General features: G+C 36.0%; 1 protein-coding gene across 1 annotated transcript; it reads right to left on the bottom strand.

Moving 5' to 3' along the window:
- Positions 1–32,666: 32,666 nt before the first annotated feature.
- Positions 32,667–130,004, bottom strand: LOC149552332 (uncharacterized). The gene is made up of 6 exons (XM_089787869.1): positions 129,151–130,004; positions 128,984–129,052; positions 103,080–103,244; positions 34,329–34,542; positions 33,772–34,134; positions 32,667–33,592 (listed from the first exon to the last, which is right to left on the bottom strand). The coding sequence occupies exons 1-6, from the start codon at positions 129,973–129,975 to the stop codon at positions 33,477–33,479; spliced, it is 1,752 nt and encodes a 583-aa protein (XP_089643995.1). The 5' UTR covers positions 129,976–130,004; the 3' UTR covers positions 32,667–33,476.
- Between the last annotated feature and the right edge of the window lie 14,175 nt (positions 130,005–144,179).

Genomic DNA, 144,179 nt, shown 5'->3' with positions numbered 1-144,179 from the left:
ATGCCTGAGTGAGCTCGACATACACTAATTGGTAATGATATGACATTTTGTGTAACATCAAAGACAATACACAATTGATCAATTATATTCAACAAGAAAAACATCCCTAGCAATATCCTTCAGGCTCTTGGCCTTATTATGGATTTTAGGTTTTTTCTTCTTACTTTTCTCCCCAATATCTTCCATGTCATATCCATGTTAGACTCCTCTTCATTATAGTCTTTGTCATATGATGCCTCCGCTTTTGAGTTCTTTCTTTTCTTCCCCAATTTCTCATTACTTTTAGGCAAAATTTTCATCTTAAATACAACCCCCTTAGCAATATTTTTTTCTTATTTCTTTTTCCTTTCTCCTCCTTTGAACTAGAGTAACCACTAACCTCAATATTAGAAAAGTTATCATAATCAAAGGATTCAAACGATTTGGTTTCCTCTCCTAAAGTGGAATGAACCTATATAGAGGGCCCAACCATATTATCTTTGAGGTAATCATAAATTAGGACCATCAGACAACCATGGAGATGAGAATTTGTTACCTCTTGCATTTGAATTATGTTGATGCTAGTATTTAGAGAAGTAGAAAGATAGTAGGGAATGGACACCTTCTTGTTATGATGGAAGTGATTCAAAAGAACAAAGTGGTAAGTACACACCCTAGAGAAATAATCGTCAAGAGTAACATATTGCAATATGTCCCTAAGGACAATTCTCCAAATTTTCTAAAAAGAATTAGGGATATATTAGGTTTTTTCTATTTTTACTACATTCCCTCTCTCCTCATTATCATTGGAAAAAATACTCACATTAGAGTCACAAGACTTTCTATCCCTATTGTTGGCTTCTAAATTAACAACTTTTGAATAACCTAGTGGAAGAACATTTACACCTAGGGGCAACTAACTCCCATCCTCAATGCACCTATTCAGATGCTAGGGCCAACTATAAGGCTATTTAGCTCTCCTTCTTCTTCTTTAGGCTCTGTAAGACCTAGGCGGGTGGACCTCAAATTATTTATATGGTACTAGTGTAAAGGCATACAATTGAATCTAGGTAATAGATAAAATCCCTTAATCTTCTATGTTTATGCAAGCATTCATGGATGTGAAATAGCTAATAATAGAGCACATGAACCTGATCAACCAAGTGAGGGAAACTCTTTCAACTCTTAATCATAAAGGGAAAAGATATTCAATTAATAATTGAATCATCAACATAACCCAAGTATGCAACAAAAAAACATGCAATCTTCAAGCTAATCAATCCCTTATCCATTAGGTAGCAACTAAACCTTAACATACACATGAACATCTAAAGATACTCATATACTCAGACATATGATCTATCTATTTATCTTGCAAATAGACATCAATCTTCAAACAAAGTTCATACTTATCAAATCCTCTGATGATCCCTACAGTTCTGTCAGTGGCATATCAAGCAAATTACCCATGTCCTTGACCCAATAGCAAGACACACAATGACATACAACTTCAACACAAGCTACAAATGGACAATATGCACTTTGGGCATATATTACAGAAAAATACAAAACCCGTAGAAAAGGAGATAAACTTCAAAACAAAATTTCCAATAAAACTTTGTATTCATTCCTTGAAATCAATACATCATGCATATGTATAAACTCAGAGGATACACAAAAGGATGATTGTGTAACTTAAAATGCTTCAAAAGAAATACAATTGATATTTTTTCATAATAGAGAAAAATGTGCTAAGAGATGTGGAATCACAACTCTAGAATTGGAGCCAACCTTGTGGTCTCATAGTTATAAAAACTGGATCCTCTACAATGAACAGATATGAAAGATTTATAAAGGAGAAGAAATTTTTGGATCTATAATCTAATTCTGACATGTGTCCTACTGAAATCGTTTTCATCTTGATGTTGTTGAAACTGATCTTCTTCATCTACCAGCAATCAAAACCATAAATGTTGTTGTAGAAATATCTGATATATCCCCTTAAAGTAACCAGTAAAATATCTTCTGAAGAGATATCAGATACACATCATAATATGTGATAGAGATTCAAATCTGATCTTGGTTTGTCATGTCCTACTTTTGCCATGAAATTCAAGTATACACTTAGCAAACACTTGATTGCTTCAAACTACCTACTTTAACACATTTAATTCATCTTTAAAGTGGTCAATGGAATCTAATCTGATCATATCTAATTTCATCTCAAGCTGAAAATATCAAATTTGGACTTTAAACTGAGGAGCCCCTAGAATTACAAATTTGTCTGTAGCTACTTATGGTGAATACTTGTGTGAAAATAGACTACAAAAATGGATAGTACATTTTGCCCTAATTTTGATGATATATTACACTATAAAATTCTAATAAAAATTGCCCCTCTGGTGTACATTTGAAAATTTTGGCTCTGGGCCATGAACAAACCATTTAAATGTTGAAAGTATTCAACTTTTTAATAAAGTCTAAACTTTACATTATATCCCAAATTTATTTAAAAAATTTCAAATCTTCAGAATGCACGTAGGCTAGAGATATTTTAATATTTGATTTTATCACTTTACCTTGTTTCTCACCAATCCCCATGTGCCACTTGTAAATTCTCCATGTGGGATAAAAAAAGATCCCTGCTGAAAAATGTGGGATGGGATAACACACAATGTTAACCTGCTACAAAAATGTAGAGTTGACCCATGTAGAATAAATATAATTTCCCCTAATAAGATGAGCCATCGATGTAGATCTTTATTCTGAAATAGAAGGCCCATATGCTGCAAGAAGTCTCCTCAACAAAAGAATAAAACACAACTGTAGATCTAATATCTCTTTATGTCAAATAGACGACTGAGATGAACTTTAAAATATCCAAAGATGCTCCAAAATCTAACGACCATCATATCTTCACAAGAAGCCTAAGCAATGATGCAAAAATAAAATCATCGTCTAATTTAAAACAACCCAACACATGAAGGATTTGCCATGTGGCATGAATCTGTTGGTTGGTACATTCCCAAACACATTGTGGAGGAGGTAGCACATGATTTCGCAATTTCATAAAAGCAAGAAAAGTCACTCCCCCGAAATAGAAAAAATGGTTAACACAAAATGTTAACCCTTGTAGATGTGAGTGTTAACCCACAACTCGGCACATGAAGGAAAATGAGCCAACTCGACCAAAGAACAAACTGAGCTTACTTGGCACATGAAGGAAAATGAGCCAACTCGGCCAAAGAACAAACTGAGTTCACTTGGCACATGAAGGAAAATGAGCCAACTCGGCCAAAGAAAAAATTGAGTTTACTTGGCACATGAATGAACCAAGTTAACATGAAATGTTAATCCCAACCAAAAGCATGTTAACCCACATCAAATAATATAGCCCATTGAAGATCTCTCAAATTGTTTATTAGTAATGGGCTGAAGGGGGGGAAAATTGGCTAGAAGAGACTTATCATCATGGGATGCAAGCATATTTTGAATGCAAGGTATTAGAAAAATTTAAAAACCTCTTAGGCCTAAAAAGGATAGCTAGGTACACATGCATTAAATTCACTTTAAAGGGATCAAAAGCTTGGGATGGTACTCAAAATGGAAATTTTGAGTCCCATCACCTATAAAACTTATTCCCCATTGCTAAACTATCAATAACCATGGATATAAGCTCCTTATCCATAGTAAACTTCCTACATTCTATAAAGAAGGAATCCTTATCCCAATTCTTTTGAAAGGTTCTAGTAAAAAAATGATTGCCTCCATGAAGTCATTCCATAAAAGGAGTGAGGTCACCCGATTGCAAAATCTCCTAAAAACTCATCCTCTTCCTTCAATATTTGCAAGAGATTGGCTCTCTCCTTCTCCTCTTCCCACTCATGATAGAAGATAAACCTCTATCAATAGTATAAATAGGAGTAGAAGAAGTGATGAAAAGGGTAGAGTAATCCAAATTGGAAATGATATAGCTTATAAAAATGAAAACAAGAGAAACAACCCAAAAAGGTGTGGAGATAAGGGATAATTATTACCACATCCACTACGAGGAAAATTCATTTTTTGATTTATCATAAATTTATCACTTCAAAATATGTACTTAATCATTTATAGGCACTCTTTCATTGCCATGAATTTATCATAATTAATGTAACTGTTGGTGTCATCAAGGAGGTATGTTTCATGATGCCAAGACATAAGCCTATTTAAGCTAACTACCACATTGGCCATTCAGTTAGCCATCATGTTTTATTCCATATAGATAAAGGATATATACTTAATCTCTGAAGAATTAAGAATGTACATGGCATTAGAATAATATTTGGGATAGTCCTGAAGGACTACTCAAGCCTTTCAAATATCTTGCAATGTTATTAGAGTCACCTTAAAGTGTAATTATGGTAAAATCAAGGTTCCTAACCAACATGAGAACTTGAAAACATTTCATTGCCCTTGGAAATTGGTTGCTATGTTTTTTCAATGAGAGCACCACCATAGAAATGCAATTTACCATTTGATTTCTTAATACTACCCCACACCCAATCAGTGCAGGATTACTGTTGGTTACCCCATCAAAATTGGCTTTAATCCAATCTACGGGAGAGAAATTCCATACGTACTCAACTCCAATAATATCTTTAGCCACATGAGAGATAAAAATGTTCCAAACTAAATCTTGAAGTTGAAGGGGAGATGATCCAAACACTCTGGAAATCTCTAGGATATATCTCTCAATTTTAAAGAAGACCATCTTTGGACTAGAAATTATATCTCTAAAAAATCTCTTATTTTGTTCTTTCCAAATTCCCCAAAGATCACGAGGAAAAGAGAAGGATCATAATATTCTAACATCCTTACTAGAAGGAGAGAGCCATTGAAGAAGCAAGAAAGAAAAGAAAAGAGAGAAACATAGGCAAGATTAACTTTGTTGAGGAAAAGGGAGAAAACCTCATGATCAAAGGGTGGATAAAATGTGATTAATTGACTCCTCATCATGGCAACAAAAAACACTTTCATTGGGTATTTAGAATCCCCTTTTTCACAAATATCCACTATGAAAATCATATTTTCAAGAAGGATCCAAAAAAAGATATTCACCTTTGGAGTAAGATCAACTTGGCAAGCATTAGCCCAATAAGGGGAGGATCACACTGCTACATTTGGATGCAAATTACAATGGCAGGGTGTCACAATTATGAAATCCACCCATCACCCAAGCAACAAAACCACAAAATAGCTCTCGATGGATAGGTGTTAGACTTTTGTTGTTGTAAATTGTGACAGCAAGGGCATTCATCACAATTGTGATAGATAAAATGATCGCAACTTGGAAGCATGAAGGGGAAATAGTTCATGTTGACATCATCAAAATTATGATAGTAGGTCATCATAATGACAACATCTTAAGCTTCCAATTTTCTATCGCAGTCGCAACATGCATGCGACAATTGCACTATGGAACTGACATTGATTTGTTGGATGTAGCCATTGTAATTGTGACATTTTTGCAATAGTTGTGTTGTGCAAGTGACAACTAGCCATTGGAACATGTAATTGCAATTATGATGGCTTGCTGAATTATTATTTTTTTAATTTCTCAATGTTTAATGTTTAATGATATGCATCCAAAGACAAGAAAAATTTTGTGATTTTTGTGTTTGAGGCAGCTTGGTCCTTTTCAGCTTGACCTATCATTTTTGCACTTTTTGTTTCTAAAATAGTGGTTAGTGATCACTTTTGGATGTATATACAATATTCCAGTGATATTGAATTGCTATGGCACTTCATTTCATATCTTCAATGGTGTGATTCTAAAACTAAGCAAAACAACAATGAACATATTGCATTGGGTTGAGCCATATGTGACCTTTGGCTATGTTCTTGGTAAGTTATAAGCATTATGTAGATCAATTTTTTCTTATTTCATAGATTATTGTGTCTACTATTATTTAATTATCTTGCTTAATTCTTTCTAGATATCCAAATTTAAAAATCATAACAGAGCTTATTTACAAGAGAAGTTATGGAAAGGTTGATGAGCAGCAGATTCCTTTGTCTTTGAAAAGGTACTTGTGTTCATGATGTCATTTTGTGTTAGTCAATATGTTTTCCCAGTGCTTATTATTTCTACCCTTTTGCTTATGAATAGGTTTTAGGTAAATATGGCATAATCTATATTTAAGATCTTATCCATGAGATTTTTACTATTGGTCCCAACTTCACGAAAGTGAACAATTTTTTGTGGCCATTTAAACTCAATGCTCCATCCAATCGACTGAAGAAGAAACACAACCACTACATTAAAGGTGGTGACTTTGGCAATCATGAAAAGTCATACATTAAGATTAGAATTCTTAATATACCCTATTCCATTAGGAATACAATCTCTCTTGGCCTCCTTTCTTCTAATTGAAAACTTCTTAATAGACCCTAGTCCCTCCTCAATCTTGAATAGTTCAGGCTTAAAAGGATTGGCCCTTTATAGCAATAGCTTGACTAGTACAATCACACTAGAATTGGGCAAGCTCTCTAGCCTCAAGTTTCTATATCTATAAGGCAATCAACTAAAAGGTACATCCCAGCCACTATTGCCAATTTTCCCCAACTAAGTAGACTTGATTTGTCTTTCAATCATCTCAGTGGAGCAGTACCATTGGAGTTCAACAGGATTTCAATTCTTAAAAATTCTTCAAATGATAATCCCTTCATCTACTCAACTCATCAATGGGAGCACTATCACAATCTCAATTCTTAAAGCCATCCAGAATTGTAGAAGTCTTAATCAATTATAGATTGATCATAATTATTTGATTGGATACTTGCTAGAGAAGCTCCCCACCAATATGAGGTACCCTAATTTATCTTATAATCTCCTTATAGACCACATTTCATCCTCTACATCCCTTGCAACTACAATACAAGATATTTTCTTAATCCCAACACATTAAAGTTAAATTTGTATTACTGCACCAAATTCAATTTAAAATGTTTAGTTGTATTAATAATTCAAAAATTAAAAATTGAATAGAAAATATATACTATTGTGGTGTTCACAGCACACACCCCATTCCTTACTAGGAATGGGGACCCCATACTTTTTTCAACTCCCAGACTCATAGTTCGAGAGTCGGGAGAAGAAAATTTGGTTAAAAGTTAGAATTTTAGAGTCAAAAAATCAAAAAAGAAAATCAAAAAATCAAAAAGTTATTAAAAAAAAAGAAAAAGAAAAAAAAGGCCATCACTGTGCGCGCCACCAAAAGCAGCGCGCACCTGAGTGCCACGCGGGGCACCACAAAGGGCCACGCAGGTGCCACCAAGGTTAACACATGCCCGAGTGCCATGCACGACACCACAAAGGGTCACTCTTCACGTGCAACACCACAAACGATCGTGCATGAGCTTCACGGCACCAACAAGGCCCCGCATGCACCTAAGGGTTGTGTATGCCCAAAGGCCCCATGCGCGCTCACAAGGGCTATGCGTGCCAAAGCACCATAACGCACTGAAAAGGGCCGCGCGCACCATAATATGCCAAATGCTCACCTACGCACTCCACGCGTGCGCCACGCCGCCCATTCACCTCCAATTTTGTTTGAGTAGCTAGTTTTTGGGGTTTTAGTTCCAGTGTCATTAAGCTTTGCCTTAAATTAAGTATTTTTTAATCTCTACAGACTAATGTTTGCTTCTTTTTGTAGGTAAAAAAGGTATCCTTAACTTGTTGGTGTCATAACTTTTGACTCGAGCCTCATAATTCAAAACTGCTTACACTGTTGGAAAGAAGAACTGAAGATCTAATTTTAATCCCTAAAATAGTGAGCCTTCGACTACCCAATTTTAAGGACCCATGAAAGTTTCAACTTGAAATTTTGAGCAGAAGACCTTCGAAAAAGCCATTTAAAAATACCTAGAAAAATTTGCGAAAAAATATGAAAAAGTTTCAAGCATTTGATCATCTAGATCACTTGGTTTCTTGTTGAGAAGGATAGGGTAGCTGGAGAGAAGACAAAGGTTGAAGATATAGAGGTTGGACAGATGAAGTGGAATAGATTCCTCATCTTATGTAGCTATTAATGGCAAGATTCAACACGGGTGCCTTAGGATTTTAGATCAAAGAAGCAAAAGTTCAAGTTTATGAAAGTGATTGGCTATAAAGAGGGTATAAATGATCAAAAATAGGCAAAGAATATATACAAAAAGTGATCTAAAACCCCATTTGAGAAAAACCTAGAAACTGTTTTCAAAATTAACAACTTTGATTTTTTGGTGATTTGAGCTATCAAGGTGCGCAGGTATGCAGCTCCACATTTTTTAGCTTCGCAAGTCCGCATTTTTTAGCTCTGCAGGTACGCAGGTCCACATCTCCACATTTTTTGAGCTTTGTAGGTCTGTAGCTCTACATTTTTGAGCTTAGCAGGTACACAAGTCTGCAGCTCTGCATTTTTGAGCTCTGCAGGTCTGCAATTCAGAGGTGCACCGATAGTTGACTGCCAGTTCCAAAAATAGCACTTTCCATGCATTGAGAGCGCATTCTGATGGCAAGTTAACTCTAACACATTCCTAGTGAAGGCTTAGTTTCCATTTTTGATGCCTCCATGCACTTCCACTTCAACTGATGGCCTCCTCCTACTTTCTCTCTCATGTTTTCTTTGTTTTTGACATGTAAAGGGCTCATGCATCCAATTAATGAACAAAATATGGATGGAGTCCCTCTAAGCACCAGTTAGATTTTCAGTTTGTATATATTTAGTTTGTTTAAATGTTTTAAAAGCATTTTATTGCATCAAGATATCTCTCACTCTCAACACAAATTGAGGAGACAATTTCTTATAAATACCCTATTGTAAAATGTAAGAAGGGTCACCATTATTATGCAATAAAATTATGCTTTTGGTGCTAGCATTCAGAGTGTAGTTATTCTTGCTTGAATGTGTCATTTTTTTGTGGATTTTATTCATGAGATTGTGATTGAGCCAAAGGTTTATTGTGTTGTTTTTGGTTGTGCAATCTTTTAGTTCTGGTGTTTGCTACAGATATATGAGTTCAGCTGACATAATGAGCTTGAGAAGAGATCACCCTATTGTGTCTACATAGCTTTTTGTCTCGCATGAGTACACTTTCTGTGGCCTTGCAATTTGATGAAGAGTGAAACATTGTTCGATTTGTTAAAGATTCTCATCGACGATTGCATCAGTGGATTCTAGGAAGCGTTGCTCCTGTTTTCATTGGTTTCCTACCGATTTCTTCGAAGGTTTAACTCATGGCATGTTGTGTTCTTTGGCTTATGTCCATTTAGGAATTTCAATTTCAAATTCATTTGATTTTATGTTATTTGCTTTCAGTTTCGTTATTTTCTTTGCTAACACCTTGTTAGAGTAGGACCTCATACTAGTTGCATTGTTAGAATTGCATTCATTGAAAAATACAAAAATACAAAAACAGTGTCCTTTAGGTGTGATATTTTTGAGACAGCGAGCAGATTTTACTTCAATTCCAAGATAAAAGAGTTTTAGAACTAGCAAAGGCCTCCTTGTGAACACTCACATTTATCTTCTACTGAGAAGATTTTGGTACGTCGCAGGACAAACAGTAAATCTTGGAGTGGATCGTTAAAAGGATTTTCTTTTCAAGAGAGGAATTACACTATGGATTCTTGTCATTGAAAAAATGAATGCCCAACATATACCTTCAGTACTATGATCCATATTTGAATCGATGCCTCCATGGTGCTCAGCTAGTGTATTAGAATTGGCAGGTTACAATCCAATGTAAATAATTAGTGTATTTATCAACAATATATACATATAAATACAAGAAAAATACTAAGAAATGTTAATCATACATTTTAATACATATAAATATATTCACTTTAAAGTTTTAAACAAATATATAATCATTGTTTCCTTACTTAAAACAAATATAATGACTTATATTTTTGGAACTTAATATCAAATATAGTAATTGCTACAGTATTCAATTTGAAATAAAAATCAATTTACTTATTTACCTCATTGATAGATCTAGCAGAAGAACCTTGTGCACTCATTGCTTAGAGTCGTTTAGCCACGGTTGTATAGCCTAGTCTATAGGCTAATTTCTTGTCCTCTTTAGGAGTTTTTTTAACTCCATGGCCTACATTTTTGCTTGGTATCAAGAATTTTTTTTGTAATCAATTTCATAAAGACCAAATTTTTTATAATTTATAAATAATTTCATATATTTTTTCATCTACTTATACTTACAATTCGTGCAACAAGTTTTGAGTACCCACCCGTGTCAAGCTTGTGATGCCCATGCTTTTGTTTTCTTGCTTCAGTTATCTTTGATGTATTAGGAAACCTATGTGAAGTTTGAAATATGTTATATCACATAAGTATTAAGAGTAATTATTACATAATTTCATTCTTAATATTATGACATAACTTCTTTCCTTAGGTGGTACCATTTTGTCATGCCCAAAAATTAGGGCAAAAACACACGAAATTTTTTTTTTAAAGTTAGTAACCACTGTGTTTAGCACATACTACATTGAATATGTTACAAGAATTTGAAAAAAAATATTAAAGTGAGTTTCAATTGCATTTCATAACAATGCAGATTTGACACCTCAAACATACTCCACAATTATGGAACCTTAGGTTCTAGTGCTACAGGAACACCTAGTTCAGTTTACACAACTTGGTTGATTAAACTATAGCTAAAGTGATACATCATCTCAAGGAGTATCTAGGGTTCCTTATTTCTTTAGTTAAATTTGTTTAGTTGAGTAAGGTTAGATTCATATAATTCATTTTCTGACATGCACACGAGATAACACCACAACAATGGCACATTCAGGCTTTCACCCTAATTGATGATTTAGTCAACCTTACTTGATCATTTTATGTTTTACATTATTATGTTTGTTAAATTTCATAAGTTACATTAGGTTATTATGTCATCTTCTATTCATTCCAGTATGTCGATTCAAACTCCTAAGTGAACTAGTATGCATCCTTTCAAAAGTTTACCTATGACCTTAGTACTTAGTCACGATTAAAATCATAGTATAATAAAACTAATTTAATCATTATTTAAATTTTCCTCATTAATCCTTATTTTTTATTAATTTTATTTTAAAATATAATCAAATTTACTAAATCAAGATGTCTAGTCAACTTGACTTACAACACCTTCGAACATTACATGAACACTTACAACTTGATGACACCTTATAACCTAAACACTAATAATCATTAAAATAATAAATATTTAATAGAAATAATATAATTTTTAGATTCATTCATTATGTTAAATCTATTTATACCTATACCCATACATCGAAAAACATTAGCTTACCTCACAATATCACTATCTCTATTTAACCCTAAAATTACATATAGGCTAATATCCCACAATTATTTTACAAACTTCATTAAATATAGTCTATTCTAAATATAAATTTCAAATTACAATGTCTCGTCAAAATATTTAATCTCAAATCTAAATTCAATTTATTAAATCCTAACTATCTCTTAAATACTACCTATTTAAAACCCATTTAAAATTCTACCTTTATTCACTCCTAACTACTCCTACTTAATTAATACTAAACATCACTTATTTAATCCTAAACAAACTAACATCTACTTCCTAACTTTATTAACACTAACTAACTCTACTTAACAACTAATCACCATTGACAATTACTAACATAATCCTAACTAACCTCTAAACACCTAAACTAACTCCCATGGCCACTTGGCCACTTGGCTTTCTCTTCCCCCTAGGACATGGGCACCCCCCAAAGTCCTTGCATGCTAGCCCAAGCTTACAAATGTGCTATCCAAGGTCTACAAGCCATCTCCCTTATTTGGTACACATGAAGACAAGTTTTAAATAAAGGGAAGTTGGTGGTTGAAAAATGTAAGTTTGAATATATGAGATTTTCCATTTAACATTATAATTGACTTGTTTCCCTTGTTCTTTTTGCAGACCTGTGTCCAAACTTGGGGAGAAAAAAGGTGAGATGGAGGGGGGGTTCATGGGGTGTCCCATCTCCCTCCATCATGCAAACTCTTTTTTTTTAATTTAAAATTTGTTAAGTCTTCCCACATGGAAAGCGGTTAATGGGGAGTAAATGAATAAAGTTTTGTTGGTGGATTTCTTATACTATTTTTATTATTTTAAAATGTGTTTCTAATGAATTTATTGGGGGAATATCATAAAGAATATTCTCTATTACCATATTGGGAAATTTAAAGGTTTCCCTAGATGTATTTGACAGCATCCTATAGGTGCTCTTTTTACCCATTTTTTCAATGCATTTTTATTTGAGAACTTTTAGAAAATGGTATAATGGGTATTTTTCCCAACTTCCATTAGTGATATTAGACCTAATTTTAATGTTTTTGGGAGTATATTAGTGGGTTGAAAATCATGTGTCTTTTTAAATTTGAATATCTTTTGATTATTCAATTATGTCTATTTAACAAATTTGATATGCAACTATAGAACTATATCAATTGAACATCAAATTTGATTTTTAATAACATAGGTAAATATATCCATGATCTAATTTGAACTTATTCATGAACAACATATCTATAATATAATCAATCATCTTGCATTCAAAATTTAAATCCAAGGTTACAAGAGGTTGAATTGTGAAACAACTAGTTTTCTACATTGTGTTATTCTAAGCAATTACAAGTGATTTACAATGGAATCTATTTTACATCTTCTCATTATACCATCAAATTTACACATAAGGATCATAATTCTTCTTATTACAATAACATCTACATCATGAAATACGATCTAGAAGGTCTCAATAGAGATACAAATTCCCTTTTTATAACAAGATTACAAGGTACAATAAAAGATCATCACAAGGACAAGTCTCCAAAAAATGACTCAAGGAACACTACCAAGGCTCTAAAACTAGGTTTCTCCATCATAATAACCTATCCAAGAAATCTACAAAACACATAGAACAACCATGGAGAGCTCACCTCCCAACCTAGGCCTCAAAAGACCACCCACTGAGTTAGAAGAAATTGTAACCGACCAGGTGAAAACCAAAACAAATCTCACATCTTGAAACATAGCATAAGAACACCCTTCCAAGGCTTCTACAATTGGGTTCACATCGAGACCATAACATAGGCGTGAAGGTGGACTACCAAGTAGGATATTTCTCAATGTAAAAACATACGATATACATGCCCTTTCAAGGCAAGAAATTCACATAAACTTTCATGCTTTCTCCTCCTTATCTAATGAGATCAATGGCATTGGCATGCAAGGACCCATAGACCTTGCATTTTTTCCCTCTCCTCACTATGAGGAGAGACTCTATACTATCTTGGTGTCCAACTAATCCCTTCCCCCATACATGGTCACTTCTTCCCTATCCAAGGGTGAGTAATGCCAACACTCACTCCCTTCATAGTTTCCCCAACAAAATAAGGAAAACAACATGAAAAAGGAAATGAGTAAAAACCCACAATACTCACCCCTCACATGATAACAACACAAACACAACTCTAAACATGCAAGAGATTTACATACACACTTAAGCAATGAACAAAATGAACATATCCAAGGTAAAGGAGAAACCTAACTTCACAAAGGTTATGGAAAGAATGAGTTTTAAGATGAGCTTAATCATTTCCTCCTTCCAATTCCAAAGCTTGGTTTCTCTAAAAAAATATAGAGTGGGTGAACACTCTCCAACTCTTCAAAGGGACTCTAAATAGCTTCTAAACTTACCCACCCAAAAATAGCAATAAATCCAACTTGACTCTAAGCCTCCTTTGGTCTCCCCACTTGCCCCTATTATAAAGGTGACCTCTTAGCAAGAGTGTAAACTTGGGTAACTTCATGGAGATGGCCTATTTTCGCAACAAAGGGAAATTGGGATATTTTAGGGGTCATAAATATTGTTGGGAAGTTCTAGAAGGGTGGATAACATTCCTAACCCATACCCCTACCACTTGGGCACTTGAATTACATTAAATCTATCTTCTAGGATCAACTTATGACCTATACAAGTGGCTTAAAAATATTTTATCTCCAAAATCTTAAGGATGTAACCTTTCCACTAAGTCCTAATCAAGGGAAATTAATTTAGGTTACTAAGTAAATCAGCCTTAGGTTAATGGGTTACATTGCCAACCCTAATTGACATGTTAGTACACATGCATATAACGAGTGTCAAGTGACACCATAAAATTTAGTTTTACATAGCATTCAACATGTCACAAAATATAGAATGATACACATACATTCATATTACAATACAAATTAAATACTTGACAATGAGTTTTGATCACTTTATTGGATTCAACCTTGGTCTTACAGTTTGCACATAGGGTCAATTATGGTTTATTTGATTAATTCCATGGTTAAATTTCCTGCACACTTAATGCGAATAGTAGTAATTTGATAAAATCACATTTATATACAGAAACTAAATTTACATAATCAAATTCAACAAAACATTATAACTTTCATTTAAATAAACTTTTCTCGTTTATGCACATAGCTTAACATCAAAAATCTCATAATCAAATCATCATAACATATTCATCAATTTGAATTAAAATGTTGAAATAATCATCATAATATGCATACATACATTTAAAACATTAGAATTAACATAGCTAAGCATACTAAAGTAATCACTGCATGGCATAAGTAATACTAATAATGTCCAATCCATTGGATATAATGTCTCAAAATTTCAGATCATAACATATCAAAATAAGTGTATTAACTATGCTATGACGATTCAAGGTGAAGCCTCACACATTTCTCCACCATCTCTTATTTTTTTCCACCTTTTAAGAAAAGCAAAAAATGGTTAGATTCATAAATGAATTGAAGTTACCTTTTAATTTACTTGAAGAAATTGATCAAAGGAAAAATTATCTAGCAATGAACTAAAAATATGATACCCTGTGTATATGGTCGGCCCCAAATATACAAAAATATTCATCATTATGTTTTTCATAATATAGAATATTCCCTGCAAAATAATAATAGGATTAGTAGTTATTGCAAGGGACTGCACAGGAGGTTAGTGCATTTGATTATGAGTATAATATTGTATAGTAAAAGAAATGATCACAATTCTTCATTGCTCATGAGCAATTGATCAAAATTCTTTAGTGTTCTAGTACATCTAATATGGGTACACTCGGGAATGTCCTCATCGCCTCCTACATAAAATGAATCCAATATTACAAAATGTCCCCTTAGAAATAAAAGTTCAAGTGAAATAAACACATGAAAAATGAGAGAGAGAAAGAGGAATCTACTTACCAATAGGCATTGCCACCACATCTGTGGCCATGACGTGTTGCTGAATTTACAATTGGCATTACCTCTTTGGTTCTGTTCCTTGTAATAGGCAGTGTAGTGAACATAGGATCAATGGTAGGATCTGAAAATGAGACTTTTAGAGAACAATAAAACAAGATTTTTAGAGCTATTAAAAAAAATATTGTTCAAGAAAAACACAAATGTAGAATAGAACATGCAATGTATTTGAACCACCTGAAGTATCATCCTCTAGGGCATCACCCTTGTACCTCCTTAGAATCCTCTATAAAAATAACACATATGCATTTTATTTAATGACATAAATAAAAGAGTATACTTTAAAAATTGTTATTGAACTTTTGTTATAAATAAAAACTACAATAATACTTATTGTATATGTCTCAACTAGGTGCATCAACTCATCCTTTGTCTTTTTTATTTCAAGAGTCTAAGGTCGTGTTGATGCCAATTGCTTTAACCTTCTTACTAAATCATGAAGAACCTTTTGCACTATAGCCATAGGAATCAGTGGTTGATGTAAAATCAATAATGAATTCATCCTACTCATCGTGCGACTCCTTGTGGACTACTTTTTCCTTTCCCTTTTCCTGATCAACACTTATCTGTAAGAACAATATTAGTAGTGCTATATTTAAAATCAATCCAAAATAGTAGTGAAGAATAAAACATAATAAAAAATATGCATTTACATATTTCTTGTATCTAATTTGCACAATAGTAATGAATTTTCCATGTCGGGAAGAAGAAGTCTCATGGGAACAATCATCGACATGTGTATCCTATGGCTGTTGATCCATACTGTAGCCCTATATTTCAAAAAAAAATCATTGAGACATGTTGAAACACATGTTTTATTATTCTAAGTTAGAAAAAAAAAATTAATGGTGTGTTGGATTCATTGATTGGAGTTGATTTTAAATGTGCATAGTATGTACCACCTCGCCCATGATAGTGGCTTTGTTTATATCTACGCGATTCAAATTGTAATCAATAATAAGTTCTTCACCTCCACATATTGATTTTATTGTACATACAAATATGTGATTTCCCTTGCGCAACTCAAATATGCAATTGGGTTGCTTCTTAGTTCACGCAGGTCATGTACTATTTATAAAACCTACAATATTCTCTTATGCTTGTAGTCTTCCAGCAATGTATATAGCTACTATTTTACTTTGTTCACAAATATTTTGTTGTATATAATTTTTTGCAAGTGCATACCTACACATACTTTTTTTTTATCTAACAATCTGCATCCAACTACTATAATCAAAGCAAGGTTTGCCATACTCCATGAATTCAACAACATTGTTGTAAGAGAAATTTATGTCATCCATGGAAAATAGACTCAAACCATGTAATGAGGATGGTGTTATGTGATATATCCTCTCTCCAACACAAAAATCAATGTTTATTGGAGGAAGTTCATCAAGGACACATTATTTCCCATTATTTTTGTAGATTTTTATACCTAAAGGGCACATTGGAGTCACCTTCACTCTCATCATCATAAGAATATGACCCCATTGACCAAGGAAAATTTTCATGTGCTTATTGAATTTATTTTTGATATTTGTAGCTCAAGTTGATCTCTTTGATTTAGACATACTAAATGTCTCACTTTCTTCTTCCATTCCTACATTTTCCTCACTCGAGGAAGACAAATTAGACAAATACCTATTCACTAGTATCTGTACTCCATGAAATAAGAGAGATATGTAGCAATGAGAGAGATCATTTTAAAATGGTAAGAGACATTATACTCTATGGGGTGTACTGACTTATACCTAATGATCCATGAGACTATGTGGGATGCTCGTGAAAGGGCTTTAGGTTTCTACATATGTAAATCATCTTATATTAGCTAAAAAAATCATGATACATATACTCAAAATTAGATCAAATATTAGCACCACATATGAATTATACACAGTAAAAGGTACATGACAAGTTAATCAAATTAATCATTGATCTATCAAGAACTCAATATTGAATAGCATACACACCGATCACATAACTGTAAATTTCATTCTTTTCGTTCATAATCAAACCCCCCTTCAATGTTAGCTAATCAACACCCCCACCCCCCACATCATTGATATTATTCTTCATCCATCTCATCATTAGGATCATCATTGGTGGCGGCATCATCACCACTACTATCATCATCGCCGTTGTCATCATCATCATCAATAGCAGCAACATCATTATCCTCATCATCATCATCATCATCACGATTAGTAGAAGCATCATCACTGTGATTAGTAGCAGCATGATTTGCATCAGGAGCATCATTGACTAACTCTCGATCATGATCCACTTCTTCCTCTTAGTAATCTTCTTCTTCCATCGCATTATACTTTATCAGCCTTCCTCTTGGATCATGTCTAACAACAAATGACCAACCCAGTTTATTTGGAACCTCTGAGTAAAATACCTTCTCACATTGGCTTGGAAGAACATAGGGCTCATCCCCAATTGGTTCAAACAACCTTGTATTGATCATTGGAAATCTATTCTCATGCTCAATAACAATTCTATTAGGATCATTTTGATTGAGTCATAGTCTATACCATTTGATGATGAAGAGAACTAATTTGAAAGAATTAAAGTCACAGTCAAGTATATCAACCAAAATTCCATAGCATCTCTTTTGATATTCTCTAGGATGTAAGTCATTTCTAGATGAAATATTGGTCACCTAGAAGACTGTGCTTGTCCCAAAATCACAAGTTGTCTTCGTGTCATCAAAAGATTTGATGCAAAATTTATAACCATTGCATAACATACCCTTGTGGTGTTTCACCTATAATAATGTCAAACATGTATTAATTATTGCATCACAAGTTCAAAAACATAATTTTGATTAACAAACTTATAAGTACCTGGAGATCTCTTAAACCATATGCTAAATCTATTTCCTTTTGTGTAACATTGGTATCTCCATTACAATGAGCTTGTTTAACCAATGAAGTCACAAGTTCTCATTTTAATCTATGACCAAAATGTTGACATCATTCAATCCATACCATCATCCAATTATTATTGTTTGCAATAAACAAATGTATTCCATCCCACTCTTTAGCAGTTGTACAAAAGTAAATAGATGTCTTACAACAGATTTATTTTGAAGATTAAGAATTACTTAACTATAATAACCTCTCATAATTTATTACCTTTCACTTTCCTAAATCTACCATTCCCCACAAAGTACTCCCCTTCAAAAAAATTAATGGAGTCAAGATCCCAAATGCAATCTATATGCATCTTTGTTGCAAGATTAGGAAGACATTGAGTAATGTACATCATCATCTAGTATACCATATATCCCTCAATCATATAACCCTCGAGAAGAGCTCTTTATCGAATCAAACCCTTCAAAAATTTCAAGTGTCTCTCAACCATCCACATTGACCTAGGTTGTACGGCTCCACACAATTCAATCTCCTCAATTTGGTGTGTGAGGTAGTGTTCTCGTGCATTGAAAAAATTTGAAGGTAAACACTTTTACATTTCACACATTAGTAGAAAAATTATTTTCTTCCAATATTTTATATCTTCTTTATGGATTTCTTTAGATGACAACCACCTACAAGGGATTCAAGACACAAAAACATGTAAATACAAGACTTTACAACATATTACTTACTTGATATATTGAACAATTATTACTGCTTACCTCATGTATTTTCCAAGATCATATATCATTTGTTTGATATTATTGTCGAATGTGATTGGGAGCGATAGGGGTAGCACATACTGCAACAATTTTCAACTGATCATTTCATTCTTCTCTAACGTGATACAATGAAATTTGAATGTGATTTCACAAATATATTATCAATACAAAAGACTGTGACTTAACTTGATGAAGGTATTTCAATCATGTGTTTTTAGCCTTGGCCCAAATTCATTTTTCTTTGATATGAGATTGCTTATATTCACAGCAAATCTTGTACAAAATCAAATTTTTTGTATGACTTCTTTTGTGTCATTACTTTGATGCTCCATTAATAACCAAGGAAGAGCACTTGCATTAATTTGGTCTCTATTTCTATTTGATTCAATGATATTTTTCATTGGATGATTGGAATCATGAGTGTCACTACAAATTTTGGCGAATTCTTCTTTGTCACACCTTCCATCGAATATTTTCCATGGTGTCTTTGTTACATTCTTTCCAATATGCATAGTATCAAACAAATGCACAATGTGTAGCTTCTCGTAGTAGGATAGCCTAGTAAATTCTCTGGGATAACAGTTTAGTTCCTTTGGAAGGTGGTTAGTGATGCCTTGACGACCTTCATGGTCATCAACTACATAATTAGCTAGCAAAACACAATCAAAATATAGAATTTCTAAACATAAATCATTAGGTGGAGTGATACTACCTCGAATTCTATTATATTCCAATTGCCATCGGTGAGATATCATTCTTCATGGCTTTGATGTAGTCTCTTCTTTCCCATTGAAAAGATTTTTTTTGGCACTTCGATACTTCTGATTTTTGTGGAGGAAGTGCCTATTCTCATCAAACACCTACTTTCTTAAACTTTTGGAATGACAAGATTTCATCTTTGGACCACACATTGGACATGAAAATTTTCCCTTTATTGGAAGACCTACAAGATAATGATACAATCAAATTAAATATGTTCATTTTTGGAATTAGTATTATCTTGTACAACTAGATTTCCATAACATACCACAAAAATGTGTCAACCCTGGGGCATCATGAATTGTCCACACAAGAATTGTATGGAATTGAAATTGTTTTTGTCTAATTGGTCTAGAGATATCATACATAGTGAAACCATTCCATAACACCAGCAACTCGTTGATAAGAGGCACAATATATACATTCATATATTTCACTTAGTACTTACCTAGTTGAATGAACAACATCAGATAATTATTGTGGTCATTTCACTCCAAGACTTATAATTACATGTAGATAACAATAAAATAATAAAATACTTGGAACAATTATTGCCAATATAATGTGTTCCCTCTTTATTGACATCCATGGAGGAAGGTTATTAGTGATAACAAAAATAGGCCACACCAAGTAAATAGATCTCATCTCTCCAAATGGATTGACATTGTTAGTTGCTAGAGAAAGCTTAAGATTTTGAGGTTCTTCTTTAAACTATGGCCACTTTTTCTCTATTTCCAAAAATGTTGAACCATCTGCAGGCATTCAAATAATGTCATCTCAACTTCTATTGTGTGCATGGTAATCCATAAATTGGGCCAAGCTAGTACACCTAAATAATTGTTTAAGACAAAGAATAATGGTCATGTAACGAAGAATCTTGCGAGGCACCTTTTTTGTCACTTGATCATCTCAATATCTTCTTAGATGGAATTTGGGGCATTTTGTTGCATTTTCTTGTTCTTTATGATAAATAATATGATCTTCAGGACAATCATATATTGCTTGATACTCCATTCCAATATGTTTCATACTAGCACATAATTCTTGGTACAAGTGAGGGAGAACATTTGATGGTGGCAACAAATAGTCACCTATCAATCTATAGCAAAAAAATAAGTCATTAGTATAAACAATCTTAATGGTACATATTTCACCTTTTATAGACTATAATGACATATATGATGAACCTTAGCATATGTGACATTGTTATGTTGGATAAACCATTCATAACCTTCAAATTCACCAATAGCAATACAAAAGAGAGAAGATTTGATTGGGATCCTTCGTAAACGGTCATGTTTGCCTTCTCAAGTAAAGGTATATCATGGACGGCCTCAACGTCATCCTCATCATAATCATCATCATCAGTACCACCACCACCACCACCAATACCAAATGTGTCATGGATCAATGCATTCATACCATAATCTTCAAATGTGTTTTATGTCACATGATCATCATCTTCCATGGTATCATGGTCTTCTCCTTCAATACTCACACCTCCTTGTTCCTCCATACTCACACCTCCATGTTCCTCTATATTCACATCTCCATGTTCCTCTGAGATGTGGTGGTCAATATCACATACTACCCTGGGGAGATCAACCTATGTATAAATGATGATAATCAAACCCTCTTTCTGTGGTTCATATGTATATTAATTATAAAAATAATATAACAAATAGCTTACCAATGGATGATAATCAAACCCCCTTCAATGTGACCATTCTCCTTACAATGTCTCTTAGTTGTTTTGATTTTGACTTGTCTTTTCTTTAAGTTGTTACAACTCTTGAAAGGACAATAACATTTGTCATTTCCATCTCTTTGAAAGTTAGACAACAATTTAGCACTTGTCTCCCGATTTTGATCAGATTCCCTCATATTATCTGACATGATCCTTCTTCACAGGAATAACTTATTCTTGTACCCTTATTGAGTTGGTTGTACTTAATGTTTATATTAGCACATATGGTTTTGAAAGAAAAATTGGCGTAATTAATGTGTATATCTACAAAAATATTGGACATGTTGCACTTAATGTTTATATCTACACATATGGTTTTGAAAGAAAAATTTGGTGGGATTAATGCGTATATCTGCAAAAATATTGGACATGTTTTCCTTAATGTTTATATCTACACATATAGTTTTGAAAGAAAAATTTGGTCTAATTAATGTATATATCTGAAAAAATATTGGACATGTTGTACTTAATGTTTATATCTGCACAGATGGTTTTCAAAGAAAATTTTGGTCACCTCGCTCCAATTCACCATTATTCCTTTTCAATGATCGATCCATCTCAGCCCTATAAATATGATCCATTTGTATTTCCATCTACCACATCAATACAACTCTTATTTCATATTTATTACTTATTTGGACTATCTTTCTCCTATTCATAACTTTTGATAGTGGCAGAGAACTAATTATCTTAGTTGTTTATGAGAACCAATAGACATTATTGTCTAGCTTAGGGACATAACGAGAAGACATGGTGCAATGAAGGAGATGTCATAATTTTTGTTTCATTTATGCCTCTTCATTTTTATTTTGTTCAAGGGAAGCCCGTCAATGCTAATAGAAAATAACAATGCATTTTCTAAGAGTTTACAATTGTTCGACAAAATTAATGTTTTACAAGAAAATGCACCTAAAGAACTATTAGCTCAGAAGCAAGAACATGGTGTTGATTTTCCTCATTATGTCTAGCATAGAGGCCATGATAATGGTCTCATATTTTACTGGCCTACCATATTAAAATATTGAGCATCCTACACAACTTTTATACGCTTTGCATCTTCAAATGCTTTATTGAAATATTCATGAAAAAGGAAAATTACACGTATCATTTCTCTCATTAGGTCCAACGTAGATGTTATGACAAAGATCTCATATTTTACTAGCCTACCATATTAAAATATTGGGCATCCTACACAACTTTTGTATGCTTTGCGCCTTCAATTGCTTTATTAAAACATTCATGAAAAAGGCCAATTAAATCCACCTGTGTGCTTTCCACAAGAATCTTGTCTCTCCTCTCATTGGAATCATAAGACCCAAGATCTACAATACAATATATAATATATGCAACTCTTCATGGGTATGAAAACAAAAAATCAGTCATGGTTTATGTTTTATACGGGCTTTGTATTGGTAGATCTAGATAAATTAATTCTTCAATTGGATTTTTTTAATGCTTCAATTGGTTTTCTTGGGTTTGAATCCAAACAATGTATAATAGGTAAGACATATGATTCATACTTGGATTGTAGCCTAAGGTGGTGGAGCTAACAAATGCATTTTTTTATATATATTTGGGGGTGTTGCATTCTACCGGCATTTGACACAGTTTGTCCAATGCTAGCAAGAAGGATAACATGTGCCAATGAACCAGGTCAATGTCTATCCAAATCATTCAATTTTGTTGGCAATTAAACTTGAAAGATAGATTGTGAGCATCGAAGATTTATCATATGGTCAAAACTCAAACCAAATGGATGTTGGTAGTTTTGCACTAACAAAAATGAGTGGTTCAATTTCATTCACACATATCTTGTTGGTTAAAAATGGATATAGGTGTTTGTATCCAATTATCATTCTCACAACCTTTTTAATCGATTTTTTTGTCTAAAAACTTATTTGCCTCCCTTTGTTGAATTTCCTTGAATATGATTAAAGACTAACCCCCCACACATATAAATGTACAATCATATACCACTAAATGATGGCTTGCGCCTGTAAAGAGTTGCATTACATCTGTTAGATCTGTCATCATAGCAAATCAATTGTAATGGGCACTCACATGTATTCCAATACATATATTGCCTTATATGCACAATAGGCCAATGTTGTACCTTATAGAAGATAAAAATTTATAGGTACAATTACTCAATCTTGTACTATACTAGATAAGATGTTCTCTATTATGCATAATGTTCATCTTTGCCATTGCTTATAAGAGTGTTTCAAGGTTGGGAACCACTTCAATATCGTTTGCATGGTTTAGAGGTGATGCCATTGTGGCAAAGACTTTTGCAAGGGAATGAGCCTCATGATTATGGCATTTACACAGAAGAAAAACTTGCTTCTTCAACTCCTTACACTCAACTCTTTAGTAAAGTTATTCTTCTAGCAATGAGAATAGTTGCTACAAATTCCTGGGAGCCAAGGGACCCTAAACCTATGCTACATTTTTTGGAGACATGGGATAAGTAGCTGCAAGCTTTAGTACTTCATAACATTATGGATCATATAGTGATGCCCAAATTAGTAACAGTAGTAGATACTTCGGGTCCTCGCAGGGAGACTGTGTCAATACATGCATGGTTACATCCTTGGCTTCCATTCATGGGGAATGGGCTTCATGTCTGGCATGCAAGTGATGCATCTGCATATGCAGTTTTATCACCTTGGAAAATTGTATTTGATCCTGCTAGTTAGGAATAGCTGATTGTTTATTTTATTGTACTTAATTTGATGATAGTTTCACAGTAATTTGTAATCAACCTAGCTAATCAGCAACTAGAACAATTTAATTGGGTTATGGCTTGTTTCTTTCTAAAAATATCTGCTATGATATATTTTTGTAAAATTTCTTGCAAAATTTTCCCATTTTTCCTAGTTTGCATTATTTTTGTGCAAGATCTTGAGGTAAGTCACTTAGCATGGGTGAGTGGGTTTTATTGTTTTATTATTTGAATTTTGGAATATGTATGTAGCTAGATCAATTTTTTTGTTGTGCTAATATGTAATAAGCGCCTTTAAAAAGATCACTTCGTATATATAAAGAGAAGCCCTCAAACAACAAAGAAGTGGAAAGAATCTCTTCAATACTTGTTTTAATCTATCAATTGTAGTACCATAATGATAACACTTCTTCTATATGCTATGGATGAATCATATGGTTATTCTTTTGATAATATTTCCAATTTTACTTGTTGTATATATTTTGGATGTATCATATGGTTACACTTTTGTTTATAATATAATAGTTCCAATTTCTCTGTAAAATTGATTCTTGATTTCAGTACCATGTTGTTCAATTATTTGACTGTTATAATGATTAGATTTAAATTCCTATCTTTTGTTCTCAAATGGGAAGAATTACCATATCACTACATACATTAATATTTAAAAAGAAAAAGAAAAGTTGAGTTGAACTGAACTGATAAGAAAAAAATAACAAGCATAGGGCAGCAATGGCATTATGTAGAGTGACTAAAATGAATTTTGGGGGCCTCATTGAAAGTCTCCATATACAATGTACATGCATAAAATTGTTCATCTTTTTCAAGAGAAGTTGTCTACTAATTTTAGGTTTTTTTTTGAGAATTTTTGTATTAAGAATATGGATGTATATTTTTTACAAATAAATGGTGTTATACTTTAATCTGTGATGCATATAGAACGTTTAATTACTTTCCATCTTAGAAAGGCATCAAAGAAAAGTCAGGCTTATATAACAATTGTATTGTGGCATACAAGAAGCTTGTTAGCAAATGCAAACTCCATTATTTTTATTAGTAACCTTCTGCCCTAACTCTAAAGGAATTTAAACTCTTTAGGTAGCAAGTATTGGAAACATGGATTCTCTAGTTGATGAAATTTTTCATCTAGAGAATGAAATTGATGAATCTATTGCAAACCTTGATAATTATTATAAAGTAGTTTTCATTTGGTGGAAAGCAAATGAAGTGAAATCTGAACACCTGAAATACATGGATGTCATATTGGAAATAACAATGATTGTAGAGAACAAGTGAGCATTCACCAATAAAAATAACCTTGTTATGGGATCCTACTGTATTGCTCATGACCAAAGGTGGGTGACCCAAATAGTTTTGCAAATGGTACAATCTTTGTTGTGGTAAAACTAGGGAAGTTGTTGATGTGCACCTTTTTTTCCACATTGGATCCCTTGCATTTCTTGCCTCCAGTTCCTTGGTTGTTCAAGATGTGTCCATGTATGTGATTAGTAGAGATCATGTAGAACTATTTGGCTTGAATTTGGGGGAGCTTAAAAACCCATGGTTTCTAATATGGAGATATTTGGATGTTCAGTTATCAAGAAAACACATGGTTGTAGTAGGTTGTCATATGCATGGAAGCACTAGTATTGTGTTAAATGGCTAGTCTTACACTTGATCAGCCCTTGTAGAGTTCACTTTCACATGTTTAAACATAAAGATCCCAAAAAAAGAGCCCTATTTTTTCCTACTAGAATGTCTCAAACAAATTTTAGCTAACAAATCGAAGATTGTATGATGTCCATAAATGGAATTTGTTAAGTATGCTTTAAAAACTTTCAAGAAACTACATTTTTTAGGTATGAAGTATTATTTTATATTTACAAATTGAGTTCTAATAGATTTTGAGAGTCTCATAAGGAATTGATGACGATAATGTAGACCAAGACTACAATAATACTCGCTAATCATCTTTTGTGTAGGGAGAATGCAGAGCAAGGGCATGAGGTAATGGCATGACAATGCAATCACAGAGCAAGGGCACGACTAGGCAACGAAATCGTAGATCTCCACACTCTTTCGCTCTATACCCTCGTTCGGAGCTCTACATGTGCAACTCTCCACAAATGATCAAATGGAAATGACTAATGTCATGTTTCTTTTTTTTTATATAAGTATGTTCACGTCGCAATTATGACGCCAATGTCGGTATTGCGACAACATCAGAGATAGTTGCAAAAAAGAAAAAATGAAAATCACCCACAAATTACATCACCATCGCAAATTGCCGTCACAATTTGACTCCAAATGTTGTAGTGTTAGTAGAAAAAGTGACTATATTGTAGGCAGAAGAAACAATGAACTGGCTCAAGGGAGAGGTACCCTAAATTAGTTCATCGTGGCGTCGAGGAGAAAGGACCACCGAGTTGATAAGTTTAGAGACCTGAGCTAAAAGTGTTGATATGGAGAAACAATCAACCCAACAAGAGCCAACCCAGTAGTCAGCTACATAAGAGTTGATTCTATCCTCGCAACCTCTTCCATACTACGCAGAAGCCTCCCAACATGAAGCTAATTGTCCTCCCAAAAATTGGAGTTACCTCTACCAACTTTTTATTTCGTGCTAAGAGCAATCGCCTATCCATAAAGCCGACCCATGCAAGATTTGGTCGGAAGAGATGAATTCCTGAATGGAGATCCCTTGACTAAGTTATTTAGATCTTAAGATATCATTCCACTCATCGGCACACTTGTCAATGCTCTAAAGTTTCTTAGCAAGAAGGACTTGGTTAAATACTTTGATTTTTCTGAGACCAAGACCCCCCGTTCTTCGGAACACAGTTCATCCCAAGAAATGAAAGGAAGGTGATTTTTATCTTCCATTCCAGACCAAAGGAAATGCTTCTAAATTCTATCAATAAATTCAGCATATTTTGATGGGATAATAAAGAGACTCAAAGCATAAGTCGACGAGTTTTGTAAAGTTGGCTTCAGAAGTTGAAGCTAACCAGCCTGACTGAGTAGAGTACCCCCCTCCATCCATCTAATTTTCTATGAAATTTTTCAACCAGACCAAAGTGGAAGGCCAAGGTAAGTAGCAAGGGGGACAAGAATATGGCAGCCCATAATGTCAGCAATAAACAGATGAGATTGGATCACCCCGTCGAAGATCCCTAAAGGGTTTGAAGAAGGTCGAAGGGGAACCATTTACAATAACCAAGAGAGAGGGAGAGGCCACCAACTGCATGATAATCTGGCAAGCGCTAGAATCAAAACCAAATGCCATAAGAACTTTCTTCAAGAAAATCCAATCTACCCAATCATAACCTTTGGAGAGGTCAAGTTTCAATTAGGAATCCTTCATTGTGAGATGTCTCCAAGGAGTTGATGATTTCATGAACATAGATGATAGAGTCAAGAATTTTTTTGGCGATAAACAAAATCTGTATGTTGATGAGAGATGGTGAAGGGTGGGATGGCTAGCAATCTATTATTGAGGACCTTAAATATAATCTTGTAGAAAGAATTGCATATACTAATGGGCTTAACCTGTCCATAGCATCGACACCAATTATTTTTGGGACCAGCATCAGAAAAGTAGCATTAATCCCCTTGAGGATGCTTATGGATCCAAAGAACTCTTCGACAAACTTAATCACATCATGATGGACAATGTTCCAGAAAGCCTAGAAGAAAAACATGAGAAAATTGTCTAGACCGAGGGCTTTGTTTCCTTCAAAAGAGAAGGCAACAACTTCAATTTCTTTCACACTTGGGATAGTTGTGAGCCTTTTGTTATGTTATTGGGGAATAAAGGGTGCAATATTACTTAAAAGAATGTCTTGATCATTAGAAGAGAGATTGGAATTAAAAAATAGGAGATCAACAAAGAATCTTCCCACCTCACCCCTAATCTCATCTTCATCACAAGAAACTTTGTTCCTAATAACCAATCTAGAAACTTTGTAGCAGTTAGGTGCTTTAAAGTAGTGATATGGAAAAATCTAGTATTCATGTCTTCTTCCCTAAGCTTGAGAAATTTGAACCATTGTTTCCAAAAGACTTCCTTTTTCATCCTATCCTCATTATATCCCTCTTGTTAGATCTCATCTTAGATTTGGTGGCAAAAATATCTCTAAAATTAGTTTTGTTCCAATATCTTATTTTGTTCTTAATATGTCTCATCTTTTTGGAAACCCTGAACATAATCGTCCCCTCAACATTGATGTTCCAACAATCTTGATTAGCATCTTCAAGTTTAGGGTAGACCAACCACATTCTTTCAAATCTAAAAAGGAAGTTGCTTATCTTCTCTAAAGCTTCCAACACTAAGGATATAGAAGAGTGCCTTGAACCAACTTTGACCAAGGTAGAAAGAGGACAATGATGTGAGAAAAGTCAATCAATAGAAACGAGGGCTTTGTTAAGCATAATATTATGCATATTAAAATATAAGATTGTTTTAAATAAGTAAAATTTAAAAGTGTTTTAATATTTATTTAAATATTGCTATTATTAATAATTGTTAAATGATTACCATGTCTATATTACTTTATATATATAAGAAATAAAGTTGTTTATTAAATTTTAAATTTTTCATATATTACTGATTTATAATATTAGTATGTTATATACATGTTTTTAAAAAAATTATTATATGTTTATATTAATTTGAATTCTTTTAAAATAACATATAATAACTTAAAAATTTGCTTAGTTAATTTTCTTAAAAATATATGTACAATAATAATGTATGTTTATAATAGTAACTAATTTTTTGGACTACTTATTAGAAATAATTTATTATTTATTACTAATTAAATTGATAAAAATAAATTTGAAATTAAAAAAATTTAATATAAAATATTTATAAATAAAATACGTACAATCAATACTTTTCTTAAAATGTGAAATGAAAGGCACAACAATGACCAAACTGTAATAAAAAATCAAATAACATGTATGTCAATTTTCCTTTGTTTCATTAAGTTATTTCTTATGTTGTAAGTAACCTTGGAGTGAACTTAAGCATCACAAGGTATTTTAAACATAGGAACATAAAAGAAAAATTTTAATGCTAAATAACATCCAAATAAATATTATAATCCATCTTGTAACCACCCAAGTCATCAAGCCACAATTTCACCTTAATTAGGCTTTTAGAATGTGAGGGGTGTAAACATAAGGAACATAAAAGCAAAATTTAAATAATACAAAACTGATTTTGTAACCACTTAAGTCATCAAGCCACAATTTTGGCCTAATTAAATTCTTATAGAATGTGAAGGGTTTTGACCTCTAAATTCAAACTTTCAATGTTTGGACTTCATTTTGATAGCAAGGATGAACACGAAACACAATGATGAATACATGAAACCCATGCAAGGGTTGGCTCATAATTATAAATTTTCTATCTAAACTTCAATCATCACAAAATAACATAGTTCTCATGATTTTGCAACACCAAATATTTTCAAGTGCTAGTAGCTCATTGTACTTATAAAAGTCTAGTAAATATGCATGGCACAAGGTGCCAAAAAACTCCCTCTTCTAGGGTTTTCTTCCCTTTTGAAAGTTTGTCTAGGTCTACACCATTTTGTAAATATATTGGATGTCCCAAAATAGGATGAGCATAAAGTATTCTAATATAAATTTCAAATATATATATATATATGAAATAAAGTTGTTTATTAAGGTTTTAAATTTTCATACATTACTAATATGAAACAAGATGAAGAATACATGAAACACATGCAAGGGTTGGCTCATACTTCTACATTTCCTATCTAAACTTCTGTCATCGCAAAATAACATAGTTCTCATGGTGTTGCAACACCAACTATTCTCTAGTGTTAGTAGCTCATTATAATTCTATCCATTGAACATTGTAAAGAGTAGTAAATATAAATGGCATGAAGAGCAAAAGCTCCCTCTTCAAGGGTTTTCTTCCATTTGAAGAGGGTTTTCTTCCCTTTTGAAAGTTTGTCTAGGTTTATCCTGATTTTTAAATCTATTGGATGTCCCAAGGGTACAGCCCAATGAATCAATCAATGAAAGTTTTTAATAATATCAATGAAGCCAAGCAGCCTATGGGACCCATGGACAGCTAGCAAAACAAGAAAAAAAACAAGAGGCCCCCAACACTAAATCTCTCTTTTGCAGCAATGTAATTCTCTAGTGTATCCTCGTAGGTTGGTCACTATATGATGTAATATCATTTGGTCTCCACTATTTCTTGGGTGCAATAACAACATTTTCTATCGACCCAATTTTCTTTAGGTATCACCCACCTTTTGGTTTCACATCTAGGTTGGTGTGAATTAGTTCTTACTTGGGCAAATAGCATTTTGCTTTACATTTTATTACCATTCCTATGTAGTTCTTTTGAGTGTAGTCATGTGTGGGATTAAAGAGTGTGACATAGTACGCCTTCCTCCTAAAATTCCCCCTCCACATGCTTTCCTTGAAGTTGCCTTTAACATATTTGTTTACATGCTCATTGCTGCTCGGGCACTCACTTATTTTAATACCCCACCTATCCATCCATTTGTTGTTTGTTTTCATCCATGTGCTCTTTTCTTCTGCCTAATTTCTCGTTTACTGTTTTATTTTTTTCCCAACAATATTTCTCCGTGTTTTCTAATCTCCTTAAGTAGCTTAGCAATCAGCACATAGCTGTTGTTTCAATAGGGAAAGCCCCAATAGAGATTCATTCCGGTTATGCATGGAAAATTTATGTTTTATGATAGGGATAGGAATACACAAAATTGAACAAAAAACAACAAATTTGTACTATGTTAGCTCACTGCATAAATGAGAAAAGATGTGTGATGATTATGCCTTCTTATCCTCTCACTTACTATAAAGAATGCTATATTAATATACAAAGAGGGAGAGGGTGAAGCATCAATGAGGACAAGAATCCATAATCCTATAGCAACTGCTACAAATCACAATCATTGAGAAGAAAGGCAAGCGCTAATTGGTGTGGATTTGTGAAATGCTGTTTAAAATATAGGTCATGATTAGGATGAAGATCATTACTAATGAAACCTGGAGGGACACCAAGTAATACCCAAAATTTGTGGTAAGATCTAGTGAACCAAAGCCTCTTAGATTAGTGCTACATTTGTGCACAGGTCGGTACTTGTTTACATGTTTATCTGTATGCTTGAATATTCTAACTAAATCCTTAGGCTTATTCAAGCTAGTTTCAGTGTCAAGTCTGGTTAGAGTTGACACTAGGAAATATATAATTGTTGCGTGTTTTAGAAAGACTAGTAAACATTTTCAAAATCAAAGATTGCCAAACACATAATAAAAAACAGCAAACCATCAGACCGTAGCCCAAACATAAAAACCTTAAAGATTGATGCAACTAAAAAACTTGATTGTCAAAAAAACAATGGGGACGAGAATTGCACCTGAAGAACCAAAGAAAAAGCTTACAACCATCAAGCTATAGTAGTAAGGCATCGTAGCTTGTTGAAGTGCATACAGCTGATTTAAAACAGAAAATACGAAGACACCATAACACTGATCTAGAAATAAAGCAGAATTTTGAACTATAGAGGCGTCAAAATCTGTCACTTCACAATGCATGCTTGTCACACTATCTAACCACAAGAACTAACTCGCAAGGCCTTTGATGAAACCTTGGAAAGTGGAAGACAAAGAGAAAGGGGGGAAAGGTCAAAGCCTTACTTTTTTTATTGCACTCCATCATCCATTTATTTAAGCACCATCGATGGTATTAGGGTCAACCTAACTGCTCCGTAATTGTTGTGCCAAAGTGAAATGCCAAATATGCTTCATATCCCAAAACCCTAAATGCAAAAGTTGTCTGATATACACCATGAGAGAAATGCATTATTGAGCCAGTGGAGAAGATCCATTAACATCCATTTATTTAAGCACCATCGATGGTATTATGGTCAACCTAACTGCTCCATAATTGTTGTGCCAAAGTGAAATGCCAAATATGCTTCATATCCCAAAACCCTAAATGCAAAAGTTGTCTGATATACACCATGAGAGAAATGCATTATTGAGCCAGCGGAGAAGATCCATTACCAATGCTGTCATAGTGACCAACTGATAACTAAAAAAAAAGAACATACAATTTAAGATTTTACAACTCAATAACTGTCATGTGACACAACGTTGATGCTCTACTTCTTGCAACAACTTTTCCATAATCAGAAACTCAATATTACAGCCCAACCAGTACCATAACAAAATTTGAAATTAAAGTGCATAACAATAGGTAACCAAGAGAAACTTTAAGTGTGTCCATAAGGAGATAGCTATAGCACAAAAGTATAAGCAAATTGATTGATTAATCTTTTCAAGTGGGAAATTTTCCATTGTTCTCCCATACATTAAATAAAAGGGCAGGTCATTGAAAACACAACTCATAACAGTAGAATGAAATCTAAAACCAATTGAAGTTCCAGGAATGAGTTAGGTTACTGATTAAGCTCTGTAACCTTTTCAAATAAAATTCTGTATCGTATTTATTACAGAATAATATTCCTTGAAAAATCAATTCAAATACACTCTTATACCTATTTATCATCCATGCTTACTTGAAGAACAAAAATAGTGTTTTGTCATGGTACCAGATTGGATTTCTATATTTTACATTTATTAACTTTCTTGCAACTCATAAATTTCAACTATGAATGTAAGTAGTCCTCCTTAGGAAGACATACCAAAAAATAAATCAAGCTGATCACCTCACAATTTCAACATGCTGATATAGGGCTCAGCAGTTCAAGACCTGATATGCTGGAATTCAATATCTGGAGTAATGACGAGTCAAATACTGAAAATTGAATCTGTATTCCAGTGCTTAACAGTAACCAATCAGAGAACTTTTTGCAACTAGATCAACCCTACTTGCCCCTACTCTTTCCCCTTGAAACAATATGGTACAAAATGTCTTGAAAGCAAGTGATAACCATTTCCAATTCCATGCATGAAATTTGCTTCCCCATTCCATCTGGCATTAGACCCAAGCTGACATTTGTGATAATAGACATCTCCAAATCAGCCATTCCATTTGCCTTTCATCTTGAGTAAATTTGGATTGGAGACTGTATACAAGATATCCATTGTACTTGATTTCTAATTTCAGAAAGTATACTTTGACTAGCTGTAAGGCTAGGTAGATGCAGAAGTTACAACAAGACAGAATAGACATAATGGTGAAGATTAAGCATGGAATCCAAAGAACTCTCAATAAGGAATCAAAGGCATCAATGTTTGAAATCTATTACAGGAAGGTTTGGAGGCTTGCAAGACACACAATTGGCCCACAGATTTGCAACTGGAAGGAAATAAATTTGACCACTCCAGTCTGCTACTTTTATACCTGTTTCAATCATGTGACATGAAAATCATTTCCTGACAGTCAAAACACAGAACATATGCCACACCATGAATTCTAAATAAAGAAAAAGCAACAAACAATACGGAAGGGTGGAGAAAAATATTATCTGCTGAAAAAAGAAATTCTAGTCATCTGAATGAAAGGCAATAACATAAACCCACCATCAAAAACTTTTGTGGGTAGCAGTGATAATCTACAAACTGATTGAGATGCTTGATTGACATTGTATAATGCATCTCCCGGGCAAAGCTTTTCCATTGATTCAACCGTGTTCACTATTTCCTCTACAGCTTTCCAGGTGGTGGAGCTAATTAGGTCGATGCTATCATCTCTATGAAAAGTCTGCTCAATGGCTTTTTTCAACTCAAATCCAGCCCAGGCATTCATGCAATCTTTCAAATCACGTGAAATATGTTTTGTCTGGTCTGGATTTAACAACATCCAGGGTTTGAAAAGTTTAGTTGAGGCCCTAAAGATCTCTGAGACTTTGAAAATCTCTGACAATGAAGCAAAGTAGCTCTTCCCTGTAAAAATTGCAGGGTAACACTTAAAAACAATTTTATTCAAAAAATTAAAAGCAGAGGCAAATGACTAAGGTTGCAAGTAATCAATCACAAACAAAAAATATGCAGCAATATTTCAAACCAGTGTCATGTTTCTTTAAATTATTACAAAAGATTATTACTTTATTTCATGCTAAAACTAATAGATGACTAACCTTGAGGATGTGATAGTACATGCATGTGAACATTTGCATCAGATGCTTGAGCCCACACTTTTAAGCCATGCTGTAGCTCAGTTACACAAGCAGACGTAATGGTAGCCCAAACATTTAAATAAGAAGACTGATATTCTACTGAAGTTGAAACCAGAAGAAGCACCCAAACTGCATGTCTATAAAGATCTACAGCTTCTTTTATATTCTCTTTTGCCTGGATTACCAGAATAACTTATTATCAGAAAATATTTCTTAAATATCACAAATCTAGATAAGCGTGCATATAATTACTTTCAAGGGTAACTACACTGAAGATTGCTCCCAAGCTTAGCTTCTATTAATAGCTTTCATAATTACCAACCTTAAGGGCTGGGCCAATTCATTACACAAAACTTATCTTTCCAATTTTGCTTACTCCAATACAGTTATCAATATTTCATTTAATGTTGTGGGAAAAATGTAAATGCTTGAAACATTGGAAATATTATATATATACTGAAATCAAGAAAGCCTTTACTATGTCTTGATAAAGGTGCAATAATTACTTTCAAGGGTAAATACACTGAAGATTATTCCTGAATCCTAACATTAGCTTCTATATGGCTTCTAGATTATCTTGACAATCCACAAACACCAAACTCAAAGCTTAATCAATCCGACCTTAATTTCATATTTTTACTTACTTGTACAAGGTTTTAAATATTTCATTTGATGTTGTGTCAGAAATGAAACTGCTTGTAACATACTGAAATCAATTAAATTTGACTAACGCCAAAATGCAGTCATAAAATGTTCAACACAGTACCTACCTGGAGAATGAAAATGCTTCTAACATACCTAAATCAATTAAATTTAAGTAATGCCAAAAACTGCAGTCACAAAATGTTCAACACGGAAGGAAAACTCTCCAGAAAATAAAGAACTCCAAAGGGCATATAAAACTCAACTTATAGAGTGCATTGATTCTCTTTGGAACCAACTGCCAATACAAGTAATATGGTGTAAGTTGTGTCTTACTACAGACAAGTCAAAATGCTTCCCAGCCACTAATTATCTCTCCCGCTCCATCCCAAACTAGCATAGGAAAGCTTCAATTCTTCATGTAGTTGGATATCTACCCTTGCAATCAGTTTGGTATCATCCCATACATTTCAACCCTTTCAAACACATTCAATTGCATGCCTATTGTATATTGACAAGTATGCTCAGTATATACTAATGTGCATACCTCTAAGATCCCAAATTTCACATTGTCAGAAAAGTCATGAATCCATAATTGCCAATAAGATTTAAATAAAATACCTCACATATCATATCAATAATTGCTTTGCTTCTTCTTTATAGGCTATAGTGAAAACAACCGAATTGTGTGACATTTGACTATGACTACTCCAACTTTCATTTACCACAACAATCTAAGTGGCTATGGTGGAATCAAGTGAACAAAAATGTCCAGTTGGAGTTTGGACAAAACACTGCAACTTATAATTAATGTTGGACAAAAAATCAAAGTTGGCTTCTGCCGAAGAGGGACTCTGCTGGAATCCAGCACGAATCCAGAAAAGACCAGGACCAATAAGAACTGGAACTAGATTCCGAGTCATTTTAGAAGAATCTGGTATCTAAGAACTAAACAAACAAATTGTGTATTAAATAATGGCTACCAGCCAATAAGTCAAACCTTGAAAATAAACCAGGACCATTATGGAACAAGGACTTAAATTTTTATGTATCAATGTGTATCTCTAGGACATACTGTTATTACCTGGGTTTTTTAAACGGAATAAATTGAATTAACAAATTACACAAATAAATAGAGTTTTACAAACACTAAAAAAATGTTAACTAAAAATAAAAGTTCTCTAAAAATAGAACAAATTAAGACAACTAAAAATAAAGCCTAAATGACCCTTAACTAAGAATCTAGAACAACTAGCTAAAAATGGCAAGAGTCTAAGAGACTAAAAACATCCTAATACCCTCCCTTGATGATCATTCTATCAATTACACCAAATTGCCCCCTAAACTTGACATCTTTTTCCAGATTGAGAGACTTGGTGAGGATGTCTACAATGTAGTCCTTAGTGCATACATGCTGCAACATTATGGATCCATCTTCGACAAGCTGGCAGATGTAGGGACAATGAAGGTCTACATGCTGTTTGTTCGTGGAAGATTAGATTCTTGGCTTGACTTCAAGACTCCCTGATTATCACAAAACAATTGGTCATGCTTGAGGCATCTGCAAGTCTACAAGCCAAACTGCCTCGCAAGCTACCTTAATTGTTCGTCAATATTCAGCCTCAGTAAAGGAGAGTGTTAATGTTTGCTACGTCTTGCTGGTCCATGTGATTGCACCTGTGCCCATAGTGAAAACATACCCAAATTAAGACTTCCTATCGCTAAGAAATCCTCCCCAATGAGTTTGTATAACCAATGAGCTAAGGATCTTAACTTTTGTCCCATAGAATGCCAAAATTAGGCATGCCCTTTGTCGTCAATAAATATGGTATCAGGATGTATGTCGTCGGTATCAGGATGTATGTCGTCGGTATCGGCCGACAGGGTGTGTATCGGGATGTATGTCGTCGGTATCGGGAAGGTTCTTATTATGTAGCCAACATGTTGTATGTAGCCGACGGACACCTTTGAGAAAGTTCCTCGGGATGTATATATACCCCCCCTCAGAGATCATTGTAATCATCTCATGAGAATCATCATAAGCATAATGTAATATCTGGCGTATGTGAATAATATAAGAAGTTATGCTATTCCTATCTATTGTGTGTGTGCATTGATTCATTTACCCAGTACGGTAAACATTTGGCGTCGTTGCTCCATGAACCTAGAAGGAGGGAGGAATGAAGATTAATGCCAAATCAACTTAACAAGGATCGAAATAAGGTAAAGGGAAAGGACGAAATACGCACAGCACAAGGAAATCTAATTTCGGCACAGCAAGCCGAATGCAGGAGGAGGTTACAGAAGATTGCCGACGGACATAGTAATGTGGAGGACTTGTTGGAGGAGACTTGCCAGCGGGTGGAGTTGGTGGAAGAAGCAAGGGAGGAGTTTTTGAATTTGTATTCACCGAGGGAAGAGAATCCAGATGGAAAAGAATCAACTCGCACAGCTCGGAGTGTTGAGGGAGCAAGAGCATGGAGTGAACTCTTCGTCAGCAATACACTTCCAGAATCGACAGATTCGCTTAACGGAGATCCTTCTTCACCAAAAAGCACAGTTGTTGGGATACAAACCGTTGCTGTCGGGATACCAAGTGTTGGTGTCGGGATATCAAGCGTCGGTGTCAGGATACCAAGTGTCAGTGTCAGGATGGCAGGACCAAAGGAGAAGTTGCGTAAATTTGATGGTGATGGAGCAGCCGATCCCATCCGACATTGTAAAACATGCGAAACGATTTGGAGGACGAATGGCATAATGGATACAAACGAATGGGTCCGGTAGTTTCTGGCCACCCTATGGGCTATTGCAATTGATGTTGTTGTAATTGATTGGTTCACTGATGCAGATCCCCAGAAACACAAGTGAAGAATGAAACAGTTCGAGTCTACGCCAGGAAGCTAAAGGACTTGATCAATAAAATGGAGAATAAGCCGACTGATGGGCTACAAAAAAGATGGTTCATTGAAGACCTTCACCCGAAGCTGCGAAAGAAGATGAAGATCATATGCCGCCATCATCATACACTGAAACGTACAATTGGGCAATGAACCTGGAAAGTGAGCAGAGGACGAAAAAGAAGAAAAAGAGTAGCTCATCGGATTCAGATGACGACATATCTTCAACAGAGGAAAGCAGTGATGATGAAAAGGGTAGCAAGAAGCTTTGCACCCTCCAAAAGGACATGATTCAAATGATGAAAGAGTTCAAGAACATGCAAAAGGAGACCAAGGGAAACAAGCTATGGTGCACCGAGTGCAAGAAAGAAGGCCATACGAAGGGATCCGGCCCGAAAAACCAATTTTGTGAGATTTGTCAGATCATGGGACATTCGACAAAGGAATGCCCTTTCAACCTGAAAGCAAGAGCACCACAGCAAGTGTTCCTGACACAGGAAGCGTCTGCGTTAGGATGGAGCGGGAACACCAGTACAGAGGGTGCCACGTCAAGAGGATACAAAAATAATCGGTGCGGTCAAAACAACAACGGCAACAACAATAATGGTAGCAGGAGCCGAATTCAGTACGATGTGAACGGTCGGCCGATAGTTCAATGTCGAGCATGTAATTTGTGGGGCCACTTTTCCTGAGACTGTACAACGGAAAACACACCGAAATTGTTATGCAGATGGTGCGGACCTGACGATCATGAAGATGCTAAGTGCCCAAAGTCAGGAGTAAATTTGATCACCGTCGGGACGGACGAAGAAGAGGTTCTGGCCATCACACAAAAGCAAGGGAAAGTATACCTCGATCCGACAGAGGAAAAGAAGAGACTAGAGGAAGCACGGGCAGAGATCTAGAAAGCAACACAGGCAAGGAAGGCACATTTGAAAGACACTACTGGTACGTCCACATGGAACTGAGCAGAACGGAACATCGTACGAAATAAATGATCTGTTGCTCGCTATGCCTCAACTTTGTACGGCACTCACGAACATTGCTCCAACTGCTAAGTTACCAACAGAACAAGGGAGAAAGAAGGTGGCGCAAGTGCAGAAGATCCGATGCTGTTAGCCCTCTCATCTGGATGCCATCCGACAGTTGTTGAAATGGGAATTCTCAGGACTGTGTTGACGGACACGATTGTGGACGGAGGGTCCAGTGTCAATGTGTTACCAGAGGATACCTAGAAAAGGTTGGGACAACCGACATTATGGCCACCTACATTCCAACTGCTAAAGGCCGACCAACACGGAATCAAACCATTGGGAGTCTTGACAGCACAACCAATGACGAACAACCATTCCTGCTTGATTTCATCGTGATCCCACTAAAGAGGAAAGGGTACGATGCCATTCTGGGCTGGGGGTGGTTGATACAAGCCAAAGTTAACCATGAATGGAAGAAAAATACTCTATCACTTGAAAGCAAAAGGCAGAAATATGTCATTGATCTACACACTCAAATGGTCGAGGAAGAAGCTCTGTCATCAGACTCTGAAGGTGAGGAGGCTGAAGGGAGGCAGCGTATGGAACCAAATTAGGAGGGAGTCCTACGGTTGGAAGGAGACGACGATTTGGATTCAGTGAACGGTCTTTACCATTGGTAGATGGAGGATTACGAGCTCTTTCCGAGCTGTAATATGTTAAGGGTCGACGAAAGTGAGAAAGAAAAGAGAAATGAATGTCTGAAGGAATACGGAGAAGCAAAAGAAGGAAAGGCAATTGGGACTGAAGCTGAAGGAAAGAACATATAGTACGAACCCACAAAAAGGAAAGATTCCAATGTATGACCATGCAGAAAGGAAATGTTACGTCGAACCACAGATAAAGCAGAAAGATGTCGGCAACAAGGAAAACACATCATACGGTCTGCACAGGAAACAAAGAGGAAGGGTTTAATAAAAGTTCCAACAATACGGAGTGGAGGTGTTATTGACGACAAGGGGGGGTAGCCGACGAAATTCATGGTACTGAGTGTCAAGAACAAACTGGGCGATATGGAAAACCTGAAGGAGAGATCATGTAACTTGAATAAACTGGATGAGCGACGATTGCAAGCACAATGGGCCACGAAGGTTACACAGAACAAGCATAAGGAATGGCACTACAAGCACTTGAAGTTGAACAGGTTTCAATCGAGACAACTAGTGTTGAAGTATAATGGGCGCAACAAGATCAGACCAGGTAGATTTATAATAAAGTGGGTCAAGCCATATAAAATCCCCAAAGTGGGCGATAACGAAGCAATAAAACTATGGACGCTAGACGGAAAGGAAGTGGCGGACGCATTGCATAGGTCAAAGTTGAATGTCTACCCTGAAAGAAATAATGCACCTCTATGGACAAACAACTAAGAAAAGAATGACTGTAAATATTGTATATATGTAAATACTGCACATATGCAAGATAAGTAAAGGTAGCTAAAAGACAGAGTTAAACATTTTTTAATTTTTTTTTTAAGGAAAAAAGCACCGTACGGTTAAGTGACCGTATGGCTTTATGAGTAGGTGACACACGCCGTACGGTCTTCTCAAGTTCGACATCATACGCCATTTAAGGTTGTATTACCGTAGGATGCCCCAAGTTCTATCACCATACGACTCCAAGCAATGTCCATATTGTCACATCACCGTACGGCTCCAGCTGTATCACCGTACGAAAGACCTTGCCATTTGTAAGTATGTTTGCACAGTGAGTCGTACAACTTCCTTCCTCACGGCAGCATTCAAGTTGAACACCATACGGCATTATCAGTGACACCATAGTACGGCATTTTATAAAATAAACATGAACTGTACAGCATCCCCAGATGAAGCACCATACGGTATGATTACTTCATTCGAGCACCCTCACCATACGGCCCTCTAGAATGCAATGTCGTATGGCTCTCCAGAAACTATTTCAACATACAGTGTTTGAAGGAATACAGGCGCATGATGATTGAGTTGTTTTAAAGACATAATGTATGGCAGCTAAGGCACAATTGCTGTACAGTGGAAGATATAATCGGCAGGGGCATTTTTATGGTTGTACAAACAAGGAGTTCAAGGCAAGCCAAATATGAATCAAGTTGTAAAGCCATAGCAAGGAGTTTAGCGTCTGGTAAGTCTAGTGGTGAGGACATTGGACTCTGAATCCAGTAGATGCCAGCATCCATACGGTGTTTTCTGTGGCTTCGAAAGTGCTAATTTGGTCTTGGTGTTGCCCTAGAACCCCGCGAGGGCGTTGCCCCTCGACCCCGCTGGGGGCATTGCCCCCTAGACCCCCAGTCGTTGCAGTTATCAGTCGTGAGAAGTATGACCAATTGATGGGACCTGCAGTTCGAGGCCATTTGGTCAAATAGCGAGGTAGTCGAGGTATCGGCTTCACCAGGGGTGGAGGATCAGAGTGCAGCAACAGCAGAGAAAGTAGATGAAGGGGTGCAAGTGTCAGACCCTCTACCAGTAGCGAAGGAGAAGGATAAGGATGCTCGTTCTCGCCTGGCTGTCATAGCAGAGCAGAGCAAGTCCCTGGCTGAGTTGGTGCTTACAAAGCAAAGAAGGGCAGAGGCTGAGCAAGAAGCTCGGGAGACGGTGAATAAGGCTCGAGAGGAGATGGCTAACCGACTTGCCACCCAGCAAATTGCATGGGAAGTAGAGCAAACAGCCCTGTTAGCACAGCTCGAGGAAAGTGCACGAGGGAAGTAGCAGGTGGAACAGTATGTAGCAACAGCGGAGCAGTGTTTCGTAGAAGCTCTTCAGGAGAAGGACTCAGAAAAGACGGCTCATGATCAAAAAGAAGCTGAGTGTCAGGAGGTTGCATTGATGCTAAAGGAAGTAGTGGAAGAGAACTCTCAGATCAAAGCTGATTTGAAAGTCTGGACAGATCAAGTGTATCAGCTTCGACGCAGCCGGTCTTCACAGTCTAAGACACAGCCTTCTGGTTCATGATGTCTATGTTTATGTTGTTTTTATGAATAAATGTAGTTAGTTGTTGAGTTTTGTTGTGTGGTCGTCCGGAGACGACTTTTCTTTTTGTGGGGGATGATGTCGTCAGTAAATATGGTATCAAGATGTATGTCATCGGTATCAAGATGTATGTCATCAGTATCAGGATGTATGTCGTCAGTATTGGGAAGGTTCTTATTATGTAGCCGACATGTTGTATGTAGCCGATGGACACCTTTGAGAAGGTTCCTCGAGATGTATATATACCCCCCCTTCGGGATCATTGTAATCATCTCATGAGAATCATCATAAGCATAATGTATTATCTAGCGTATGCGAATAATATAAGAAGTTCTGCTATTCTTATCTATTGTCTATGTGCATTGATTCATTTACCTAGTATGGTAAACACCCTTCACATATCTCAGTACACGCTTCACGGAAACCCTATGTTCAACCTTTGGGGCTGTCATAAAGCAAGAAATGTAACTCACAACATAGCTGATATTAGGTCTAGTGGCAATGAGATGGAAAAGGCTACCCACTAGTTGCCTAAAATGCAGACTCAATTCTCCACCGGTGAGTCGGATTTGGTTAAAAGTTTCAGCCCTTTCTCCATAGGTATAGATGCGGGTTTACAATCTTGCATCTTAAATTTCTCCAACAAACTTTTGGTATACATTGACTTAGAAATGAAAATGAAAGTATATTTTTGCCAGACTTCTACACCAAGGCAATAATGGAAAAGTCCCAACTCTGTCATGTCAAATGTCTATCACAAGTTCTATTTTCCCTGCTTAGCCAAATATGTCACACTAACAATAATGATCAGATCATCAACATAGACAACAAGAATAAGAACCTCACCAATAGCATGTTTCACATGCAGATTAGAATCAGAAGAACTTTGTTGAAACTCTTGATCAATCAAATACTTATCTTGATGTACCATGCACAGGGAGCATATTTGAGGCCACAAAGAACTTTTACCAATTTGCAAGCCCGATGTTCTTTACCTACCACTTAAAAACCTAGAGGTGATTTCATGGGAACCTCTTCTTGCAAACCACCATTGAGGCAAACACTCTTGACATCCACCTAATGGATGCCCCATCCAAACTGAACTGAAAGGGTGAGGACAAGATGAATGGTACTCATTTTGGCAGTGGAGGCAAATATCTCCTAATAGTCGATGCTCTCCTTCTATGAAAACCCCTTAGCAACTAATCGTGCCTTGTAATTATCAGGTGTACCATCAGCATTATTTAGACCCATTTGTAGTCAATTGGCTTCTTCCTTGGTGGAAGATCGGACAACACCCAAGTGTTGTTTTTATGAAACTCCAATGTGGAGCTGCCACAACTTGTTCCCATTTTGATATGCCCTTAGCCTCTAAATATGTTTGAGGTTCAAAAATACTGTGAATATTGGACATAAGAGTAAAATTGATTATGGTAGGCTACTTGCTCTTATTCCTAGCAAATCTACCCTCAAACAACTCGGCATCATGAAGATCACCAATTGCCTTCGCCTACCACTTAGGCCGGAGAGTAGATGAACTAACCTCCACTGCAGTAGGAACAAAATAACCTCAAATGATGGGATGTGGACTTGAATATCCTGGAGAGGGGCGACTAGCACAATTTCAACTGGATCCTCTCATCAAGAGAATTGAATGGAAGATGAACATCCATATCTAATGCCTACGGAGATTGATCCTATGGGCTCAAAATTGGAGAAGGCTGAAATAGACCTCCGTCTTCACAAACAACACATTAAAACTGAATATGAGATGAACAATTTTAACATCAATCATCTAATAAGCCTTGTGTATCATTCTATCCTGTGGAGATCAATTTCAAAGTTTTAGAGTCCGGTCTAGGATTCCATGTGTTATAGAACCAAAAACCTTCAGATGGCCAATTTTGGGCTTCCATCTAGACCAAGCTTCCTTTAGAGTCATCTTCTTAATGACATATGTGGAAGATTGGTTCCGAAAATAAACAATAGTAAAGACTGCCTCTACCAAAAAACGTTTTTGGAACATTGCAATGCTCCAATGTCGATCGATCCATCCTAGTGATTGTACGAGTCTTACTCTCAACAACACTATTTTGTTGTGGGGTATAACATGTGGTAAGTTAACGCTTAATCCCATGTGATGCACAGAAGTTGGAGAACTCAAATGAACAAAATTCTCCACCATTGTCGAACTAAAGAGTGACAACCTGACTCTTTTTCCCCTAAGGCCTTAAACTTCTAAAACATGTTGAAGAAAATATACCCGCATCTTCCTACTAAAATCATCAACAAATAGAAGAAAAAATTTGTATGCAGCAACTAATAGAGTGCTCAAGGGCCCACAAATATTTGCATAGACCGAGTACAAGATTTTGGCATTGGAGGCAAATGTCTCCTAACAATCTATATACTCCTATGAAAACCCTTTAGCAACTAATTGTGCCTTGTAATTATCGGGCGTACCATCAGCATTATTGAGACCCATTTATAGTCAATTGGCTTCTTCCTTGGTGGAAGATCGAACAACACCGAAGTGTTGTTTATATGAAACTTCGATGTTGAGCTGCCACAACTTGTTTCCATTCTAATATGCCCTTAGGCTCTAAATATGTTTGAGATTCAAAGATACTATGAATATTGAACATAAGAGTAAAATTGATTATGGGTAGGCTACTTACTCTTATTCCTAGCAGATCTGCCCTCAAACAACTCGTCATCATGAAGATCACCAATTGCCTTCGCCCACCACTTAGGCCGGAAAGCAGATGAACTAACCTCCACTGTAACAGGAACAAAATAACCTCAAATGATGGGATGTGGACTTGAATATCCAGGAGAGGGGCGGCTAGCACAATTTCAACTGGATCCTCTCATCAGGAGAATTGAATGGAAGATGAACATCCATATCTAAAGCCTATAGAGATTGATCCTTAGGGCTCAAAACTAGAGAAGGCTGAAATGGACCACAATCTTCATCAAATAACACATTAAAACTGAATATGAGATGAACAATTTTAAATCAATCATCTAATAAGCCTTATGTGTATCATTCTATCCTGTGGACATCAATTTCTAAGCTTTGGAGTCTGGTTTGGGATTCCATATGTTATAGAGCCAAAAATCTTCAGATGGCCAATTTTGGGCTTCCATCTAGACCAAGCTTCCTTTAGAGTCATCTTCTTAATGACATATGTGGAAGATTGATTTTGATAATAAACAATAGTAAATATTGCCTCTGCCAAAAAAATGTTTTTGGAACATTGCAATGCTCCAACGTCGATCGATCCATCCCAGTGATTGTACAAGTCTTGCTCTCAACAACACCATTTTGTTGTGGGGTATAAGGTGTGGTAAGTAAATGCTTAATCCCATGTGATGCACAGAAGTTGGAGAAACCAGATGAACAAAATTCTCCACCATTGTTGAATTGAAGAGTGACAACATGACTCTTTTTCCCCTAAGGCCTTAAACTTCTGAAACATGAACAACTCTAATTTGTGTTGAAGAAAATATACCCACATCTTCCTACTAAAATCATCAACAAATACAAGAAAATATTTGCATACAACAACTAATAGAGTGCTCAAGGGCCCACAAATATTTGCATAGACTGAATACACATCTTGGATGCCCTCTAAGCATCAGCATTGCAAACAGAGTCCAATGATGCTTCCCAGCTTGACATGCTCCACAAACTCCATGATTATGTGTTTGGAGCTCAAGTAATCTAACAAACAAACTATCTCAAGCCAACAAAGGGAGATAGTGGATATCCGTATACACAATATTGATGCCAAAGATTGTTGATGGAAGTACTTTTTGTTGTCATAGCCTGCTCCAGAGATCATTTTAACAAATGATTCGATATAGACCATGATCCTCAAGACCAACTACGACTATAATGTGAGACTCCCTATCAATAATACTAGTGCAAACTGGAGACATCCAGCTGAGGAGAATGAAGCATTAACTGACTTACTAGCAATAGATTGAGCTTCATACTTGGAACAAAGTAGACATTGAGAAATGCCAAATCCCTCCCACAAAGTGAAATCTATACATTTCCTTTACCAACAAGTGCATACTCTTAACCTCCTCCAAGGACTACTGAATCCGAAAAAGGCATGAATTTTGTGAACCAATTTCAACAATGTGTAAAATTGTAAAATGCACTAAAGTCGATGTACCAGGTCGATGATGTATTATGATCTAATGGGCATGTGGCCATGAGCACATAGGAGGTAGGATCCTTCTGATCAGTATGCATAAGCTTGTGCCTTCTGCTAAGACCCTCCCTATGAAGAATGCACAATTGCCAACCATTTCTTGCAATCTATCTTCATGTGACCAAACTTAAGACGATAATTACACTAAATACTCCTCTTTTTGGAAGAGGCATGACGTTTGCTTGACCTTTTTTGCTAGGTGGACTGAGGTTTACTTGTATTCTTGTCTGAGGCTTTAGCTGTGAAGGCCAATTGTTCAAAAGAGGAGGAACGTGCATGGCTTCCAAATTGTTGCTTCCATCTATCATATTGCAAAAGCTTGTTGCAAAGATCAAAAAATGTCAAAGCAACATTAGTAGAAGTGATATTAAGTGTATCTATGAAATGCTTGTGGGATTGGGCCAAGCATTTCAGTGTGATCATTACCATATCTTCTTTGTCCATCTTGCGACCAATAGCTTCAAGCTAGTCACAAATCCTTGACTTTTGTAAGATATGCCTAGAGAGACATTTTCTCATCTGTCATGATAGAAAATAGCAAATTCTTCAAAAAGAAAGCTCATCTCTTGTCGGACGTCTCATAGAGATCGTTCAAGATATACCAGATCTCTTTAGCTATTTTGTCTGAAGGCACCTAAGGGAGCTAATCATCTGTAACTAAGAGTTTGATCAGCATGAGAACTTCCTATTATGAGATTTTCACACCATTATCTCACTACAAATGGGGACCCCTTCTTTTTGCTAGTAGGCTTGGGTGGTAAGGTAGATTTGGCAACAATCTAGGTGCAACTTGTGTTTGCATAAAAGTCAGAAAATTTGCAAAGATTTGGCATTAAGTTGGGTTGTAGAAGGTCATGTTTAGTTTGAAAATTGAGAAAATTACCTTAGTGTTAAAATAGGATTAATTTTGCAAAATTTGGCTTAGTCTAGGAGATGGAAACATAAAATAAAAGTTGGGCTAAGAAGAGCTAAAATTTGGCTAAGTATAAATTTTGGAGCTGACTCGTCTTCGTTCCCTTGGTTTTGGAGTTAAGCCTTGCCTCTATTCCCTTTGATGAGCTAGGACTTCTCTTTGTTCCCCTCACTTTTGAGTTGTGTCCCTCCTTGTTCCCATCAAATCTTGTCTCATCTCAAGTTGAGCCTCCTTCATTCCCACCATATTTTGTCTCATCTCAAGTCAAGTGTAGCAAGCATCATCCCATCTCAAGCCTTAGAGTTGCAACCCAAAATTAGAACAATGAGCCTTGAACTTTGAAATGGGAAGTTGAGTCTAGAAGTTTGTTGCAAATGTGGAAGAATGCAGCCCCAAACATGATGTTAGGGCCTGTCTTAAAAGTCAGACCTTGATTTGAACAAAAGTGGGGCCTTGTTTAGGCCATTAAAATCATTGTCAAACCATGATAGGGACCAAATTTGAAAGGACAATGATAATGCTTGCTAGAACTCTTTTAAAAGGACAAGGATAATGCTTGCTGAAAATAATAATCCAGTCACTAAATCTTCAAAGCTTCATAATCACACAGATTAGTTTTCAGGAATGCAAACAATGTATTGCTTTCCAAAACTTGCTTACCTTTCAATACCACAAATTTCACTTACCTTCGGAAACGCTTTTAGTTCAGTTATAGCCAACCAATATTATTTTACCAAATTTATATCCAAGAACTTGTATTTCTAAAACATTTGTCAAAAAGGAACAAAAAAATGTTGATGTTTAGTAGTTTTACTCGGATAAATTACAGCAAGAAATGTCTATATATAACTGTAAGATTTTATAATGAATAGACATGTCCCTTCTGTCCCATGAAGGGACATGTCTATTCTCTCACTCTCTTATAAATATAAGGTGAGGCCTTAAAACAAGGCAATGCCATTACACGTGCAGAGATCTTCTAAAAACAACATGGTATCAGAGCACTTCCCTACCTGCCTGTGAGGATTGAAGATTATTGAAAATGAAGAATTGGTACAAATGAACAAAATGTATTTGCAGGTATCGATCCCTTAAATCCCCTGTTTGGGATGAAGTCGATGGAGAAATTGGAAATTTCCTTATGTACAAGTGTGGCACTGCAATTTTCTGTCTGTAGAGAAGAAAGTAAATTCCTTTGGATCATGTGCAAACAATTCAATATTGGTGACTCCAAATCAATAGCTTAGATATGTATTTGATGGATGGTTTATGCTGAGACATTTATATACTCGTGCCTTACACAGACTTCATAGCTCAGGCTTCTATGTTCCATCTTTGTAGATCGACAAAAGGCTGATTTGTACATGGAAGGAAATAATAGCTAAACATCCCAAACAATAATTGGTGTTTATGTGACTTGCAAAGATATGGAAAATGGATTTTGTTGAACGATCTTGAAAATCAGATAAGATAATGGATATTCACCTAGAGCTCCATTATTAACAAAGTATAAACTACCACTAGCAACAAAGATAGTCGAGAGGATGATAAATTCCGCATTCATTCTCTACATTTTTATAAGCTTGTTGATCTAAGTGAAATGACAGAGGAGTTGCATGTAACGAAACAATTTTTTGATAGGTGGCAACATATTCAAATTCGGACAAGGAGATGTCAAGTTGGAAAGTTTCGGAATGGTCGACAATTGAAGACATTCAGAAGATATTAATCCTTTCACTATCTCCCCACCTAGTCAATGGGAGAATAATATCTGAATAGCCCGAACATGTCTTATTATCTCAACCGCAGGAGAAAGGAGGTAACGAAAAGATTGGAAGGTGGTGTGAACCCGGGCCAAACTGATCATCAAACCTGCTGAAGGAATTACTCCAGTCAAATAACAAGGACCAAAACAATAAGGTGCAAAACGACATAATAAGGAAAGTAAGAACATAGCTGACAACATGGCAAGTCATCGAGAAAGCACACATGACAGGCAAGCACGTGATGTCGAGCAATCCATATTAGTAAACACACTGGCTAAAGTAATTAACAAAGGGTGAACACATTTCGTCAAGACACTAATTACAACATAGTAAAGGGAAGTATGAGGCATTGCATTGAGAAAACTGGAGGAAATCGAACCGCTAAATAACTACAACACAAATAGAATCCTATAACAATAAGTAATTGTCAGAGATGGTCAACAACGCTTGAATAATATTTTGGATCAAAACGGTATTCAGAATGAGCATTCACTAAAATACTAGTCCAGAACTATTACTAAGATTACATTATCATAGAAGATATTTACAAGTGTGTAACTCTTGCCATCAGTCTCGATTACAGGACAAACAACCTTTACACAGTCGATTTGATATTGTGGCAGAGAAAACCCATTGTGCTACAGAGATTAAGGAGTGATTATGATACGACGGTAACGAAGTAAATACAGTGGAGCAATAATGAGAAAACAAAAAGAAGTCTATGATATATACTAAAGTGAGAGATCCCACATCAACCAAAAAAAAGGATAATAAAACAAATTGAAGGGTGGTCCCTTGTTGGCCCAACCCACTATTGGAGAGACTCATACACTACGTTTCTTTCATTCATATGCCACATGGGCATAGTGGACTACCCCAACATGAGCGGTCTATGGAGTTGTGGAAAATTGATATAAGATCCTTCAAAGAGGTAATTTCAGAGCACGGGTACTAAGGGACCTGCCTCAAGGTACTTTAATATAATTTTCTAATTGTGATTATTATTATTTTTTGATAATTAAGCATTGTGTTATCTTATTTCTATTATTGGAAATATAAAAATAAAGAGTTATGCTACTATCATTTATGTTTGTAAGAGGCATGAGTTAAATTACTAAGATTCTAATTAATGTTAATATTTGTATATGTACTATACGAGCTGTTTGCCTTAATCTTTTCCTCTGAGGATGTTTCTTGCAGGAAAAGGAAGATGGATATCAAACTCAGAGGGAGATTGAGATTCAAAGGGAATCTGATACTTTGTTAAAGGCAAGCTTGGATAAGAAGCTTAGAAGATTGATCTTCAGAGGGAGTCTGACATATTCGGCTGAAGGAGCGAATAAAGGCTATGTTTCAATTGATACTTAAAGATCTTGATCATATCAGAATTAAAGGGAGTTTTGACTTCATGTAAACACTTGGTATCATGCGTAAGACTACATGATTTAATGGGCCTACCCCCTATGTACATCATGAGGAAGTGACGACTTCCAAATGATCATCACTTGTATTTGCCAAAAGTTATTGAAAGATGACAATCTTACAATAACTTGATGATGAGTATCTTCCAATGTGTATGCAGATCATGAAAGATTATACTTTTCATGGTGTATGTTTATATGGTACGCATTATGAGAATGTGTGCACATATCTTATAAACATTTTTTAGTACATGGTGAATGTCTTGCAACTTGATGTTCTGAGGGCCATTACTCACAGTACTTGGTGAACATCTTGTATCTCGTCATCCTAGAAGGCCATTACTCAAAGAGTATTTGGTGAATATCATGTGTTGATATTCTGGGAGACCAATACTCATGATATCAGATGTGCTATCAAACCTTATTTGAGTAATTGGTGAATATCATGTATTCTGGAAGACCACTACTCATGATATCATGTGATATCAAAAAATTTTGAGTAACTAATGAATATCATGTATTTTGGAAGACCAATACTCATGATATCATATGTGATATCAAACATTTTTGAGTAAATGGTGAATATCATAAGTTGATATTTTGGAAGACCAATACTCATGATATCAAAATGCTGAATATCTTCTAATCAAAGATATTATTATATTACATTGAGGTAATATATGGTCATGTGTTTATCCTCCCTAGCTAAGAGGAAGTGTTGACGTTTTGTAGCTTTACTCGGATAAATTATACCAAAAAATGTGTGTGTGTGTGTGTGTATTATTATATTATTATATTAAGAGATATTATAATATATATATATATATATATATATATATATAACTATAAGATTTTAATTATGATAATTAATAGACATGTCCCATGAAGGGACATGTCTATTCTCTCACTCTCATATAAATATAAGGGGAGGCTGAAATTGGAAAACACATACCTTAAAACAAGGCAGTGCCATTACACTTGCAGCAATCTTCTAAAAATAACAAAAAATAGCTTACCCTGCCGAAGAATTAAATTTATAAAACTAAGAGCATCCAAAACAAGTATACTTGAGCAGTTTGGCAAACCTTTCTTTTATTAGTTCAACTTCTGATAAGACATTGTAGAGCTTGTCTTCAATCCCATATAACAATAATGAGGGCCCCAATGAGCGACAAAGGAGTGGTGGAAGAGCCAAAATTAGATGAGTTGCACCTATCAACTGGCCTTCCCAAGGAAGATGGTCCCTCACAAGTGGTGCACATGGCCATCCCGATCTCCAACTCGTCGTCTCCTTGCCATTCCCATCTCCATCACCACTCACGTCCACCCAACTCATTCAACCCGGCTATGTTTTGGTAAGTCCAACTCCACTACAAAAGACACACACCCTTTACCTCTCTTGGCCCAGATGCAAAGTGGGGCTTTCTAGCTATCCAATAATTATCTTGGTTGGAGAGATTCTTACAACAAATACAGACCCAACTTAATGGAGATGTCGAGATGTGTGAACTCCATAACCAATTCACCAAACAATTCTGGAATTCCTCAAACCAACTAGAGAATTATAGTCATTCATTGTTCTTAACAAGATTGTAATCAAAATACTTCCATACATCCTTGCAAAGAACAAATAGTCTATCTTAGAATCGTACGACCACCTTGATAAAAGCAACCTGCGAAATCTTTACACTCTTGTAATAGACTCCGTATTGAGTCTATCTCACAAACACGACTGGGTGAACATCCAATGTAAGGGCTTATGCCCTTCTCTTCGGTGCAAAGCACCCTAAAATTCTCAGTCATTTTAGGTGCCACATCGTTTTAAAGTTCCACCACGATTATTCCATCCAACTCCTATAATATCCAAGCAACATTTTGGATTTGCCATTTATGCAAACTCGGGCCTCTGACCAATCTCAATAGAGGCACAAATGATTATGCTTTCCTTGGTACTCCTGCAATTCCTATCAAAAACTACAATTAAATCACTGCATCACTTCAAATTCCATAGTGGGCACTAACACTTAGGAAAACACTTGGTTATAGACTGACATAACATGAACCATAATCACCGTGGCACATGAGTTGGCAACCATTAGCAATAATGAGCCATCTAAGATACTCGAGCACAAGAAGTCGTCAGTAGACATCTGCATCTAATAAACACGAATGAAACTTGGAGCAACTCCAAGAAAAAAATAGAAAAGATAATGCTAAGTCAGCTCTTCTCTGCTTGATGAAGGATACACCCATACCACTTTATTATTCTCCCATGTCCCACAAGGATGGACAACTCTAGAAAGACATTGACAAAAAACATAAACATATGCCAAGGAGAAGGAAGAGTCCTCCACACCATAAAAGATTGCAAAAGACATGACTAAGGATGACCTGGAACCTGGGACAATTATCTCTTCCTTCAACTGTGGAGGTTGTATAACTCTACAAGGGATCTAACAAAACATTCAAAGACCTCTGTAATAATTTCTCATTAGCTCTACAATGTCTATGAATCCCACATACATGCGCAAAGCCTAGATGGTGCAAGCGGTCCAAAAATTTCAGCATAAATATCAATATTGTCATTCAAAACTTACAAAGCATGACAAAATTCATGAAAACACAGTAATATTAGACAGAATTATCATTAATTGCTAGTCATGCAAAGAACCCAATAAACCCTTTTCCTGAATTGTCATTATTGACAAATGTATCCAATCATTAAAAAACAAAATCAATGTGCACACTGCTGGAAAAGAATGAAAAACAACTAGGCTTGAACTAGAGCAACATCATTCTAAGATCAGCAACTAGAGCCAAAAGAGAATCAACATTGAGAGTGAACTAGATGATCATTGCATCATGAGAGGTAATGATCTATCTCACATTTGCAAAATTCAACATTCTCTTATTTGTTGTTATTTAACTTCGCTCTGATACTGTGTTAATGTTTTAGCACAAAAATTATGATAGCAGAAATTTAAAAAAATAAGCACCAAAAAACACTAGACATTTATCCTGAGAAAACCCTTCAATCTTGAAGGGAAAAACCTAACCACACCAAAAAAATACTCTTTTATTAAAATAATAAATCTCCAAGTAAAATGCTTTCACATCACATATACATTGTCACAACACACACACACACACACACACACACACACACACACACACACACACACACACACATATATATATATATATAGAGAGAGAGAGAGAGAGAGAGAATTGAGAGACTCTTCATATCAAAACCAAAGGTCTCTATCCAAATATAAGTCTCTTCAAATTTCCAAATGCATGCCTCTTCACATGACACTTGTCTCTACATATAATATTGTCTCAAATATTATCATAAATATCTTTGTCAGCTAAAGATGACCATAACGGTCATTAAACAAAGATAAAGGTCTCCATCGCATCTACAATCTTCAACAAAATTGAGACAATTGACAAGTGAGCCAATCACTGTGCACACCATGAGTCTAGATGTCTCTGCCAAATATATCTCCAAACCAATGACTTACTATAAATAGTAGTCTCTAAATAAATGGTCCAATCAACGATACTAAATCTCAACCTTGCCACCAAGTTGATCAAGTGCCATGCTAAAGACAGAAGTCTAGACTCTCCTTAAATAGACACTCACTATAAATAGTAATTGTGTTGATCTGACTCAAACACAGAGTAATCCTGAACATTCCTTACCACTAGAGTGTGGGTTTGTCTCTGGCTCTACCAACTGGACCCTCTAAACAACTCCATTAGCCTATTAGGGTCAGGAAATAGGTTAATCATCTAAAATGTGATGCTCACAAAAAGGGGACATTACAGATAACTATGACATTATTTATGGCCACCATCAAAAATCAGTTTTTTTACTTTCAACATGATCTTGGGGGGATATTGAGTACCCTTACACTGCTTGCTTGAATCTTCTATAGTTAAGTGCTGACACCTTGCCATTGATTAACGCTTCCATGGAAGACACTTTTAATTTCTACTGAAATTAAAGATTGTGATGATGACGGCAAAGAGTGAGGACTTGTACATGACTTCATCAAACTTGTCAACTTCCAATGTGTCTCTTGACACTTCTTTATAGAGAATTCCTCTTGCTAGAGAGCAACCTCTTTGGGATTCTTATTTGTGCAACACTAATTGTTCTCATTTAGTCAACATTGTTTTCTTATTTGATGAGAATTCGCACTTGGACATTTTCAAGACTTCATCAACTCTTTGTGAAACCCATCTGTGTGACATTGATTATCATTTTAGTCAATCTCAACTTTATCATTGTTTTCACTTCTTGGGAAAAAAATATCAATTCAATGGGAGTTTACATGTTGGTGTTTTTGGACTTCGTCATCAGCTATTTCACTTTGTGACCCACATTGTATTGCAGATCCTCTGCTATTGATTATACCCTCTGTGGTCTACCTTATCTTTTAGCTTTATTTCATCTTCAAAGAGGGTACTTGTTGTAGACCTTCATATTGTGGTGAGGATCCCTTTTTCAAATGATCCATCTCTATTTTCTGGTTCCTTCTAGATGTTTTTATTTCCAAAGCTTGTGCTAAGGGTGTCTTCAACACCATATTCATGGAAAATGGACCAATTCTAGATAGTCTCTTATTGCCTCCTGCATATCATAACCTGGAAATGGAAGATTTTCATTATGCACCTTCACCTATATCTCTTCATAATGGAAGGAATGGTGATTGATGCAAGTAGATGTTCCCTAGTATTTAGTTCTTGTCTATTTTCAATAGCTTACAACTCTTTGGTGCATCAATTTGTCTCTCCAAACTTCTAAAAGAGAAGCAAAATACTTGTTTCTAGCATCTTCAGTGAACCCTCAATGTGTTCATTTTCAATCATTATTATGGCTGAAGGAAGCTGTCTTCTAAGTTCTCTATTGAGAATAAGAAATTGTTCATATCGTACATGGAGACCTCATCGGGCAACATTGTTGAGACATTTCCTAAGCCTTTATTGAGATTATTCATGTTGTACATAGCTACTTCATTAGGCCACATTGTCAAGACATTTCTAACATTTTAGCCTCTCTTTTAAACTCTGTAAGTTGCACTTAAAGCAGGGTATTCATATGGTCATATATCCATGATTTTATTTAAGCTTAGTTCACCCTGAAAAATATAAAATATTTTTCTATCCAGTTATTTGGAATTGGAGAAAAAAAAAAGCTGATACGAAAGTCAGCCAATAAGAGCTAACCATGTATTTTTGCAATCAGAATCAAGGTAATGCAATATGGTTGATTCAATCACTTCTATAGTTAGCTAAGAGCTTAGAATTCTATATATCAGGGCTTCCTCCCTTCAGAAATCAAATGAGAATGTAGGGAGCTGTCTGTGAGATGTGATATTTATAGGATAATCTCCACGAGAGCAGCTTACTGATATAATGCTAATATCCAATTTTACATGTAATAAATACAAATTTTAAGTGTTTGGTTTTTATTTATAGCGATTTCCTAAATCAAATCAAATCGTAATCCATTTCTAAGCTGATTCTAAGCATATTTTCTTACATTCCTTGCATGGCATGTAAGCATATGTGCCCCATTCAACATCAATTTTTCACTTCTCCAAAATAGTATTAAGAATTGTTTATTTTTCTAAGATAACTTTCCTTCTCAACGACTCAAACCCTTTTTTTCATGGTATTCTAAGTTATATGATGATTTGGATCTCAAAAATTGCATCAAATTCTCAAAGTGATCAACTCCAAGTTTTGATCTTTGTAAGACTTGATTCTTTTGGAGAATGCAATCTTGAGTTGCCCCTCTTTCCTATGGGTTTCATAGCAACATGTGTTACACTTTTGATCTGATTATTATCAATTTTCAGTAAGTTGTACCTATGTATAAGGGCTTCAGATGTTACTGAGACCATTCATATTAAGTGGCCTACATATGTAAGGTTAGCATTATATTATATTGAGGCCTTAAATAAGTAGGTCGATCCTCTTTTACTATGTAGGGATGATGTATATTTAGAGAAAAATCCTCTTCCCATTTCATCATCCCTGATTCCAATTGTTTTAGTGCCTAGAAGTAGGGGCATCAAGGGTTTCTCTACATCCTTTCCATATATACCAAAACTTTAGCCCAAGTGCACTTTCATTTTCATCTTCTAATCATTTTGGAGTAATTCACTTTTGTAACTTAAGGTAAGCAACAACACTTGGTTCATATTACATATAGTATCAAATTCTTGAGATTGGCGTTGTAAGCCTTACATTCATCCTTGTCCTTATGTTAACATTATATTGTAAAATAAAAAACACCTAAATTAGCACGATTAATTCCTGATTATAAATCCTTTTTTATTGGACTCATGCAATCAATTAGAACATTACTAGACATCAACAAAAAAAGACATGAACAAGAGGTAATTCAATAAAACGAAATTCATGGAGGATTAATGCATATTGTTATGAATTGATAAATTTATATCCATCGTAACTTCCAATATCTAAAATCCTTTTCCAACTTTAATGACAATTTATATTTGGTTAATAAGTCTTGGCTAAATGTTATAAGTTAAACATAATTTACTAACTCCTAATCTAAATGGCACAATACTTCTACAACCTTATGGGGAAATTTTCACCCTTTAAACTTCAATTCGTTAACGAAGACCATGAAGAGCACATGATTATACTGAAAGGGGGGATGAATCAGTATAACAACAACTTTTGCAATTTAAAATAATTTATCCACACAACTTAAATACTGAAATTAACAATTATGCATATGAACACAACGACACAATAAAATACGTGGAAACCCAATGTGAGAGAAAACTACAACAAAAATAATTGCTTTTATATAAACTTGTTCTTTTACAAAGATTTGTAGGCTACAACCTACTAGAGGCTCCAACCCCTATGTTTATGAGCACTAACTCACTAGAAGCTCCAACTCCCACACTTCGCATGCACCAACCTATTATAAGCACCAACCCCAACTATTGTCTTCATGAGCACCAACCCACTAAACACAAACTTCTCTTCCACCTTGATAATGTTACCAACTCAACTGATGATGGACATTTTTCTTCCACTATGTTCATTCCCAATTTGATATTTTATGTTTACATATACTTCTCTTCTACATTTTTCTTTTAACAAATCTGCAATTCTTTTCTTTTCTGTATGTAAGAACTTACTGTCTTCAAAGCACACTCTTCTTATACTGTTTATTTACTTCTATCTTATACACATACTCTTATAATCCCGCAGTACATATCAGAATCATAAACCTCAATATATATATATATATATATCACACAGTACTCAAGTTCTGATATAATTTATTCTTCCTTTATCTGGACACACTTCTCATGCTTAAAATATAAATATATGCCTCAAACTGAATATATTCCTCTGCCCTTTTTACTTCACCGCTCTGCCCATTTTTCTCTTATTCCACATACACTTTCTACACTTCCACTCATTTTTATTTCTGTAGATTTTACTTCTATATATATTTTTACCAAAGGAGATGTGTCTCTCCAAACAACAACTATGAATTGTACCTCTTTGTATCTCTTTATAAGAGGTATTATACTCTTTTTGAAGAGTCATTTGTATTTAAAATAAATTAAATATTTATCAGTATGTTCTTAAACAAATCACACCTTTCCTGAATATTTGTTCTCTAATATCAATAATATATCTTTTGGTAGTTGCATTGGTGAACTTCCTTTATGCTGAATACTTGTATTTCCTTTATGCTGAAGGCAGGCAGCTTCTTCAATCTACTTCTGTTGTTATGTTCACAACCTCTAATGTTATTAGAAAACAGTAATCGATGTAGAGTGCATGACTTGTGATATAAACCATTACCTTGCTCATTAACTGCTGCATAGGTTTGTCTGCGTACGATGTTGACTTGCCACCATGTCATACGCACATATCTTTTGTTTCCATCACTGTCTGATATGGTGTGCCAATTTTGATGCTATTTCCTTTATACAATTTTTGACTTACTCATCTGCACAATGATCACCATTTCAATATCTCATTTGTCTCTATCTTTGACTTTCATCACTGTCCCTTTCTTTATCGCCGTTGCTGGAAATCACTAATTTATTTTCTTCTGTACAAATCACACCATATTCTATTTGCAGTAACTGCTGCTTCAAATCAGCCAAATCATATTCGTACAGCTTGTAACTTGTTAATAGTTAACAATCATAATTGCTGTGTATGCTTTAACTTCTGGTTTATTTATGTCCTTGTTCAATCATTTCCATTTACAATGTACTCAAATCGTATATAATCAAATTATATTAATCTCTAAGACTTAACCACTGACCTGTGACATATTAAACTGAGTATTATCTGCAAGTTTGACTGTGAAAATCTTCAGTCTATGAACTGCAGTTTGTCGGGGAAAATCTTCAACATTATCAATGTCCATAATGGTTTTCAATGGTTATTTATTGAATCACTTCTTTCTATTATTAAATTTGCCACCTTTCATAAATCATTGTTTTCTTAACATGGAATCATTTCTTTAATAAAAACATATCACACCACTTACAAGCCTTTCCAACATTGCATATACTATTGGGATGATTTTAGAATGTTTGCACTGATATTATTTTTCTTGGATATGTTGTCTTTGGCAAGCACACAATATGTAGTGGATTGTCCATGCTGTTGGGTGACATGGAAAATATATTGATGCTTTCTTCTGAAATATATCACTGCTCTTACTTGATGAAGATTTGCTCCAAAGGTTGAATATAAATATTCCTTATGAAGCATATTGCACTAGATGATTGTTTTATGCTCCAAACTGGCCAACCATCTCTGTAATATTCTTATTTATATTTATATTCTTATAAGTCAATGCTTTTCCCTTTTTTCTTTTATATTAATATGGGCTGACATATTCCTTAATACATGAATTAGCTTCTTCAAATCAATCACTCATTTCACATCTGTCTGATAAGAACTCATTTCATATTTGCCATCAATGACAAACAGTATTCCATCAGACCATACCCTACTCTATTGAGTATCATTTGTCTTGATAGGCACATGACTCTTAAACAGATTTGCTTGCTGAAAATCTTTTTCATCACATCAAATTGGTTGATTTTTTTCCTCAAGCATTGTGTCAGCAATCCATCCCCTCTTGTGGGCATGATTCACGGTTGCCTATTGAAGGCAGTGCCTATTTTAACCCAATCTCCTCATCCAACATAAAAAGGCTCAAAGTTCTCAATATGTCCTTTCTTGACAACTCCCTCATAAAGTCTCTAAATAATAGCATCTCTTTGCCTATCAATCTACCTCAACCTCAAGACCTTTCCAATCACCTTGTCACCTCAAACTTGTTGGCCTCCCCTCAAATTATTCAACTCGTGAGCAAATTAATCACCAAACTCCTCCAATTCATGACTGTACTAGCCACCTTGTCCTCATAGACATGTTCTAAATGTTGGAAATAATCAAGACTAACAAAGTTACTGAGAGGGGAGGGGTGAATCAGTAACTCTAAAACCTTAAACTAATATTTTGCATAATAACATATTCACCATCCATCTAATCTACTGTATGCATGAAAAGATAAACATATATGAACACACTGATTTGGTGACCCACAAACCTTCCAATTAGAAAGTAAAACTGGGGTGGGGATGATGCCCGCAAAACTTCAATACTGCAGTATAAAGTTGGCCTGTTAAGGCTTAGAATGATCACTTCTGATGATTTGCCCTGTTAGGAGCAAGTAGGATTGCTAGATCCACCTTGTTAGAGGATTTACAAACATACAATGAAGTATGCACTTTGTTAGGAGATTTACAAAAGACTGATAAGTCTACCCTGTTAAAGGATTTACAAACTGATTCACCTGTTAGAATGAAGCAGTGGATCTGGTTACAACTGATTGCTGATAAGATCCTTTATGCTCTGACCACCTGATGTGATAGATATAACTTTTCTGCACCAATGTTGATCTTGCTGTATTCCTCTGTTTTGCTGCTGATTTGCTTTTTCTCTTCTCAAAAATATTGCAAAATAAAATCCCATCCAATTTCCTATATATGTACAAATGATATAATACATCACATATATACCATTCCAATATTTACTTAACAAGGTTGGCCAAACACAAGTGAACAAAACATTACTGAGTCGGCCAAATGGTAGAAAACTCAAGTTCCTCAAACTGACTCGATGACCTTCTGATACTTGGCATCCACTACAATACACCACATCGTCATGTACTCGGTAAGAGTAGAGGTACGGTTCATACTGACCATTGTAAGTAGCTTGAAACTCGGTAACCATTGGTGACTCGGTGAATATTGTGTCACTCGGTAAAAACTGAATCCATTGATAACCTTCTTCACTTGGTAAACATTGATTCCTTCATTTACCTTGTTTACTCAGTAAACACTAAGTTCTTCGTTTACCTTGATCACTCGGTAAACACTAAGTTCTTCGTTTACCTTGATCACTCGGTAAACACTACGAAGCTCGGTGACCACTGTTTTGCTCGGTAACCACTATGAACTTGGCAAACATTGTTGAACTGCCCATATGCTCGGTTTCCAAAGGAATGCTCAGTATGAGCTCGGTAAGCATTCAGAATCAAATAAGTGTTGTAACTAATGACAAATATATCATAATTCCAACAATCTCCCCCTTTGGCATTAGTGACCAAAAACACTTATGAGCCAAAATTATATACAACATCTGACATACTGACGACTGATTCTGCTGAATATACATGGCTTCCTTACATATAACTCCCCCATACAATATACACAAGGTATTTACATGAGTTATATGACTTTTATTTACAGTATCTCTTTGTCCCTTTTGTACATTTATCTCACCAATATTTCTTCCTGAGTATCTCTTTCTCCCCCTTTTTTTGACAATAATGCCAAAGAATAAAATAATGTATTTACATAGAGACACCAAAATGTGAGATAAACTCAGAATGTACCTAGAGAATGAGTTGCAAAGTTTTATCACAATTCTTTTGCAGGATTTTGCATGTGGATAGAGCTACTTGAACTTCTACAAAGAGTTCAATCACATATTCTGCAACAGAGAAATTGTTGTCATGGATCAATGTTTTTGAATGTGCAATGTGCTTCTGCATTGTGTCCATGATGGGAAGGATCATATTCTGAATATCTAACAATGTAGATCGGATCCTTGCCTCTTCTCTCAACAATTCTGCCTGCTTCTCTGACAAAAATTTGATCCTGAGGTGATGAGATGAGCTTGAACTAGGGTCAAGCTTCAAGTTTTGTGCGCTTACCTTCAGATCCTCATCTATCTTATTCAATTTCTCTCTTATCTCTTTAGTATACTCGGTAACATCACAAAGCTTAGCAAAAAGAGATGTTACATTATTAAAAGAATTTTCAATGTTGGCCAAAACTATGGTTAATTCAACCTGTTTTATTGCTATATGCTGAGCAATGTGCTCAAGCACCCTATTATCAAACTTCTTTTCTGCCTTCTCCATCAACTTTTCTTAACCGGATGTATCCTCATTGAATTTATTGACTGCCTCTTCTAATTGTATCAAAATGTGTTGAGAAGTATCAACATCAACACCTATAGCCTCAGTAATTATATTCCGGGCATTCTCAATTATTCTATATTCCTTATCCCTTTCAGACCTTAGCTGCTTCTGTGTAGCCTTCATCTCAATTAGTTGACTAGCATACCTCATTTCTTCAATGGTAGCATTTTCATAGTCAATCTTTGGGATGACTATCTCTGTGTCTAAGTCAATATCTTTAGGAATTTCCTTTCCAGTGATCATAAGCCTTAATGGTTGCTTTTGTTTGACTTATGTGATGACTGGTTTGACCTTAGGAATAGACATAATAGTAGAGATGGAAGGACTAGCAGTGAAAACTGGGATGCTTGAGGGTTGAGTGCCAATAGGAGTATATACCGGATCAAAAACTAGAGTACTTGCCAAAAATGGTGATACACTCGGTAATGCAGTATCTGAAATAACTAGGTCTGAAGTAGATGCAGATAATGCTGACAAAATTGTAGAACAAATTGGAATTGACAAAATTGTGGAACTTACTGCTATACCGACTGATGATGATAGAGCTGAGGAGGCTAGCTCAGTAGCTGAAGATGAGGGATGCAGCTCGGTAGCTGAAGTGGTAGACACTTCCATTGATGATACCCGGAGCTGAGATGTGGCAGGTGCAGATGATAAATCTGATGTAGATGTTATCAAACCTGCTGAAGCTGACTCCAACCTTGATGATGTCACAGTTTTAGGTGGAGAGTGAGGAAGGGATGCAATCACTGTTGCTGCAATTTTCACCGAATCATCTTCCTCCTTATCTTCCTCTTCAGCTTTTTCCTCCTTGTCTTCTTCCTCTTTATCTTCCATCAGTGCATGCAGCTCTCCTGGTGAGACTGTGATGGATGGAGTGCTCTCAAACTCATTATCGTTGCTACTATCATCATCTTTGATTTCTACTGGGTCTTCACTGGGCTTATGTAGATGATAGATGTTTTTCCAAATGTTTGTAGCATCATTTACAACATGTTCAATGTCTTTAATCAAAATCAAATAGGCGTGGAATCTGATCATCATTTTACCTTCATGGCTTTTCATTTCAGTTTTTACTTCTGCTCCAGTGAGACTTGGTCGAAGATTTTTCAGGGATTGCTCATAAATATCTTTTACCGTTTGGGTGGCTAACTCCCATCTCGGTTGCAATCTCTCTAGTAGTTCTTTTGAGATTTGAGGGGCAATCTGGTCTGGGGAGTATTTCCATTTACCCATCTTATTGAGTACCAGTTCCTCAATTTGCATTTTCTCAGCATCTGTTCTAGTTTCAAATTTCAATGCCTTGAAATTTGTGATGTCAGCTCCTCCTTCCAATTATTTGAGCCTTTGCTCGAATGTGGGTGATGGCCTAACTAGTATAGGTTCCTGCTTACCTTTTCTGGTTCTTCTGGTGAATACTGCAGTAGGCTTTTTCTTAGGTTTGGTAATGATTACCTTACCTTTCTTCTTTGGCTATTCTTCTGCAGATTCTTCTTCTTCTTCTTCTTCTCCTCCTTCTTCACCTATTTCATCTTCACCTTTTCCTTCGGTGAGCATAAGAGGACCAGTCGAAGTTTTCAATTTGGCTATTTTCCTCTTGCCCTTGCTTATGGCCTGTGGTAGCTTGATTTCAAGCTCAATTCTGGCCTTAGCTTCATTATAGGTTCCAAAAATTTGTTGCCTTGGGTCTACTGGCTCATTTACCAGTGCTTCTATAATATCTCTGGCTTTATCAATATTTACCTCATAGGGAAGAGGTTTCACCCATGCAACTCGGGGTCTGACTGCCTGAATGTATACCTTGTCACAGTCAACCATGAAGCATACATCATCCTTATAATCTTCTACAAGCTTGGGAGGAATTCTGAATCTGTTATTCATCCTCTCTTTGAAGTCTTCAAAATAGTTATCCATTACCTTATCAAAATTTATACCCATTTCTGCAATAAACTCATTTATCTGATACAAAACTGGAATATCTTTTCTCCATACAACTGTACCTTTAGAAGGGAAAAACTTTTGTACATAGAAAAATAAACAAACTAACAAAGAACCAAATTTACAAGAGATGGTTTTTGAGGTTCTTATACTGTCCATGTTCTTATTTAGTTGTTTCAACAGCACATCTACTAGGTCAAACTCCATATTCTTCTTCACAATCTTATAGGCTAAGTCCACAGCTTCACAGGGCACACTGTTCAATCTGCTGGAACTATACATCTTATATGCAATTAAATGAATTCCAAATCTTAGCTCTGCATCAGATACATTGTTAAGTTTCAATCCTCTGCCCTCCCATTCAGCTAGGGTTAACTTCTGAAGTTCATCCCGACTTAGGGTTTTAGTGGTTTTAGATTTGCTTAACATAGGTAAACCCGCGATCTTATGAATCATCTTCTTCGTTATTAGGACGGGTTGCTCTAACCACAACTGACCATTATGCACACGGCTTAAAATGTATCTTATCCATTTCATTTGAAAATTCCTTGGCAAGTGCAGGATATAGGTCAAACCTTTGGTTTCCAGATGCTTGTGCTCAGGTTTGAGGGTTCCATCCACACATAACTCGGCTAGGGCATTATCCATATCTAGTGTCCCTATTTCTTGAACAGTGCATTTGAAATGAGTACGAATGTCATTTATAAGTAGTACCTTTGGTGGAATCTGCGATTGGGCACCGTGCGGGTCGAGCGATTCAGCTATGGCGGGAACGAGCTTGAAGCTAGGTGCTTTCCATTCCACTCCCTTCACAAGCATTTCAGAGCCTCTCTTTGCCTTGCTGTTGTTGGTGCTTGCGGATGCCATTGCTTCTTAGTGAGTGAATGATTTCGCAAAACAAATTCTTCGCTGGAAAATTACTTCAAATCACTTGAACTCACTTTCGTGCTCTTGGAGATCTCTTCGCTCTGTATATTCTAAGTTCGCAGTGAAAAATGAGATCAAATTCTGCCTTTTTGATAAAAAAATCTGCCATTAATGCTCGGGTACGAAGGTAGCCGAGATGACCTAGGGTTTGTCAAATAGTCACCAACTTACTCGGTAAACCTTGCAGCTTGGTAAACAAACAAAACTCATATTCCCGACCTAGCTCGGTTAAGTCTAAAACCAACCTTGCTCGGTAGAATCTGCACCACAGTGAACTATGTCTTGTATCTGATATACTGACTTGCCATTTGCACTCCTTCATTCTAGAACTGCTTAGGATATTGCTTGAAGATGCAGTCCCTGATCTTCCTTGATGATTCTAATTAGAAATGGTGAAGTCACCCACTTCTTGAGTGACATTGCCATTGCCATTATTTGAACTTTCTAGCTCGGTAGATTTAGGAATCCACTGTTGTCTCTTCTGTATTTGAATGCTGTCAGCTCTAGCTTTCTTTTCATCTTCAATTCTTCCTATGTTCATGCAATTCTTGGATATATGACCAAGTTTGGTACATGTATAACATCTTATAATAGTATCTTTCTTCCTTAGGTGATGCCTTGCACAGTTAATTCCAATATGTCCATATTCTCCACAATAATGACATCTGCACCAAGTATTGTAGTCCCAACCAAATAATGCACTGACAATTTGTTTTGCTGGATTGAATGATTTAGATCTGCACTCAGATGCCTTGTGACCTTGCTTCTTGCATTTGTGACATTTGCCTTCAAATTTTGGTTTCTCTTTGCATTCATTTGCTTTGTGACCATGCTGATTGCAGTTGTAGCATTTACCATTGAATTTTCCTTTACCATTGCTCCAACATTTGTTTGATGTATGTCTTATCTTGCCACAGTGATTGCAAGTGGGTCTTTGATTCCTTTGAGCACCTTGTTTGGAGGTTTCACCTTCCTCCTTGTATCCAAGACCAGCTTTACCTTTTTGTCTATGAAGATTTTGCTCATTTTGCTGATTCAATTGATCCATATTTGCTTGAGATTTTATCATCCTTTCATTGACTTGCTTTTCAACATTTAAGTCATTTTCCAAACTCTCATTGATTTGTCTTTCAAATCTCAGATCACTTTGTAAGCTTGCATTGATTTGTCTTTCAGTTATTAAATCATTTCTCAAACTTTCATTCTCAGATCTTAGATTCATAATTTCTTCATTTGCATTAGATAGCTGACCTACAAGATCTTCATGCTGAAGGGATTGATTATTTCTTACCTCTAAGTCTTCATTTGCCTCGTTTCTCTGTTCCAAAACTTCACATAGCCTAATGGATTGGATTTCTTGTTCTCTTTTGAGCTTTCTTACTTCTTCCTGCAGAGAACCATTCTTTGCTAGGAGTTCCCTGATTGCTTCATTGGCTTCATTTGAACTGCTTGATGGTAAAAGGTCTTCAATCTTTTCTTCAATATACTGATGATCATTCATTTGTCTTGCAAGTTCCTTCCTTCTTTTCAGAGACTGAGAAAGATGCTCCTTTGCTTCTTTGAGTTGAGCCATGACCATTCCCAGATCTAGCTTTTCATTCTCAATAGATTTGTCAAGTCTGAATATCTCCATTGTCCTTGATCTTTGCTCAAGCTGTCAAACTTTATCCTGAGAACCACAATGCTCTGATACCAATTGTTGGAAATAATCAAGACTAACAAGGTTACTGAGAGGGGAGGGATGAATCAGTAACTCTAAAACCTTAAATTAATTTTGCATAATAACATATTCACCATCCATCTAATCTACTGTATGCATGAAAAGATAAACATATATGAACACACTGATTTGGTGACCCAAAAACCTTCCAATTAGAAAGTAAAACTGGGGTGGGGATGATGCCCACAAAACTTCAATACTGCAGTATAAAGTTGGCTTGTTAAGGCTTACAATGATCACTTCTGATGATTTTCCCTGTTAGGAGCAAGTAGGATTGCTAGATCCACCTTGTTAGAGGATTTACAAACATACAATGAAGTATGCACTCTGTTAGGAGATTTACAAAAGACTGCTAAGTCTACCCTGTTAAAGGATTTACAAACTGATTCACCTGTTAGAATGAAGCAGTGGATCTAGTTACAACTGATTGCTGATAAAATCCTTTATGCTCTAATCACCTGATGTGATAGATATAACTTTTCTGCACCAATGTTGATCTTGTTGTATTCCTCTGTTCTGCTGCTGATTTGCTTTTTCTCTTATCAAAAATATTGCAAAATAAAATCCCATCCAATTTCCTATATATGTACAAATGATATAATACATCACATATATACCATTCCAATATTTACTTAACAAGGTCGGCCAAACACAAGTGAACAAAACATTACTGAGTCGGCCAGATGGTAGAAAACTCGGGTTCCTCAAACTGACTCGATGACCTTTTGATACTCGGCATCCACTACAATACACCGCATCGTCATGTACTCAGTAAGAGTAGAGACACGGTTCATACTGACCATTGTAAGTAGCTTGAAACTCGGTAACCATTGGTGACTCGGTGAATATTGTGTCACTCGGTAAAAACTGAATCCATTGATAACCTTCTTCACTAGGTAAACATTGATTCCTTCATTTACCTTGTTTACTCGGTAAACACTAAGTTCTTCGTTTACCTTGATCACTCGGTAAACACTAAGTTCTTCGTTTACCTTGATCACTCGGTAAACACTAAGTTCTTCATTTACCTTGATCACTCGGTAAACACTATGAAGCTCGGTGACCACTAACTGCTTGGAGAACACTGTTCTGCTCGGTAACCACTATGAACTTGGCAAACACTGCTGAACTGCCCATATGCTCGGTTTCCAAAAGAATGCTAAGCTCGGTAAGCATTCAGAATCAAATAAGTGTTGTAACTAATGACAAATATATCATAATTCCAACACTAAAAGCTCAACTTGTAGAATATCTGTGCAAATGAGGTAATCTTATTCCCTTAATCCCCTACTCCTAGAATTGCGACAAACCCCTATCTCACCACCATCTCTGACTTGAAATGACCATTGCACATAACACTTCTGATTTTTCAGCTTACAAAAATGTCATCAAACACTTAACATGTGATATATTATGAAGTATTCTCTGAATGCAAATGTTTAGAACAGCTATAACTATATTTCTAGTTTATATAACTAGCATAAAATTGTCACAATATTCAAAGACCTCATTTAAACATTTTGTCAAATTGTTGGCACCCTCTTATTAAGCTGTTAATTATTACAATGAATAAAAGTGCTAATTCAGAAATCAGATGTACAGAGATATAAAGCACCTCATTTCTAGCCTCCAAAATGCTGTTGAATACACTTGAACAAGAGGCCACTTGGCACTGATCAAAGATAAACTCTATGTTTGGCAGCTATTCATTGCAAAAAAACATTCACAAACTTGTATGCATGTGAAATTGGACATCAAACACTGAGGCAGCTTTTTGTATGACTGATTCAAATGGATATAAGTTGGACATGCTCTTTATAAACCTCCCATAGCAGACTACTCCAATCCTCATTTTCTACTGATGGAAACTCTAAATCTCACCGAAACTAAACTAGCCAAGTAGGGAAGATCTTCCACTTCCGAAATGGCAAACAATACTTAACTCCAATAGGAATTTGCATTACAAAGAAATAATCCAAAATCGCATACCTACAACAACTAAACCAATGGACTTATATACCCTGTCAGAGGAAAACTCCCGAGGGAAAACAATGTGCCGACACATGACATGGAAAACACGTATGCCTACGGAAAATTAAAGATGGGCCGGAGATATACATAAATCAATCGAGACCCCAAATAAAGTTATTATTTTATTTTACTTTATGACAGGGATATTAGAGTCCTATCCCAGAAATTGCTTGCCCTTGAGCAATTGTAAATCCGATTCTGGGAAACCTTCTGTAATCAGCTTCTTCGATTTGGAAGTAGGCACCAAGTAGATGTTATCGTCATAGTAAATGATATCATTGATCACTTTGTATCTTTCAGATTGTATATAGCCATTCATCCACTGACATGCAAAAGCATTCTTGGAGTACTTGACCTACATATGCGCCTACCAATCATCCAAGGAATGAGGTAGAGTGTTGACTGTCACGTTTTTACTTGCCACCCCAGTGTCAAAGTTACATTCTGGGATCATATTTTGTTTTTAAATGGGCTCCATCTTCTTGATTGTGACTTCCCTCAGTCCTTTATTTGACATTCCTCTTAGCAACACCTTCTTGTCATTTGTCTCAAATGAAAAGTCCATCCTCTTAAAGCTTTGGGTATATTGATCAAGGGTATCCATCCACTGGATGCCAAATGATATCAATGTCAACTAGATCTAAGACAAAGAAATCATCTGTCAAGGTATAGTTTCCCATGGCAATGCTAAGTCATGGAATCACATGAGTGCAGGGTATTAAGGTCTCTCCGACCACCTTAATCTCAAATCCTCTATACTCTACTGTGTGCAAGGCCTTACTAGCGACCAATGAGGAATTGATGAAATTGAGTGTGACACCACTATCAATCATGATTGTGACTCGTTTTCCATGAAGTGTGCCACAGGCCCTGAAGATACTACTTCCAACCGTTGTAGTGATGGTAGCAATGAAACCCCCTTTTTGTACAAGTGCATTTATTCTCTCTACCTAGTTAGTTTCTTCACCAGTTATTCTAGATACTTGACCTTCTTCATCATCTGGAAACACCTCAATGTGATGAATCTTCCCCTTCCCAAGACAACAGTAACTCGGTCCCATTGCTCCTTGCAAGTGAAACAAAGCTTTCTCCTCTGAAGCTCTTATTGAGAGTCTTCATCCAACAGAAGCTTTTTCTGACTTGGCTCCTTGTCTTTGCCTTCCTATGGAAGAAGTGTTGGAGTAGCTATGTGGGTTTTGGAGGAAGAAGGAACCATGTCACGCACCTTCTTAATAGCTTTGTTGAGTGCGCACAGGTTGAATCCTTTGATCCAGCCTCTCCAAGGTTCCCTCAGGCCATCCATGAAAAAAAAGATTCAACGTCTCTCAGAGATGTCTGTGACCAATACTAATAGCCTTTGGAACCTTGTGATGTAATTTTTGACCGTTACTATTTTCCTTAGCTACACCAGATCTTTGTAGTTTAGTTCAGGATCCTTCCCATCAAACAGTCGATGAGTCTCATAGTGAAGTCGGCATAAGAAGTCACTTGGCCATAGCTGAGAGTGACCAATCCATGGTAACACCATTCCTGCACCACTCCTTCAAAATAAAGTGTTGTGAACTTGATTGCTTCCTCTTCGAGCAACGAGTTGTGCTGAAAATAGGTGTTTACCTTCAAAACCCATCTATGTGTGGTGATGGCTCCAGATCCATCAAATCGTGATAAGTTTACTTTTCCTATCTTTCTCTTAAGATCATTAAAATAACCGCGATTTCCCCCACCTGAATATCTCATTCATAGATCAACATAGTCTATGTAGGATACATTACCTTCCATATTCGCATTCCTCCAATCTTCTCAAAGTTATTCTTGCATTCCCTAAAAAGTGGGCTCTCTTTCTTTGCATGGTGTTTCTGTCCTTGGAAGGAAGATTGGTATTGAAGATCGAGAGCAAGATGGTTGAGGGTTTGTCCTTCCTATAACAAGGTTGTCGCTATGTCCATTTTATTCTCTCAATGTCCTTCCCTCGGCCAATCTTTGTAATGTTTCTTGCATAAGCCTTTGGGTTTCGATGATTTGCATTTGGTTTCTGCTAAGCTCTCTTAAAAAGTTCATGAGTTATGTCATAGGATCCTATGGATCTGCCATTCTACCAACAAGGTGATCTCGCCTTCTCCTTTGGGTATAAACTTGCATTCACTTTCATAGTGTAGCAAAATTACTGGCTCTAATACCACTGTAGTATTCTGAAGGCGATCTCTATCTGGAGGTGATCTCAATCTAGAGGTGACTATCCAGAGGTGATCTTTGTCCGGAGGTGATTTCTGTCCAAATGTGATCTCTGTCCAAAGTTAACTGTCCGGAGTTGATCTCTGTCTGGAGGTGATCTTGATCCAGAGATGACCTCGAGCCAAAGGGAATTTGGTGACTATCAATTAAGGGAGCGATTGTGTGTTGTACGGTGTTGGAGATGGACAAAGTATTGTGTCGAGGGAAAATATGGATTCAAATAGACTTGTTGAAGCCAAAAATGGGAGTTAGTGTGCCATCCACAATACCAGATTGATATGATTCAGCTCAATGCCAAACACGTACAATAGACTTGCCAGATAGAAATTTGTAAACCAAGCAGAGATATGTATGCAATTTGTTACCAAAACATACAAATACATTCTCAACAAAGATGGTGCTCTAGACGTGCCAAGTCCGAAGCAAAGTAATACAAAGAATCGGAATAGGTTGAGGATTGAATCCCACTAAAACAGAACCAGCCAAGTAGGGAAGATCTTCCACTTATGAAATGGTGAATAATACTTAACTCCAACAGAAATTCGCAGTACAAATAAATAATCCAAAATTGCATACCTACAACAACTAATCCGACGGACATATATACCCCGTTAGAGGAAAACTCCAAAGGGAAAATTAAAGATGGGCCCAAGATATACATAAAACAATTGGGACCCCAAATAATATTATTTTTTTTTCCATTTAATCAGCTCCTCCTGGTCCGGCACCTTGAATTTATGATATGCGCCAATCTGGAGCCAGGTCAGTCGCATGACAAGGATATTATTGTTAGAATCACTGTTGCCATTACACCAAAAGCTCGAGCTATCAATGAACGTTACAACAGCCAGAGAAAAGGATCCACAGGAGGCGCTTAAGCACATGTCACAAATCCATTAGTCTATGTTGGACAGAGGCACCAACCTAGAGGGGATGGAGGCACCGACCTCCCAACAATCCCCCCCTCAGCATGACCTGAGGGATTTGAACCCATAACCCAATGCTCTGATACCACTTGTTGGAATCACTATTGTCGTTACACCAAGCTCCAACTGTCAATGAACGATACAACCAGAGACAAGGATCCATGGGAGGCGGTTAAGCACATGTCACAAATCCATCGGTCTATGCTGGACAAAGGCGCCAAACTAGAAGGGATGGAGGCACCAAGCTCCCAACAACTACATCATCATCTAATTGTAGAATTTTGGTCACAAATTCTGCAAAACAATCTATTGTTGATAAGACCCTCCCTAGATCTACAAAATGTTAATGACCAAGAAGCCAAAATCCATCCACAAAAGAGCAGAGAAGGGTACCCCCCTCTTCGAAAAGCTTTGCAAAAAAAGATAAGAGCCTGTCAGTGACTCTTCCACTGGGATGAGACTACCACTAACCCTCCCAGAATTGGGAAAACATCCAATCAAAAATCATCACAAAACATCCAACCTAATGTTGGAATACCAAGCTGCTCTTCCCCGGAGACAAAGACAAACACTAAGAACAACTAGCATTTTTTTGAGGAAAAATCAGCAAACCCTCCAAACTTTGAAAATGAGTAGGATGGTGCAAAACTGACTGCAAGATACGACGATTTGAAGTTTACAAAGCATCGTTTCTTAGGATAAAAAATTGATGCAAAACCATAATTTTTAGGTGAAATTTCGATCAAACCCCAACATGATTTTTGAGGTGAAAAAACAATCAAAACCAAACAAAATCTGAGACACGAATAACATAATACAAAACTTTATTTTTTCGGAAAAATGGTAAAACCTAGCAAATAATTTTTTGAGGAAAAAATTATTAAAACCCATCAAAAAAAATTCAAGTGAAAAACTTATAAAAACCCATTAGATAATTTTTAGGAGAAAACAATATAAATCCAATAGAGAATTCTTTACACAGCAATACACAAGACTTCGCAAGGTAAAACAACATATGCAAGCAACACGCAAGAGCATGCAAGTACATGCAATCTTTGAAAATCAGACTTTTGCTCAAACCAAGAAATCACGCAATCAAAACACTCGACTAGGCTTGTGATTTTCAGCAAAAATCTTTGAAGATCAACTAAAAAATTTCCTAAAATTCCTCTAGATTCTTATTTAAAAAATGAAAAACCAAATTTCTAGAAAAAAATTCAGGTCAAGAGAGGCTCAATTTGCTAAATTTTTTAAAATACCATCGACCCACTGTAATACCATGTTATGGTAAATCAATGTTGTTGTAGTTGTATTAAACAAAGGAGATGAAAGCTCCTTTTATAGATTTACAAAAACGATGTTATTAAAAGAAATAGTTGTGAATCAAAGATGGAAATAGAAACTACCTAATAAACTAAAGACTAACTAAGATGACCATTAAAGAAACATTATAATATTCTAATATATAAAACCATGCAATTCCTCTTTCGAGATGTCAATTTTTAATTTAATAGATTTTGAAATTGAATTTTACAATATAAGGTATGTTTCTTTTAAAAGATTTTTAGTTTTAATTATTTGTAGGTGGTTGAGTTTTTTTTCAAGTTTTCATTGAATTTTCACCGAGTTGAAACTTTTGGGCTTGCCAAGTAGTCTCTGAGTCAAAGTTTGCAAACTATGATCAAAAATGCCTAATCATAAAGACAATTACAATAACTAGCATTCTATCAAAACAAGTACAAAATCAAATGACAAAATGTAGTGAGGGAGGCCTCTAATCATCCCTTGGGAGGTTAGCATACTAATCATTGGAGCTATTAGACTCGGCATGGTCAAGATCTGCCAAGGAGAATAAATCAACCCTACATTTGAAGTGTCCTCATCCTCATCAATTTGTGATGGTTCCTCTGGCTCTATATCCCAACATATTGTTGGGCTCTCATTGTACACATTTCTTGCGCAAGGCACTATGTATAACCACTGGCTTCTTTGCTCTCTTAGAGGTAAGGTTGTTCCTCTTAAGAGAGTGGATGAAGCTATAATTAGACTAATTTCTCTCAGAAGATGAAGAACTAGAAACATGAGATAGCAAACAAATGGCTAGTGAAATCATTGTGATTTCTATCCATAACAAGTCTGGCACAAAATTAGATCCTTTGATGCCATATTTTGTATGTTTGCCTTTGCCACAACTTTATAACCCCTAAGAGTAGAAAATTGCATCCATTTAGTGCAAATCGTGCCAACAGTTTCAATATCATACATCTTGATAAGTAGGAGATAATTTCCACAACAAGTCAAATTGTGATATTGCTATCAAGATTTAACTGTGTGATTTTGAGTCAAACTCATTGACCCATGTTTCATGAGTAGTGATTCAACATGAATCCATCTCTCATGAGAATAAATGGAACACTTAACACTCATTGGATCTAGGTGATGCTCACAGGGGTGAAGCACCAACACTCCCTAAGAGGTCACTCATCCCAATACTACTCTAGCTAGCGCACTTAACTACAGAGTTTCCTCCATGGTTAAACCCCAAGCTCACAACCCCATTTGCAAAAGCTTCACCAAGTGTTGTGCCTTATGAACCATTCATTAGAAAGCCCCTTAAGCTCATTGATTGATAAGTAGGAGATAATTTCCACAAGTAGTCAAATTGAGATATTGCTATCAAGATTTAACTGTGTGATTTTGAGTCAAACTCATTGACCCATGTTTCATGAGTAGTGATTCAACATGAATCCATCTCTCATGAGAATAAATGGACCACTTAGGACTCATTAGATCTAGGTGATGCTCACAGGGGTGAAGCACCAGGACTTACTGAGAGGTCACCCATCCCAGTACTACTCTAGCCTGGGTGTGCTTAACTACAGAGTTTCCTCCATGGTTAAACCCAAAGCTTTCTCCCATCGTCTCCATCAATGAACAGATCTTGGCATAGTTGTTATCCAAGACCATGGTCCTCAATTTATGCTTGCATGGTAGTAGAAATGATGGTACTCCCCCCTTTGCAACATCAACATCATCTCCTTATAATAAGGAGATTGAGCTATGTGAAATGGGACGACATTGGCGAAAAAGAACCTACCTATGGAATCATCTATTTGACCTCTCAAGTGCACGTTAAATAAATCAGCTATGGGGTTACTTTGAGTTTCGTCTCGCATTTTCCCTTGCCCTTTTGTGATTCAACCATAGAACTATAAGTGAATGAAGGTCCCAAAACTAACCTTCAGAATGTTCTTGCTCTCTGATGCGATCTAGGAGTAGACATATGTGGCTACCCCCACATTTATTGCCCCTGAATTTGTTGAATAGTATGAACATGTTGCCTATCAGACAAGGTTGTAGGCATGTAGTTCTCAAGTCATCTATAACACCCCAAATCTTGTTAAGCTCAATTTCATAAAGCAAATGTTTAGCCTCCAAAAAGTCACATGCTCCCCACCTTTTCCTAGCCAAAAAAGGATGTGTACAAAATGTTGCATTTCTATTTCCTTGTGCCACCACATGATGGCATTGGGCTCGATATTCTTGTAGCAAATTGTTTGAGAAGATATTTGGGATCATAAGGATCCCTAGCCCACTCTGCCAAAAGCATGGAGGGGCAAGCAATAACAAGTGTTGCATTAGCTATGGTACTAGTTTTCCCTTTCAAATTTGACCCATGCTCACCCCCCTCATTGGATTCATTATCATGTTTGGGTTCATATTCTAATTGTCTTGCACTATGAGAATGAGTTTCCATCTCATCCTCACTTATTTCATGATGGTGTGAGCTCATTTTGACACTGTATTTCACAAAATAAAAAAAGAAATCAATAAACACATAGTTTCAGCTTATGCCCTGCTTTGAAAATTAAAAACGCAAAACTCTATATTTTAAATTTTTTAACAAATTAAAAATTCTAATTGTAAAAAAAAATCTAAATTAATTTTGAACATAAAACAACCAAAAATGAAATAAGCAAATGAAACGACAAGGAATGGAGAAACATTGATTTGAAATTCAAAAAATAATATAAAATATCATTTAAACAAATTTAAAAACTACTTTTTCTTGAAAAATCTCTTCAACAAGGTGAAGAATCTCCCTCTTCTTCTTGCTCATTGTCACTCCTTTTTCATTTGCAATCACTCTTTCACTCCTCCAATCACTTTTCTCTCAACTCCCCAATCTTCTTGCTCTTCCTATAACAATCAATTAGAAATGAAAATATCAAAACAAATGAAGTTTGGAGGCCTTTTGAAGGAATGGAAGACAATAGATAGGTCCCACATGCCCTTAGAGTTTGAATAGAACCAAAGAAGCAAGTAAACAATGTGTTTGTTTAAACATGTGTTTAGGTTGCCACAACAAGGGACGCCTAGGTATCCTCGGGATGCTCGAGGGATGCATGGACATCCCCCTCAACATTCTAAGAACGTTGGGATGTCCCTATGTTCCCAACGGCGAGAGCAAAGAATGATGGCACCACTAGGGACGTCGAAACATCATGCCATCCTTGGTGTGTCCTTGTTTTGGGAATGCTCAGGATTTAGGGGTATGCATCCTTGAGGTACAATGGTATTAACCAATATTAGTTTTGCAATAATCTTGTATTGTGCCCACATGTCAGGTATTCAAATTTTAGATGACTTGTAATTGGATGCTGCAACAACATGTGTATGTCCACACGATGCACTAGCACCCACTAACTTTTCAATAGTGTAGAAACTATTTCCTTCAAATCTTGCCATCTTTCTCTTGATGATTAGATTTTGTAACTGACATTGGTCAAATCCCAATGGAAAATTTGACTTGCTTGTCTCTTCAAATTTCATGCTATAGCTAGGCTCTCATCATAAATACGATTATCAAGCCCACGGAACCAACATCCCAGGTAGCTTTTGACAAGCCCATTTTAGGAAAGCATCTAATGGAAGTCCTTCTCAATACACATTTCTTGGTAGTAAGATCTGTATTTTGGATATTGGGAAAGGAGTTCGTAACCAACACGGACTAGTAGCGAGTGAGTAGTGACATTACATCTATGTTTGTAGCCATGGCCTATTTGGTTGAGCAAGACAAATTGAGCATTAAAACTTAATACCTTGTGTAGACATTTGTTGAAACCGGATTACGTAAGAAATTTGGAGAGGGTAATGACTAATGTCAGGGATGTTTGTTAATATGCAGACCTTATCATTATGATCTCCCTCAGCATGGAAGACAACTAGTTCCTTTGTATCCTATCATCTCTACCTTTGATCCAACTAGAATTCTTGAATGGCTCCCCATTATGCAAAGGAATTTAAATTTCCTCCATTTTTTATATGCATGCATATTCCAAGACATAGAGACTGGATTGATAGATTTGTAGCAGAATACAAAGTAGGGGCATGGGATTCCAAGGTCAGCATGGAATTTCTTGAAGCCTTGGGCAAGGATAATGAGGATTTGAGTGGAGGAACCCCAATCCCCCTCCATGCCTGTAGATTGATTCCTATCTCTCTATTATGTAATTCAAGGTCTTGGATTTTAATTCATATATGTTTACATACACCCTCAGACTCATGGCGTTCTCAATGTTTTTAGATGTTCCTATTGTTCTTTGGCATTTTAAAGAAGTTCATCTCTCCATAACAACTGCAATTTCTTGATCTTTTTCCATCTAATTTGTACAGAGATCTTTATTTGTAATTTGCCATTTGGACTATTAATTGGGTTAACCAACAATTTTAATATCTTTCTTACATGTGATTCGGATTTTTAAAATTTAGATCACTAACCTATCAATTAGTAGGATAGATGACTTTTTGTGGTAGATGGTGGTTGTTATGTTACAAGTTTCGATCAGAGTAATGGCATGAAGAAACTTAGCAACACTAGATGGGAACTAGAACTTTATGAATACTGAAATAGAAATCATAATGTATTGTTTGCTATTTGGAATATTTTATGTGGCAAAACTGAGGGACTTTCCCCTAACTCTATCTTTTCAATGCCCCTCCATTCGGGTTGTAATAATTTTTCAAAATGATATAATCTATGGCTTTGGCCTCTTGCTAATAAAAAAAAAATCAATGCTATACCATTTATCTCTGCACTCTCTGCAAGCAAAATCTCTTGTTGTTAGGCCTTCAAGTGATTGTTATCAATACTCTTTACAAGAATTCAAACATTTTTTAAGCACTCTATTGTCCAAGATGGGTTTCCTTTCCATTCTTGCATTCTTGAGGACGTCTTGTTTGATGTATTTGAAAAAAGATTATCTCTCATTTTAGTATGAGGTCATTGTAGTCAATCATTTACTCTTTGCTTTCATTTTCTAGCAGCACCTTTGAACTCATTAATGTTTTTGAAGGTTGTTGAGACCTTCAATTCCTTTTGACATTCATATACACTAGATTGTTGCTTTTTACGGATCTAGAAGTAATATTCACAGCACTTCAATAAACTACTCAGTCTACACTGATGCAAAGGTAAGGGTGGTGGATGGATGGCCCAACTATTAACTTGTGAAGATTGACTAGTATTCCAAAACCCTCTACAAGGAAAAATAGTGCTTAAATGACTCCAAGACCTCCTAGATGAATAGGATGATTGACTTAGGCCAAATAAGATGGATTTAAAGAGTTTCAACACTATTTTAGTTATCAAGCATTACCCAACACCTAAATCACCTCAAACAGCCTTCTAGGCCTAGTTGCCTCTATTAGGCCTCCACCGATAATGAATCTTGATTTCCTCTCAACTTTCCCAAAACACAATTCTGACTCTATAGGTTTTTTGATACCCATTTGGCCATATTCCAAGATATCAAAATGATACCTAGGGTTCCTTTGGACCAAACCCTACTATCACTATACTGTGGCTCTAAAATGCATAAAAAGAGGGTAATTTAACAAAGGAACTATAAGTTCTTTGCACTCCCCAAACTCCCCACTCTAGACAATCTCTTCTTAGGTCATGAATGTCACAAATCCCAGAGGAATTAGACCCAAAGTTTCTGCAACACCAAAAGCACCAAATTGCTTCCCAAAACCCTCAAACTAGGGCTTTCTAATTAAATGTTGTCCCCACACTTCTGGGATCAAACAAGAGTGGATTCACCTTGTATAGGGTGTATCTAGACACCTCAAATCATAAAACTTGCCCCTCCTTCAGACCGATTCTCTACTGCTGCTCCATACCTACATCTCCATTCGCCATTAACACTTCCTTCTTGGGCGATTGCCATCAAACAAACTCTCATCTGCACATGTCAATGTTAGAATAGTATTGTGCAAGTCAGGTATGAGTCACTCCATGAGAATCAGCAATGTCATTCATGGAATGATCATCCATCCATTAGTCTTTGTCAAAAACCAATAAAAAGAGCACTACTCCTAATGCTGTCAGCACAAATTTGCAAAATCAGAGATCAATAAATGACTTCAAAGCATTTACAATGGATCCACACAAAGTATAATGTCCAACAATGGTTAGAACATCACTTGATCACCAAACTAAATAGAAAGCTTCAAGATTTCATCAACAAAATGGAGTTTCTATTCATCTTCCTTGCACAATCCATACAAAATGAATGATTCACAATGCTCTTTATCGTACAATGCCTCCAAATGAACTTAAAAACCTTCCTAGCAAATACTCCAACCGATTGGAATCGGTTTCCATACTTAGTTAGGCTTAAAACTCCTTAAAACTACTTTCCCTCCAAAATGCACTAACTTTTTGGGATTTAAATATTTGAAGTCTCCAACTTTTAATTTCTTCATTAAATAACTATTTAACTTTGCCAACTTGCCTATTAGATCCTCTAGACCAAGTTAATCAATCCTAGACCTTCCTAACATTCCTTAGACCTACTTGAATCCAAATATCCTTTCTACCCTTAATTCACCATTAGAGATCCTAAGGTCCTTAGCAGGCCCTTTAGGATTCATTACAACTTTAACATTTTTAAAACCTCCTAAGGCCAGTATTGGATTCAAAACATACCAATTTATTGGTTCATAGTCTTCTTTGCCCCTAAGCCATCTTTTATCTTCTATAGGGATCCTTGCATGTGCCAATGCTCCTGCATCATACTCCCCTCCTCCAATGAAACTCGTCCCAAGAGTTGATCTTCTTAGGCCAAACATTGATCTATGGTGGCTGCTGGTTTGCAGGGTTGAGGTAATCTCCCAAGATGACCTGTCTCCCCATCAAATGCCCTGCACTCATACACAAAGAATTAGCAAAACAATGTGTCCTTGCTGACTGTCTGGATGAAGGACAGTGAGATGGTTTTAAGGCCTGCATCTCTGATCCATTCTTTGGATAAAACATCTGCCTCCCTACTGCTTCTGTAGTTCTAGGTGGTGGCTCCATTATAGGAAATTTAACTGCCCCAACTTGCACATAGTGCCGATCCCAAAGCTCTCCTCTTGTAGGACTGTTCTGACTTCTTTGTAACTGCACTTCCTTGCTGCTATTCCATCCAGTATCATACTGAACCTGTACCTTTATTTCCTGCCCAAAACACATAATAATGGGATCTTCTTGTTCTTTAGACAAGGGCTGTAAATCATACCTCCTGCCCTCATGTTGGGACTAAATACTTGTTTGTAAAACTATCATGTATAACTCTTCTAGACCATTGCCGAGGTCTTCCTAAAATTAAATGTCCACAACTGATATTGAGAACATCACACCATACCTTATCCCTGTACTTTCCAACTGAAAACTCAATCATGATTGATCACTAACAAGCATATGCTGATTCATGTTCACCCAAGTAGCATAATATGGTTGAGGATGTGGAAAAGTTTGTAGATTCAACTTCTTAACAACTTCATAAGACACTACATTATGGCCTGCCCTTGAGTCTATAATGAATCGACATACCTTACCTTGGATCAAACAAGTGGATCTGAGGATGCTTGGATTGTGTGGTTGTCCTCTTCCCATCAGCAAACATTCTCCCTCTTCAGATAAAACCACTATGTTTCTCGACTCCTCTTCTTCTTTTGGTTCTTCTTGGGTTAAAGTAACTCTCCTATCTCTGCCCTTGTCCTCAAGCCATTTAGGACACCTATATGACTGACGGCTCACTTCATTACAAGTGAAACACCTCCCTGTGAACACTCCATCATCTCTTCCTCCACGTCTTCCTCCCCTATATCCTCCTCTAAAGCCTCCTCTTGTCTCTGATGTGTATGGTTTGTCCTTGTCTTTATCACTGCTGCTCTGAAAATCAGTAGTACCTCTGCCACCTCTTCCTCTCATTGATGAACCTCCTCTTGTGTCGCTTTGTCTCTCCTGCCTTCTTTTGATCTTTTCCTCAACCTTAATGGCCAATTTATAACACTCTTCAACTGATCTAGGGGTAGCAAGACTAAGTTCATCTTGGATATTGAACCTAAGTCCCCCCATTTACCTTGCAATCTTCTCTTCAACATCTTCATCATGACTCACACTTATGTCCAATTTATGAAACTTTTTAGTGTACCTCTGTACATCCATCTCTTTTTGTTTAAGACCCTATAACTTATTGTATAACTGTACCCTATAATCATTTCATAGAAATTTTGCCTTCATCTTATCATCATGTGTAAACTAGAATATAGAGTGATTCAGCCGATTATGCATTGTGTAGATTTCCACACATTGCAGACATATCCTAGACAATCAACTCCATATTCTGGCGTCAAGTTCCTTTCTGTCTATTGTTTTCATTTCTGAATTTAGTTCGTCAATTCTTATTTCTGTTTGTTGATGTTAATTCCTGATAACCTGAAAATATAAATATTCTGATTTATCAGATCAGTCTGAACCAGATGCATGAATAACCTTATAATATGGACCCAGAATCATTATACTTCCTCTAGGAATAATCAGCAATTTTCTATGGGTCTTATTAGACCTATTATTGATTAATGTGGTTAGTTAACCACTGACCATTAGTCAAAATAGAATGGGCGCTGATTTTGAGAAAGGGACATGATTTGGAAAAGGCCGACCTAGGAAGGGGTGTGCTTGTTGAAAGGTCAAGACCCCTTGGGTTATGTATAAGATAGGGGTGTGTTTGTAGATAAAGGCATACAATCATTACACAAGTCTGCTCCTTCTAGCATTCAGCCCTAGGTGATCTACTTGCAGAATTAATAACAAATTCAGAACTTACTTTCAAGATCGATTATATTCAGTCCATAATATCTCAAGGTTAGTCTCAGCAAATTATAAGTACTTCATCAGTACTCTAATTATCAGAATTTGCAAAAACTTTACATGGTATCAGAGCTATGGTAGTCGAACCTTGGCTCTGCAAATTGATAATCAAATTTAAAACATATCTAGCAACATCCTTCTACCTACAATGGCCAATGCAATCAGCCCCGAAGACAGGTTTGATGGAAAAGACCACTTCATTGCATGGAAATTCAGAATTATGATGGCTCTTGAAGAAAATGATGTAACACAGTTTGTTGATAAGGAATCCAACCAATCTAATCCTGATCCTTGTAAAACTAACTGGATCAAAGGAAATAGGAAAGCCATGAAAATCATATTAGATGGAGTTAAAAATGAAATAGTACCTATCCTAATGAAACATTAGACAGCATTCAATATAATGAGTGCATTAATAAATGCATATGAGGTTAATAATGCAACTAGAACCCTTTCACTAAAAAGGCAACTAAATCATATAAAAATAAGGAAGGGAGAATCTATCAATTCATACTTCCTAAGGGTGGCTAGTCTAAGAGATGAACTTACAAGCATTGGGTACATAATTGATGATGAAGAACTAACATTAATGGCAATAGATGGATTACCAGATTCATGGGCAATATTCTCACAAGGAGTAAGTGCTAGAGACAAACTTCCAGACTTCAATAGACTTAAAGGAGATTGCCTTTAAGAAGAATCTAGGCAACTCAAGAAAGGAAGGAAATTGAAAACTAAAGATGAAGAACTTCATGTTCTCAACACAAATTCCTACAAAGGTAAGATGAAACACTTCGAGAAGAAGAAGGCTCATCAAAGAAATGACAAACCTAAGAGAGATTTATCCAAAGTAAAATGCTTTAAATGTGAGAAATTTGGACACTATAAAGCAAATTGCCTAGAGATTACAAAGCAGCAAGTAAATTGTACAAACGTTACTAAGAAAGAGGAAAATTATGATCCTGAGAATTGTGTATTGTATTCAGCACAATCAAATAAGTATCAAGCAAAGCATGGGTAATTCATAGTGGACCATCTCGACAAAGTACTAGACTCAATATCAGAAGAAGCTAATGACGAAGTTACCCTAGGTGATAATTCCACTCATCCTGTCAAAGGAATTGGGAACTACACCTTGAAACTGAAGTCGGGCATATCTCTTCATCTCAAAAGAGTACTCTGTGTACCAAGAATCAAAAGGAATCTAATCTCTATTACAGCACTTGAAGATGATGGACATAAGGTTGCATTCATGGATGGTAAAGTAATGACCTGGTCTAAGAACTCTTCATTTAAGAAATCAAAGTTGATTGGTCAAAGAAAAGGATACTTGTATGAATTAAATATAGAATCTATTCAAGCCTTAATCCATGAAGCCGCTGATATAAACGAAGTGTGGAATAGAAGGTTAGGGCATCTAAACTTCAAAGCCTTATCGACTATGGAGAAGATGGTTACTGGTTTACCTAAATTAAATAAAGATCATTCTAGCATATGCAAAGGATGTGCACTAGGTAAGAACACCAAAAGTCCATTTCAAATTAGCAATAGAAAATCTAACAATGTTTTAGAATTAGTCCACTTAGATTTATGTGGACCTATGTCAGTTCCTTCTCTTGGAGGATTTTTGTACTACATACTTTTTATAGATGATTTCTCTACGAAAACATGGATTTACTTCTTAAAATGTAAGGAATCAGAAGAAATCCTTAAGAAATTTAAAGAATTTGAAACCTTAACTGAAAACTATCAGGACATAAAATTAAAACTTGTAGGTCTGATAATGAAAAGGAATATACTTCAAAAAAAAAAATTGTAAAGAAGCAAGCATTAAGAGGGAGTATATTGATCCTTATAATCCACAACAAAATGGGGTAGCAAAAAGGAAGAACTAGACAATTATAGAAGCAACAAGAGTTGTGATACTTGATCAAAACTTAAAATTTTATCTTTGGGCAAAAGCCTCATGCACTATTGTCTATATTTAAAACAGAAGTCCTCACTCCCACCTTAGAGATAAAACTCCTGAAAAAGTTTTTTCTAAGTTTAAACCAAATAGAAGTCAATCTTAGGAAATTTGGGTGCCCTGTATACATACATGTTCCAAAAGAAAAGAGAACTAAGTTAGAACCCTTCGGAAGGAAAGGAATTTTTGTCGAGTATAGTGAAACCTCTAAAGCATATAGAATTTACAAACCTAGTCAAAAGAACATTGAACTTAGTAGAGATGTTATCTTTGAAAAAGAGCTTGCATTCATTAGAGCCCTAAGTTCTGAAGACCCCTCTTATACACTTAGTTCTGAAGAAAATCATGATCCTAAGTTTCAAAGGGAGAACACTGAAGAAATTGAAGGTGAGATTCAAAAACTTAATCTTGAGGAAACTCAAAATCCTAAGAAAATACCACTTTGGGCTATTAAGACTGTAGAGGAAGCACAAGATTTCGTTGCACCATCTGGAACCTTTAGAGAGAGCAAAAGACCCAAAAGATTTTGTACCTATGCAGTAAACATGAGTGACTTATCGAAATCAAAACCAACAAATGTTTTAGATGCTATCAAACATACAGCTTGGAAGGATGTCATGACAGAAGAATATAAATCCATTATTAAGAATGATGTTTGGGAAATTGTTCCAAGGCCTGAGGGAAAATCTGTTGTTTCTTCTAAGTGTATATTTAAGATCAAGCATGCTGTTGACGGTAGCATTGAAAAATATAAAGCCAAATTCGTAGTCAGAGGATTCTCTCAGAAGGAGGGAATTGATTATGAAGAGACCTTTTCTCCATTGCCAAATACACCTCTGCAAGAGCAGTCCTAGCTATTGCAGCATCAAAGGGATGGAAAGTACATCAAATGGATGTAAAAACAGCATTTCTGAATGGAAAGATTACAGAAGAGGTATATTTGGAACAATCTGAAGGATTTGACACTCATAATCCTAAAGTCTTTCTTTTTGCAGACTCAAGAAAGCTCTCTATGGGCTTAAAAGACTCCAAGGGCATGGTATGAAAGAATCAATACGTATCTCATTAGTTTAGGATTCTCTAAGAATGAAGTTGATCCAAATCTCTATTATAAAAAAGATAAAGATGATATGATAATTTTGATAATATATGTTGATGATTTACTAATAACAGGTGATGATCATCTTATAGATCAATGCAAGAAAGATCTAATCAGAGAATTTGATATGAAAGATTTAGGACTCCTTCATTAATTCCTAGGACTAAAAGTATGGCAAAACTCTGCCAGCATCATACTTAATCAAGGAAAGTATACATTAGACATCTTGAAGAGATTTGGAATGTGGAACTGCAGACCTATGTTTTCTCCAATGGAAACTAATCTACACAAACTTAAGGAAGCAAGAGCAGAATCGCCCTTCATAAATTCTACTCTTTACAAACAGATGATTGGGTCTCTTATGTACTTGGTAAATACAAGACTTGATATTTGCTATGTTGTTAATGCCTTAAGTCAGTTTATGTTTGAGCCAAAGGAGATTCACCTAGTTGCAGTCAAACACATTATGAGATACTTACAAGGCACTCTTAACCTTGGGCTTAAGTATAAGAAAGTTGACTTGAACTTACATGGACTCACAGACTTAAATTGGGCTGGAAGTGTTACTGATAGGAAAAGCACTTCAAGATGTTGTTTCAATTTAGGCTCAGCCATGATATCATAGATATGCAGAAAGCAGTCATTAGTAGCACAGAGTTCCAAAAAAGTTGAATATATTGCAGCTGCAATGGCTTCTCGAGAAGCAGTTTGACTTCAAAAGTTACTTGTGGGAATATCTGATCAAACCCATAAATCCCCCTATCATTCACTGTGATAATCAGAGTTCCACCAAGCTTTCTGTGAATCCAGTTTTTCATGACAGATCCAAGCAGATTGAAATTCCTTACCATTATGTAAGAGATATGGTAGACAGGAAAACTATCAAGTTAGAATGCATTTGCACTGCAGATCAGACAACAGATATTCTTACCAAACCTCTCTCTTGAGTGAATATAGATCACTTCAAAAAAGGACTTGGTATGGTTGAATTATAATACATTTGTATTCTTTAAATTATTAGTGAAATAATTTTATGTTAAAATTATTATTGTCAGGCTATTAACTATTATGGGCTTCACCATTTGTATTCATTATCTAAGAGGTGACGATCTCTAAGATAATGAACACTTGTATAAAAGACATTATGAGTGATAGCGATCTCTAAGATAATGTACTAAACAATAGAGAACTACTAACAGATCTGGATGAGTTCAAGATCACATTGCGATGTAGACACTTCTATGTTTATGAGTCACAACTTGGATAAAGGAAGAATTTATTCATTCTCCAAATATTGTCTTGTGCACCAGCAGATCTTAACTCAGGATCATATTGTGATATAGGCCTGTCAGTGCCTATGAGTCACATCTTGGGTAAAGGAAGAATTTAATCACTCTCAAGATTTTATCATGTATATTGCATTCAATGTAATACTATTATCACAAGTATAAGTGATGAGTTGTAATATCCTCTCCTGATTTGAACTTTGACTTGTAGAAATTTAACTTAAGGAATATTGTCAAACACTTTGTATGCAAACTCATAAAGCTGATTTCCTCAATAAATTGCTTTCCAATGAGTAGATTTACGAACAACTATGAAGTGACATTAAAATGCATAATACACATCATAACATTTTCACAAACACTTGGCACACATTCAACAGTATATGAAAAATCTGGAAACTCTTTCAATCTGTTGATAAAAGGGTGATTTTTAAATGTAGATGTGCACTTACAGCTGCCTTAAAGGCTGCAACAACTATTCAGACTTGTATTCAACAATTATCATGCAAAGTATCAAAATTTGACAGAAGAAACCTGGAATTAGTTGCCGTAGTATTTTGCAGATGTAGTCGGCAGCCCTCCAAACTTCTAATCAGCCGGAAAAACAAGTAAACTTGATACCAACATTGTTCACGCCGTACTGTAGCAAAATACTGTTCATGCCGACTGTAGCAAAATACTGTTCATGCGGCACTATAGCAATAACTAACTTCAGATCTGCACCTCAAACCCTTGTAAATTTCTTTATGCGAACGCCCCAAATGAAACCCAGTGTATTTCCTGAAGTGAAAACACCTTCGATCCTCCTGACTGTGTCTTCCAACAGCGAAGAGAATGCTAGCAAAGAGGGATTCCGTCCTCCAAGCCCGATAATCAGATATCCAACAACATAACATTAATCTTCATCCAAGCATACAAAAAAAAGCTCTTCCATTTCTTTTATAGTGTTCTCACAAGAGCTCAATCCTTCGTTTTCTCAATGTGGGATAAAACATAACTCCCTTTATGTACCTTATGTCTCCAATGTGTTATAAAAATAAAGGGAACTCTTTTAATTTAAATATTTCCCACAAACTATAGTCTATGCATTAATAAAGTTAAATATTTAAATTTAACTTTATAAAATGGCTTTATCAATGCATAACAAATCTTATCAATGATAAATAAGTTTTCCTGTCGATTTTAAACAATTACCATCGACATACCACTGTGACTGAATGTCCGGCCATGTCCAAGATGACTTACTATAAATAGTAAGTATGCCCAAAGTTGCCCCAGAACCCCTCAGAAAGACCTGCAACTGAAACTGTCTAGGTCAAATGGCCTCTAAGCCCCTTTAATGTCCTAGTTAGCCTACGGGACTGTGGGGAAATAGGCTAACGACAACATCACGCTATGAATGCTAGAAAGGGGACATTACAGTCCGCCCTTCCCAAAATTGCTTGTCCTCAAGCAATTTCAGCTCTAGATGCTGCAATATCTGCTCATTTTCCCAAGTAGCATCCTCGACAGGTAGGTTCCTCCACTTCACTAGATACTCCTTGATAGTCCTCCTGCGAAGCACCCTCTCCCTGGAGTCAAGTATGGCCTCGGGAACCAAGATAAGCTTTCCCTCATCATCAAGAGGTGGCAATACTACTGAAGGCACCACATTGTGACCCAATGCCTTCTTAAGGCGTGACACATGGAACACATTATGCACTTTACTGTCTGCAGGCAACTCCAACTCATAAGCTACTTCGCCCACTCTCCTGATTACTTTGAACGGTCCATAGTAGCGTGGTTTCAATTTCTCTGCTCCACTCTTCTTGAGAGAGGACTGTTTATATGGTTGTAACATGAGGTACACCATATCTCCCACCTCAAAAGACCTCTCAACCCTGTGCTGATCAGCATATTGCTTCTGCTGATTTTGTGTTTTTTGCAAATTTTCCTTCAAGGATCGCATAATGTCCTGGCACTCCTGCAAAGTATCCTTGGCCTTAGGCACCCTGCTGTCCCCAAATAACAAATCCAAAAATTTAGGAGCATCATACCCGTACAGTGCCATAAAAGGGGACATTTGAATAGACATATGGAAAGAGGTATTATAGCAGTACTCCCCTAGATGTAGCCACTTCACCCAAGCCTTCTGCTCTCCTGCAATGTAGTTTCGAAGGTACCCCTCAACCCATTTGTTCACTATCTCTGTCTGCCCATCAGTTTGGGGGTGGTAGTTGGTACTCGGAGTGAGCTCTGTTCCACATAACCTGAACAACTCCTGCCAAAAGTGGCTCATAAATCTGCTATCTCTGTCACTGACTATGCTCCGTGGTATCCCATGTAGTCTGAATACCTCTCGAAAAAATAGTTTTGTTGTTTGTACTGCTGAATATGTAGACGAAATTGCAAAGAAATGTGCAAATTTCGTCAATCTGTCTACCACAACAAAGATACAATCCCGACCCTGTGCCTTGGGGAGGCCTGTGATAAAATCCATGGAAATGCTATCCCACTTCTTCTCTGGTATGGGTAGGGGCTGTAGTAAACCACCCGGAAAAGAATGTTCCTGTTTGTTTTGCTGACACACAGAGCATTCCCTCACAAACTGAAGCACCTCTGATTTGAGTCCTTTCCAAGTGAAGCGCTCTTTCACCTGCCGATATGTCTTAAAGAATCTGGGATGTCCTGCCATTGGTGAATCATGAAATGCCCTCAAAATCTTCTGCTTCATAGTAGACCCGGGTACTAAATAAATCCTTTCCTTGTAGATGATCAAATCATTTACGACAGTGTATCAACTATCTTGAATAGCTCCCTCAATAATGCTAGATGCCCAACTATCCTTAGCATATTCTGCCAAGATCATCTCTCTCCAATCATCCATGACTATCCCAACAGCAAGCAAATGAGGCCTTCTCGATAAAGCATCTGCAACAATATTTTTCTTCCCTTTGACATAGGCTATGTCGAAATCATAGGCCTATAATTTACTCACCCATTTCTGTTGCCTGTCATTAAGGTCCTTCTGTCCAAGGAAATGTTTCAAGCTATTATGATCTGTTTTTACTGTGAACCGGCTTCCCACTAAGTACTGCCTGAACTTAGCTAGCGCGTGCATGATTGCTAGCATCTCTTTGTCGTAGATGCTGTAGGTTCTCTCCACACCTCGTAATTTTCTACTCTCATATGCGATGGGATGTTTGTCTTGCATGAGAACAGCTCCTATGCCCTCTCCCGAGGCATCACACTGCAGCTCAAACGGCCTGGTGAAATCTGGAATGGCTAAAACAGGACATGTACTCATCAGCTCCTTAAACCTGTCAAAACAATCCTGAGCCCTCTCTGACCACTTGAAACTATCTTTCCGTGTCAAATCTATAAGTGGTGCTGCTATCTATGAAAATCCCTTCACAAATCTGCGGTAGAACCCACAAAGCCCGAGAAATCCCTTGAGTTGTGAAGTGTTCCTCGGTGGTGGCCAATCCAGAATGGCCCTGATCTTGTCTGGGTCAACCCGAACACTTCCTGCACTAATAATATGCCCTAGATAGAGCAACTTTGTCATCCCAAACTCACATTTACTCATCTTGGCATATAATGACTCCCTCTCTAGAATACTGAGCACTGTATCAATATGCTTCAAATGTTCCTCCCAAGTACGGTTGTATATCAGTATATCATCAAAAAATATCAACACAAACTTCCTCAACTGATCTCTGAACACTCTATTCATACAGGACTGGAAAGTGGCAGGGGCATTTGTCAACCCAAAGGGCATGACTAAGAACTCAAAATGTCCATAGTGGCATCTAAAAGCTGTCTTCTCCACATCCACCTCTCTAACCCGTATCTGATGGTAGCCGGATCTCAAATCAATCGTGGAAAAGTAGCATGCACCATGCAATTCATCAATAAGCTCATCGATGCGCGGGATAGGGTATCGGTTCTTGATTGTCTTCTTGTTTAGCTCCCTATAATCAATGCACATCCTCATTGTACCATCCTTCTTCTTCACCAATACTACTGAAGAAGCGAAAGGACTTTTGCTTGGCCGTATGTGCCCCATGTCAATCAACTCCTTAATTGCCTTTTCTATTTCATCCTTACATCTCTTCGGATGGCGGTAAGGTGTGATGATAACTGGCTTAGCCCCTTCCTCTAATTCAATAACATGCTCGATTCCCCTATCCAGGGGTCTCCCTGGAGGTATCTCACCAAACACCTTAGTATGTTTGGTTATTATTTTTTGTACATCAGGTGGATACTCTTGTTTATGCTGCTCTGTCATCTCAGGCATTACTCTAAACTCTGCTGCCCACTGCACCTGATCATGTCTAAAGAAACTCTGCATCCGCTTGAGTGACACCACTCGAAGTCTCCCATCTGACAAACCTCTGAGCACTATCTTCTTACCATTTGCCTCAAACCTCATTTCCATTTTCTCAAGGTTAAATGTAAACTCTACCAGAGACTTCATCCAGTTCATCCCAAGTACCATATCCTGATCACCAATGTTGACCACAAAGAAATCCCCTGTCATGTCATAATCTCCCAAACGAAGCTGCAAGTTGGAGATTTTCTTGGTACATTCAATTTTGAAGCCATCGGCAACCATCACCTTAAATCCCCTATGCTCCTCTGTATGTAGCCCTCTGCGTGTCACAAACTTCTCATCAATGAAGTTATGTGTCGCCCCTGTATCAATGAGTGCCACAACTCTCTGTCCATCCAAGGTTCCCCTAACTCTGAAAGTGACGGCCTCCTGTATACTTGACAACTGAGCTATCGTGCTATCACCGCGTGCTTCCTCCTGTGAAGAACTATCATCATCTCCATCTGATTCGGATGACTGCTCTGAATCTCCATCTACTAACTCTTCGGCTGAAAAGTACTCCATCTGCTTAGCTTTTGCTTTCAATGGACACTTATGTGACAAATTCCAAGGCTCCCTGCAATGAAAACAAAGCTTCTTCTTCCTAAGATCATTAAGTGTCTCATTGTCCAACCTCTTACTTTCCTCCTTAGCTGGTTGAACCTCTTTATGAAAAGATTTCCTGTCCTTATCTTTCCTTGAAGGGAAACTCTTTGCCTGGAATTTATTTTTTGAAAATGAAGAGGAATCCATGTCACGAGCTTTCTTAATGGCTTCCTGCAAAGTGGGAGGGTTGAGAGCTTTAATCCACCCTCTCAACGGATCAGCTAACCCATCCATGAATAGAACTAGTATCCTCCGTTCAGATACATCTGTTACTAACACTGCAAGTTTCTGAAACTCTGAAATGTATGTTTCCAATGATCCCCACTGTTTAAGCTGAGCTAACTCCTTGAAATGGAGTTCTGGATCCTTCCTATCAAAACGTTCAATCAGCCTCTCTGTAAACTCCACATATGAGGTAATGTGTGCATGTCCCATAGTGACCATACCATGATGCCACCACTCGTGTGCTAACCCATCCAGATGAATTGCTGCGTACTTAATAACTTCTTCCTCGGGCATAGGGTTCAATTGAAAGTATGTGTCAAGCTTTTGAACCCAAGCTCTTGCTGTAGACTTTCCTGAGCCATCATAATATGGTAACTCAAGTCTCCCTACTTTCTTCCGTAGCTCATAGCTCTGGTTCCTGTCATGTCCACGTGGCATATGTTTCATCCGCACATCCATATACTCCCTAAAGGTAATTGCAGCAGTAAAATCTGGCCCTCCGGCTTCCCAATCTCTCCTCAACTGGGCCTGTATATCAGTAATCTGGGGCTCTGGTACAAGCTGCTCTGGAGCTCTAGGAGGAAATGTAGGAATCATGGGCCTTGAACTCACTGTCCTAGCTCGCTGGGGTGCATGACCGAAATTGTTCCCAACTTGTTCATCTCCATTATGTGTCCCATCCTGATCATTTCCATTCTGATTGTTACCATTCTGATTATTTCCTCCACCCATGTTAGCATTCAACCCCATTTGACGAGCCATCATCTGCATCATAAAATCCAATCTCTGATTCTGTTCCTGTGCCCTTTGTTCTGCTACTCGCTGACCCTGTACCAAGGTCTCTAATAACTGTAAGAATCTTTCCTCTCCAGGCTCTGGACCGGCATTCCCGCCTCCACCTAATCTTGTAGTCCTGTCATCTCGGTCACCCATATTGTTGTCTTGATCAAAAAATACCTCCGCTGTGTCTGTATGACTGGATTCTATACCCCCCTATACGGATGAACTAGACTGTTTGCTTTGCAGGTCTGAACTCCTACTTTGTCTTGCTCTGGTTTTGCGGAAATTATAAAGCCCCTGTCGCATGCTCAAACATAAATGCTCTGATTTTAGTGTTTTGACATTTCATCAAACACTTTCCCCTCTATCCGCCAGTTCCAAATTTCCTATAAGACCTCCACAGGATGGCAGGACTTATAGCTCTGATACCACTGTAATATCCTCTCCTGATTTGAACTTTGACTTGTAGAAATTTAACTTAAGGAATATTGTCAAACACTTTGTATGCAAACTCATAAAGCTGATTTCCTCAATAAATTGCTTTCCAATGAGTAGATTTACGAACAACTATGAAGTGACATTAAAATGCATAATACACATCATAACATTTTCACAAACACTTGGCACACATTCAACAGTATATGAAAAATCTGGAAACTCTTTCAATCTGCTGATAAAAGGGTGATTTTTAAATGTAGATGTGCACTTACAGCTGCCTTAAAGGCTGCAACAACTATTCAGACTTGTATTCAACAATTATCATGCAAAGTATCAAAATTTGACAGAAGAAACCTGGAATTAGTTGCCGTAGTATTTTTGCTAATGTAGTCGACAGCCCTCCAAACTTCTAATCAGCCGGAAAAACAAGTAAACTTGATACCAACACTGTTCACGCCGTACTGTAGCAAAATACTGTTCATGCCGACTGTAGCAAAATACTGTTCATGCGGCACTATAGCAATAACTAACTTCAGATCTGCACCTCAAACCCTTGTAAATTTCTTTATGCGAACGCCCCAAATGAAACCCAGTGTGTTTCCTGAAGTGAAAACACCTTTGATCCTCCTGACTGTGTCTTCCAACAGCGAAGAGAATGCTAGCAAAGAGGGATTCCGTCCTCCAAGCTCGATAATCAGATATCCAACAACATAACATTAATCTTCATCCAAGCATACAAAAAAAAGCTCTTCCATTTCTTTTATAGTGTTCTCACAAGAGCTCAATCCTTCGTTTTCTCAATGTGGGATAAAACATAACTCCCTTTATGTACCTTATGTCTCCAATGTGTTATAAAAATAAAGGGAACTCTTTTAATTTAAATATTTCCCACAAACTATAGTCTATGCATTAATAAAGTTAAATATTTAAATTTAACTTTATAAAATGGCTTTATCAATGCATAACAAATCTTATCAATGATAAATAAGTTTTCCTGTCAATTTTAAACAATTACCATCGACATACCACTGTGACTGAATGTCCGGCCATGTCCAAGATGACTTACTATAAATAGTAAGTATGCCCAAAGTTGCCCCAGAACCCCTCAGAAAGACCTGCAACTGAAACTGTCTAGGCCAAATGGCCTCTAAGCCCCTTTAATGTCCTAGTTAGCCTACGGGACTATGGGGAAATAGGCTAACGACAACATCATGCTATGAATGCTAGAAAGGGGACATTACATGAGTCATATTACAAGTATAGTATTATGAGTATCATGTGTACTATGATACCACATGCTTAGAAGATTCAGATAGATATGTTATCTCTCATTTATATTATCATGTTAAGAGGGAGTGTTAATTCCTTATAACCTGACAATATCAATATTCTAATTTATTATATCAGTCTGAACCAGATGTGTGAATAAGCTTATAATATGGACCTAGAATCATTATACTTCCTCTAGGTATAATCGGCAATTTTCTATGGGTCTTATCAAACCTATTATTGACTAATGTGGTTAGTTAACCACCAACCATTAGTCAAAATAGAATGGTCGCCGATTTTGAGGAAGGGACATGATTTGGAAAAGGCCTACCTAGGAATGGGTGTGCTTGTTGAAAGGTCAAGACCCTTGGGTTATGTATAAGATAGGGGTGTGTTTGTAGATAGAAGGCATACAATTATTACACAAGTCTACTCCTTCTAGCATTCAGCCCTAGGTGATCTACTTGTAGAATTAATAACAAATTCAGAACTTACTTTCAAGATCGATTATATTCAGTCGATAATATCTGAAGGTTAGTCTCAACAAATTACAAGTACTTCATCAGCACTCTAATTATCATAATTTGCAGAAACTTTACAGTTGAAATTGACAAATTTTAGTCCCAGCTCTTAGTTTTAGCTTTGGAAATAATTTATTAAGTTAAAACAATTAGAATATTGCTCGTCCATCTTTGGTCTTTGTTGTAACATAGCAGCATAACTTTCTTCTAAAAACTAGTTATATTCTAGAGTAGAAGTAATCTGAGATTTTAAAAAAACACATTATTAAAACAATCTCATATTTCTAGTTCTGCCAAGGATAGCATGTTGTGATGGTTAAGTTGTGTTGTTCTTGCAATCAAGGTTCAAATCCGGTGGGGATGAGGTCCCTCATTTGTGGCCTCGTTGGTTCATAGCTCTGTGTTATAGCGTTGACCCCTCCAAAATAAAGGAAAAAAAATTATATTTCTAGTTTTCACACTACCATGGTCACGATGTCCATATGGCCTTCCCCTGGCCTCCACCTTAGAGATTGACTTGATAGACTCCTTAAGTTTCCCTCCTTGACTTCCTAGCCCGTTTAGTCACCTAACCACTCATCTCACAACCTTGGCAACCACAAAGGCATGTGCCCCAAAACAAGCTCCTCAATGGGCCACCCAATAAAACAACCCAATGTCCTCCTATGTCAAGCTTCTCATTGAAGATGACTACTTATTCAAACTCCTTGCCACCATCATTCTTGCACTAAACCCGGAAGCTTGATTAGCATTCCAGCTATGCCTCTTCTACAAGGACAAGTTATCAGCTCACCATCTCTTGGACTCACAGAACCGCATGCCAATTACTATGGGCCTCCAAGTTTTCGCCTGCCTTGTTCACCATCCATTAAACTCATGCAGCTACTTCATTTTTAGGGGCCTTTTTTCAGCATGCCAATCAATACCCAATTGACCAATCTCAGCATCCTTGCATGGGCAAGGTTACTTTTCTTTACCCTTACATCCCATGTAGGACACCCATCTCCAAGTATAGGCACTTCTAGCACCATAATTCCTCAATATGGAAACCATTCCTACCAAGGTGATCTAAAGATGACTATGTCACCCATATAAACAGTTACAAGCATATAAAAATTGGTGTAGGACTTTGTTATTTAGATTCGTGAAGGTGGTTGGTAAATCGCATCGGCCAACACGAAACAAAAACCACTCATTACAACCATTGTTTGTTTGAATATTATATTCCAAAAGTGCACTCCCTTCACTCAACTTCAAAGTACCCAACTTTTCCAACAAAATGAAACATGTTCCATACTACAATGGTGCAAGCATGTCATCCATTTGATTAATAGATGGTTGTGATCTTGTTAAAAATCATATATTCAATGCACATTCTCCAAATTCCATCTCTCTCCAGCATTAGAGCTATCATTGGCTACAATGTGATATATTTGTAATCACACCTCAGTCCAAAAGCAAATGGACTTTCTTTTATTTCAATGTATTTCAAAAGTGATTTACCCTACAAAATTATGCTAAACAATGGTGGATAAAGAAACAACTAGATCTCATGCTTTGCTTCCTAGTGGTGAGGTAAATCACTTGGTTCTTGAACTACTAAACCAAACTCACCCAGTTGTTTCAGTTGTTTACATGCCCTAGGGTAGAATTATTATTTATGTCTTTTCTCAAGATTTTTCTTTGTTGCCCTAGGACTTTATTATCATAAACGTGATAAATTTCTTACTAGCATTTAATTAACATCTTTTCTTGATTTGGAATGACTAAGGAGATCTTTTGTAGTGAGATTTGCCTTCCTTGACCAACTAATTCTTACTCTACAATAACATACACATGGCATTCCTATCCCACAAAGAGATTGCTGCACCCAACTCCACAAAAATCCAATAGAACCACTTAATAGTTCATTTCATCCTTGAAATCTTCCAATATAATAAATCAGAACTTGTGAGGGAAAATTAGTTCCACGTCCCTGTGCAGACAGCCCAAACTACATAATATTGGATGTTTAACCCTAGTTGTACTTAGTTGTACTAGTGTTTCATGAATCAATTTATTTTGGGAACATGAATTCTCATATCAAAACAGAGCAGTTACCTTGGTCATCTTGTTTGGAATCTTAGCCCAAAAATCTTTCTTTCAATTGCCTTATCAACCTCCCTTTGTTTTTGGGTTCATTTATCTCTGTCTTGCTTTAGTGTCATTTTTTTCCACAGGTGTGAGTTTTCCTCTTGGATTTTCTGTCCTACTTGTACATAATTGTACTAATGTTTCTAGAATTGAATTATTTTTTCATATTCAAATTCTCATGTCACACAGCAGTTACCTAGGTCACCTTGATTTGAATTTTGGCTTAACGGAATATCTTTCAATTGCCTTATTGACCTCTTCTTTGTTTTTAAGTTCATTGATCTTGAATCTTGCTGTGATATTTCACATGTTTAATTTTCCCATTGACTTCATCTTGTTCTAGAGTTAAGATTTTCTCCTAGTTCAAAGTTTTCAGCCACTCACACCTCTTGAATTCAAAATCCATCAACCTCAAATTCGTTATCATCGTTGAGAAATTCTTCAGCCTTAGTATACACACTAGTTCTCCTCTAGTTCTGAATGGCAACCCACTTCATATAACTCCACTGAAATAAAACTCTTCTACTTGTTGTCCCAAACGTGATGTTAGAAATGTACCTTCCAGTATTTGATTTTTATGTCTAATCAATGCTACAGAGGATTAAAGGTACTTTTGTTCTTGCACAGTGATTTTGTATTTTTTTGATGCAGAGCCCTCTGTATTTATCTTCAAAGAATCTTAGTTCAACTCAAGGGATTCACAATAGGCTGGAACACCCTCAAGAAACCAAGTACATCTCAAAGACTTCAATAGAGAACCCTTACATTTAGGCAAGTAAGTCAATATCCCCATCGACACAATCGGATTTCTATATCCAAATAAATTACTCATAAATTTCAAATCTGATATTTTCTTTCAAAACCCTTTGGAGGAAGTTTCTATAATTACTATTACTCAAACATATCCCAAGATGAGTCAAATCCAATAAACGAATTAGAATTTATGGTCTCTCTACAAGACCCATATTTTCTGTCAAAAACCAAAAGTAAAACCATTAACCCTTCCTAGGGCATCAAATAACTTTTTCAAGAGAAGTCCAAATCATACCAAACCAATTTCTACTCAATCTTGTATGAGTCTAGGTTCTGAAAATATAAGCCATCAATTTTTCCAATCCATAAATCATTCTATAATAATATATCTTTGACTGTAACTCCAACAAAGATCTGTAAAAACTAGCCTTCGCTCAAATATACATAGCTTTTACAAATATGAATAAAAAAGACCCAAACCAATTGTAAATGAAACATAATTCATATATATCTCCAATGCATATAGATTTAGTTCCTGATTCATCATAATCTTCCTGTACCAAACATTTCAATCTGACTGTAGTCGGGCATCCTTAAATCTGAAAATAACAACTTTTCCCAAAACTTGCATAACTTTTTCAAAACTTACTGAAATTAATTCAAACCAAAAGCATGAGAAAGAGGATTCAATTACTCTATCTATCCATTTCTAGTTTATACAGTTTCCAGGCTGTACATGGCCGTACAAGGCCTGGAAACAGAGACTAAATGCAAGAAACCAATCAAAATAACAAGTTTTGAATACTCAAATTTTCCAAATTGATATCTTCCTTCTCTCTCTCTCTTTGAACAACCATTACAATGTTTTTATAGTAGTTTTGGTAGTTCACAACTTCTCAACCACTTTTTAAGCCAACTTATTACATTCTTTTAGCCCTTTACAACATTATGCATTTGTTTTCACAACCTTTTGTGCACTTTATGCATTTTTCTATTACAATTTTTGTATAAGCCCAAACTAGATCACACCTATGACTCAAATGACTTTATATGAATACATATAGTTCCATTCCCATATTAAAATAAATATTTTGACATTATTGATCATATTAAGACCTCCTCGGACAACTTTGACACCTTATTACAAATGGCTTTTCTAGCCTTTACATCTTGACTCAAAGGACTCAAATGAATTCAAATATCTCACATTAGAAATATTAACCTCCTCATTTCTTGTCTAATAGGTGCTTCTGCACCATACTCCCCAACTTGAAAATTTTCAAAGTCCCTTGGAAATGTATTTTCGGTGATTTGAAACAAACTTTGATTCCATGCTTCTATTGCACACTCTAATCTGAAAATGACTCTCATTAATGAAGTTGATATGGCTACTTCCAAGGTGTTTTGACAATCTCAAGTCCACTCCTTCATGCTGCTCCACAACCAACAACTTTTTGCTTCACTTCGGAGTCTCTTCCATGCCTCTCTCCCCATGACTTTTGGCAAATAACTGGACCTCCTTCTCAAGCACTGGATCATCTCCTGTAATCCTTAAGGTAGACCTTCATGTCCACCTCCTTGCAGCGAGTGAACATACACCTACAACCAAAACTTACATAACAAGAATCAAAATAAATCCAACCACTGCCTGGTGTAGATTTTCTTCAATTTACACACTCAAAATCTTCTGTGCTCTAATACCAATTTGATGCAAAGCCCTCTGTATTTACCTTCAAGGAATCTTAGTTCAACTCTAGGGATTCACAATAGGCTGGAACACCCTCAAGAAACCAAGTACATCTCAAAGACTTCAATAGAGAACCCTTACATTTAGGCAAGTAAGTCAATATCCCCATCCACACAATCGGATTTCTATATCCAAATAAATTACTCATAAATTTCAAATCTGAGATTTTCTTTCGAAACCCTTTGGAGGAAGTTTCTTTAATTACTATTTCTCAAACATATCCCAAGATGAGTCAAATCCAATAATCGAATTAGAAGTTATGGTCTCTCTACCAAGACCCATATTTTCTGTCAAAAACCAGAAGCAAAACCATTAACCCTTCCTAGGGCATCAAATAACTTTTTCAAGAGAAGTCCAAATCATACCAAACCAATTTCTACTCAATCTTTGTATGAGTCTAGCTTCTGAAAATATAAGCCATCAATTTTTCCAATCCATAAATCATTCTATAATAATATATCTTTGACTGTAACTCCAACAAAGATCTATAAAAACTAGTCTTCGCTCAAATACACGTAACTTTTACAAATATCAATAAAAAAGACCCAAACCAATTGTAAATGAAACATAATTCATATATATCTCCAATGCATATAGATTTAGTTCGTGATTCATCATAATCTTCCTGTACCAAACATTTCAATCTAATTGTAGTCGGGCATCCTTAAATCTGAAAATAACAACTTTTGCCAAAACTTGCATAACTTTTTCAAAACTTACTGAAATTAATTCAAACCAAAAGCATGAGAAAGAGGATTCATTACTCTATCTATCCATTTCTAGTTTATAGAGTTTCTAGGCTGTACATGGCTGTACAAGGCCTGGAAACAGAGACTAAATGCAAGAAACCAATCAAAATAACAAGTTTTGAATACTCAAGTTTTCCAAATTGATATCCTCCTCTCTCTCTCTTTGAACAACCATTAGAATGTTTTTATAGTAGTTTTGGTAGTTCACAACTTCTCAACCACTTTTTAAGCCAACTTATTACATTCTTTTAGCCCTTTACAATATTATGCATTTGTTTTCACAACCTTTTGTGCACTTTATGCATTTTTCTATTACAATTTTTGTATAATCCCAAACTAGATCACACCTATGACTCAAGTGACTTCATATGAATACATATAGTTCCATTCCCATATTAAATGACCATTTTCACATTATTGATCATATTAAGACCTCCTCGGACAACTTTGACACTTTATTACAAATGGCTTTTCTAGCCTTTACATCTTGACTCAAAGGACTCAAATGAATTCAAATATCTCACATTAGAAATATTAACCTCCTAATTTCTTGTATAATATGTGCTTCTGCACCATTTTTGCACTAATTACCTTCTCAGTCTAGTTCTTAGTATCCTTTTAATCAATTTCAGAAGTGGAGATCCCAAAGATTTTTGATTATTCATCCACCTCCATATATAGGACTTTCAACATGCTTGACATCAAAAAAATCAAATCCCTCAAATTCGGTTGTGAAAGCCACCTATGTACTTGCAATCACCACTGGGTTTCCATAAAGTGCATTCATTGTGATTGCTTGCTTTGGGAACTCCAGAATGTAATCATGGTTATTTCTGCTTTACTTATATTAGAAATATCACCACTTGATTTGCTGGAGTTGTTCATATTTAATTGAAAATAATTTCTAAACAAACATCCGAATGTTCCCATGTCCATGACAAAGTCTTCTTGTGAGCTATGACACAACCCTCCCACTAGTTAAATTCATCACCAAACATCTTTTTGTCCATGAAACCCTTTGATTTTGGAAAACCTGTAGTTCTGAAGTACACCCATCCATATGAATCAATTTTCCAACTTTTATGCAACAACAAAACTGCACAAACCAAAATAAAGCTTCACTTCCAATTAAAATGGCCAGTGCAGAATTGAGGATTCTATTTTGGCGCTTCCATTAAAGGATGGCTCTCTCTCAAGTTTCTTCTAAAATCTAATGCTCTTCTTTCCTTCAAAAACTTCCCCTGCCTGCTCCGATCATGCATTTGAAGCCCAGGCACATCATTCTCAAGTCTCAAGAACCAATCCTTGAAACTGGTGAACTCTTAATATTCTCCAAGAGAGAATGGAATAATCTTTGCTTCTTTCTAAACGTGGGATGTATGCAGTGACTTTAACTTCATCATTCTCAAAATACATTCAACCATAAAAGTACTGAATGAAAAAAAAACTGTGATCTAATACCAAAAGCAATTTTGGTATTTCATTCTATATTGCAAAATTCTCAACAATTCTCTATTGTTAAATTAATTACATTTCTAAGTGCTACATTTGACCTTCTGCAAGAAACAAAAATACTTCCCAAAAAATGAAAAATGAGGATTTTATAATCAAGAAAAGGCCAAAGTACATATTTGTGTGGAGAAAACCCTCTCCAAAATAAGATCCCCACAAGAATGTAAATATTGACTTTTTGCCACTGAACCCCTGGGACACTGGGATGTGGGGACAGTGTTCCGGCGTACCCAGCTGTCCCCAGCGGCACCACCACAATCTCAGCCCACCACCAGAAACGTGGGGACATTCCTGTGTTCCCAGAACACCAAGGTGCACACAACAGCATCCCTCAAGCATTCTGGGGACGCCAGTGATGGCAGAAGCATAAAGTGATTTTCAAAAAAGAAAACACATTTTTAAATGCATTTCATTGGTTCTATTCCAACCCTTCCTTTTTAACATCATGTTACTCATTGTAATCATCTGATCAGATACTTCTGAAACCATATGATAAAATAGAACTCTTCCATTTTCTGATTCAACAATTTTGAAAGTTTATCATTCTATAGTATTGAGGATTCTAATTTCTAATTAGTAATTCGATATTGAAAACCTCAATGTTCAAAGTTTATTTTTGAATGCAATGTTCAAGTAGTTAGTAATTTACTATTTTACATCTTTTTCATAACTAGCACTTTAAGTATCATATGTATAGTATATAGTATATAGTATATACACCCCCACCTCCCCTGCCACCATCCTGAAATTGAGGTCCTTTTGTTCCCCATCCCTGCCAGTGATGTAACTATTTTTCAGAATGGATATCTATTTCAAAGCAGGTCATGTGTTAACATGGTGACATCACTAAATGCAGCTTTCCTTCCAGAACCCTATTTCATTAGTTTTCTTATGTTTTTCTCTAGCTTTGAAATAGATACTCAATTTCTCAAACTGTGTCAGAATTCTCCAAATTCACATTGCTGACTTCCTCAAAATGTCTGATCAACATCCCTGCATCCAGAAACCTGATTAATGTTTTGAAACATCATTCCTTTTCTTTTCAAATTTCATTTATTAAATCTAACTCTATATTGAAAAATTCATTATGGTATTTTTTTAGTTGCTTGGCACTCAGGCATCACTATTTGATTTCTAAAACTAAAGTAAAACAAATGCACAGACTTGTTTAATATTTGCACATATAAGCAACTATTGTATTACATGTCCAAGGAAGAGATAGACATTTTAGTATAATTCTACAGCAACTTGCTGAAACAGATGCAACATGTCATAATATCCAAACATAGTCATTTCTAGAGAGCTTCACATGAGTTGAATCTATCTCACCTCAAAAGGATAAAGAAGAATAGCGGTGCAAGAAAAGCAGGAAGGAAATTACAATTATCTGAGCCAAATGAGAATGATGTGGTATCTTAGAAAAATGAAAAAGCTCTTTCCTTGGTAAATCAAACATACTAGAGACATGTTGCATATAGAATTTATGAATGCAAAAGAACATATGAGTTATTGAATGCTTCGTATGAGTTGACTGAACAATAACTGTTGCAACATGATAGCATACAATAATGAACTGTTTAATAGGTAATTGCTAATTCTATGAGATAAACCATGTGTCCAATGACAATCAAATCCTAACCCTAGGAAGTTTGCCAGTTTCTTAATCAGTATCCATTCTAATAGTAGAAGATCTTCAAACTCATCCTCACCAATCAACTTTCTCTTTTCGGCTTAGATAAATTGATCATCGCTACAACCAAACACAGGGATCATTAATGTGAAGGTCACATATTGCAATGGCGTTACTCAATAATTCTCAAATGTGTCTTTGATAGATATATCTAACTTACTGCAGGTATCAACTCTGATAAGGAAAATGCTGAATCAAAGACAAGCAAGGATGAATGACGGAGATGCTCAAGCAATTCCTCTATCACAGCATTTCCTAGCTGATGGTCCCACATCCCATGTGGTTTTGAAACATCATTTGCCTGCTCAAGCTTTTCCCTGGCTATCTGCAGTATTGTATTTAAAAGAAATCAGTGAAACCTGTCAAATAACATAGCTGCTGACAAGAATACACATTTATACATATCAACAGACTCCTCTTTTTGAAGAAACAATTAAATGTTTTCCAAGATATATTTAATGTGTATGTTTTAAACTTGCGTGACAGTAATGTCAGTTAGAAAAGCGAAATTTGAAAGCAATTAAGCATTTCTTATTGTCAACAAAAGTAATGCTCACTTTACTCCATGCTCACTCTGCAATTATAAATTCTTAAATAGTAGTGGGGTGAGTCTGGGAAACTCAAGAAAATGACAGAAATTTTTTCTTGGTGTATGGTGATGTAATTAGAAAAATGAAATATGTGGTGTTTAGCATCAATACTTACCATGATCCATCACTTTCCCTCAACCACAAAAGATTTGAGACTTCAGTGATAATGTAAACGTATGTAATGGAACTCACAGTAGCATGTTTGTAAAAAAGGGGAATATGAGAAATTTTAAAAATCTGTTTGATATGAGCTTAAACATTCAAGGAAAACAGCAAGAAAACGTTAAGAAAAATTCAAGAAAATATTCCAAAATCATTAGAATTTCCTCCATATATAGCTTTCCATTTAGACAATATAACTTGAAGAATTTATTTTGATTATGGTTATATAAAGCAGATGAATATTGAACCATTTCTCCAAAGAATAAAGAGTTTTAATCATGCAAATGGAAAGAAGAAATGAAAATTGTATCCGTTTGAATTTGGGGACTCTTAACTACCATGATGGATTATAAATTTATAATGTATAGCATACAAAAAACTATTTGCAGATAGCTATGATATGTACAATGAGCAAACTCTTTTATCAAAAGTTAGATGTTATAATGTGCGCCATAATTCAAAAACTTGGCCTCTCCCAAAACTCGGCAGCCCAAAAATTTGACTTGGTCATAATATAACACATGAAAAGCATAAAGAATGAATTAAAGAATGCATAGATCTATTTGCATTGCCAATTTTTCATGAATCAACAATTATATTGCATTTCCTACAGAGGCTCAAAATTCAAAATATCAAAGTACATCCACAACTAATAATAGAAACTATGAACCAATATAAAAGTGGATTGTGCAACTTTTCATCAATATAACTGACAGTCGCAATGGATAGAATATTGTGCTAAGAGAAGTGAATACACATTTTTATCTCAAGAACCCCTTCTAAGAGTAATAACAGCTTTGGTATTGGCAAAGATGCTGCTTCTAAATCATTAGTAAAAACTAGATAATTGTGGTGTACAATCTACCTCTGTTCCACTTTGTTACACACATTGTTGAGCCAATGGCATGAATTATAATATGATCCTACTTCCTAAGTTTTTCAACACTCAAGTGTAACTCCCATGATACAAATCAAGTCCCTCTTCCTCTTCTTATTTAGATGCTGGAATGTCCTCGTGCACTACAAGATCCCAAATGCAGAATTGGCAGGAGAAAAATTGGATTAATAATTTAATTGCTTCAAATTTCATTTTTCTAATATCAAGACAAAACTGCCCCTGCATGCAATTCAGTTAGTTTGAAAATTGCCACTTTAGGAGAAACGCCCATTTCAAAATTACCACTTCAGAAATAGCAGTTTTAGAATTGCCTCTTGCAATAATTGGCAATATCGTTTTGTTGACAGAACTGGTTAGTTTGAAAGAGCTGTAAATTCTAGAAGAGATTCATCTGCTCAATTTTGAATCCTAATCCTTATGGATAACACCCCCCATTTTAGACAAGCTTTTGGTCCCAGAAAAGCTTAATTTTGACTCCTAATCCGTTTGGATAACACCCCCCTTTTAAGTGAGGAAAGATCTAACACATTCCTTGAAGTACTATTTGGCTTGTCTTGGCGCCTTTCTTTGAGTCCAACTTGAAAGACTCCTGGGTTCCTTTGACACTCTCCTGTGGCACCACATCTATGGGAAGCATTTCTTGGCCTCCCACTATCAAGTCCTCTATTAAGAGTAGTAGTTGCTATTCTCCTCCTAAAGAGTATGAATGGACTCAAGGTTCTTCTAAGGCTTGTGGATTAGAGATGACTATCTTCTATTGAATCTGTGTGTGAAGAAATCTTAGGTAAGCATTAAGCACATCCTCATCTACCAAGACTGCACCCAATAACATCACATGTCTTCTAAAAGTAATCCTACACACTTTGTACACTATCTGGATCTTGTTTGCTAATTTTTACTCCAAGAAGGATTCTTGGCCTTCTTGGTTCTCAATAGCATGTCCAATATCAATTTCTTGGATAGATCTTGTACAAATGAGATGCAGCATAGAAGATACAGATAAAGCGGATTTCTGATAGGGCCTGAACCCTTTTATAAAGCATCATCCATTAGATTAATGGAACAAGTTCCACAAGATATAGAACAATCAAACCAACCAAAACCAGCAGGAACCTAAAGCAAGCAAAAGAACAACCACACAATACTACCAAAAACAAGCAATAGAAAAGCACCAACTAATTAATATTAGCTAGCTTTTGCAAGCCAGATGCAACCTATTTTCCGCTCAAAGTATTAGAAAAGATCTTCTTCAATATCCACAGTTTCAGCATTCTGAACTACAAACTTCACCCTTGTTCTTCTGGCAGGGCCCTCTACCTTGGTAGTCTTTTTCCTTTTTAAGAGTCATTCTAGAGCACATATAGGCTGAGAGCCAAATTTTTAATAGTATTAATATTGAAAGTTTAAACTTGAGAGAAATTTTCATTCAACTTTTCTTGGATCTCCGGCATAATTAAGATTTATTATCTTCCGAATTTTCCCATATCTAAAAAGCTAAGTTGCCAATTTCGATTCGGTTCAAATTTCATCCAGAAACATTTTGGGCTGGGTTTGAATTTGTTTTAAGTTCATTCGTACAAAAATATATATTTTTTAATGTGTGTGTGTGTGTGTGTATTTTTTTTTTTTAATATATGCGTGTGTAATAATGTATGTGTGTGTGTGTGTATATATGCAGCAGACAACAAATTCATACACCACTATGCTAATATTAAAGCAACATAGCAAAATTCACCACCATATCAACATTCCAGTTCAAAGATAATAATGTCAACATTAACAATCAGCCATCACTAATCAAATATCATCAAACATATCATCATCAACTGGCTGTTGCAAATAAGAAGCACAAATCATCACCTTTCAACACTCCTTGAGCAATGGCAACCAAACAAGAAAGTTTAGCAATCGAGGCAAGAAGTTTTCTTTTTCATTCACAAATGCACAAATGACATATAAAACATCCTGTTTGGCCTTTTTAGTGGTCACATTTAGGGTTGAAAGGTCGAATAGACCAAATTAGGACCAAAAAAGACTTTTTTAAGAAGTCAAAAAAATGTTTTTAGACCAAATTTCGCTCACGTTTGTCCGTTGGGCATCAAATTTCTTACAAATTCCTCCACATTCTGCCTAGTTCCGTGTGGCAGAATTTGGAGTGAATTTGACTATCTATAATCGAATTTAGAGTGCATTCGACAAGCACCTAACTTTGGACAGAATTGAATCCAACTGTGAGGGTTCTGGGAGCAAATCTAGTGACATAGCTAAAAAGTTGGTTGAGAATTTGTTGAGTGCATCTCATGGCTCTTCATCAAAGTGCACTCTGTTCTCTTTCTTATTGGCCTTGCAAAGTCCCTTCAATCTCTTGGGTGCACTTTTTGGTGTTTAGGTGCTTCCAAAAAAACCCTTCAAAATGTTGTGAAAATCAGATTTTCCTATAGAGTGTCTACACAAGGCTTCAAGTTGGCACACCTCAAGCAGTTACAATTATGCACATTTCCAAGGTTGCCCAACAAATCATTTGTCTAACTTTTCTTAGGCTCAACATCATTGAAGTTCCTAGTTATCTACGCCAATGGGAAAAAGGAAATAGGCATCCTCAATTGGGTGAATAGGAGAGCTAAGAAGGAAACTAGCAATGGGAACATCCTCAATAATTCCATACCCTTGTCAATAGACTAGGTTTTATCATGAACAGGATTGAAGCTTGGAACTTAGTTTCCTAAACTTATGGAAGCTTGGGAATAACAAGATAGCAACCACAAAATTATGTTCAAGAGCACAGCCCTTGGAATTATCAAAGAGTTGTAACTATTGCCTTAGGATCCAGGTGAGAGGTCAACAACACCCATCCAAGGAAGGGATTATGTTAGAACATATGTTGTTCAAAATGATACCCTTGTAACACTTATATATTGTTCAAATATAAACCTATCCAACCATATGCATGTTATATGATGTACAGAGCATTTAACATTCAAATAAGTATTAATCTAATACAATGTTAATTATTAATTATATTATTATATAGTAGTTTGGAAAATGTGACCAACACCCATTTAGGTAGCTTGCTACACCACCTATATTTAAGAAGTTCTCTCTCATCAAGAGATAACAAATTTAGGAAATTTTAGTGAATTCTATCACTAGAACAGGAGGTATTATTGGCCATATGGAAGCAAGGAGAGGTGATATCCCCAGATTCAGTCTGTTTTAATTGACCTTTCTATAAGTAGTTTATAACAAAGTAATGCTTTATGATGTTTTTTTACACAAAAAGAGTTTTCCCCATGTATATGGTTTGTGATGTGTTTAATATGTGTATCTTGTAACTTAATCTTATTTGTAATGATAAGTTGTCATGACCTGAGAAAGCCATACAAATTAATCTATTTCAAAGCATATAAAACATGTTATCGAAATCCTTGGCTAGAAGGAGATTCGCTGAACATTATTAATATGCTTAATAACAAGAGCTCGGTTACTTGGACTATTGAGGGAAGTATAATGGAAATTAAAAACCTTATTAATAAATTTGATAATGTTTTATTTTCTCATTTTTTTGGGAGGGTAATTCAGTTGCTGATTGGATTGCCAACCAAGTTTTCTATAGGGAAAGTAAGTTGAGGTGGCAAGCTGACCTATGCAAGGAAGTGGAGCTGACGGCGATAGCTAATTATGACAAGACACATGCTAGAAAAGGAAAGATTTCCTAAGATTGGAAAATTTATGAAAGGGAGTGATGGGTTTACGAAGGACAATATGAGTTTCCCTAGGAAGTACTTTGGTGCTATTATGACTTGCATTCGGCACATATGTAAGGTTAATAGCTCCTCAATAATCATAAAAACTTTACTCTTTTTTCTAGTTTCCGTTCCTTAGGTGAATTGCAGGGGAAAACAAGATTTCGAGATGGGAGGGGAACCTAGAAAGCAAGAACCGAGCAATTGCAGGGAATGGAAGGAAAATGCTTTTGTGTGAGAGATTCTGCAGAAGGGGAAAGTAACAACTTACATTGAGAGACTCCATGTGTATAAACTTCACATTACAGAGACATTTTCCAAAAATTGGTTTGAAGAAAGGGACACTTTGCATGGGGTCACGGTGAACTTGACTAAAGAATTCATTTCTAAGCTTACAGGGCTTCCCATGGAAGGGATAAAATTCAGTAAGGAGACTACTGTCTCGAACGCGGCTTTTAAGAAATTCTCGAAGACGAAAACTGAAGAGAAAAATTTGGAAAAAAATGGTGACTTCTACGACCTGAAACAAATTAAGGTCCCCTGGAGAGACATGTTGTCATATATTCGTGAGTATTTTATTCTTGATGGTAGGGCAAAGAGAGTCCATTAATTTCACTTTGTTTTCCCAAATCATTTTAGGCACAAAGATAGGATCTCCTTTCCGTTTTATCTGAAGTATTCTCTGCTTCAAAGCCTCTATGCTCATAGGAAGAAAGATTCTCGTCATGTGTGTCATGAAGGTTTAATATTACTTATAAAAAACTTCTGTAAAAGCAAGGCCATTAAGCCCTCTCCGGTTTCGGAGAAGAGGAAAGGGTCTGGTAATGATCCTCATTCTAAGAGAATTAAGGTTAAATGTGAGGAGGGCACTACTGATAGCAAGAGTATAAAAAAGGTTTTCAAAAGAGAGAGGAATAAGAAAAGCATGGAGGAAATCACAGAATCTAAGAATTCTGACAATGATGACAAGATGGAAATGGGGTAACTTACTTCCAATCTAGATGGATATTTTGGCAACAAAGGGGTGTCGATTGGTAAGGATAATGTGGAGGGTAGCAAGGATAGAATTACTGACTCGAATGTTGGGTCGGAAGCTCTCGGGGAGGATGAAGAGAAACAAAGTGCTCACCCCTTCCCACCCAGCGAGGAATGTCAGCAAGGAGAAATTGGAGGAGGATACTGGTATGGAAATTGAGGATAAAGACCTTGCTGCTAAGAACAACAGCCTGAGTAAAGAGGAAAAAGAGGAGAGAATGGAGAAGCAAGATATCAATACTGATATCCAAATCAATACAGTTACTACTGCTATTGATTCTGAGACTAGGGCTGTTGTAGATGGCAGGGAAGATTCTCATGAAGCAAAATTTTTCTTTCTTCACACTACTAAGCTTAAAGTGGAGGCTTCCCTTCAGGGCGATTCTTGGCTTTACAATGAAATTATGTTACTTAAGAGGAAAATGGGGGTTATGCAGAAAGAGTTGGACTATGAATACACCATGAGAGCTCATATGGAAATACAAATTGGTAACATCCCTAAAAAGCTCAAGGAATATGAGCAGGAGCTCCGTTAATTAAGGAAAGTGGTCAAAGAATGGAATAGGTCACTTCTAGTTTGTGTGCAACGGAGGCTAGTCTGGGTAAGAAGAGTGACGAGGAGATAATGTCTCAGGGTAATGTTGGGATGGGGAGTCCAGGAGGACCTAGTAAGAGAACTAGGCTGAGCATGAGGGAAAAGGTCACTAAGGCTCTTGAGGCTCCTGTGTTAGCTTCCGCTGACATTATCTAGAAGACTACAGAAGCAGGTAAAGACGTGGTGAATATCAAAGAGCTATTGTAGGTGCCGGTTGTGGGAGCTAGTGTGCTGGTTGCTGGTCCGGATGATTTTATTGATTTTTGCTTTTTGTTTTCCAACTTGTTTAAAACTCTAGGTTCTAGCTCCTTATAAAACCTGGATATTTTTTTATGGTTTAAACTTTTGGTTTTAGGGCCCTGTAAAACCTGGTTTCTTTGTTTAAAACTTTAGATTTCAGGTCCTTGTAAAACCTGGTGGTGCTTAATGTTTATCTTTAGTTTTTTGTAAAGGGTTTTGGGTCCCTTCAAAACATGGTTTTACCTTAATCTAAAACATGTTATAGGGACCTTATCCATACTTATAACATTAATCTTAACCAATACAAAGAATCATAGTGCATTATTATAATAAGGGTATAAGTTTATTAATATGATGTAGAAGACGATCTCTTAATAATAAATGAAATATTAGTATTTTAATGGTCACAAAATATAAAAGGATAAATGTGGGATTAATTATTGGGATTAAGAAGACAATTAGTCAAGGCCAAAGACCACATCATTTCATTCCATCTACTCAAGATATATAAAATAACCATAGTAATCGGAAGATAGGGGGTAGGGAAGAGGATGGAGCAATACATCTGCAAATAAGGATATACCTTGCACAAGGAAGCAGCTGTGATTACTATCGATGAATAAGAAGAGAAAACAAAAACAAACACTTTTGTTTACATCAAACCATAGTAGAAATGCAGAGATGTATATCCATAGTTGGAAATTATAAATATATCTTCTATCAAGTGACTTAGAAATGTAGTTGCAATCAAATCAAAGACTGCTGGTAGCAGAACAAATTATCATCGAGGGAAGATCATCACAAACACTTGCCAACAACGACAGAGGTACAATCTGAAGTTGGAAATCAAGAGAAAATATAAGGAGTTATAAAAATGAAGTGGTAAATCCAAAAATAAATACCGGATACATCCTTCATAGATGCTAAGGATAGGATTCCTATCAGAATAAGTGAAGGTTGGAGATAAACAGGAAAGTGAACAATCATTACCAAGTAGACTCGACTAACAAAACGTGGCATGGTGAATTGCTAAAAGAAAAAGGTAGTCCAACAACGAATAAGAATCCCAAGATTAGGATGACAAAAGATGCAGTGTAAAAAAATAGAGAACATCCTCGTAATGGAAAACATACTCCTTTACCAGCATAGACGGGAGACTCAACCAGCAATGAGCTACAGTCATCGGGTTTTGAACAGTACACTTACCTGATAAATATAAGGAAGAAATGAAGGAGAGAACAAAGTAGTAAACAGAATTTATATACCATTTGTACAAAGAAATATATGAAGCAAGAACCACAATAGAAAAACAAAGTGGGAATAAGGGCATGATCATAGGAAGTACATAGACATCCTCCAAGAAAGGGAAGTTCACATAAGCAAGAGACATTGAGACAGATAGCATACAAATAGTGACCCAATGACACATTGAGAAGTCAGATGGAACAGTTAGGTGACGAATACTAGTATGACAATGTTTACTTAGCATATTTTCAAATGGTTATAGAGATAGTATATAACCTTCCCCTTCAGAGAATAATAGAGATACCAAGAGCAATCCTAGTAAAAAAGGTTGAGAATATATTAAAACCAAATTTGATGTATAAGGGAATAGTGTGCACCGAGCCTCTATACTAGACTAGAGCAATAGAGTAAGACTATTTTTCCCATCAGCATTTATAAGCAAGTGCATATATTGTGATTAGCCACAAGACAGAGAATAGAGGTATGATAACATTGTTATTACTAATTATAGATCCATATCACTTTTTTTTAAGGAGTAACTATCATTAGAGAAAGCAGCTTAAACTTGATAGAGGGCATTCTAAATGAATGTCAAGTTCTTATAGAGAGAACTCAGAGAATAGAGGGCATTTGTAATCGAATGCCAGGATTCCAAATTGGAATCCTAGAGAGAGATTTGTAGAGAATCTCTTAGAGATTATATATGTATTGTAGTGGTCAAATATGTCAGAGATAAGAGACTAGGTAGAGGTGGGATCTCTACCAAGTGGTGTTCCAGAGATCCCAAAGAGGCCTAAGGGAGAAGCTCTTTCTATGAAAATTACTTAATCGAGATAGAATTCTCACCAGAGGATTAGGTGACTGGGGAAAGGATTTCTCCCGAAGGATTAGGAAGGATAGCTTGACTAGTGTTTAGATTAGTATTTACTTAAATCCAATATTGCTGATATGCTTTACATACAATTTTTGATATCATACTGACAAATGGTTGCAGGTTACAACATTCAAACCGCAACGAAAAGAGGGGACATTATAGTGGTATCTGTTGGGTGGATATTTTGCAACCGACAGTTTTGAGTAAAAATTCAGTCACAAAATAGGATGACCAGCCACAGCGTGTGAGACAGAGTCTCTCCTACCTTAAAGGGAAGGCTCCCCCTTCTCACTGTTCCTTGGATCAACTCAAGGTAAGCAAGAAATTGAGAGATTTATAAAGAGGGTGTTACTATTATCCTTTCTTCTTAACTTTAAGAAAGGATCCACTTATTCGTAAAGTGAATAATGGGCAAGGTGAATCTCTAATTACACTTCTATAATGAGCTGGAAACAGTGATACCGATATATTTTAACTAACTCAAAGGTTAGCCAAAACGTACCAGTTTGGCTCTAAGTCCTGTTGTACTTCTATATGGTAAAAGTTTTACAATTAGGGCACAAAGACTCCTAAAAGTAAGAACAATCTAACTATTTTGCGAATTAAGATGAAAATACAAGCCACAGACAAAGCTTCTAGCTATGGATTTTCACAATTGTTCCTGGTCAAAGCTCAGGCTTCAATTATTTCTTAACTCTCTATGCTCTTTTATTGAACACACAATAATAACATGAATCAAGACAATAGGCACAAATTATAGTCAACGCTTCTAATTTGTTCTATCACAATTGCTTCCAGTCAAAGCTTCGAATCCAATTGTTTCTTTTATTCACTTTTCTCCCAAATTCGTACTACACAATCAAAGTTATGCTTGCAAAATGTGGCAAAGCTTTCTTGCATACAACAAAAGATAATTTTTACAATGAGGGAGCACTCCTTTATATAGGCACAGGAGTTGAGAAAAAGGTGGAGGAAAAAGTGGGAGCAACTCAACCAACTTTGACCTAGTCTAACTAGAAGAGAAAATATAGGGTTACATGCAACTACACGTGCAACTCACATTACATCTTTTACATACACATGTAACTCGCATTACATGTAATTACACTTTTTCATGTAATGCATCTTCTCCAACTACAAACATGAAAGAAGACGGAAGAGAAAAGAACAATTCTGAAAGGCCTTGTACTTGACAATGCAATCCTAGATGATAACAGGATTGGGAGTTCCTGTACCTTGTACTATTGCATTCATCTTGATAACCATAGTGTTGTGTCTTTTGACAACCTTTAGCTCTCTTTGATGAATTGTCCATTATCATGTGGAAACTTGATGTGATCCATTTTTTTTCGCTCAAATTGTCGTGAATTCTCCTTTGTAGATCAGCACAAACTAGAGTCTTTGACACTTTGAAAACCTTCTTGACGATGTTCGGATGTACACTCGGAACAACTTTCCATCAGCACCTTTAACTCCTTTTTTTTTTTTTTTTTTGAAGTAAAGTGCTTGGCGCATGGGAATACGTGTAAATGGAAATTGCTGATTTTCAAAAAGAGACTTGGGCTTTCAAGATGTCACTGCACGGAAATGGATTACATGTAAATGTAACATGTAACGAAAGGTGGAGGGTGAAATGAGATGCAAGTGTGAGTGAAAGATATGCTTTACATGCATATGCGGATGAAGGCTAAGATGGAAAGCATGGAAAGATACGGAAACATGTATTTGCTCATGGAGGTGTGAATGCATATGGAGAGGAGAAAATGACATCTTTTTGACTTTTCAAAAAGTGACTTTTAGTCAAAATTGGACCTTTTAGATGCAATTACACGTAAGACATTTCATGTAATCGTGTCGTGCGAATGGAAATGAAAGGTGAGATGGGTGAAAATGGAAGTGAAAAATGGGATTACATACATATGTGAATGGCAAATGATGGTGAAAAACATGTAATCACATTTGTCGGATGAGATGTGAGGTGTAATGACATGGAAATGGAATGTGAAAAATGATAACGCTTTCGCATGTAATGAAGGAAAAACAAGTTTTTGAGAAAAAACTTGCAACTTCTCCAAATGGAGAAAAACCAGCAACAAACACACAAAACCAAAACAAAAGAAAAACATACCTCTGAAAACAACTGAAAATATGCCAAGATGCAATGCACTCCAAATATGAAATTCAAATTTGGAACTTGGAGAAGAACCAAAAACATCAAAATGAAGGAGAAATTCAATTTAAAGGAAAAATGCACATTCTAAGGCAAAGATTCTTACAAATGGCATCCATTCAACGATTTCATGCATAAAATTAGCAAGGATAAACATGAATTAAAATGCAAGAAAGAAGAGGTCCACTTACATGAAGAATATGTGCCAAAAATGAAGGAGAAAGAGCTAAAATAGCAAGTTTTATAGTCTTAAGACCAATTCTCCCTTAAATCAAGATTTTTAAACAACCTTTTGACTTTTTCCGCACTTGCATGTAATGGACATTCAATGGTCGGATTTGACATGAAAGTGCCAAATAAATGGTCTCGAAAAACAATATTATGCATTTAAAACTCAAAAACAATCCCTCTTGATCAAAGGTATGGGCTGGAAATGCATTTTTTTGAGTTTTTTGAACAAAAATATGACTTTTTTATTCAAAAATCTAGGCTGTTTTTGCAAAAAGGTGACTAAAAAATGCATGTTGTAAAGTCATATTTGACTTGTGAATGCAAAAACGACTTCCCCAAATGGATATACATGGTTCCAAATGCAAAAAAGTTACTTTAAAACACATAAAAGTGGATTAAAACCCCAATTTTCTGGGCATTTTAAGCAAAAACGTGTTTCTCCAAGCAAAAAATGTGATCTTCCAAACAAAACGATTTGATGTTTAAACACAAAAATGGTGATCACTATGTGATGTAATCAGCAAATAGGGCCAAAACGATTTGATTCCATACAAAAATGTGATCAAACTTTGAAGATTTATGGAGTTTTATACAAACAACATGCCCTAGCTTGGGAGTTTCAAACACGTTTTTGGGTCCAATAACTTGATTTTTGATGAGGGCAAAATGATCACCTCTCCAAAACATGATGAATGCAACTGATTTCATTCAAATCTATGGAGATAATCAAAAGTTATGATCAAAATAGGAGGTTTTTGGAGCAAGAACATGTTTTCTTCACATAATAGGACATTTTTATGTTCAGTACATATTTTAAAACATGTTGGAAGGCAAAATAGGACCTTTTTGAGTCCAATGCATGTTTTAAAATGTCTTGAGATATAATCTCACTTTTTGAAGCCCATTACATATTTTAAAATGTGCAAGTCTCCAAAATCTCACTTTTTGGAGTCACTTACATATTTTATAAACATATCTCACATTTTTCGTGCACAAGCATGAAAACTCAACTTTTCATGTCATTGCATCAAAAAGGTCCACTTTTACAAACTTTTGATGTAATGACTTGAAAAAGGTCCTCAAAATGAGTTTTCATATGCATTAGCATGAAAAGTTTCCACTTTTCATGGTTTTTTACATGCATATGCACATAAAATGTCCACTTTTAGGCTTTTAAATTATGCATTTCACTTATTTTTATAAAAATGTCATCAATATGGGTCAAAAATAACATTTATGCATCATATTAATCAATATAATACATAAACATTATATTAAAGTGACATTTATATAAGTATTTGGTTTAAAAATCAAAAATTTAAAAAGTAACTATATAGTTCTATAGTCACTTTAAGTGAAAAATTAAAAAGTAACTCAACTTAAAATTATAACATAAAGTGCACTATAGTCACTTTAAGTTATAAATTTAAATGAAAAGTAACTTTAAAACATAACAAAAAGTGAATAAAATGTTATATTTTCAAAAAGTGAATGTCAAAATGCAAATATAATATCATATTTTTAATTCGTGTTGTCGCACCTAAAATGTCCACTTTTGAGGCACTAAAATGATCATATCTCTTGACTGACAACTCCGATTGACCTCTAGGTTAGACTGAATCGAAGGGGAAAACGAAAGGCATGACATGAGCAAAACCAAAGGACTAAAATCAAACAAACGCAAACTCAAAAGGAAAGAACGGACTGTGAAGGCCTAAAAAATTAAGCAAAGGCTTGACAAAAAGAAAAACAAAAAAGACTTGACAAAGGCCTTCAATAAAAAGATTCATTGTATCAATTGGTACCGATTGGTTGATCAATACTAACCAATTAAATAATGAAATAAATTCAGAGAAATGCGAAACTAATTTGAAAAAGTTTCGTACAGTTACCTACATTTTGTGGTGACAAAATGCAGGACAACAGTATCAGAGCATGATCTTGCCATCCTGTAGGGTAATACTGAAAATAGGAAATCCTTTTAGTCGATAAAGAGGAAAATAACAAAAATTACGTATATGCATTGCGTTTTGTGCCTTCATGCATCGTTGTCCATAATGTGTTACTTCATGAATATACTTCACATTGGTAAGCCTATACAACGGTGATTCTATCTAATCCATCTAGGATAGTAGAAGACTAATGAAATTTGAGACAGGTTAATATGCAACAAGGATTTTCCATGAACTCAAATAGGCATCATTATAGGATGCTCTAAAATCATGTCACTAGAAAAGGATAGAAAAATCACCTTGAGTTTAATTGCCTGTCACAATTAGAGAGAAAATATATTGTTGCTTGAGGACAAGCAAATTGGGGAGGGTTGGACTGTCATGACCCGAGAAAGCCATACAAATTAATCTATTTCAAAGCATATATAACATGTTATAGGGACCTTATCCATAGTTATAAAATTAATCTTAACCAATATAAAGCATCATAGCACATGATTATAATAAGGGTATAAGTTTATTAATATGATGTAGAAGACAATTTATCTCTTAATAATAAATGAAATATTAGTATTTTAATAGTCACAAAATATAAAAGGATAAATGCAGGATTAGTTCTTGGGATTAAGAAGACAATTAGTCAAGGCCAAAGACCATGTCTTTTCATACCATCTACTCAATATATATAAAATAACCATAGCAATCGAAAGATAGGAGGTAGGGAGGAAGATGGAGCAATACATCTGCAAATAAGGATATACCTTGCACAAGGAAGCAGTTGTGATTACTATCGATGAATAAGAAGAGAAAACAAAAACAAACACTTCTGTTTATATCAAACCATAGCAAAAATGCAGAGACGTATATCCATAGTTGGAAATTATAAATATGTCTGCTATCAAGTGACTTAGAAACATAGTTGCAATCAAATCAAAGACCGCTGGTAGCAGAACAAATTATCATCACGGGAAGATCATCACAAACACTTGCCAACAACGACAGAAGTACAATCTAAAGTTGGAAATCAGGAGAAAATATAAGGAGTTATAAAAATGAAGTGGTAAATCCAAAACTAAATACCGGATACATCCTTCATAGATGCTAAGGATAGGATTCCCGTCAAAATAAGTTAAGGTTGGCAATGAACAGGAAAGTGAACAATCGTTACCAAGTAGACTCGACAAACAAAACGTGGTATGGTGAATCGCTAGGAGGAAGTCCAACAACGAATAAGAATCCCAAGACTAGGATGACATAAGATGCAATCTAAAAAAATAGAGAACATCCTCGTAATGGAGAACATACTCCTTTACCAGCATAGATGGGAGACTTAGTCAGCAATGAACTACAGGCATTGGGTTTTGAACAGTACACTTACCCGATAAATATAAGGAAGAAACGAAGGAGAGAACAGAGTAGTAAACAGAATTAATATACCATCTGTACAAAGAAATATCTAAAGCAAGAACCACAATAGAAAAACAAAGTGGGAATAAGGGCATGATCATAAGAAGTACGTAGACATCCTCCAAGAAAGGGAAGTTCACATAATCAAGAGACATTGAGACAGATAGCGTACAAATTGTGACCCAACCATCGCAAGACACATTGAGAAGTCGGACAGAACAGTTAGGTGACGAATACTAGTATGACAATGTTTGCTTAGCATATTTTCAAATGGCTATAAAAATAGTATATAACCTTCCCTTTCAGAGAATAATAGAGATACCAAGAGAAATCCTAGTAAAAAAGGTTGAGAATATATTAAAACCAAATTTGATATATAAGGGAAAAGCGTGTGCCAAGCCTCCATACTAGACAAGAGCAATAGAGTAAGACTTTTTTTTCCCATCGGCATATATAAGCAAGTGCATTTATTGTGATTAGCCATAAGACAAAGAATATAGGTATGATAACATTGTTATTATTAATAATAGATCCATATTACCTTTTTCTTAAGGAGTAACTATCATTAGAGAAATCAACTTAAACTTGATCGAGGGCATTCTAAATGAATGTCGAGTTCTTATAGAGAAAACTCAAAGACTAGAGGACATTCATAATCGAATGTCAGGATTGCAAATTGGAATCCTTGAGAGAGATTTGCAGAGAATCTCTTAGAGACAATATATATATTGTAGTGGTCAAACATATGCATATGTTAGAGATAAGAGACTTGGTAGACGTGGGATCTCTACCAAGTAGTGTTCCAGAGATCCCAAAGAGGCCTAAGGGAGAAGCTCTTTTTATGACAATTACCTAATCGAGATATAATTCTTACCAAAGGGTTAGGTGAATGGAGAAAGGATTTCTCCCAAAGGATTAGGAAGGATAGCTTGGGTAGTGTTTAGATTAGTATTTACTTAAATCCAATATTGCTAATATGTTTTACATACAATTTTCGCTATTATACTGGCAAATTGTTGCAGGTTACAACATTCGAACAGCAGCAGAAAGAGGGAACATTACATAAGTAGCTTCAGAACCTAATTTGTAAAAAAAATATCATTGCTCTACCTGGGTGGGATCTTGGTTGGGCTTACAACCCTAGGGGACAATGTTGGCATGGGAATTTTAGCAAATTCAAATTTGTGCATGCAATATATTAGGCATTGATACAAGAGTAAGTTAGATTCCCAAAAGCACATTTTGGACACATTGTTCAAGGAAGCTTAACAAGAAAAAGGAAAGCTCATATGTTTCCTATGACAAAGATGATTGAGCATGGGAAAGTGGGAAGTGTATACCCATTTGTATCTGCCCATGGGGTTAAAATGCTTGATGAGGATATCAACCACTTTAGTTTAATGCTTAGGAAGGTCATCTTTCTTGAATCCATTTTTAAACTTGGAAACCCCCCTTATAAGAGATGCCTCAATATGCTAGTGATCTCCACATTTTATTGCTTTCTCAACTTAATTCCCTCCATTTCCAATCCCATAGCAAGAGCGATAAGCCTAGCTGAAATATTGAATGAAATTCCACTAAAATAGATAGTTTGGCTTTTCCATGATCTTTCAAACTCATTTTTAACCACCAAGTTGTAACCATTGCTGGCTTTTGTACTAGGAGTGAGGCCTCCTTTCCTAAATATTTCAAATAGCGGGCATTGTCTCTAGCTTTTTCACAGGAAGAAGGTTCAATCCTAAGCCCATCTCCTACTATACAACTTGTTCCTCTTAAAACCCTCAAGCTTGTAAAGCTTAGTGTTAGACTACAAATCAAAGTTGAGGTTGATGCAGAGCAAATTCTTGTTATCACTGTGAAAGGACTTGTCATAACTAATAATAATCTCTCTCGTCTTCTGTAAGGATACCTAAGTTGATATAATAACTTAAGTATATATAAATTACTCCATGACATGCTAATCGTTGGTGGTTCATACTAAGAAAATAATTAGATTCATTAGAAATGCTCCAATCTAATGTTAGGAGGAAGGGTCCCCTCCTCTTACCAATACGATTGGTCACAAAGCAAGCCACCCATATTAGAAAGTAAATCAGCAACCTAGTTATCTTCTTTGTATGCATGGTGGAGTTCATAGTTTTAAACGGACTTCAGGATTTCCTTAGCATCATCAGTAATGTTCTTATAAGACCAGTGGTTAACATCCTTCAAGTTTATCATATCTATAGTGATGTTTGAGTCCGCTTCAATCTCAATGCTGTTGATATCAAGATTCTTGGCCAATGCTATACTGAAGAGGCAGCATAAGTTTTGTCAAATTGTTTCACTGAATGCCCAAGTTTTTCACAAATGCACCAACCAGCTCATACTTGCAATCTCTAAGCCCCCTCCCACACCCACCCATGACCCCACCTAGCATGGGTTACCTATGCTCATTTGTTCTTATTTGTCCCAGCCAAATCTGAATTTCCATTGCTAGTTCTATGTTGGTCTCGAGAGTAATCACACAATTCTTTTGATTTTCAAGGCTCTCTATTCTCAAATTATTATTCTAGTTTTCCTCAAGGACGTCTCCCTTCTGAAAGACATGAAGTTTTCAAGACAAGGACATCTCGGGGACAAGGGGGATGCCTCCAAACCATATCTTCGCCGACCCAAAGACATTTTCCACACAAGAAGAGATGTTTCTTTCAGGAGGGATGTCGTTTCGGGGGCACTTGGATGTCTCAAAGACTCCCAAGTGTCCCTCAATGAGGCAAAGGAATCCCAAACAATTTCAGCAAAGTCAAAACTTTAAAAAACTAGAGTGCAACCCTAACTCACGTAAAGCTAATAAAATTATAAAAAAGACATTTAGTCTTTTTTGCAACCACTACTGTCATGCACATATTAATGATGGTGCTACAAAGATGGGGCTGGTTCGTATTGTTATGGTTGAGTTTGAGAATGTGAGGTACAGGAGTTCAAGTGATGAGGACATTGAGGAGTTAAGCAAGCAACTTAGGGCCAAATAGAGTCATTAGACTTTATTTCTAGAGTTTATACTATTAGTAATTACTATTAATATTTATATTTTGTTTTTCAAGTTTGAAGTTTGAATGTTGTTGAATCTTGATAACTTGATCAGTTATTGTAATTTTAATGAAAATTGGATCATAATTAATATGATTAAGAAATGAAAATTTTAAAATTCTAGTTGCTATGTCCATATTTGATATTTTCAATTTTGGCATTTGACATTTGAATACTACTGCCAAAATGCTATATGTATTCGATTAGCACCCCCACACCTTTTCTCCTGGTGTTCTCAAACTTAGGCCCCACATACCCCTGACCCAAAACATGTTACCCCCATTCCCCCAGGAAATGTCCCCAAACCTGGTGGAACACTGATTTATTCCATCTTCAAGCAGAGACGTTTGGGTCACTAGGTAATAATTCTTCTCTGCAAACCTGTTCTTTGTCATATTATGACTACCACTATTTTCCACAGACCTGAATGATTTGTAACCATTCTAATGCCAAATTGAACACTGATCTCACCCACAACTAGTTGTAGAAACGGAGGATCAATATAACAATGAATTGGGCTACTTATAATCAAAACATGTGACAAACAAGAAGGAAAGAAAAATATGATACGAGATTTAAACACACATTTTTATCCTTGAAAACCCTCATAAAGGTAAAACCAGCTTTGGAATCAGGAAATGCACTCCTACCTTAATAGTATTAAAAATATATATAAATACTGAAATGTTTTGGAATTCAACCTACCCTGCCTTGTTTCACTTGGTTATGCACACTGTCATGCCTTAAATTTCTATGCCACAAACCACTCATTTTTTTATTTATTTTTACAGCTAACTTTTCCATTTTACATAGGAGATTTACAAGCCCTTACTCATAAAACTGGAAATGCACATTACTTTCTTTTTATTACTATAGAGCAGACTTAATCCCTACTTGTTCTTTTTTTTGGCTGCAACTTACATTTGGATCTTCTTTGAAATACTTATCATAAAACAGAATATTTAATCCTACATTTCTCTTTTTCTTTTCTACAACTTACATTCAGATTTTTGAAATACTTATCATAAAACAGAATATTTAATCCTACATTTCTCATTCTTTTCACAAATAACATTAAGTAAAACTGAAAATACAAATTGATGGGAGACTCTCCCACATTAAGTTACAACAATGCCTTTACTTTTCAACAACAAAATACATCTACAAGAACTCTCCACTTCAAGCTTTTGCAACTCCTCCCATTAAACCTGCCAACAACAAGAAATACTATGCCATGGAGAGCTCACCTCCCAGCCTAGGCCGTTACAAGGCCACCCCCGAGCTAGGAGAACTAGGCACCAAAAGTGTACAAACAACCACAAAACAACAGTTACAAATCTACATCTTTCCATGTACACATAAACACACATAACAATCACAAATTCAACATTTCATCACATAAACTTGCCCATCCCAAGGCTTACACAATAGGCCACAAAATAGACCAAAAGAGGGGTGAAGGTGGACATCTCATTGAAGAGAATGCCACATCAATACCAAAAGAGAATCTCACTCTCTAAAAATGGAGTTGATTTGGTATCTCATACAAAAATATTAAATGGACTTTTTGTACTAAAAAATCAAGATATAATATATTTGATTGTAAATTGATCAACCAAATTCCATTATCTATGGGATCTTTTTATATTGCTTACTGTTCAGTTTCCTACACTTATAAACCACAGTTTATTTCAGAACAGTTGAAATTCCTCATTGCAGATAACAGATGTGAACAGGCCCAAATACAGGAAATCAGATGTCTGCGTGTTTGTGTGTCATGATATAGATTATGCACAGAATCATTGCTGCTCCAAGACAATGTCAACATCGTATATTAAGGTTATATTGAATCAATTAGAAGTCAACAATACATTTGGAACATGCTAAAGAGGGTCCTATCTAGAAAGGGAGTTTTTTATGGAAATAAGGCCTCACAAGAAATACTGCAATGCTACATTGTAGTCGATCTTTTGCACTAAACAACAAACATATTTGAGTGAGAGCTGATCAAACAAACTCCATTTTCTATGAGAATTTTTTATTTTGCTTGCTATTATTTTTCAAACACTTATAAACCATAGCATTTTTTAAAACTGTTAAGAGTTTCCAGACTGCAATATATGAGCAGGCTCAAATATTAAAAAAATCAGACGTCTGCCTTGTTTGTCTCTCAAAAAAAGTTACAAATTCTGTAAATAATTAATACTGCTACACATCATTATTCTATATGGAGGTCCTGTTGAATCAATTAGTGTTACAAGAATAAGGCCAGAATTTACTGTAAACTTGATAGAATTTACATCAACAAGCATGAAATGAGTACCATACAGAAGGCTGGACAATACCCCATCAATGTTATTCCTGTTAGTATGTCTGACCACTCTCCTATTTGTGGAATGATTAATATTAATAAGGAGGGGCAACAAGATGAGCATCAATGTAAGAAAACCTTATTCAAGCTTAATGTCTCACTGCTAGATAATCAGTACAATCTGGATGCCCTCCAAATGGCTACTGTATTATCTAAATTCAGAAGTAGTAGTTGTTCACCCATTGAGAAGTGGGAGCAGCTTGTTGAGGCCTGGAAGAAATTACTCCAAACTACTGGTACAAAAGAGGCTAAGGATAGAAATCAAGAAGAGAAAAGACTTAACTCTCAATTGCTAGAAACTGAAATTAAGTTGCAGAATAAGGGTAATGATGAAATTCTAGAAAGAATATTATGTGATAACAAAAATAAATTAAGAGTTCTCAAACAATAAAAGATCCGTGGACAGAAAATCAGGGGTAAAGCAAATTGGATGAAGGATGGTGACAGGGGGTCTAAATATTTCTTTAATATCATCAGGGCTAAACAATGCAGAGAAGCAATTCCTGGAATTCAGACTGATAAGGGGATTAGCACTTGCAATAATGATATAATGCTCACTTTTTATGAGTTCTATAAGAACTTATTCTCTTCAGAACAAGATGAAGGAAAGCAGATATGTATGGATCAATGCATTAGTATTATATCTTCCAAGATTAATAAAGAACAAAGTAACATGTTAGGAAAGGAAATTTCTGTTCAGGAAATTGAAGAAGCCATTTCATCTCTGGTTAATGGGAAATCCCCCGGTATTGATGGTTTGCCAGCTGAATTTTATAAAGTAAATAAGGACTGGATTGCTAGTGAATTGTTTGAGGTCTATCAATTTGCTGCTGATAATGGGTCTCTTGGAGCTAAGATTAATCAAGAACTAATCAAACTTTTACCTAAAGATGGGGACAAATTGCAAGTGAAAAATTGGAGAACAATTACCCTTTTAAACAATCTTATAAGATCATTGCTAAATTGTTGGCCAACAGAATTGCAAAAGTCTTGGATAGTATCATTTCGGAGACTCAGACTGGATTTATCAAAGGCAGGTTCATACTAGAGAATTTGGTTACCAGTTGGGAAGCAATGCACTCGGCTAAAGCTGATAACCAAAATTCAGTAATGATTCTGTTAGACTTTGGGAAGGCATATGACAGGATTGAGTGGCACTTTGTTATAGTTATGCTTAAACAATTTGGATTTCCTGATTATTTCTGTCAGTGGGTCAATATCTTGTTCAAGGATTCTAATACTTGTATAGAGATTAATGGTGAAACATCTGAATCTATTCCGTTGGGGAGATCTATTAGGCAGGGATGCCCTTTGGCCCCTGCTTTGTATGTTATTGCTGCGGATGCTATGAACTATATTCTTAAATCTACTGAGTTTGGCCCCCTAATTAAAGGTATTTCTTTGCCTATGAAAGATCCCTGATGGATGCCCTTGCTGATCTGCTGTAGTTTTTAAATTAATAAACTATATTTTCCTGTGATTTCTTTGATGGTCTTTGAGATTAGACAGAAGTTGCAAAAGGTTTTGTTTTTGTTTTGTGTTTTTTAATAGTTTTCACAATAGTAATGAATAATGAACAATAAACATGAAAGGAGACTGAAAATAAATAAGAGCATAGAGCCAAATCAGGATTGCTATAAATCGTACCAGGCAGATTTCTGATTTATAAAGCCAAATAATAAATCCAATGTAGTTCCAAGGAGCTTACATCCAACAATGATGCCAAACTGGATGGTGAATAATGAACATGAATCAAGGATACATCTGAGGTTGAATACAAGCATTCCCTATATTCCACGTGGGGTGTACCTGCTGTAAATGGCGGCCCTAAGACTACAAGGATCATGTCACAGCTGAAAGAATCAATCTGCAATGCTGAAACCATAAATCTGCAACCTGAATCCACAATAAAGAATGGCATACTCTATCCCTGATAGCAACGCACACTGTCTGAAGAATCCAATGCCAATAACTGCTGAGGGCTACATCCCAGCCAATCCAAAACCTGGGGTTTGCGTCCCAGATGAAGAATTGCTCTCTCAGAGCCAATTCACAAAAACAAGTTTTTCAATATGCAAAAGATAATAAGAAATTAGGTCTTCATCTCTTTATATCCCCTTCCAATTGTAAATCGAACCCTAAAGGGAAATTACACTTTGCCCTTTAAATAAAATATAATAAAATAACATTTTCCCAATTAAAGTCGTCCATGCTATAGGAAAAACATTACTTTATTAAAATTCCATAGCTGAAGGCACCAAAAAGTTTACAGATAGTAAAAATCATGTATAATAATTCGAGACCTTTCCAACGAGCTATAACACATAGGTGTACATGATCAACTGAAGCCAAAATCCTCTTATTACTCCAAAATGGTTATATTATTACCCTTATTTTAATTTATTTAATCACCAACTTTTTAAATATATTAAAATATTTCCCAAATGGTCCCAAAAGGCCCAAAATGACCAGTCAAACATGAATCTGACCTTGTCACCCGTCTGTGACTGATGCTGGACAAGATGGGTCAACTGGCAGTCCATCCCTAAAATCTAGGGATGCTCCCAAAAAGTAGGAGACTGCCCCAATCAACCAAAATTGAGTCCCAATGACTCTCCCCTACTGTGTGCACCTCTGAGAGAACTGTCACTGAACTAGGAGTTCCTCCTAAAAAATAGGAATGCCTCCTAAAAAATAGGAGATGCACTCTAAGTCTCCAAAACGTTCGCCGAGGTCTCCAAATGCCTCCTAGACCACTTCTAGTCAATCCCTCCTAAATTGTAGGAAACTGTTGTCTACTGCTCCAAACTACTTGGGAAGCTCATGCATGACTCTCAAAGCCCCTGGGTTGGTTCCCTCTACGCTCTGCTAGCCTATGAGAACCAGATAATAGACCAACCTTGCTAGAAATGTTGTCACTAAGAAAGGGCAGAAATTGGGGACATGACAGCCTAACAATGATGAACTCTTGGTTGACCAGTTTGCTGATGATACAGCACTATTTGTGAACATGGAAGAGGACAATTTTGATAGAGTTGTATCCAAAATTGAGTTGTTCTGCAGAGCATCTGGTGCCAAGATTGCTCCACATAAATCTGTTATCCTTGGCTGGGACAACACCCCTCCCACTTGGCTTGAGGGGAAAGGATGGCAATGGTCTGGTCCGAGCACTATTGTTAGATACTTGGGAATTCCATTTGCCCTTGACCCCTCTTTGAATGAAATGTGGAACTGGATTTTTAAAAAGGTAGAAAGGAAACACATCAAATGGCAATCTCACATGCTTTCTCTTGCTGGTAGACTTCAGTTAGTACAGAAAGTTCTATCTTCTCATGCAATTTATTATGCCTCTACATGGTTGTTTTCGAGTGCTCAAACAAATAAATTGGAGAAGATTATGAGGGATGTTCTATGGTCTGATGGACTGGGTAATAGGAAAAGGCATAATGTCAAGTGGGAGTGGTGTTGTACCCCAAGGAAACAGGGTGGTTTAGGAATTAAGGATTTGAAAAAACAGGGCAGGGCACTTATCTCCAAATGACTAATAAAAGCTATAGAAGGAAATGAACCATGGAAAGTTCTCATCAGGAATAATGTGGTGAGATCAGTCATTAAGAAGGGCAAAAATTGGGGTAACATTCCTTTTTTGGACATATTGTTAGGAGACTCTGACATCAAAGTTTTTGGCTCTAGGGTTTTCTCTGCTCTGTGGAAAGCTTGGAAGGATATTCAACCACTACTATGTTTCAGAAGTGCTGTAGGGAGGAATCCTTTTTTTGCTGTTACCGACAGATCCTTATGGTGGGGAGTTTATCTAAATGATAAACCATTGGTCCTCACACAATGTTGTTCAGCAAAAAGTTGGAATAAAAAAGGAATATCATACATTAAAGATATTATTGTTGATAACAGGATGTACTCTTGGGCTGAATTAAGTAACAAATTTGATCTTCCAGCTTCTCAAGAAAACATACACTCTATTGGCTAAGGCTGTGGGTAACTGGTTCCCTGGTGTATCTCTTCTTTTCATAATACTGAATACATTAAATGGAAGGACAACACTCCTATAATGAATTTTTCTTGCAAGCAAATTTATAATATGATGAATGATAGTGATAAATAATTTAATCAAGTTAACCGAGTTTGGGGTTTGAATTGGTCTAACAATAAGTGGCATTTAATTTTTGAACTATTATGGCATTCTCATGTGGAGCCCAAAAAGGTTTGTTTTAAGTGGATTTTTCTATTGAAAAAGCATGCAATTGGTCATTATGTGTCTCAGGGTTCTAAGGTCACCATTGTATGTGATGTCTGTAATTGTGTTGAATCTTATGAACATTTGCTTTTTAAATGCTCATGGGCTATTAAAGTTTGGTCCACTGTACTTGGAGTCGATGGTTTGAGTTTGTATGGATCTTGTTTATCTTGGCAAGAAATCTTGGCTGGTTATGTGGACAAATTTGATTGCAAACTCAATGACTTCTGGATTGTTCTTACTTCTGAAGTTCTTTGGTTTATTTGGAGGCAGAGAAATGATGAGATTTTCCAAGGCAAAAAAAGGGTCCTCGCTGAGTTTAATTATAAACTCACACAATTTGTTATTATGGCTGAGGTTTCGGTCACCATTCAGATTCCAAAGGAGAGATTCCATAGCTTGCTGAAAGAAGGTGTAACCATCCTTTTTGCCAAAGACATCCAGAATATAAATGAAGTTGAGGGGACTCAAATTGAAGCCCCAAGGTATAATGAACCTACCGATTACAACACAATTACTGTTGAAGAAGATAACAGAATGGAAAAGGAACACAGCAGAGGCTTCTGGTGAAGATCCATCTGATTTGGCTACTGAAGGTCATTGGAATTCTGGCCCTCACAGGGAAGATGCAGAGCAAGGAGATGAAGATGGATGGAGCTAGCATTGAAAAACAAAACATTTTTAAAAGAAGCTCTTTTTGTGATTTTTTGTTCCCAGTTTTGTTGTAAATTTTTCAACATTATGTATAGGCCTGTATAAAAAGTTTATGTACAGTCATGAAAAAATATACATAGATGCTGTACATGCCGAGTAAAATCATACACAGACACTGCTTATGCTGATGCAAAAGATGGTGATCGATCTCTGTTATACTAGTTGATTCTATATTTTCAATAGAAAAAATTAGTGTTACAAGTCTGATTTCTACAGGATAAGGAGAAGCTCCAGATGTGCTACTCTAGTTTTTGTGGCTGTGGTAATAAGTGTAAACTCCTCTGCATCGCTAGACCACAGGATGCAGACATATTTCTGTACATTTAAGTTTAGTATTTTCTCGCCCTTCAATTATTTGCATCTTGAAGTTTGGGAGTTGGTGAAATACTATCTGATGTGGTATACAACATGATGCAGTGTCTTGGGAAATGGGGCGAGAAATATTTCATTGAAATTGTAGTGCTGATAAATAACAAATAATAAGCAACATTTTTTTGCTTGAAAGCACACCTGAATCTCTTTGGGGAATGCATCTGACTCGTCGAGACGATTAGATTGTGACGCAGCTGAAAACTTTTTCTGCAAAAAAGCATAGCAAGATTCCAGACATTAGATCTCCAAATGTCTTTAAAAGTGCATGGGTGCAACAGGTAGGCGGGCATGGCAATTAACTGTACCTCCAATTGAGAGATATGTCCGAATGCAACTGAATGTGAATATGCTCTCAATTTATCATAAAATGTGCGAACCGCCTTCACTGTGTCTTCATTTTGTTGAAGACAGTGCTCGCCAACCAATTCAGAATTAGAATGAGATCGGGATTCGTATAATGAGAATAGCAATTCTTTGTCATCGTCCCCATCACCACTTTGTTTGATGTCGTTATTACCATTAACATTAGGATGGGAATGCTGATAGAAGACATCTTTGAATTCCCAGGGATCACTTGACTCCAAGTTTCCATTGTTTTGAAATGAGTGATCATTGAGCTGCGCAGATCCCCCTTTGCTCGCATCTTCTTGAGCTTCTTTCTGGCTCTCTTTCTTCTTCTCAGCTTGCTTGTATAGAGTCGCAATAAAATCATTGAACTCAACGCCAGCCACAGTGCCAGTGCCAGTGCCAGAAGAGCTCTTGACCTTCTCTAAGTCATTCAATAATAGATTGTCTCCTCCTCCTCCCCCATCATCTAATTCTTCATCGCCGAACAAAAACAACGGCAAGGGTTTGGAAATGTCTCTGTCCGTCTTTGTATTAAAATCCACAAAGTCTCCCCACTCGTTCTCACCATTATCGTTGTTGTCAACAACCATAGCAGGGGCTGTAAAATTGGTGGATCCGGAGAAATCAAATGAAAAGCCCTCATCTTTTTGTTGTGCAGGAACGGATTCGAAATCTCCAAATTCATCATCATCCAGAGATGAGGAAAATGATGTTGTAAACCATGAATTGCTGTTGTTGGAAATGGTGGTAGAGGCTGCATGGCCAGGGAATCCCACCTCCATTGATATTGGAGCCTTCCCTGCAGATGACTGTCTCCTCTCTCATACACATGTCACCTTTGATAGATCGAATTTCTGACCCAAACAAAATTTACAGCGAGGCTCCATAGTGCTGATGCACCAATTTTATTTAAGTAGCTCTCAATTTCTTTTAGTAATTTTTTAAGTAAATAAATGTAAATTCATGTTTAATATTTTTTCCACTTGGTTTAATTTCAACTCTTTTATTATAGGAGATTGCAAATCATTTTTGTTAAGATTAAAAATTCATATAGATCATATACCTAAACATTTTCAATTAAAGAGATATGGACTGATAAATGTAGTTAAGTAGTTATAACTAGTATATTATTTTATACTAATCTATTTTGTGTTTCTAAAATTAAACTTTGTACATTAAAAAATTTACAATTCAAGTTTTTATTTTATTAACATGGATATTCTAAGTATAATCAAAGGAAATATAAAAAATTAAATTACATAAAATTAACATACATATCGAAAATCTATATATGATCAAAATAATTGGTCAATATCAACATATCTATGCTTACAACATTTACAATAACCTACTTTCAATTGTCATACTAGTCTATATTAGTGGAGTCCACTAAATATAAACATTTCTTGGAATATTGGGCAAATATGTGCTTTCACATATTTGAAAGATGTGTTGTCATTGATGTCAACATATTTCTTTGTTCAAACAATGTTGTAGAATGTTTTGAAAAATGATTGGATTGGTGAGATTGTTTTGTTAACAATCAAAAGAAGTAAAAGAACAAAGGTATTAAGGGATGCATGTAGTTATGTTAATTTGTAGAGGATTGCATTAATGTTAAAGTGAGTTGTAGTTGATTTATCAAAGATTGGCATTTTGGTGTATAGGAAGTGTTCAAGAAGAGGTGGTGTAATTATAAATGTTTTAGTGTGAACCAGCACGACATAACTTTGGGTGTGATAGATGTGACATGTTGAGGACTTGTCATTGTGTCCTTGACATGATTGGTTCATTGTTTTGAGGATTGCAAGCTATATTGTTGGAGTGACAAAGATTGTTAATTGATAATCTTCATGTTAGTGAGGCCAACCTTGTTTATTTCTACAAGGTTGATATGTATTTCTACAAGGTTGATCAAATGTACCAAAGAAAAAAATGATTTGTAATTGTGAAGAGTGTAGGTGTGTGTGTGGATGTGAGTTATGTATTGATGATTCTAAAGAGGTATGATTGAAATCTATTATACTTCATCAGAACTAATTAGGCATGTTGTAGGTGCTACCAAGGTGTTCATAACTTGTGGATTGTTGCCTGAATGTGTTTACAAGATAGTGAGCCTTCCCTTGTGTAATTAAGCAATAAGCTCTAGGCAGTATACCTTAATGCATGTGTGTTCTCTTTGTACTAAATCCCTTAACTAAGTACTACTTCTAGTAGGGTAATTATTTGTGGGTTTCATCCTCGTTGTGGGTTTTCCCCTTATAGGCAATTATAGGATTTCCACATCAAAAAAATTGGTGTTATGTGCATATCTGATTTTGTAGATCTATGCTTACATGCTTAACATTTTGATCTATGGGTTAAATTCTATAAGTTGGTTAAATTACATGTGGTTGGGTTATAATTGTTTCATCCCCCTACCCATGCCCTCTTAGTTGTGGTATGACTATATTATCAATAATTGGTATCAAAGAGAAGTTCTTTTTTTGAAGAAAAATAGCTTGAGTTGATCAAAGATGGCACCTTTCAAGGATAATCTGAAGTTTGATGGTATAGGTTATGAATTTTGGAAAGGTCATGTGGAGACTCATTTGAAGTGCCTTGGAAATGAGCATTGGGAGATCCGATAAAATTCTTATAATCCTCTTACAATTCTTTTGAATGCTAGTGTTGATGAAAAGAAGAATTTTGGTGTCAACATTAAAGCAAAGGAAGCTTTGTTGAGTACTTTATTAGATTTAGAATATTCTAATGTCATTAAATTGGAGACAACTAATGAGATGGGAAAATTTATGGATTCTACATCAAGAAGACCCTCAAGTAAAGATGGAAAAGTTGCAGGTCTGCTAAGAGGAAAATATAAAGCCTTAAAGATGAAATAAGATGTGAGTGTTTGACGCAGTGCAAGGTAGGAGAATCCCAAAGGAGATGTCCTAGACCCTAGCAAATAACCAAATAACGAAAATACAACATAAGATGCAAGATCTAATACCAAACACAACTCTTTATTCATAAGATAACTAATTACATGCAATGTGTCAGGCTGTAAGGCCTTCCTAGTTACAACCAAATACAAAGCAAGTAATAGTTCTACAAGATCCCTCAAGATCTAATCAAAACCTTAGCTAGTCCAGATCACTATGGTAGAAAACTCCAAGGAAGATCTAAACTTGTGCTTGCGAACCCCCCAAGAAATCTCATGGTTTCCCAAGCTTCAACTACTAGCTCTTCTAAAATACAGCTCATCTACTTCATCCTCTTCTCCAAGCTAGATGATTATGACTCACTCCCCTCGGTGATTCCCTAAGACTCCACAAGACCCATTTACTTAGACCCAAGTAAGCCATAGGTTGGCCTAGTATGTTACAAGTTAAATAAACCCTTGCATTAAATACATATTTAAGCCACAAGTCAGCTCACAATAGAAATTAAATGCCAAGTCGACTAACCATAGACAACTCAAGCAAAGCTAGAATCAAGACATGACCGAGCATCAAAAACCACTACCAAGTATCAGCAAAACCACAAGCATTGTCAAGCTCCACCAATTATCGAGTAACCAAACCTCTTCATTGATCGAGCCACTCGGGCAATACTACAACCAAGTAGAATTGAACGATGGAATATAAGTCAAGCTCCCAATGTGTGCCAAGTACCTTCACCAACCAAGTACCACTAGGACATGACCGAGTAATTCTACTCCAACCGAGCACCTTGGTTAACACTGCAACCAAAAATTACTCAATAATAATTGAGCCACACCTCTTCCTTTGACTGAGTCCTCAAACTCCAAGGTCAAAACACATCAACATGCAAGATTGCCAACAAGTCCAGCTAGGTCTATATGTAGAAAGTGACTAAGCTTGCTTGTACAATGAGATGGGTTGGGGAGGACTATTGATGAAAATAAAATTGTGGCTAAGGTTTTGAGATCCTTACCATTTTAATAAAAGCACAAGGTTGCAATTATAAAAGAAATGACTTGGAAAGTTATTTTCTTTTAGGTCAAGTGAATTTGGTGATTCCCTTCGTAAAGTTGACATTAGTTTCAAAGCCATTATATTGAGAAACTAGTAGAGACATGAGCCTATAGAGATTCCATCAAAGCATATTTCAAGTTCAGCTAAGGAGATTGAACACTAGAGGAAGAATAAAGGAAACTTGATGAACATGAAGCCTTAATTGCTAAGAGAATGTCTAAAGGAGATGGCAACTATGAAGGAAAACTACCTTTGAAATATTTTTCTTGTAATAAATTTGGTCAATTTTCATCAAGATGTCTTAAGAGAGTTTCTAAAGAAAAGGTTAAGACATATTAACCTAAATACTCAAAGAAATATTATGTTGTTGATAAGGTGTAATTAATGAAGAAAGTGAGAAAGATGGTGAGAGTGATGATGAATGGGAATTTATTGCTATCAAGGAAAAAGATCTAGGCAAAATGCATGAGAAAAGAGCATTAATTGCACATGTTGAGGAGAGAAAAGAATGGCTTATTGATATTAGATGTTCACATTGTATGACTAGAGACAAAAGCAAATTTGTGGAATTGCAAAAGTATGTGGTGGTGTAGTTAGATTTGATAATTACATTCCTTGTCTGATCCATGGTACAAGATCCATTACTCTTTATAGTAAGAATAATATTGAAGATGTTTTGTATATAGAAGGAATAAAGCATATTCTCTTGAGTGTTGGATAGTTAGTTGGTAAGGGGCCTAATTTGCAATGCAAGAATGGAAAATACAAAATTTTGGGAAGTTCAAGAGATGAGATTGCATTAGGCACAAAATCAAAAGGTAATTAGTTTTATTTGAATGGTGTTGAAATAAGATGTTTGATTGCACAAATTGGTGATAGTTAGTTACGGCATAAGCAAATGTGTCATGTGAAATTTGACAACATTGTGAAGATAAGTGCAATCACCTAAAATTGGTCTTCTAAACGAGGTGCTCCTAATCTCAATTATCAATTGAAAAATCATTAAAGTCCTAACTAGAAAGGCATTTCAATTTCTATGATTTATCTAATCTAAGTATCAAATTGCATAAAATCCTAAACTGGCAATAATGATAAAAAATCTATTAATTCTTAAACATCGACTTTTATTTTTATATTAAGATTGTTTACATATCGGGTGCTCCTTAAGAGCAACAATTACAACTTATTCAAGCTCCTTTCGAGAAATCACATTAGAAACAACAATTGGAAGACCAAGAGTCATAACTTAGAATGCACTTTTTATTCAAGCTCCTTTCGAGAAATCACACTAGAAACAACAATTAGAAGACCAAGAGTCACAACTTAGAATCCACTTCTTATAAATGAGACAAATACAACCAACTGGAAAACCAAGAGTCACAACTTAGAATTCCACAAAGATGTTCCTCTTTGGATTTGAACTAGGATGTCCACAATGAGAACTCATTGCTTCAACCAACTAAGCTAAACCCCTTCGACAATATCAACCTTAATTGTAAATTAAATCCTCTTGAATTGATTAATTTAATTAAATGTCCTAACAAATTTAATTAATTTTGAACCCATTTGCCAATTACACATGAAAAAATAATTAATTGAATTAAAAATGGATCAAATATCTAAAAAATATCAATTATTAGATTTAATTTTCATAAATTGAGAAAATCTATTTATTAGAGGTCAATATTCAACTATTCTCTTAAAAGTTCTACAAAATCCTAAATTTGAGGGAAAAGATAAATTTTAAAACAAATAGAAAAAGGTGACAAATTAGTTAACTCAAAATCAAAAAAGGAGATTGATTTTTTAACTAAGCTTTTTAAATATATGGATCAACTAACTCCTTAAATCACTTTAAATCATGAAAAGGTGATGAGGTTGTCACCCAAGCTTCTCACTTTCGATTTCTTTATCAACTCTTTTGATTGCTCTATTAACTTTCTTGATTGATTTGTTAACCTCCTTGATTGCTTTGTCAACTCAATTCTGACTCATCTTGAACTTAATAATGAGTGATCTATAAACTCAACTCTAGCTCAACTCTAATTCAACCTTGGGATTTCTATAAAAGAAAGTTTATCACCTCTTATTAGATATGTACAATTGAAGAGTAAAGACACCATTTTGGAATTTCTTTGGAGTCATTGTTCATCAAGCTTTAAGATCATTGTTTCTTATTTAATCTTGTTATCATTTATACTCATTTTAAATACTAGTCACTCTTTGTTCATCTACACTTGTTCCTTTTATTTACATTAAAAAATATAAAAAATAGCTTAGCTTGTATTAAAAAATCCTTCATTTTAACAATGTCTATAGTCATTGTGGGATTTTGATTTTGAGAACATTTGAAACTCACATTAGATAGACAGTAATAAGTCACCTTGTTAGATTGATCATACTTTATCCTTCTCATTATTTTATTTGATTCAATTTAATCTACATTGAATTATTGAAGTGTGTTGTTTATAGCTACAGGACCACATTTTACATACCATGGAAATTAGATTTTTGGCCTCATTCTCATTCATTTCCATTATAAAAAAATTCGTTACCAACACATCATCATATTTTGTCATCTGGAAGACTCTTTTATCATAGGAGACATGTGTTTTGTCATACTATCTCTGATTTTATTTTGTACAAGTGTTTAACTGGTCTATTTTGTCATGCAAAAAAAATAGAATGGGTCATATAAGCGTTTCACATTGTCATTTGGAGTACTATTTACTCATACAAGTTCTAGCAGTAGTATTGTTCTAGCGTTTGGTAAATAGAGGGGATTTTTCAAAGGTTTTTGAATGATATTTTTTGTTATTACTGATGTTGATCTATGCCTACCTTTTTGGTTGTCCTAATTTTGAAGCAACATAACCCATTTTTTATAGGGCATTTACCAAAGACATCCTATACACAAACTTACTAATGCTTTCTTGCATAATGATTCTTAAAGAAACACTTGCCAAAGATACAATCTGAAACTTCTAGAACTATTGACATGTGTGTCCAAGTTTTTTGATCTTTAATTCAAAACATTATATCCTCCTATTCATTTTCTAGAGTGCAAAGTTTAATTGGGGCCTTGTTACACCTTCTATAAGGGTCTTGATAGTAGAATAAGGAAGTATGTTCTTTGTTACATGAAAGTGATGATCATAGACAAATTATAAACATTGGTGTTGCTAAGAGATTCACTCTTTGTGAGGCAAGGAAAGGTAGCAAATCACTTGACTCGTCTATTAGTGAGGAGAGTGTGCTCTTTTATCCTTGACGGGTAATTAGAAAACTAGAAGATCTTGGACTTGTTAGGAGAGGAGCTATCTTGGTGATGAAAATGTTTTCCGCACTTGGGTAAAGTGAAGAGAATATAGATGTATTATTTTCTCCTTTTAGGAGAATCAAAAACTCAGACCCCTTATATCTGAACCAGTTAGTCCAAAGAGTCATCTTTAGAGGGTATGTCGGACAAGGGGAAAATATCTCTAGAAATTACCCAAGTGAGCCCACACCTTTCATCAGTGATTCCAACTCAATTTAATAAAGAAGTTTTGTAGAGTCCAAAGACTCCAAAACCATGTTAATTTTATCCTCTTGATTCAAGATCATTATATATATTGAGGATGTCATATTCCTTGTACTGAGCAACACCATTCCTAACCTTGTCTTTCAAGGGTGTACACGTGTAGGTGTTGGTGTGGCTGAGAGACCTCAATCTTGTATCAAAAACATAGGGGGTCAATGTAAATGAAAGCCAAGTAAGGACTTCTAGATAGTTGCTACCTGATTCATCTATGAAAGGGGCATAATCTTTGTACAGGAAGAGAGAAGAATCTTTCATTTAGATCCTCACCATAGGTATACACTTGGATGCTTGAAGGTGGAATATGACATTGACCCTTATTATAGGATAACCTTTTGACGTATTCTATTGAGTCCTTGGAAACACCAAAAACACAGGCACCCTTTAGGGGTTGACGTAGTTGTGTGAGGTGAATGTATATGCATAAGATGTGAGGCAAAGGTTTTTCTTTCTCAACCATTTTATTTGTAAGGATAGCTTTGTCTTTTTGAGAAACTTGTCCAAATGAGTCCAAACTTTTCAAAACCTCCCCCCTTTCATCCAAGTTGCTTTGTCCTTGGATATAAAAGTGTTTGTGACTATTGTCTATATTAGTATATATTATTTAACAACATGCAAATCACATAGTACAACCTAAAAACTATCAAATTTACCTCAAAAGCTCTGCAAAATTAGAAGCTTCCCTAAATTGTTGTCCTATATCTTGAGAACCGTTGTACGAGTCAGGATTTTCGATCTTGCTAACCCTATTATGTTGTTTAGGAGACCATACAGTATTGTTTGGTATATAGCTTATTATAGTACAAGATTTTTCTCTTACACTATTAAAATTGTCAAAAAATATGTTTGAATTTGGAAAATTGTTGTATGAGACCAACAAAGTCTCGTTAGAGATGCATTATATTGTCTGAACCCTACAAATTGTCCTATGAGCATTCTAGGTGAAAACACTTCAAATCTTGTCTAAATTAACAAAGCCTTATCTGGAACCTACATTTGGTCATCTAACAAAGCATTTACTCATACAAGACTGGAATTTTGTCATTTGACAAAGAAAACTGTTGTATGAGCCTATTTGAAAAGAGTGAAATAGAGAATCAAAATTCACCAATTAGGTCTTCTACCAAGTCTGGTCACTTTGTAGATGTAATATATAGTTTCTTATATTTGCAATATATAAATCTGAACTCGTCTATCAACTCAAAAATGGTCAAATGTCTTGATTTATGTACAAACTAGTCTTGTACCTCTAATCCATCTGTTGTTACTTATTGTGTTGTCACACATGTTGTTGCAAGAGTCGCCCATCTAGGCTATTTAGGCATTATGTTTATGACTCATACCTTTGTTATGCTTCACCTTCACTACCATCTACATCTAAAACTAAGATGAAAAGTTGAATGCAATCTTAAGCTAAAACCTATCTACTGGTGTTACACATCTTGAATGACTATTGAGACTCAATGTTTATTGCTACATCTTGAATGACTATCTCAGATGATCTCACTCAGGTTTTGACCTATTCTTCTGCTAGTGATGAGGCCTCAAGATTTCAATCACTTAAGCAACACCCTTACATAAAATGATCTTTCAGGGTAAAATTCAAAGAAGCTCACAACCAATTGTTGCAAAAATGATCCACATGAAGGATCTTTGGTGTTTCATCTCTTAAACTTGCATTCATTAGTGGGAGTAAGACACCAACACTTGTGCAACCAAACATTAAATGACATCCTATTGTAAACATGTTTAGACATAACTAGAATGATGAGTAACAGTGAAGAAACACTCAGAATCAAAATGAAAACACTATCCATAAAGGTTCAAATGACTCCAATATTGATCCCAGAGAAATTGAGAAGTGTCAAACAAATAAGAACATTCGTAAAATGATGGAATTTTTGATGAAACAATAGAAGGAGAAGTACTTCCTTGAAATAGCTCTGGAAAGATCCAAATTACCAAAACACTTTGATGTGTCACAGGGTTCTTATTTTTTTTTTCCTTGACGAGATTCAAACTATGAAATTTAGGATCATGTTTTTATGATGTCAGAGAGCATTTGTAAATTGGACCCCTCACCATATTGATTTTTAGTTTGGTAGTCTAACTTTGCAGCGCCATGAGTCACTCATCCAAACTCCAAACCAGGCACAATTATTTTTAATCTTGGGTAGAATCTCCTAAATATTTCAATGGTGCAGTTGTTTTCTGGTTTTGGTGGACAAATTTTGTAGAATAGGTAGATCTTGGTGACTATACTTGTTCAATCCTGCATTTTGCAACTTTTGGGTTTTATTTTTTTTGAAAGTGTATATTTTTTCGTCTACTATCCAAATATGCAATAATGTTGTTGGGAAAAAATATCACTTTCAGAAATAGGCCTTTTTTTGCATTGTATAATCATTGTAAAGCTTAAGATTTGTTGTCATTCTAAGCTATCTTATTGATTGTCTAAATTGGCCTCAAAGGGGCAGTTGTAAACATCAAAAATTAGAGTTCCACTTTGGCCCAAAATTGGTAAGTGGCTATTGTACCTGCACTAAATATTTGTTTTGGGGTGAGGGTTATTTGATTAAGTGAAGGGGGGGGGGGGGGGGGGGCGGGGGGGGCGGTGGGTGTCGGGGGGGTTGTCTTGTGTTCTTTTGTCTTCTTGATATTGTGCTCTTTCTTTTGCATTATGGGTTCTTTTTCTAAGTTAACACCACATAATTATGCTACTTGGAAAGAAAAGATAAAGGAACCATTAGTTGAAAAAGGTTTACTACGTTATGTAACTGGTGCATTAAAGAAACTAGATAATGATGTTAATGAGTCTCGTAAAGAAGGCTAGGCGTCAAAACAAGAAATGGCCTTAGGAACCTTGCTAAAGAGTATCTCAGATCCTGTCAAATATCACATCAGGAACATTACCAATCCAATAGAACTTTGGAATAAACTTGAAGCATTGTATGGAATAGTAGATGGAGATATGGCCTACACCCTTGAGGACAATCTTCTCAAATTGGACCCTAGGAATTTTGACAACATAAAATATTATCTTACCCAAGTAGACATGTATAGGGCACAACTTAAGGATTGTGGTGAACCCATCAAGGATGGAAAGTTGATCAAACATGTGATGACTCATCTTCCTCCTGAATACGTGGCTTTTGTTTCAAGTTATAATACTCACAAGTTAACAATGGGAAGTGCCTTCACTAAGCCTTCATTCGAGACATTTTTAGGAATTTTGGTCTTAGAACATGAAAAGATAGTGAGTATGAGAATTCTCCAATCTTCCAAGTCCAAAGCCTTGGTAGCTAATAATAGGAATCAAGGGAATCAAGGTGGTAAAAATTCCATCAAGAAGCAAAAGCAATGGAAGGCTAAGCCACAAGATGACACATAACAATCTTCCTCTACACATCAATCTACCTCCTCGCATCAATCTTCCTCCACAAAACAATCTTCCTCACAACAAGCAAGTCTTTTTCCAAAAACAATAAGAAAGGGAATAACTTCAACAAAAGGGAGAAGAAAACTTGTGCCTATTGTAAGAAGAATGGTCATGATGAACATGAGTGTAAGGATAAGCAAATTGATGAGTTTCTAAACATAATGAGGAAACATAAAATTGATGTGCCAAATGCCTATAAGGATAAGGGATATTCATCCACTTGAAAAGCTAAGGGATAAGCTTTGGTAGCAAGTACAAACAATTCTAAGGAATGGGTTTTTGATTCAAGAGCTACACATCATATGGGTGCTTCAACGGAGCATTTTTCCTCTTTGAAACCATCACATGTACCTTACATCTATGTGGGAAATGACACACAAGTGGAAGTTGAAGGAAAAGGGAATGTTGAGTTGGATAATGAAGTTTTCAAGGATGTTCTTCATGTTCCCAACCTTAGCATCAGCCTCCTTTCAATCTACCAAATAACTCACTATGGATGTGGCAACAAAGTGGAGTTCCTTCTTGATTAAGTTGTGGTGAAAAATCTAAAGGATGATTCTATGGTGGCAATTGGAAAGGCTAATCATGATACAAGACTTTATTCTTTTTCTCATTTTGTGCCTAAGTCCACTTCCCTTTTCTTGTTGACCCACTCAAATTCACAAAGTAAACTATAGCATGAGAGGTTTGGACATCTCAATTACCGCTACCTTCAACAACTTAGCAACAAGGATATGGTCATAGGTCTACCTCAAGTCAAGTATTCAAAGGGTGTATGTACATGTTGTGAAGTAGGCAAACATCCCAAAGAAAAGTTTGACAAGGGGAAGTCTTGGAGAGCTACTGTTGTTCTTCAATTGGTTCATAGTGATATAGCTAGCCCATTTCCAATGCCATCATTTGGAAAGGCTTGCTATGTTCTCACCTTCATTGATGACTTTTCACACTACACTTGGATCTTCTTTCTTGCTCATAAGAGTGAAGTGTTTGATAAGTTTATCACCTTCAAAGCTCAATTTGAGAAGCAATCACGAAAAAGTCATCAAGATTCTTCGAACAGATAATGGAAGGGAGTATGTGAACTCAAGGCTTATATACTTTTGTACTCATGAGGGTATTGATCTTCAACATTCAGTTGCATACACTCCACAACAAAATGGTGTTGCTGAAAGGAATAATAGAACCCTTAAGGAAATGACCACTTGTATGCTACAACATAAGTCTCTAGATCAAGTTTTTTGGGTAGAAGCTATGTGTTGTGCAAATTACATCCAAAAGAGAAGTCCCCATAAGGCCTTGGATGGAATTACACCTTTTGAGGCTTAATGGGGAAGAAAACCAAGTGTAAAACACTTTAGATTTTTTGGTTGTCTAGCATGGACAAGGATACCTCCACAAGAAAGGAAGGCATTGGAACCTCAAAGTAAACCTTGTATATTTGTTGGATATCCTAACCATCTTAAGGCATACAAACTCATGGGTCTAGAGACACGTGAAATTTTCTTTGAGAGGAGTGTTCACTTTGAAGAAACTTGTCCCAAGTTTGGCTCCTTCAACTCCTCCTTCCTCCTTCATGGACAATGATAATAGTGACTTGGAAAATGATATTCCTTCAACTTTGACTCGCAGGACACCAACTTCGCAGGGTCCACAAATAGTTGAGGATATTCCTTCTTCTTCTTCCACTAGACCTTGGTGGGCACAAAAAACACTTGATTCAACAAGTTCATTGGTGGGGAATCCTTCAGATACTAGGAGGACAAGGGCACAATACAAATCATTTCCACATGCATACATTGCCATTGCTTTTGATCCATAGTAATTTAAGGAAGCATTAGGGGTTCCTGAATGGGACAAGGCCATAGAGGAAGAATATAACTCTTTAATAAAAAAACAACACTTGGGACTTAGTTCCTCTTCCTAAGGGAAGAAAATTGGTTCGGTGTAAATGGATCTATCAGACCAAGTTTACAGTGGATGGAAGTGTGGATAAGTATAAGGCTAGACTTGGTGCCAAAGGTTTCTCACAAGTTCCTAGTATTGACTATATTGAGACCTTTGCATCGGTAGCTAAGATGAACTCCATTCATTTGACACTAGCTATTGCTACAACTCATGGTTGGGTTGTACATTAGATGAATGTGAAGAGTGCTTTCCTCAACGGGGATCTTCTTGAAGAGATCTAAATGGAGCAACCTCAGGGATTCATACAAGATTCTACTATGGTCTACAGGTTGAGGAAGTCTATCTATGGCTTTAAGCAGGCTCCTAGGGCTTGTTATGCCAAGATGGATTCCTTCCTACTCTTAGCAGGAATCACCAGATGTCATTCAGATTTGAATGTCTACATTCTTTAGAAGGATAACTCACACTTGATACTCATGCTTTATGTAGATGACTTGATCATTACAAGAAGTACTTCATCCATCATTGCCAGTGTCAAGACTTCTTTGCAAGACATATTTGTTATGTCAGACTTGGGTTTACTTCATTATTTCCTTAGTATTGAGATCACACAATCTTCAACTGGGATCACACTTTCTTAACCTAAGTATGCTCTTGATTTACTTTCTCACTTTCACATGAGAAACTATAACCCTATACATACTCCCTTTCTTGCAGGTGTTAACTTAGAGGCCAAGTGTTCCACTCCACTTGTTGATGCTACATTGTACAGATAATTGGTTGGGAGTCTCATTTACTTGACACATACATGCCTTGACATAGCTTTTGCAGTTGGCATAGTTTCTCGCTTCATGCAAGAGCCACATGAGCTTCATTAGAAGGTCGCCTAATGCATCTTGCACTATATACAAGGTACACATACACATGGGATACACTATGCAATAGGTATTGGATTTCAGTTGGTTGGATACACAGACTTAGATTATGTAGGAGATCTTAATTCTCGCAAGTCTACTTTAGGTTACATGTTTCATCTTGGTTATGGCCCCATTTTTTGACATATTAAGAAGCAAAATACTATTGCTCTTTCTTCACTGAGGCTAAGTATCGAGTGGTTGTTACTACAACTACAGAGGATATATGGCTATGACATATCCTGAAGGAGTTTGGGTTCAGCTTTCCACAATCCACTGTCATTCATTGTGATAATTAGAGTGTTATTGAGATCTCAAAACATCCAATTCAACATCAGCAGACCAAACACATTGAGGTTCATATGCACTACAACAAAGAGTTGATACATGAGTAGGTCATTGAGTTAAGGTATTGTCTTGTAGAAGAGTATATTGCTGACATCTTCACCAAACCCTTCATTGAGGTCAAGCATATTCATTTGCGAGATCTCTTGGGGGTGCACAATATTTCAATAAGGGGAGTCACTTGACTTCTCTCTTCTTTCTTATGGGAGGGATCTTTTCCTAACATGAGGTCTTCTTCTCTCTCATTTTCATTTATTGTACTTATCTCTCTTTTTGGAGGGGGATTTTTCCCATGTGGTTTTCCCTCTTTCTCTGCTTTATGAGAGATTTCATTGCCTATTTTTTGTACTTGCAGTTTGTACATGGGTACCTAACATGTTCTAGTAGCTAGGACCCATCTTACATTATTCTCTTGCTTTTGTGAGCTTAAGTAAATTTCCCTAAGTTGCACTTGCGGAAGGGGGATGTTGGTGTAGATAAGTATTTACTATTTACACTTAACTTAAGTTTACTTGGGTTAATGCATTCACATATTAGTTGTCATGTAGACACCTAGGAGTTTGCATATTCATATGAGTTGTCATGTAGACAACATAATTGTTTGCACTCCAATTGAGCACATGTTGTATACTAAATCTCTTTATGAGATACACCTTTTTATTCTTATTCTCTCATGGTTGCACGTACATTCATGCACAATGAAGGATAATCCACGCTTGATGGACATGTGCTTAGTTGTGATGAGTATCTCTTTGTTGACTCCTAATCATTCTAGTTGCCTTTATATACAAGAACTTCTAGTGTATATTCATCTAATATCCAT

Source organism: Cupressus sempervirens, chromosome 6 (assembly GCF_028749045.1).
Source record: "Cupressus sempervirens isolate cs-2001-9-10 chromosome 6, ASM2874904v1, whole genome shotgun sequence".
NCBI classification, from domain to species: Eukaryota; Viridiplantae; Streptophyta; class Pinopsida; order Cupressales; family Cupressaceae; genus Cupressus; species Cupressus sempervirens.
The sequence above is the reverse complement of the archived record's forward strand: the minus strand, read 5'-3'. Positions and strand labels throughout refer to the sequence as shown.

Bases quoted from the DNA above. Each gene is read 5' to 3' on its own strand.
- LOC149552332 (XM_089787869.1), bottom strand. From the start codon at position 129,975: ATGGAGGTGGGATTCCCTGGCCATGCAGCCTCTACCACCATTTCCAAC. The intron at 129,053-129,150 runs GTACAGTTAATT...GCTTTTTTGCAG, and splicing joins GACATATCTCTCAATTGGAG to AAAAAGTTTTCAGCTGCGTC. The intron at 33,593-33,771 runs GTGGGTTTATGT...TGATTGAAACAG, and splicing joins ACCCACAAAAGTTTTTGATG to GTATAAAAGTAGCAGACTGG.